General features: G+C 49.8%; 6 protein-coding genes across 9 annotated transcripts in view; 1 reads left to right on the top strand and 5 right to left on the bottom strand.

The window, feature by feature from the left end:
* ROR1 (receptor tyrosine kinase like orphan receptor 1) overlaps nucleotides 1-5,343 on the bottom strand; it is a 154,832-nt gene extending 149,489 nt beyond the window's left edge. The window contains exon 1 of the mRNA XM_071565119.1: nucleotides 5,148-5,343. Within this exon, the coding sequence (XP_071421220.1) occupies nucleotides 5,148-5,268 (121 nt within the window). The 5' untranslated portion in view covers nucleotides 5,269-5,343. The remainder of the gene's footprint in view (nucleotides 1-5,147) is intronic.
* Nucleotides 5,344-19,117: 13,774 nt separating this feature from the next.
* On the bottom strand, nucleotides 19,118-44,601 carry PGM1 (phosphoglucomutase 1). 2 transcript variants are annotated; one of them, XM_071565235.1, is made up of 11 exons: nucleotides 44,294-44,601; nucleotides 33,282-33,444; nucleotides 32,270-32,416; nucleotides 31,065-31,190; nucleotides 29,941-30,131; nucleotides 29,448-29,602; nucleotides 28,311-28,426; nucleotides 23,994-24,129; nucleotides 22,893-23,076; nucleotides 22,482-22,616; nucleotides 19,118-19,679 (listed from the first exon to the last, which is right to left on the bottom strand). In XM_071565235.1, exons 1-11 carry the CDS (start codon nucleotides 44,537-44,539, stop codon nucleotides 19,590-19,592), a joined length of 1,689 nt encoding a protein of 562 aa, XP_071421336.1. In that variant the 5' UTR covers nucleotides 44,540-44,601; the 3' UTR covers nucleotides 19,118-19,589. The 2 variants fall into 2 exon arrangements, with proteins under 2 accessions (XP_071421336.1, XP_071421337.1); XM_071565236.1 differs by lacking the exon at nucleotides 44,294-44,601 and adding an exon at nucleotides 35,794-36,051.
* A 2,197-nt stretch (nucleotides 44,602-46,798) lies between these two features.
* EFCAB7 (EF-hand calcium binding domain 7) lies at nucleotides 46,799-68,005 on the bottom strand. 3 transcript variants are annotated; one of them, XM_071565232.1, is made up of 15 exons: nucleotides 67,753-68,005; nucleotides 67,111-67,176; nucleotides 64,176-64,363; nucleotides 62,476-62,687; nucleotides 62,305-62,391; nucleotides 61,063-61,237; nucleotides 59,688-59,803; nucleotides 56,914-57,055; nucleotides 55,875-55,984; nucleotides 54,447-54,604; nucleotides 54,139-54,272; nucleotides 52,567-52,715; nucleotides 49,967-50,176; nucleotides 48,606-48,713; nucleotides 46,799-47,466 (listed from the first exon to the last, which is right to left on the bottom strand). In XM_071565232.1, exons 3-15 carry the CDS (start codon nucleotides 64,360-64,362, stop codon nucleotides 47,392-47,394), a joined length of 1,863 nt encoding a protein of 620 aa, XP_071421333.1. In that variant the 5' UTR covers nucleotide 64,363; nucleotides 67,111-67,176; nucleotides 67,753-68,005; the 3' UTR covers nucleotides 46,799-47,391. The 3 variants fall into 3 exon arrangements, with proteins under 3 accessions (XP_071421333.1, XP_071421335.1, XP_071421334.1); XM_071565234.1 differs by having other exon boundaries at nucleotides 67,781-68,005; XM_071565233.1 differs by lacking the exon at nucleotides 67,753-68,005 and adding an exon at nucleotides 67,646-67,741.
* Nucleotides 68,006-68,018: 13 nt separating this feature from the next.
* On the top strand, nucleotides 68,019-91,515 carry ITGB3BP (integrin subunit beta 3 binding protein). Its single transcript, XM_071565238.1, has 10 exons — nucleotides 68,019-68,066; nucleotides 74,324-74,366; nucleotides 76,731-76,869; nucleotides 78,700-78,778; nucleotides 80,471-80,549; nucleotides 81,259-81,367; nucleotides 83,594-83,653; nucleotides 86,052-86,084; nucleotides 89,387-89,533; nucleotides 90,721-91,515. The coding sequence occupies exons 1-10, from the start codon at nucleotides 68,062-68,064 to the stop codon at nucleotides 90,729-90,731; spliced, it is 705 nt and encodes a 234-aa protein (XP_071421339.1). The 5' UTR covers nucleotides 68,019-68,061; the 3' UTR covers nucleotides 90,732-91,515.
* ALG6 (ALG6 alpha-1,3-glucosyltransferase) lies at nucleotides 89,402-111,361 on the bottom strand. The gene is made up of 15 exons (XM_071565237.1): nucleotides 111,100-111,361; nucleotides 108,950-109,054; nucleotides 105,902-105,986; nucleotides 104,057-104,146; nucleotides 103,303-103,391; nucleotides 101,438-101,520; nucleotides 100,717-100,781; nucleotides 98,679-98,864; nucleotides 98,375-98,510; nucleotides 96,406-96,491; nucleotides 95,925-96,009; nucleotides 94,794-94,864; nucleotides 94,449-94,517; nucleotides 93,920-94,118; nucleotides 89,402-93,769 (listed from the first exon to the last, which is right to left on the bottom strand). Exons 2-15 carry the CDS (start codon nucleotides 109,029-109,031, stop codon nucleotides 93,572-93,574), a joined length of 1,524 nt encoding a protein of 507 aa, XP_071421338.1. The 5' UTR covers nucleotides 109,032-109,054; nucleotides 111,100-111,361; the 3' UTR covers nucleotides 89,402-93,571.
* An 8,523-nt stretch (nucleotides 111,362-119,884) lies between these two features.
* FOXD3 (forkhead box D3) lies at nucleotides 119,885-122,133 on the bottom strand. The gene has a single exon (XM_071565102.1). The coding sequence runs from the start codon at nucleotides 121,573-121,575 to the stop codon at nucleotides 120,364-120,366; it is 1,212 nt and encodes a 403-aa protein (XP_071421203.1). The 5' UTR covers nucleotides 121,576-122,133; the 3' UTR covers nucleotides 119,885-120,363.
* Between the last annotated feature and the right edge of the window lie 18,648 nt (nucleotides 122,134-140,781).

Below are 140,781 nucleotides of genomic sequence, written 5' to 3'. Positions count from 1 at the left end.
ATGTCCCAGCCTCTCACATGCAACACTCCTGGCAGGGACAACAGTGACTCTGCTTCCAAACAGGCAGAAGAACAAACTAACTCCTTCAGCAAGTGAAATCTCACACCAAATGTGAAATATCGGGGATTTTACAACATTTCATTCACCACAAAGTCAGTGAAACTGCAATCAGTAAAGCTACAGAAGCACCTTCAGCCACAGCAGGACTTTGTTATTATTCCCAAGGAATCACAGACAACTGGTCTGAGTCATTTCACTTAAAAATGTGAAGATTCACTGACTTTCAATATGAAAAAGAAACCAGGATAGAAGAAGCTCTACAAAGTCATTTAACTATTCAATTTTTTGGAGCTCCCCCAGCCCTCAATTAATATTTTAAAGCTCAGCTTTGGGGAGTTGGTTTTAAGACACAGCTAATTTTTAAGAGCAGAAACTTGGACCAAGCCCAGCATCTGAACAATCAAATAACTTCATCTGATACACATGTGAGTGTTCCAAGGCGTAGGAGTCACTGTCAGAACTCAGGCTGGGCTGTCCCACCTCCACCTCCACAGGGCTGGGTGTGAGACTCTCCAGCTGTGCCAGGGCTGCCCACATCCCTCTGGTCCGGTGAGGATTTACCCCGTGAAGCACCAGGAGATCACCTGAGTACCCACAGCAAGGTGAGAACACCCCCCTGGCACAGCAGGGAGCTGAAAATTCAGCACATTCCTGACCAGGGAAGTGACCCTTCCCCTGGACTCTGCCTTGGGGAGGTCACACCTTGAGTGTTGTGTTCAGTTCTGGGCCCCTCAGCTCAGGAAGGACATTGAGGGGCTGGAGTGGGTCCAGAGAAGAGCAACGAGGCTGGAGAAGGGACTGGATGTGGCACTGAGTGTCCTCTGAAACACCTCCAGGGACAGAGAATCCAACATGTCTTGACCCAACCCCACTGTGATCACCAGCCCAGGGCACTCTGTGCCCTGGGCTGGTGATCACAGTAGGGTTGGATCAAGGGTTGGGCTTGATGATCTCAGAGGTCTCTTCCAACCCAAGTGAGAAGAGCAACGAGGCTGGAGAAGGGACTGGAGCACAAGCCCTGTGGGGAGAGGCTGAGGGAGCTGGGGGTGTTCAGCCTGGAGAAGAGGAGGCTCAGAGGGGACCTCAGCACTGTCTGGAACTGCCTGAAGGGAAGTTCTGGCCAGGTGGGGGTTGGTCTCTTCTCCCAGGCACTCAGCAATAGGACAAGGGGGCACGATGGGCTCAAGCTCTGCCAGGGGAAATTGAAGTTGGAGAGCAGGAAGAAATTCTTTGCAGAGAGAGTGCTCAGGGATTGGAATGGGCTGCCCAGAGAGGGGGTGGATTCCCCATCCCTGGAGGTTTTGAAACTGAGCTTGGCCGTGGCACTGAGTGCCATGATCTGGTAAAGGGACTGGAGTTGGACCAAGGGTTGGATTTGATGATCTTGGAGGTCTTTTCCAACCCAATCCATTCTGTGATTCTATGAAAATTCAGCACATTCCTGAAAATCTCCAAAATACAGCGTTGGAAAAACGTGCACAAAAAAAACTGTGAACATCAAATTTGCAGCCGAGGGTGACCAAGGGGTGTTTTTACAGGGCTGAGGGAAGGAAAAGGTTTACACTTTTTCTTTGGGTGAGTCAACTTTCTGCCTATTTCTGGCTTGCAGGACGATCGCTGGGTGGAAGCAGCTGCGTTTGGTTAAGGACTTTTTAAAAAGTTTGCAGCTCTGAGGTGCTCTTTTCAGTCTCAGAAGATTCCTGCATTTCTCCATCTGTTTCCAAAGAGGGGGATCCGGTGTCACACCTCAGGGAAACTCTTTTTTTTCCCCCCCTTTCTTTGCCTACTTAAATCCAAACACAAGCTTTAAAACACCCCCCCGTCCAGCTCTCATTTAAATCCCTGTGAGCACGTAATTAACGCAGCAGTTGCAGTCGATGTTAATTACACAAAGAAAGAAACGGTGTCCCGAAGATAATTCGCTGATACTTCAAGCCACTTTTGTCAAGAAATACGAGCCCAGACAGTGACAGCTCCTCTCATCCTCTAAGAGGCTTAAAGCAACAAAAGCATTTTGTTTGTTTGTCAGCCCATTCCTGAATCGGGGCTGAACCAGCAGCCCAGGGATGGAACAATTAACCACAGGGACTAATCAACAGCTGGGCAACTTTATCTCACAGGTTTCAGGGCAATCAGAAGTACCTGTAATGGAAAACACGATCTAGAGATCTGTGCGTTTAATGGAGGCTTTTAAGATGCTTTTATACCATTCATCCTTCTTACATTGTGACTCTTCACAAAGTTACATGGTCGGGAATAATAATAATAATAATAATAATAATAATAATAATAATAATAATAATAATAATAATAATACGACAACAACACAACAACAACAATAACAACACAACAACAACACAACAACAACAATAACAACACAACAACAACAATAATAACACAACAACAACAACACAACACCACAACAACAACAATAATATTAATTCAGCTGAACTGGGAATAGCCAGAGTCACACACTGCAAAAACATCCAAGCTGGAGAGTTCCTGTCCTTATATCGACATTATCTTTGTTGCTTTTATTTTCAACACTTGGGCCAGCCCATGAGCACCCTCAGGAAGAGCATCAGACAGTGGGAATGCACAGGGGAAAATGTGATTTTTGGGGTTTTTAAGCTCAGCAGACAGCGGTCCACATTCTGTTTTTTCAAATATCAGGGTTAAAGGGTAAGGACTGAAGGATTCTGTATTTCTGGCTGGGTTTCTGATGGTGCAGAATCTTTTACCCAAGGACTCCAGTTACCCGAAAGAAATTTGTGAACCAGTTTATAACAGCTTTTTCTTTGTTTGTTTTTTTAATTAGCGTTAAGATGTTCAGCTTCCCTCCTTCTTCCACAACACCTACACCTTTAACAAGTTTGGGGGAAAGAAAACACGGTGTGTGGTTTTCACACGTGATAGATGTTTATCTATAAAAAAATAAATAAATCACTTGATCTGCCCATGAATCAACACTGTGAGCATTGCCAAAGATATTAAAATACAGAAAATACTTTACACAGTCACAGATCACAGGCCAGGCTGGAAAGGAACTGCAAAGATCACCTGGACCAGCCTCACCTGGGAAAGGGAGCCCAGCTGAGATTATCCAAGTCATCTTGGAAACCTTTCCTACGTTCAGCTGAAACCCCTCTCGGTGTAACTTGCACTGGAATGACTCTATTAAGTCACACATAAAGGCGAATTCACACAGTGAATGATCCTTCCCAGCAGAATTCACAATAAATAAGAAACACCCAAGTTTGGACTCAGTGTGATCAGTTGCTTTATGTTCATGGGGTTCTTTTTTCCCTTCCAGGCTCTTAGAAACCCACAAAAATTTGTATTATGGCCCTTAAGTTTTTGAAATTATCTGAAAAATGGGGGGGATGGCCCCTTTTCCCCCCTTTTAAGAAGACAGCTATTTGTTAAGCACACACAGCATTCCCTGGAGACCCCAAAAAACAACTTCTGAAATGTTCCCACTGAGGTGTCAGGGAGAATTCCCACCCTAAGCCAGGACTAAACCTGCAGCAGGAGGCTGGGACATCGGGAAGTCATTCCAGCACTCCCCAACACACAGGCCCAGGTAATGGCACATTAAGGACACCCTGAAACTCCCAAATCCACGCACAGGGATATGCCAAGAGTTGTACCCGCAGTTATCCCACAGGATCCGCATCTGGGCTTAAAGTTCCGCTTTTTCAGTCTGGAACTGAAACTCAATCAACTTTATCTCTTGCGTATTCGCTTTTCCTCCTTCTGTCACTCCTGTGCACCGCCCTGTTATCCAGCAGGACTCTCAGGGGTGGTTTGGGATTTATGTAGCCCCCGTAAGACACTCTGGAGCAGCCGGAGCTCACGGACACCCAGCCCTTCCCAAAATTCTCCTGCGGGCACCCAGAACACCGCTCGCTTTTCTCGGAGCAGACCTGGAGGAGCCAGAGCTTGCCCAGTTCCCTATCCCGGTTCCAAGATCCCTTCATGCCCGTGCTAAGCTGAGCTTTACACGGGCAGCAAGGCTGGGACCAGAGCCCGACACAACATCGGCCGCTAAAGCCACACCGAGCTATAGATAAATAAACGGATATAGATAAATAACCAGATAAACGTTTTGTAGGGATACAAGGGGAGCGAGGTGGCAACGCATCCCCCCGGACCGGACCTAAAGGACAAGTCACAAGTGCGGTAACACCTCGGGCACCATCCATCGGGTACCATCTATCGGGCACCATCCACTGGGCACCACCCACCCCGCACCATCCAATGGGCACTGCACCATCCGCCAGGTAACCATCTATCCCGCACCATCCACCGCGGACCGCACTATCCATCCCGCACCACACCATCCATCGGGGACCATCCACCCCGCACCGCACCGCCTGGGACGGCACTGCTACCCCGGGAACTGCCACCGGCGCCAACTCTTGGAAGGAGCAGCTTCTTTGCGAGGCGATTTAACACAGACCGAGCGAACTCAACACACCGCGCTCGGTGCCGGGACCCGCCGGGCCGGGTTGGGCTGGGCTCCGCTCCGGGCATCCCGCCGGGCCGGGCCGGGCCGGGCTCCGCTCCGGGCATCCCGCCGGGCCGGGCCGGGCCGGGCCGGGCTCCGCTCCGGGCATCCCGCCGGGCCGGGCCGGGCCGGGCCGGGCTCCGCTCCGGGCATCCCGCACCTCCGGACCCTTCGGGCCGCGCTGGGCTGGGCTCCGCTCCGGGCATCCTGGACCCCCAGGACCCGCCGTGCCGAGCTGGGCTGGCCTCGGCCCCGCTCCGGGCATCCCACACTCCTGGACCCGCTCCGGGCAATCCTGCACCTCCGGACCCCCCGGGCTGGGCTGGGCTGCCCTCAGCCCCGCTCCGCACATCCCACACCGCCGCATCCGCCGTGCCGGGAGGGCAACCCCGCTCCAGGCACCCCGCACTCCCGCCCCCGCCGTGCCGGACTCCTGGCCCCACTCCGGACCCCCGGCCCCGCCGTGCCGGACTCCTGGCCCCACTCCGGACCCCCGGCCCCGCCGTGCCGGACTCCCGGCCCCGCTCCGGGCACGCCGCACCCCCGCGACCCCCACGCCCCCCGGGGTCCCCCTTACCTTGGCCGGTGTCCCCGGGCTCGGCGCGGCCGCCGGCGCTCAGCAGGAGCAGCAGCAGTGGCAGGAGCAGCGGCGGCAGCAGCAGCGGGACGGGCCGGTCCGCGCCGCGCGGCTCCCGCATTCCTGAGCCGGCGCCGCTCCCGCTCCGCCGCGGGGCCACCTCCGCGGGGCCGCCGCCGCTCCGCGCCGCGCTGTGCCGGCGGGCGGGGACGGAGGGCAGCGGGGCGGGGACGGGAGCGGGAGGGAGGGGAGAGGAGCCAAAGGAAGGAGGGGAGAAGGGAGGCAAGGAGGGATGGAGGGAGCGGGGCCGCCACCTCGGCCCGGCCCTGCCCGCCGGCACCGCAGCGCCCCCTGCCGGCCCGGGCCCCTCGGGCGCCGCCGCCATTTTGTGCCCCCTCAGCGCCCGGGGTTGTCCCAGCGGAGTGTGGAGCGTGTCCGTCCTCGGGGGAGACGCCTCTCACAGGGGCTGGAAAAGCGCTCTGCCAGGGGAAATTGAAGTTGGATATCAGAAAAAAATCCTTTACAGAGAGAGTGCTCAGGCATTGGAATGGGCTGCCCAGAGAGGGGGTGGATTCTCCATCCTGGAGGTTTTTCAACTGAGCTTGGCCGTGGCACTGAGTGCCATGATCTGGTAAAGGGACTGGAGTTGGACCAAGGGTTGGACTTGATGATCTCAGAGGGCTTTTCCAACCCAATGCATTCTGTGATTCTGTGGATGTGGCACTGAGGGAGAATCCACTACATCTTGATCCAATCCCACTGTGATCACCAGCCCAGGGCACTCAGTGCCCTGGGCTGGTGATCACAGTGGGGTTGGATCAAGACATGGTGGATTCTCACTCTGTGCCCTGGGCTGGTGATCACAGCAGGGTTGGATCAAGACATAGTGGATTCTCACTCAGTGCCCTGGGCTGGTGATCACAGTGGGGTTGGATCAAGGGTTGGATCAAGGGTTGGACTTGATGATCTTGGAGGTCTTTTCCAACCCAATCCATTCTATGATTCTATGACTTCCCTGCTTGGCCTCAGGCCTGTCTGATCTCCACGGACCTGCTGGGATGGATCCTGAGGGATGGACCCTCAGCTCGATCTCAAACCTGATGTTCCACCTCTTGGCTGGACCCAGCCCTGCCTTGTTCCCCTGGAGTGGGGGTCACTTCAAGGACCTAAATTGGCAGAGACACAGCCACGAACAGCTGACAGTCCCTTCCATGTGTCACACCAGATCCCAGAACAGTGTCCAGCTTGGCTTGCCTCTTCCATTTAATCCACGTCTCTGCATTGATGGGTTTTCATGAGGAAGTGGATAATCTTTTGTCCTCATCCTCATAGGTGCAGGTGTGTATGCACGAGGAGAAGGTGGTTCCAGACCTCAATATCCTTCCCCAACACACAGCCAGATGCTCATCTGGGTTTCTTCCTGCTCTTGAAACTCTATTAGTGACTGACAAGAAATACAAGATTCATATCTTGTATGAATCTTGAGGGATCTGATCTAGCAGGAAGTGAGGAAGAAATTCCTTTAATCTTGTCCTCATTTCCACTCTGCTTATGAGCTTTTCATTCAACAGTTGCTGACTTTTGAAATCTTAAATCTAATCTAAGCATCCAAGGAATGTGATCATGGAAATTGGTTGTCACTCCTGGAGCTTCAACCAGCTTTGGCAGCATCCTGCAATTCCAACAAAATGCTGTTATCCACTGGCAGCAGAAGGAGACGGATTGAAAGCTGAGCTGCTTGAGCTGTGCCCCCTTGTCCTGTTGCTGAGTGCCTGGGAGAAGAGACCAACCCTCACTTGGCCAGAACTTCCCTTCAGGGAGTTCCAGACAGTGCTGAGGTCACCTCTGAGCCTCCTCTTCTCCAGGCTGAACACCCCCAGCTCCCTCAGCCTCTCCCCACAGGGCTTGTGCTCCAGTCCCTTCTCCAGCCTCGTTGCTCTTCTCAGTTGGGTTGGAAGAGACCTCTGAGATCAGCAAGTCCAACCCTTGATCCAACCCCACTGTGATCACCAGCCCAGGGCACTCAGTGCCCTGGGCTGGTGATCACAGTAGGGTTGGATCAAGACATGGTGGATTCTCACTCTGTGCCCTGGGCTGGTGATCACAGTAGGGTTGGATCAAGACATGGTGGACTCTCTGTCCCTGGAGGTGTTTCAGAGGACACTCAGTGCCACATCCAGTCCCTTCTCCAGCCTCGTTGCTCTTCTCTGGCCCCGCTCCAGCCCCTCAAAAGTCCATCCAGAGTGTCCAGCCCAGCAGGGTCCATAGCCAGGTACAGGGATGAGGGAATGACAAACTCCCTGGAGTTGAGCAGGGTCAGGGCTGAGCTTAACGAGGCCCCGCTGAGGGTGGTCAGTCATTAAGAGCAATGAGAGCCCTCAGGGTCCTGACACTTATCATGTAGCCACGGGAATACCGGGAATGCCGGGGCTGGTGCCAGTGGGAAGGTCAGGCCGTGCAGCTGGGCTTGGATTGCTGCAGTTCCAGCCCAGGCCTGCCTGCCCTGACCCTCTGAAGTGACATTTCACGTTACTTCTGACTGATCTAACAGCATGAAAACAGCTTTTTTGTTTCCTGTCTGTTCAGCCAGGCAAGTCCATTGAACTAAACCTGTGATGAGGGAAAACAGGAGTGATGTTCCTGCAGCTGAGCCAGCTGGGTGAGTTCCCCACAGCTGCTGGAGGGCTGGATCCAAAGGCAAGGGGGACCCTTCTCCAGGGCCCTCAGTTATCCACTGCCTTTGGCAGCAACTGCTGCTACACTTCTTCAGCACAAGTGTGTCCTTCATCAATGAATCAGATGTCCATGAGACCCACATTCCTCTGAGCTGGGCACTCCTGGCCTAAAGACACCCAAAACCTCTGTGGCAGATGGAGAAACCACAGGCAGATTCTCCGAGTTTTCATTTAGCTACACGCGGCGTGAGAGGATAAATCACTTCTAATTAAAAACCAAACAGCTTATTTTTAGCTGCAAATCTACCAAAGTGCACGCAATTAGCAAATCTAAATCACTTCCTGGCTCAGCCTGTGGAGCACAGCACAGAAATGGAAGTTAAACCACCCGTTTGGGGAGCGCGTGGGACATCTGCTCTCAATCTGCAGCATTTGGAAATCAATAGAAATATCCTCCCTGCAGCCTGTCAGCCCACAGGGCAGGGGCTGGAAATACATGGAACAAAGGAACACAGTGGACACAGCCTGAGCACAGAGAGATGGATGGCACAGAGAACCCACAGTGAGGGCAGAAAGCAGCCGAGGACAAGCAGTGGCTTGGGAGGACAAGGTGGGGTTTCCCTGCATGGCTTTGGGGGGCTCAGACACAGCTCCAGAAGGTGACTCTGGGGAGAAGAACCAACCATTTGATCCACATATTTTAAAACAACGAAAGGCCTGTAGTCAGTGTCTTGGTGGAATTAGTTCCTGCAGGGAAAATGTATTACACACAAAACTTTTTCATTCTTCTTTTTTTTTTTGGTTGTTTTTAATGAAAAGATAGCAGAGAAGCTGTCTGGGAATGATTTGTAAGTACAATAAACCTCACAAGAGGATGATAAGCAAAGTATTGTAAGTGAATCGTGTCAGAAGTACAGCAAAATAAAAGGGAAACATTTCACATTTGTAGTTACTGACAATGTGTGTGCTTAAGTATCATGTCACATTATAAAAGAATCCTTGTTTTCCTTTCCATCTTTCACTAATATTCCCATTAATCTAGTCCAGATTTTTTGATTCCAGCATTTGAGGCCATCAGTCATCCTTTGCCCACTTGAAATGCAACTGGAATTACACCAGTGTGGTCAGACTTCCAGAGCTGAACCTGGAAGAACTTCCCACATATTCCTAGAATATGAAAACACCATGTGCAAACCTGATCTCACTGTGGATTTTAAATGATAAGATGGAAAACAGTTGCTGTTACTTTTTAAAGATGGAAGATTTAGACATATCTTACAGCCAGTTCTTCAGAAAAGGGATCCTGTCTGACTTAGGTGAAGAATTCTCCTCTTGATGGGTCTTTCATTTTCCAGAGAATTTCAGGAGCAAGTGCAGTACAAATAACACGTTTCTTTAAAAGGAACAGGAGATATGAGCATAAATCTGAATTCTCTAAAAAACCAGCCCCTGCATAGAGAACAGGAATGTGCATGAAGGACATGCCTCGTGCTGAGTGAGAGATGGCCTGGAACAGTCAGTTCAAGAAATACAGATATTGGCCAGTGTGCATGTGAAGAGTTTTACTTTACACCACCCTGTAGCAAAAAAAAAAGGATCCTTTTCCTTTTGTTCCCACAAAAAATGGTTGATAACTTGGTGATCATGGACAGGTGAGAGCATTGCCAGGGGACAGGTGTGGCCTGGGGAGTGACACAGGGGGTGTCACAGCCTTGGTCACATCTGGTTCAGTCTGTGCTCTGGGAGTGCTTTGAAAATTGGCAGGAGAGTGTGGAAAAGAGAAAAGGAAAAGCCTTGAGAGAGACCACAATTCTTCCATCTGTGTATTACACTGGAATTATACCTGTATGTATGAATGTACACACCAGGACTCTGGTCTTTATAGCCTTGAATTACAAACTTCCATAACATGTAATGTCACCCTTCTGGAAAACTGAGGGTGATGGAATGGGACACAAACACCAGCAAGGACCTAATAACATATATGCAAATATTGGCACTCTCATTATGCCTTATTTTTGTTGTTGTTATTACTTTATTTTTGGAACTGTGTGGTGGCACCCCAGCATTTCATTACGTCTGAGCTCCACTGTGCACTTTGAAAGCCTTAATTTAGGCAGCAGATGTGGAGCAGTCAGAGGGAGGAGTGTGGAGCAGGCACACAGGGTGGGTATTTACTCTGCACATGCTGAGCTTTGTAGTTCCCCTTTGGGAGGAAAGAGTTACAGTCATTTTCTCTCTGCCTTTCTCATTAGCCCCGGGAGGGAGTCCTGGAAAGAAGGCGATGGATTTACAGCTCAGTCTGGGCACAACCAGCCTGTCCTTCTGCAGAACATCTCAGGTAATTCCAGGTGAAGCTCCTCCTTAACTTCAAACCTCCTCACACAGAGTTTGCCATTTCCAAAAGGAATCAACCAACCCAATCCTCAAAAAATCTGATTCGGGGAGGAGGTTATTAAGGCAATAGTTTGGAAAACCAAAGTGATATTCCACTCAATAATCCAGGATTTCACACCTCCTGCAGGCAGCCCCAGCCTGACAGGGAGTAAGTAGCAGTAAGTAGTAGTTAGTAGAGTAACTATGGAAGGGCTTTGGCAGCATCAGGGTGAACAAGGGAGATTTCACCACCTTCCTAAACATTATCATCTTTGGGGCCAGGCACAGGAAGCAGGAAAATCCTTCAGGCAACAGGGGAAGGGGACACCACAATTTTTGCAGTCAACAGAGGAGGGAAAACATCACAATTTTCACAGGAGAACACTCATATTGGGTCTTTGAGGTGGCCTCTGTGTCTGCCTTTACAATTTATTTACTTGCAAGTCTACCCAGGGATTTTGTCAGGGATTTGGCATCTTGAACAGCTTTTTATTCCAGCAACATTTCAGTTCAGCTTTAAGAGTTTCAACTGAGACAAACTGAACTGGGGGACCCTGGTGGAATTTTGCATGGAGGTTGGTGGGGGGGCTGGCAAAGCCAGGACAGCAGGGTTGGGGTCTCAGGTTTATAGACTGCTATGGTACCATCTCCCATTTGTATTTTCCACTCATTTATTGCTATCAGCATGAGTTTAGAGGGCCACTAAAACTGAGCCTGTGCCCCAGGACCCAACATGATGGAAGGGACCTCGTTCCCTTGGAACAATTTGGCTGCACTAAATCTTCCTGTTGAATGTTTGGTTTAGTGCCCCCATAAACCTCGTCTGCTGGATTTATATATTTTGGCTCCTTTCATTCTGACTCTGGTGGCTGAATCTGTGATGGGCTGGAAGTGGCTGCAGTTCCACAGCCAGCAGCACAAACCTGCACACAGAGGGTGCTGCTGGCTGAGGAAATACAGCCCTGCAGGATGGGGAGGGCACAGCTCAGTGGGGTTCCCTGAGATCCCAGAGCTCTCAGCACCTCCAGGGAGAAATCCCAGCCCTCCCAACCTCCCCACTGCTCCCTTCCTACAGCCCTTTGTCCCAGCACACACTGCATTTGCTTATCATCTTTCTCATCACAAACTATTTGTTTTCCTGTGTTCCAAAAACACACTTGTATCTGCAACAAAAATTTATGTCAGTTATGAGGATGATGGAGGTTATTTTTTCCCTCTATAGCTCTGTGAAATTCAGCTTTCCCTCACATGGCTGTGGGGTTTTTAAATAAATCAGTATTTCAGTAATGGCTTCAGTGGTTTTTTTTTAATTCTTTTTCTCTATTTAAAGTTCGTTGTTTGGGGTTTTTTTTAAAATCCATTTCAATTCCAGTGAAAATGCCTCTGATCTGATAAAGGAGATGAAGTCACTGCCTAGGCTTACTGTTTTATTTCCATAAGGTTTGAAAGTTTTGTTCCCTGCAGTGTTTTGGAGCCCAGGAGTATTCATCTGTTTTGTAAAAGGAGAGTTCTACGGAACAACATTTGGTCACTGTTGTCTGAATTTCATTATTCTGCTCTCCAGACTAGCAGAGGGGAAAAGTGCAACTTAGCTGGGTCACAGTCTGAAATGTGAGAGCAGTCAACTTTTTCTGAAGTTTATGGGAATGAAAGGAAATTTAATACTGCTCAAAAGCAAGATTTAAAGTTGCATCATGTGCAAACAATTGGAGAAGTTTAATCCTGAGGTCCTGGGTTATTTGGTAACTTACATGACCATTTGTCAGCCTGCAAAAGATGGAGTTGGCTTTGCCTCTGTTAACAGTTGGCCTCTGTTTTGGAGTGGTAAGGGAACAAACAGGAGTTATATTGGGTTGAGAGACCCTACCAGTCCCATTCTTCTCTCTCCTTTCAGCTCCTGACATGTCTCCTTGTCTCCTCGGGTTGCAGAGCGGATCTCCCACCGGTCTGGGCAACACGTGCTGACAAGCCTTTCATGTTGGAGGGGCTGCAGGGCCTGACAGCCCCTCAGCCTCCTGAGGAGCTGAATACATATCCATAATTTAACCTTTACCTCTCAGGCCTCATACACTGCATTGTGTGTGGAATAAAAGCCCTGGGACCCCGGGATGTAACTGAACACTTCATGTTTTGTAACGTTTCCAGTGCGTCCTTTATGCTAAAAGATGTTGATTGAAACATTCTTTACATACACAGCAGTTTCTATGGAGCAAAATGAGCATCTACAGAGCTCTGAATGCATAAAAATCAGAGATGTTTTCAAGAGTGATCCAGCACAAATTCCATCAAGTAAATTTAGCAGAGTCTCTTGCTGTTAGGAGAACTCTCTGGAAGGGCAGCCTGTGCCTTCTGGCATGGACACATCCCCTCTGGTCTTGGCATCAGCACCTCCTGTGTTTGACCATCACTCCCAGGCTTACAGAGACTGACAATAATGGTGATCACCATTCAGGTGAGAGAAATGGTGTCAAAACTTGCTTTGGAAGGACATTTCAAACCTTGTTTTGAGGGAGCAGAGTCCCACAACAGGACTTACTTTCCAGAAGACCTTTGGGATGTGCACAGGGTTGTGGCCAGGCAGCTGCTGCACAACTGGGCCAGCTGGGGGTTAATCCATCCAGCTCAGGATGGGCCCTCTTGCCCTTTCTTTTTCAGTGTCATTCATTTATAAGTTGCTTTTCCCAGCTCTGAAAATTGGGGGTTATGGGGTTCCTTTTTCACCTGATCCTACAGTAACATCCACAGACATCCACACTGGAGCTCCACAAAGGGAATTTTAATCAGTGATTAATCAGAAATAAGGAGCAGGAGAGGGTTTGCAGATGTTGATGTTAAATATTGATTTGATCATAAAGTCTTTTGTTCCCACACAGAAGAGAAACCAAATCTAGAGGGGAGACATATTGTGTATGGAGAAATGGCAAGTTGGGAAACTGCAGGAGGCTGAAGAGGAGGGAAAGCTGGAAAAAAGAGAGTAAAAAAGAGGAAAGAAACACCAGAATTCAGATGAAAGACCTCGTGTGTGAGCACTGAGCCCAGGCCATTATGCAAACTTGGCAGGAATTAGTGCAGTCAGAGGAACCTGTTGCTCTCCCTGGATCTGCAAAACAATTCCTGGGGAACACCAAGCACCAATTTGCTGTTTGGCCTCAGCCCACTTGGTGATGGCAGAAGAACCAGCAGGGTGTTATTTATTTCTGCAGGAGCTGAGGTATTGCTGTACCTTCTCCCACAGCCAGGAAATGTCTCAGGCAGGCACAGGGACATTCAGCTACTCAAGGGCTCTTTAAGCCTGTATCTAAAATTGAAAATTGTATCTAAAATTGAAAGATGCAGCTCTGCTGGGTGTTATAGGACATCTACAAGAGTCAGTTCCAAGCAGAACATACAAGAGCTGCCTCAGCACTGCCTTTGGTTCCTCTGACAGAGCTCCCCAGTGCTCAGGGGAGCTGAAACAGCTGCCTGATTTCACTGGGGCTGCTGCTCAGTTTGAACTCAGCTAGTCCATCCCTTCTTCTTTTGAGAAAGCAGAAGAATAAAATGCCTCCCATTGCTCACACTGCCCTAAATGTTACCAACAGTAAATGCCTGAAATGCTGCCAGGAGCTGCACTGCCCCACTGTCCCACTGTCCCACCTGCTGCTGTGAGACTGATCCACAGCCCTGCATGTCACACATTGTGGCTTTGCAATGAAATAGAAAATAAATGGCCTCTATTTACACTCAATTTCTCTGCTTTCTATAAAACCTCACAATTCAACCACCACTAAAGCAACAGTTTCATCAGGAGGACACTCAGAGCTAAAAACCAGTGAGTGTGGGGTGTGCTCTGACCTCTTCAATCTGGTGGGAGCTCAAGTACTCCTGAAAAAGGCACTTAACTGGGCTGCATCCAGTGTAGCATTCCAATAAACTCCAATTTAGCTATTTAAATAACACTTACATATTAATTAACTTCTTCAGCCTAAGCTGCATACAACTGATGCTTTCATTTTGTTGTGCTTCACCCTGGAAGGTGCAGGTACCTGGAACTAGGCAGGACCATCATTTAAATATATTTCTCTGTCAGCCAAGTGACCAATCTCTCAAACAGCTGGAATTTCTTGCAAAGGGAGAAACACCTCTAAGCTGCTGCTGAGCCAAATTTAACCCCAGCATTGTTTAAAAATCCCATTCTTTCATTTTGTGCCATGGACTGTAAGAGCTGGGCAGCTGATTCCTGCCCTCACAAGGCTCCTTCTCTGAGGCTGACTGTAATTACAGAGTGTTTTAACACTTTTCCCTTTACAGATCTATCCTGTGCCTGTGCAGGCAGAGTCTGTCTGCATTTTGCACCCAGAGAAGCTCCTTGCAGGCAGGTGGGCCCAGAGGAGAAGGCAAAGCTCCTCCAGGCAGCCCAGGAGCAGCTGTCCAAGTGGTGGAAGTGGTCAGTCCTGAGGGTGTCCCAGCCCCACCACGGGGGGTTAATGGCATTGAGGAGGGACACACAGCACTGGGAATTCCGTGCCAGAAACAACACAAGGACTCTGCTTGGGAACTTCCTCAACTCCTCCGCTCCCCCCCAGCTCCCCCCGCCTCCCAGGAGCGCTGCACAAACACGGAGTCAAATGATTCAAAGCCTTGCTCACTGTGACACAGGACTTGCTTTGCCTTTTACTCCCTCTACAACTTACCTTGTTTTCCTTTCCTTTTGCTGTGGATGCAGGAGGTTCACCGGGACCGGAGAGAACAGAGCAGGGACCCTGGGGACCCTCCAGGGCATGTCTGAAAGTCTCCCTGTGGCACCTGAACAGGCACCTCGAGGGACATGCAGTGACAGTCCTTAACAGTCCTTCCAGGTGGCTTTTACACAGCAGGGCAGGGAGCCGAGTTGATCTGAAGTTTCTAGACCATGTCATGGTATCAAATCTAGCCAGGAAGTACAGCCAAACTCCTCTAATGCTCACTGAGTCCTGGCTGCTTCTAGGAAGGTCAAAATTATGCTAAATTAATTTTTGCAAGTATTTTCTTTGTTTTAGTAGAAGGGACCTTAAAGCTCATCCAGTTCCACCCCTGCCATGGGCAGGGACACCTTTCACTGGCCCAGGTTGCTCCAACTTGGCCTTGGATTTCCAGGGCTGGGGCAGCCACAGCTTCTCTGGGCACCTGTGCCAGGGCCTGCCCACCCTGACAGCCAGGAATTCCTTCCCAATATTCCACCCATCCCTGCCCTCTGGCAGTAGAAAACCATTCCCTCTTGTCCTGTCCCTCCATCCCTTGTTCCCAGTCCCTCCCCAGCTCTCCTGGAGCCCCTTTAGGCTCTGGCAGGGGCTCTCAGGTCTCCCTGGAGCCTTCTCTTCCCCAGGTGAGCCCCCCCAGCTCTCTCAAAGCAGAAGTTCTCCAGTCCTTGGGGGATCTGATCATCACCACCACTCAGATGCCATGTGAATCCATCCCAACAGCTGCAGCTTTGGCTCCTCTCACATGAGCCTGGATGAATTTCAGACCTGGACTGTTGCTCCTCACTAGGATTCCTTATCCTAATTAAAACTTAATTTGTTGGCTGCAATCAGGCTGTGTGTGGGCAGCTGAGTGTTATCCCCAGAGGAGAGTGGAGGTGCAGGTGGGCTGCTGTGAGCAGCAGGTTTGGTGCTGACCTCCTCGGCCATTTCCCAGAATGGGGAATGGGGCTGTTATCCCTGTGAAAACAAAGGCAGGAGAAACAAATCCCTCCCTGTCTGGGAGCTTTCATCCCTTCCAGTCTCCATATGGACACTGACTGCTCCCACCTCCACCCTAGCACCAGCTCCTAATCTCAGACTGGTTCTGCCATGATTCCCTGACCTGCTCCTTCACCTGCACTCCTTATCCAGACCCTGCTCCTTGCTGGGCCCACTCACCCCTTCTGGGCTTTTTCCAGGGCCTCACAGAGGTGGGGAGTGCACGGGAATACCAAGGGAAGGGATGGGAGGAGTTCTTCTCATGGTGAAGTGCCCAGAGACACTGGGATGTGCTGACAGTCCCACATCCCTGGTGAGTGTGTGGAATCATTGAGGGAATCAACAAGAATTGGTTGATCTGGTTGGGTAATTCAGCTCCCCTGCAGGCACTGTCCCCACCTGAGCCTGGGCCTGGCTCTCAGGGCTGGGCTGGGAACAGGCCAAACACCACATTTTTCTCAGGGGTACCTGGAAATTTTGCCCAAAATTCTGCATGCTGAAGATCTGGGGCCTAGACTTTGAATTTCCCACATGGAATCACCCCAGCTGTAACAGCACCATGCAGTGTTTTCCTGAGCTGTTTGAGGCAGCTCCAGAGTGCCCTGTGTCCTGCCAGGCTGGGATTCAGCTCAGTGCTGTGGGAGCCACACTCAGGGCAGCCAGGGAGCTCATCAGGGGCTCCAGAGGCAGGAACTGTGACTGGATCCCTGAGTTACTGATGGAATCACACCGGAGGGAGGTGTGCCAAGAGCCTGGCAGGGCTGGAGACGCCCGGAGACTCCTTCCCAATGCTGCCATCTAGAGAGAGAGAGTCCATCTCCAGGAGGGAAGATCCCCCAGACAACCAGGATTTCAGCAGTCCTGCTGGAGCACAAGGAGCACGTGCAGGGACACCATGGCCCTGTGCTGGGAGTCGCTCTGGGCACGGGGCCCTGCCAGCTCCACTGCTGCCCACTGCACTGGGACAAGGGACCCCCGAGTGCTGCTCCAGGCATGGCTGTGACAGCTCCTGGGATGGGTTTTCCTTCCTGTGCAGGGCAAATGGCAGGAATGAGATCCCACATTACGTAAGGATTGAAACCCAGGCTGGACACACATCTGGATGTAATGGGGCTCCTCCGGGACAGAAACCCTGAGCCTGCAGAGCAGCAGGAACAGCAGCAGGGATTTCTCATGGATATCTCACTGCAGAGGGGTCGGTCTCTGCACCACCCCCGTGCCCACGGCTTGGGCAGAGGCGGCTCATGGAGTGTCAGAGGGACACACAGTGCTCCTGCTCCTGCACAGGCGCTGACCGGGGAGGGACCCGCTGGAAAAGCGCAATTCCTGAGAAAACCAGGAGGAACTGAAGCTCAGCAGTCTCCTGTACACGGAGCTGCACCACCACCAGCTACAGTCCCCTCCTCTGCTGTCTGCTCAGGGTGGTGCTGGCACTCAGCAGCTGCCAAGAGCCACATCCTGCTCAGTGACCCTGCGGGCAAATCCACCCGGGCTTCCCCAGGGGGATCTCTGGCCTGTGGCCACACAATCACAGGATCATTTAGGCTGGAAAAGCCCTCTAAGACCAGGTCTAACCATTAACCCTGCACTGCCAAGGCCACTGACCTGTGTCCTCAAGTGTCACATCCACACGGCTTTTAAACCCCTTCAGGGCTGGGGACTCCAAACCTCCCTGGGCAGCCCCTTCCAATGCCTGAACAGCCTTCCCAGGAAGAAATTCCTCCTATGTCCAACCTGCCCCTCCCCTGGCACAGCCTGAGGTCGTTTCCCCGTGTCCTGTCCCTGTTCCCTGGAGCAGAGCCAGACCTGGCCTGGGTCCCCACTCCTGGCAGGGAGCTGGAAGAGCATCTCCCCCTCCCACACAAGGCTCCAAATCCCAAGAGCCGAATGGGCAAGGGCTGCACAGGCACAAATTATCTGGAGAACAGTCTGGGCTCCACTTGGCAGCACTGGCAGGTGGGGTGGGAAGGAGCAGCTGGAGGGACTGAGCTGAGATAAAGCCATGGGAGCACAGGGAGCTTTGCCTGTCGTTCTGAAGGGGCTGAAATAAGTCAGGAGCCCCAGGAGAGGAGAGCTGTGTGCCCCCAGAGAGCTGTTAGCACCAGTCAGCCCCAGTCAGCACCAGTATAGGCACAGTGTGACTGGAAACCACTCACAGTTCCATTAGGAGGAGCCCAGGACTGACCTGCTTTAACAAGAGGCCAACCATAAACTCTGGGGTCACTTGTTCACCCGATGCTTAAAAGGCAAATTAGAGCAGCCAAATTGTTTTCTCACTAATCCCAGCTTCTGGTTTAGTGCCCTGCAGCCACAGGGAAACCTCCAGGACTCCCTCCTGCCAAGGGAGGTGCTGGACAGGCATGGAAAACACGGCTCTCCCAACCCCAGGCACAGGCTTTTCCAGGTCCTGCCTCAGCTTTTAGACTTTATTAACATCTCCTCTGTTCTCCTCACCCTAACCCTGACCTAGAGCATTTTATGGAGCAGCTTTAGGGCACTAACACAACTTACCAACTCCATTATGTGCAATTCCAGTTGTTTTTCATAATCAAATCAGAAGATCCTTGATGTTGTAGATCTCAATTCTGTGGTCCCTTTGAGTCTTTTATAATCACAGTTTTCATTGTTTTCACACAGCTGACATCAAACAGCTACACCTGTCTCCAAAGTGACCCTCTCTGTGCCCTTGGAGAGGATACTGCACATTAATGCCTGCAAATCTGATTATTCCAAGGCTCTTACTGTCCACATTCAACCAAACAAGCTCATCAAAGCCAATTTTTCAGGAGCCACGATGTGGGTAAACAGAGGAACCCTGAGCAGTAGTTGTGGCCCATGACTTTAATATCCTGCAATGCTCATTTCTGCAGGGAGGGTTCATTGGGAGGGTTTTCTTGCACAGAAGGCAAATGCAGATTCATTTCCATAACTGTTGCTTAAAAGGGAAAATCGACCTGAGTAAAAAATACTCAGCTTAAATACACAGCCATTGCTTATTAAAAGACTGTGTATTAACAAATAAACTATTTGTGCTTCTTTTCCAGGAGTTTCCAAGCTAGGAAAAAAGCCTCTGAATCATTGAAGAATTTGTCTCTGTTATTTCTAGTGCCTTTTGTTTAAGGAAAAGCCAAGAGCTCATCTGCTGACCCCAAGGCTGTCTAATGAGCAGCACACACGACCCGCTGGCAGCGCTGGGGACAGAGAACAGGACAAAGGGTGCTGAGGGGCTGGGCTTTATTCTTGTCTATCCTTAGCAGCAAACCAGTGTTCTTAAATACAGGACTAGAAGGAGCACTGCCCTCTGCGTGGCAGACGGGACAGGGCTGGCCTCACTGTCCCCTGGGTGGTAGAGGGGCAGGGCAGCTGGGCTGGCCTCACTGTCCCCCCGGGTGGCAGAGGAGACAGGGCTGGCCTCACTGTCCCCCCTGGGTGGCAGAGGAGACAGGGCTGGCCTCACTGTTCCCCCTGGGTGGCAGAGGGGCAGGGCAGCTGGGCTGGCCTCGCTGTCCCCTGGGTGGCAGAGGGGTGGGACAGCCAGGCTGGCCTCACTGTTCCCCCTAGGTGGCAGAGGGGACAGGCAGCCGGGCTGGCCTCGCTGTCCCCTGGGTGGCAGAGGGGACAGGGCTGGCCTCGCTGTCCCCTGGGTGGCAGAGGGGTGGGACAGCCGGGCTGGCCTCGCTGGCAGTGCCGCTCTATGTGATGACGGTGGGCCCGCTGCGGCCGGTGCGCTCGTGCAGCTGGGACAGCTTCAGGGCGATGGAGATGAGAGGGGCCAACATCACCTGCAGGGAGCAGAGAGGTGGCTCAGGGCACAGCAGCACACACAGCCCTCACACACCCCTCCCCTCGTGGGCATTGGCCCAGTGCACCCACAGCACAGCTCTGCTGGCCACAGGACCAGTGTGGGCTGCAGGACCAGCAAGGGGATGCAGGACCAGCGAGAGGATGCAGGACCAGAGAGGGGATGCAGGACCAGAGAGGGGATGCAGTGCTCAGAGACCAACCCCAGGCTCAGATCAGCTCTTGCTGGTGCCATGCTCCCTGTGCCAGATCCCAAACTCTGCTGCATGCAGGCACAGGACAGGTAAATCCTGAGTTCAGTTTGTTCCTCTCAGAATGTGGGATTTTGAATCTATTTGTCAGTAATGGCATGAAAGTTGTGCAGAAAGAGGTCACACAGTTTTTGCTGGGGAATAGAGAGTCATAGAATAGGCTGAGTTGGAAGGGATCCATCAGGACCATTGAGTCCAAATCCTGGCCCTGCCCAGGACACCCCAACCATCTCACCCTGTCCCCAGAGCATTGTCCAAACCCTCCTGGAGCTCTGGCAGCCTTGGGGCCCTGGGGAGCCTGGTCAGTGCTCACCACCCTCTGGGGGAAGGACCTTTTCCTGAGATCCCACCTGATCCTAAAGATGAGAGGAACATTCTTTTCCTCCCATGCCTGAAAGAGGCTGAGCAGCACTTTTAGGTGCTGTTGTAAAGAACATGCACTGAGCTCAGCACAGAAGGGGTCGGTGTGCCCTCAGCACTGAAGGGGTCAGTGTGCCCTCACACAGAACAGGTCAGTGTGCCCTCAGCACAGAAGGGGTCAGTGTGCCCTCAGCACAGAACAGGTCAGTGTGCCCTCAGCACTGAAGGGGTCAGTGTGCCCTCACACTGAACAGGTCAGTGTGCCCTCAGCACTGAAGGGGTCAGTGTGCCCTCAGCACAGAACAGGTCAGTGTGCCCTCACACAGAACAGGTCAGTGTGCCCTCACACAGAACAGGTCAGTGTGCCCTCAGCACTGAAGGGGTCAGTGTGCCCTCAGCACTGAAGGGGTCAGTGTGCCCTCAGCACAGAAGGGGTCAGTGTGCCCTCACACAGAAGGGGTCAGTGTGCCCTCAGCACTGAAGGGGTCAGTGTGCCCTCAGCACAGAACAGGTCGGTGTGCCCTCACACAGAACAGGTCAGTGTGCCCTCAGCACAGAACAGGTCGGTGTGCCCTCACACAGAACAGGTCGGTGTGCCCTCAGCACAGAAGGGGTCAGTGTGCCCTCAGCACAGAACAGGTCAGCGTGCCCTCAGCACTGAACAGGTCAGTGTGCCCTCAGCACAGAACAGGTCAGTGTGCCCTCAGCACTGAAGGGGTCGGTGTGCCCTCACACAGAACAGATCGGTGTGCCCTCACACTGAAGGGGTCAGTGTGCCCTCAGCACAGAACAGGTCGGTGTGCCCTCAGCACAGAAGGGGTCGGTGTACCCTCAGCACAGAAGGGGTCGGTGTGCCCTCAGCACAGAACAGGTCAGTGTGCCCTCAGCACAGAACAGGTCAGTGTGCCCTCACACGAAGGGGTCAGCGTGCCCTCAGCACTGAACAGGTCAGTGTGCCCTCACACGAAGGGGTCAGCGTGCCCTCAGCACAGAACAGGTCAGTGTGCCCTCAGCACAGAACAGGTCAGTGTGCCCTCAGCACAGAACAGGTCAGTGTGCCCTCACACGAAGGGGTCAGCATGCCCTCAGCACAGAACAGGTCAGTGTGCCCTCAGCACAGAACAGGTCAGTGTGCCCTCACACAGAACAGGTCAGTGTGCCCTCAGCACTGAACAGGTCAGTGTGCCCTCAGCACAGAACAGGTCAGTGTGCCCTCAGCACAGAACAGGTCAGTGTGCCCTCACACAGAACAGGTCAGTGTGCCCTCACACAGAACAGGTCAGTGTGCCCTCAGCACAGAACAGGTCAGTGTGCCCTCAGCACAGAACAGGTCAGTGTGCCCTCACACAGAAGGGGTCAGTGTGCCCTCAGCACTGAACAGGTCAGTGTGCCCTCACACAGAACAGGTCGGTGTGCCCTCACACAGAACAGGTCGGTGTGCCCTCAGCACTGAACAGGTCGGTGTGCCCTCAGCACTGAACAGGTCGGTGTGCCCTCAGCACAGAAGGGGTCAGTGTGCCCTCAGCACTGAAGGGGTCAGTGTGCCCTCACACAGAACAGGTCGGTGTGCCCTCACACAGAACAGGTCAGTGTGCCCTCAGCACTGAACAGGTCAGTGTGCCCTCAGCACAGAAGGGGTCAGTGTGCCCTCAGCACTGAACAGGTCAGTGTGCCCTCAGCACAGAAGGGGTCGGTGTGCCCTCACACAGAACAGGTCAGTGTGCCCTCAGCACTGAAGGGGTCAGTGTGCCCTCAGCACAGAACAGGTCAGTGTGCCCTCAGCACTGAACGGGTCAGTGTGCCCTCACACAGAACAGGTCGGTGTGCCCTCAGCACTGAACAGGTCAGTGTGCCCTCAGCACAGAAGGGGTCGGTGTGCCCTCACACAGAACAGGTCGGTGTGCCCTCAGCACAGAAGGGGTCGGTGTGCCCTCACACAGAACAGGTCGGTGTGCCCTCAGCACAGAAGGGGTCGGTGTGCCCTCAGCACAGAAGGGGTCGGTGTGCCCTCACACTGAACAGGTCGGTGTGCCCTCACACAGAACAGGTCGGTGTGCCCTCAGCACAGAAGGGGTCAGTGTGCCCTCAGCACTGAAGGGGTCAGTGTGCCCTCACACAGAACAGGTCGGTGTGCCCACAGGCCCACCTGCCCAGCTGGGCTCCCACGCCCACCTGCGGGTCCTGGTGGATCTTCTGCGCGTCCTTCTCGTAGCTGTCGATGTAGAGCCGCACGGTGGCCCCCGCGCTGCCGGTGCCGCTCAGCCGGAAGATGATGCGGGAGCCGTCGGAGAAGATGAGCCGCAGGCCCTGGGCAGGGAGGAAGCAGCCTCTCAGCATTTGGGTATTTTCCATGAGAGCCAGAGTGGCTATGCCCACCCTGCTCCATCCCTGAGCTCCTTCTCTTCTGTTACCCTGTGCCCAGCCCCAGAGGGATCGCTGTCCCTCCCAACCCACACTGCAGAACTCGCTGGGAGGTTCTCACCTCAGCACATGCCTGGAGACAAGAGCCACAGACTGGCTGCCATACACAACATACCCAACCCAGTGCTATTCCATGAAAACAGAAACAAAGGTAATGCCCACCTGGTTTTTGGAGACACTCCCATCCACGGGATCGTTGTACTCGAAGTTATCGGCCTTCTCCACCGTGTAGACTTTGTCCCCACAGGACAGCTGCTTCCCCACGAAGGAGCGGTCGAACATCACCGCCTCCAAATCCTTCATCATTTTGTTGGCTGCATCTGCATCCACCTCCTCATAGTCGTACCTGCAGCAGGCACCACACAGGGTGAGGGAGGGGAGGGCACAGAGGGCACTGTGGCTCCTGATGATGCCCTTTGGAGCCGTGTGGTCTGTCCTGTGGATGTTCTCTGCTCCCACTCTGGAGGGGAGCATGGGAAGAAAAGGCACATAAAAAGCACCAGAATGGGTTGCCCAGAGAAGCTGTGACTGCCCCTGGATCCCTGAAGTGTCCAAGGCCAGGCTGGACAGGACTTGGAGCAACCTGGGATGGTGGAAGGTGTTCCTGCCCATGGCAGGGGGTTGGAATGAGATGAACTTTAAGGTCCCTCTCAACCCAAAGCAGTGTGGGATTCTGTGAAAAGAGAAGAGGGTCTGTGTGCAGCACCACAGCTCCCTCCAGCACCAACCCCTGGGACACACTGCAACACAGCACTGGCATTTGGTGTCAGGAGGGGAAGCACCAAGTGCTGTCTCACACCGGGTGCGTCACAGACCCAGGGCCAGGGCTGGGCTCCAACTCCCTGCCCAGGGCTGGAGCCAAGAACTTCTGTCCTTCTGCCACAGCACCTCACCAGGGCCCCCATGGCAACAGTGGGAACACCCTCGTGGCATCCCTACAGCAAAGGGCAGCTGTGACTGCACCAGGACAACATCCCACTGCCAGCCTGGGCCTCCCCACCTGGGTAAGAGGCAGTAGAGAGTCCCACCAGTGCTGTGGCTCCAACCTTGTGACACACCAGTGCCACCAGTGCTGTGGCTCTGGCCTTCTGACACACCAATGCCACCAGTGCTGTGGCTCTGGCTCAGGTCACACACCAGTGCCACCGGTGCTGTGGCTGTGGCCTGGGTGACACTCCAGTGTCACCATTGCTGTGGCTGTGGCCTGGGAGAGCCAGACAGGGGCCAGGGGACTGTGTGGGGTGTCAGGGGCATGGTGCCCACCTGGTGAAGTAGTTCCTGCCATACTGCTGCCAGTGGTCCTTCAGGATGTCCTCCACGCTCTGCTTGCGGGTGGCCAGGATGGACAGCCAGGCCAGCACCGCCCACAGCCCGTCCTTCTCCCGGATGTGGTCGGAGCCTGCGGGGGCAACAGCACAAACAGTTCCCACTCCTTCACACAGAGGCCACGCTGTGGCCCTGCCTTCTCCTCTCCTCCATCCATCTGGCAGCTCCACAGGCTCCCAGATGGAAGGCATTCCCACACTCCATCCCTGAACGGGGCAGGAGATCATCTGCTTTCAGCTGCAGCCCAAATCAAATATTCAGCCCCTTTTAACACACACATGCTCATTGTTCACAGACCCTGAACTCTGTTCCCAAGGAAGGAATGGGGAATGCACAGTAAAAAGGTCATCAAATTAAAAAAAAGGCAAGGCGGAGGAGCAGCTCAGGATGGAGAACATCAACCTCCTCAGCAGCTGCCACGTTCTGTCTGCCAACAGCACAGTGGGAGCAGCACAAATCCTGGCCCAGCACCAGGGGAAATGTCAGTCCTCCTGGGGAACCACGGCCCAGGAACTTCGGAATTAGCCCAGAATGGGGACAGGAGCAGCAGGTCAGAGAGCACCAGCCACAGGGCTGGAAAACAGCAGGGCAGGGAGAGACATCATCCACCTGTGGAGACCAGGAGAGTTCCCACACACCAGGCAGGGAGGGGCTGGGAAAGCCTCTCCTTTGCACAGAGGAGGATTCACAGGATCCCAGATGGGTCAGGCTGGAAGGGACCACAGAGGACCGTCGGGTGCCACTTCCCTGCCCCAGCAGGGTCATCCCAGAGCACACAGTTGCATCCAGGTTTCTGACTGTCTCCAGTGAGGAGACTCCACACCCTCTCTGGGCAATCTGTCCACTGCTCAGTCATTGCACAGTGAGGAAATTCTCCCTCATGTTCAGGTGGAATTTCCTGTGCCTGTCTATGCCTCTCCCTCCTGATTCCCACAGAGCTGAATTTCCTGTGCCTGTCTGTGCCTCTCCCTCCTGATTCCCCTAGAGCTGGCACTGCTGGAGGGCAGGGAGCCCAGCCCAGCCCTGCCCTGCCCTGAGGGCTGGCATCACACAGGAAACCCGAGAGGGGCTGAGCCCTGCACAGCACCCTGAGCACCCAAATTAACCGGGATCAGATGCCCAGAGCATGCCCAGCCCACACTGTGCCCCTGCCCTACCAGTTCCCGCTGTGCCCACAGCTGCAACACTCTCTCCTTCCCACCCTGGAAAACCTCCAAACAGGTATTAGTGAAACCCCAAGGAGCTAATAATGCAGAGAGCACTCCAGAGCTGCCATGTCACCCTCTCCTGGAGTGCCAGAGTGGGAATCCTCTGGGAGGGACTGGGGGCAGGGCCTGGTGCTGGAGCTTTGCACAAACCCCACTATTGTGGCCACAGCGATAAATTATCCCCACGGTCCCTCCGGGAGGAGAGAGCTGGGCAGAGGTGATGCAGAGGAATGCTAAATAAACACCAGTCCCATGTGATGGATCAGCTTATTGCTGGAATAAAATACCCAGGGAAGCAAGCAGGAATGCTGTCATGTTGCATTACTCTAATTGCTGCTGGACTCCAGTCCCACCAGGTCACAGTTTGTTTCAATTTTTACCGGGTCTCTTTGGCTGCTCCTTCACCTCCCTCCCCTTCAACACTCACATTCTGGCCAGCTCCAAACAACTCCTCATTAACTTCCTATCAGCCAGCCCTGCTCACCCCTTTCCATCCCTTTTTCATCCCTTTTTCATTGCCAGATGGACAAACCCCTCAGCACTGTGGGGGCAGAGCAGCCTTGCCCTGGTCTGTGCCCCCAAACTGCTGCACTGGGGGTGATGCTCCCTGTCCCAGACCCCAGACCTGCCCCAGACCCCAGACCTGCCCCAGACCCCAGACCTGCCCCAGACCCCAGACCTGCCCCAACTCCCAGACCTGCCCCAGACCCCAGACCTGCCCCAGACCCCAGACCTGCCCCAGACCCCAGACCTGCCCCAAACCCCAGACCTGCTCCAAACCCCAGACCTGCTCCAGACCCCAGACCTGCCCCAGACCCCAGACCTGCCCCAGACCCCAGACCTGCCCCAACCCCCCAGACCTGCTCCAAACCCCAGACCTGCCCTCAGCCCCTGCTGCAAATGCCACCAGTCACTCCTGTCTGTGGTGTGGTCACTCACCTGCTGGGGCATGGAGAGAAACTGGGAGCCTGTTTTGGAGAGCTGCTTATCCCAGACCATCTCCCATCTGCAGCTCCAGGAATTTGGAAAAGCATTTGTTGCTTTTTGGTCTTACTTATGTCCTAAAGCACCAGTGCCCTCTCATTAGGCAAGGTCCAGGATGTAAGCTCAGTATATGCTTAAATCACTCAAAAAAACCTCCCAAAATCTTTCCTTTACTCATGATTTCCTTCAAGATTTCTTTACAGAGATACCACATTTCCCAAAATTACCCCTTCCTTCCAACCTGAGGCCAAATCCAGGGTATCAGAATAGCATTTGATTGCAAAAATATTGCCACTGGGCACTGCTCAGCCCCACAGCTCTCTGCGTTCACCCAGAGCCTGGGATGCCCTGGGGCAAGGCCTGGGGGGCACCTCAGCTCCACAGAGCACTTCACCTCAAGCACTGGGGATTCAAGGCACCCTCACACAGGTTAGAAGGATTTTCTGGGGTGTTGGCATGAAAACACACAAGGTTTGAGTGTGAAATCATCCAACCTAAATTCCCTCAAGACCCTGTGCCTTGCAGGTCCCACCAGAGGTCCTTGGAGACCAGGAGAAACGATCTCAGGAGAGTTCAGGCCTTTGTGCAGGAACTGGGGGCTGAGTTCTCCCCAGTCAGGATGCCAACACCACAAGGCAGGTGCCAAGGGAGAGCTCAGGAGCTGCTGAGGTCTCCCAGGAATTCTGAGTGTCCTGCACAGAGCTGTGCTGAGGTCTCTCTGGAATTCTGAGTGTCCTGCACAGAAGCTCCTGAGATCTCCCAGGAATTCTGAGTGTCCTGCACAGAGCTGTGCTGAGGTCTCCCAGGAATTCTGAGTGTCCTGCACAGAATCTGTGCTGAGATCTCCCAGGAATTCTGAGTGTCCTGCACAGAACCTGTGCTGAGGTTTCCCAGGAATTCTGAGTGTCCTGCACAGAGCTGCGCTGAGGTTTCCCAGGAATTCTGAGTGTCCTGCACAGAACCTGTGCTGAGGTTTCCCAGGAATTCTGAGTGTCCTGCACAGAATCTGTGCTGAGGTTTCCCAGGAATTCTGAGTGTCCTGCACAGAATCTGTGCTGAGGTTTCCCAGGAATTCTGAGTGTCCTGCACAGAATCTGTGCTGAGGTTTCCCAGGAATTCTGAGTGTCCTGCACAGAATCTGTGCTGAGGTTTCCCAGGAATTCTGAGTGTCCTGCACAGAAGCTGTGCTGAGGTTTCCCAGGAATTCTGAGTGTCCTGCACAGAATCTGTGCTGAGATCTCCCAGGAATTCTGAGTGTCCTGCACAGAATCTGTGCTGAGGTTTCCCAGGAATTCTGAGTGTCCTGCACAGAACCTGTGCTGAGGTTTCCCAGGAATTCTGAGTGTCCTACACAGAAGCTGCTGAGATCTCCCAGGAATTCTGAGTGTCCTACACAGAAGCTGCTGAGGTCTCTCTGGAATTCTGAGTGCCCTGTACCCACCACTCCACTGTGGAGCAAAACCTGCTCCCTTCACCTTCCCTGCACAAGCAACACTTGTGTGTCATGTGCACCCCCCCAGAAATTCCCTGTGATGTTCACTTTGTTTCTCAGTAACCCAATAACTTGCCTGGACTGTTCAAAGGCAAGTGTTAATTTAAACTTTATAAATCATACCTTGTTTTTCGAACAGGAAAATGAGGGCCCTATTAAGCTCAGAGATTTAATAGTGACCTGAAACCTTCCCTAATAAAACTCCATGCTCCAAACCATATTTCTTTCCAGAAATGAAAACATTTAGGAGGCTTTCCTGGCCACCAAGAGTTGAAAAATACATTTAACATTGCACTTAATCCCCACAGACTCAATGACCTGGCTAGTAAAGAGGCCCCCAAACTTCCTGCATGTCTCTTCCTGGAGAACTGGAGGAGAACTGGCTCCTGCCTCACAAAACCCTCAGCACTGTGTTTGAGTCCACACTGATTCTTCCAAGCCTTTTTTAACATTTCATTATTTTAGAGGCATTAACAACTACAGATGAAAGAGAAATCCCAAGCTGTAAAGAATAAAGAGCTAAGAGGAGGGATAACACCTCCCTGGGTCATCCCAGGAACGCTGACTTACCAGTTCCAAAACTTTCCTCTCCACACAGAGACAGTTTGTTTGCATCCATCAGGTTTCCAAAGAACTTCCAGCCCGTTGGAGTCTCATACAAAGCAATCTTTGTGGCCTGAGCCACCCTGCCAAGGCAAGAAGGCCAAGTCACATCCCAGCTGGATTCCTGGCGCTCCAGGTGAGGTGCTGCAGTCCCAGCCTGTCCCTTGGGCTGACCCTGCAGGCAGGGAATGCCACTGCTTGGGTTTGTAACCCTCTATTGCATCCCAGGGAAACGTTTGGGAAGTGGGTGGGATGTGCATTTAAATAACAGATACAAACACACAGCTCCTCTGCAGCAACTTCAAGCTGTGGATCTCAAAACACTTAACAGAGAAATCATCACTATAAAATTTAAGGGAAAAAAAAAGGTGGGGAGGATCATTTGTCTGGGGTTATGAGCAGAGGAGAGAAAGGGCCAAGAGCACAGCCCAGCTCTGCCACATCCCCAGACAGGAGTTAATCCATGAAACCCCCCTGCCTGCCCCGCTCCTCCCCAGAGCAAGCACACCCTCCCCACCATGGAGAGTGTTAAACCCCAGAGCAAGGGCAGGGCTGTCCCACTCTGCCCCTGGGCACAGGGTACCTGTCTCCCTGATGTGTTAAATCCCAGAGAAGGGGCAGGGCTGCCCCCCTCTGCCCCTGGGCAGGATACCTGTCTCCCCACCATGGAGAGTGTTACACCCCAGAGAAGGGGCTCCCCCCCTGCCCTGGGCACAGGGTACCTGTTTCCCCAGTGTGTCACACCCCAGAGCAAGGGCTCCCCCCTTCCCTGGCAGGGTACCTGTCTCCCTGATGTGTCACATCCCAGAGCAGGGGCAGGGCTGTTCCCCCTGACCTGTCACATCCCAGAGCAGGGGCAGGGCTGTCCCCTGACCTGTCACATCCCAGAGAAGGGGCAGGGCTGTCCCCCTGACCTCTCACACCCCAGAGCAGGGGCTCCCCCCTGCCCTGGCAGGGCACCTGTCCCCCTGACCTGTCACATCCCAGAGCAGGGGCAGGGCACCTGTCCCCCTGACCTGTCACACCCCAGAGAAGGGGCAGGGCTGTACCCCTGACCTGTCACACCCCAGAGCAGGGGCTCCCCCCTGCCCTGGGCACGGGTACCTGTCGAGGGCGCCGCTGGTGGGCATGCTGCGGGCGAAGCCGCGCACTCCGGTCTGCTGGAAGTAGGGGATGGTGAGGATGTTGGCAGCGATGACGGCCACCGAGTCCGAGGGGTTCACGAAGAAGCCGTGCTTGCCCAGGATCATGTTGCGGTCCTGGGGGGGACAAGAGGGGCACAGCTCTGCTCCCTGCCTGGCACAGCTGCCTGCAAACCCAGCAGCTCCCGGGCCCTTTCTGGCTGTGCAGGGATACACACAGAGCTCTGCAACACCTGGGCAAGGTTTCGCCTTCCTGCTGGTTTTTCACAGCCTTTAAAGTTGTTTAAATGCAGTTTGGGCTCCTTTATTGGCACAGTAGCCAAGTGTGGTGGTGAACTGCAGCAAGTGGCTCACTTCCATTCGTGACCACAGAGGGAGAGAGGGAGAAAAAAGGGCTTTGCTTAGAATCAGCTGGGATCAGTGCCCCAGATGTGTCCCCAGGACAGCTCACTCACCCCATCGCCATCGAAGGCAGCTCCGAAGTCGTACTCGCCCGACTTCATGGTCTGCACCAGGTCGGCGGCGTAGGTCAGGTTGGGGTCGGGGTGATGGCCCCCAAAGTCCTCCAGTGGGGTGCAGTTCACAGCTGAGTTTGCTGGGGCTCCCAGCTCCTCACACAGGATCTTCTTCACGTAGGGGCCCACAACTGTCACAGCAAGGCAGGGAGAGAAACAAGTGCTTTGTGCCCTTGGTCCGCGCCGTGTCACAGCCTGCCCCGGCTGCTCAGCGGGTCAGCTGGTGTGGGGCACAGCCCCAAGGCACAGGAACCCCCCAGAGTGGTCAGCTGGTGTGGGGCACAGCCCAGAGGCACAGGAACTCCCACAGAGTGGTCAGTTGGTGTGGGACATAGCCCCAAGGCACAGGAACCCCCCTGGAGTGGTCAGTTTAGGTGGGGCACAGCCCCAAGGCACAGGAACTCCCACAGAGTGGTCAGTTGGTGTGGGGCACAGCCCCAAGGTACAGGAACTCCCACAGAGTGGTCAGTTTAGGTGGGTTATGGCCCCAAGGCACAGGAACTCCCACAGAGTGGTCAGCTGGTGTGGGACAAAGCCCAGAGGCACAGGAGCTCCCACAGAGTGGACAGCTGGTGTGGGGCACAGCCCCAAGGCACAGGAACTCCCCCAGAGTCGTCAGTTGGTGTGGGGCACGGCCCCAAAGCACAGCAGCTCCCACAGAGTGGTCAGTGGGTGTGGGGCACAGCCCCAAAGCACAGCAGCTCCCACAGAGTGGTCAGTGGGTGTGGGACACAGCCCCAAAGCACAGCAGCTCCCACAGAGTGGTCAGTGGGTGTGGGACACAGCCCCAAAGCACAGCAGCTCCCACAGAGTGGTCAGTGGGTGTGGGGCACAGCCCCAAAGCACAGCAGCTCCCACACGGGGTCAGTGGGTGTGGGACACAGCCCCAAAGCACAGCAGCTCCCACAGAGTGGTCAGTGGGTGTGGGGCACAGCCCCAAAGCACAGCAGCTCCCACAGGGGGTCAGTCGGTGTGGGACACAGCCCCAAAGCACAGCAGCTCCCACAGGGGGTCAGTTTAGATGGGTTAAATGCCCCTAAAACAGCCCTTCCCACCCTGGGTACCTCCGTGCATGGCATCAATGCGGATCTTGAGGTGGTTTTTCCCTGAAAGCAGCTCCTTTAAGGCACTGAAGTCAAAGATGCTCCTCAGCATGTTGGCATAAGCTTCCACAGAGTCCACAATTTCCACTGGAAAACAAAAGCAGCAGAGAGCAACCCCGAGAGGCTGAAAGCTCTGGAACCAAGTCCCTGCTGACTGCCCTCAGTGCACAGGGCCAGGGCTCAGCACAAGGGAAAACCACCCCACAGAGGCAGTTCAGACAGGCAGCAATAATGGTGCTAAATCAAGAATTTAATTACAGGCTCTCACAGGCACTCAGGTCACACACAAATGCACCAACAAAATCCTTGAGGCAAATTCTGTGCCCAGCTACAGCTCCCTGAACCTCCTTCAAGGGGCTCAGTCCCACTTCACTTACCTGGACAGTGGGATTAAAGGAAAAGTGAAATAAATATATATATATACATATATATATATATATATACACATACACACACACAAATAGATCTTTAATTTCCACCAAAGTGGGAATTGTGAACTTAACAGTTCAAAAAAGTTGCCCCTTTGCAGCCAACAGGCAACATAAAACCCCCATTAACATAAAAAATCCCACTACATAAATGGGGACTGAGAGAAACACCAACTTTTATCATCTCCTAATTTATTTATTTTTTAATCACCAGCACAAGTCACCAGGATGTGGTAAAAAAATACTCAGAGTGTTTTTTCAAAAGCTTGTTTTTAATGCATTTTCTTATTTCACTGCTGACAGACAGAAGTCACGTGTGAAATGTAACAGCTTTCCCACTCACAGGGAGAGCTTTCATATGTGAAACTGTGGCAGAAAATCATTTACAGGATTAAACACCACATTTGTAATCAGGAAAATGCACTTTAACTGCAGAGGTGTCTGTTTTCAAACACACATTTGCCTTGCAGACAAAACAGCCTTTGATTTTAGTGAAGTTTGATGGATCAAGGTTTTCCCACTGAAGCAGAAACTTTTTTGGACAGAAACTGATATAAGTAAAGTACCTACAAAATTAAGATGCAGGACAAACCAAAAAATAAATCAATGCCAGGATGCAGGAGCAACGCCCTTCTTGGATTATCCAATGGATGAGGAGGAGGGATCAGAATGGCCACGTCTGTCCTCAGAAACCCCAAATTTCCTTATACTTTCCAAGGGGAAAGGCCATTTGTTTACCTGTAAATGGTTTAAATTTGTTCTCCAAGTCAAACTGCTGCTTCCCAATGGTGCTCAGATCCACCTGGAGGTCTGGGCAGATTGCATACTCCTCAATTTTCTTGCTGATTTGGAAAATTTTATCCGTGATGGCTTCGGGAGCAGGACCTGGCAGAGAAAATGGGCAAGGGGGGAGATGGTGAAGGATCTGACTGCAAGAGGGAGGCACCTCAGGAGTACAGGGGGTGGGAATGCCTCCCTGGGAAGGGAATGCCAGGGAATGAGGGGAGCAGATCTGCCCTGTTTGGGGAACCCACTGCTCAGGGCACTGGGTGTGTATGGCACTAAAGCAGAAATTGGGTACAGGGGCTGGGAATGCCCTGGGAGGGGAATGCCAGGGAATGAGGGGAGCAGATCTGCCTTGTTTGGGGAACCCACTGCTCAGGGCACTGGGTCTGTGTGGCATTAAAGCCGAAATTGGGTACAGGGGCTGGGAATGCCCTGGGAGGGGAATGCCAGGGAATGAGGGGAGCAGATCTGCCCTGTTTGGGGAACCCACTGCTCAGGGCACTGGGTGTGTATGGCACTAAAGCAGAAATTGGGTACAGGGGCTGGGAATGCCCTAGGAGGGGAATTCCAGGGAATGAGGGGAGCAGATCTGCCCTGTTTGGGGAACCCACTGCTCAGGGCACTGGGTGTGTATGGCACTAAAGCAGAAATTGGGTACAGGGGCTGGGAATGCCCTAGGAGGGGAATGCCAGGGAATGAGGGGAGCAGATCTGCCCTGTTTGGGGAACCCACTGCTCAGGGCACTGGGTCTGTGTGGCACTAAAGCCAAAATTGGGTACAGGGGCTGGGAATGCCCTGGGAGAGGAATGCCAGGGAATGAGGGGAGCAGATCTGCCCTGTTTGGGGAACCCACTGCTCAGGGCACTGGGTCTGTGTGGCATTAAAGCCAGAATTGGGTTCCTCGGTGACAACACAAGAAGCAAGTGCAGGGAAATAAGGCAAAGGAGGAGCCAAGCAGCCTCACCTCCGTTGGCAGTGTTGAATTTGATGCCAAAGTCCCCAGAGGGCCCCCCAGGGTTGTGGCTGGCTGTGAGGATGATGCCCCCAATGGCCTTGATCTTGCGGATGATGCAGGACACGGCGGGCGTGGACAGGATCCCGTTCTGCCCGATCACCAGGCGCCCAATCTGGGGGGACAGCAAAGCAGACCCCGGTGAGCCCCACACCAGCCCACCCCAAAGGTAAACCAGAGCCCTGGGGGTGTGGATGGCCCTCCCTGCTCCTGGGAGGATCCCAAAGCTCTCACCCAACCCCGCACTGTTGTGGCTTTGGAGTGTTGTCCAAACCTGGACATGCTGCACCAAAGGGCTGAGCTCTGTTTGGGCTTGTTTAGTTGTTTCTAAACAACCCCAAAACCCAACCAACCAACCAACCAACCAACCAACCAACCCCTCTGGCTGTGGCCTCAAACTTTGCTTTCAGAACACACAGTGGGACAGGGAGAAGCCAAAACTACACAAACTGAACACCGTGGCTGCTCCTGTGGGACCAGCTGCAGAGTGTCCCCGTGGGTAACACACCTCCTTCCCAGGAGCTCACTGATATCCCTGAGGCTGCATCCAGAGCAGTGCACAGGACTCAGAATCCATGGAATAACCCAGAGGATGAGTGTTTCCCTGGAGGAACACGCTCCTCACCACAGCCCCCACGTCAGGTGACAGAGATTTGACAACACACCAGACTTGCAGCAGCTGAGATCAGACCCAGGCAGGCTGAGAGAAGAGCAGGGATTCCATTCAAATCCAAGACAAAGCAAGGACCAGGAGCATTCCCAACCCCAGGCCTGCTGTGGGAGCTGAGCCAAGGGCATGGGATGAGTGTGATTCCTGCCCCCTGGCACTGCCAGGTGCTAAGCCCCAGCCTTGCTGCCCACCCATCATTACATGGCACAGCTGTCACAGAGCAGCTGATAAAGAGCTGAACCTCCAGCAAATCACGAGCATAAATGTGAGACAGCACCTTACAGACCCCAGGGAGGCCCTGCCTGCAGCTGGGGCAGCAGCTCCTGGGCTGAGCACACTCGTTTGTCACACCCGCAGTTCTGTAGAGTGGCCCAACCCACACGGGGTTTGCTCTTCCCCACCCTCAGCCCCAGCACACCTTGTCCTGTGCTTCATTCCAGCCTCCAGAACTTGCTCCTTCAGTTCCACTGAGAATTCCTGTGACCTCTTCTCCAAAAGGTCACCCCTAGTTGCCCAGTTTCCCTTGGGGGATCCCCTGCAACACCCCCTGCCCTGCAGGCAGCTCAAGGGCTGCTGTGCACGGGCAAAACACGGGATTTCCCCTCCCAAAGCCTCAGGAGAGCTGGATGAACCCAGGAGATCCATTGTGCTTCCCCAGCCTGTCCTGCCCACACACCTGAACTGCAGCTGTTCCCACAGAGAGAAAGGGAAGAAACATCCCCCTCCATACGAGCTGCCCTCTGATTTGGGACCCCCCTTGGCTTCCAGAGGTTTCCAGCTGTCATTCCTCACCCATCCAATGCTAAAAACTCTCTGTGGTAACCACTGGAAAAGGTTGCTCAGTGTAAGAGGCACTGAACAATTTACACTCAATCCTTTTTGATTCCCTGGAATTTCTTCTGAGAAAAATCTAGGACTGTAATGATGGAGAAACACCTTCCATGGAATTCTCCAAACAGACCCACTTTGTGCAGCCATTTCGGGTCAGAGCCCTTCAAGGCAACCCAGGCAACATTCCCACCCTGGCTGTACTGAGAGCCCACCAATGAGCACCCAGGGAATTAAGGAGTCCTCCTGCAGCCCCCTCCTCCCCACGAACTAATTGCCCTGTTGTTCTGTCAAACAAATTCCTAAAATCCAGGTCTCAGCATAACAGGAGATCCAGGACAGACAGCAGAGCCTTTATTTCTTAAAAAGCAGAAGGAAACAAAGACAAAACCCCCAAACCCAAGAACCTTGCAGTGCAGGGGTCATGATGTACCAAAACCAGACAAGTCTGTCCTGCTTCCAAAACACAGAATCCCAGCACAACTGAGATCCATACAAAGGTTGCCACTCACTTGCTCACCCTCATTTCAGTTTTCAAAGGCTCCTGGAGTGTTTGTCTCACAGCCACAACTTACACCTGGTGAGAAGGAAACAACCAGGTTTTACCTTTCCCTTTGCCACTCTCCCTGTTACTTGATTTCTGAACAGTATCAGGGGTTTAAATCTCATGGAAAGGTTACAAACCCCACAGGTGCCAACAGCTTGGGGCTGTCAAAACACAAAACAAGAACACAGGAACACCAAGCAGTATTTATTTGCCTTCCCCAAGTGTATTTCTCTACCCAACTGCACCACTTAGAGTGAAAAAGCAGTTATTTCTCTACTACCCAACTGGTTTTCCATTAAAAACTTCACCCCAGAAGTTTCCTTTGGGGAAATTCAGTCTCTGAGTGACTAATTTATTCTGGTTCTCTGCATTTCTCAGCCACACCCCGACAGGAATTTAGGGATTTAGCGTTTACCAACCCCGTTGGCAGCTGCCATTTGGACAATCAGTTCCACTGCAGACCTATTGAGGTACCTCCCATCACCTCCAACGACCAGAGAAGATCCCTGGCGATCCCTCAGGTCTATGGAGTAAAAGATGCTCTGGATAAAGTTCTGCAGGTAGTTTGTCTTGGCTTCAAAATAAACGCTCTTCCTGCGCAATCCGCTGGTTCCCGGTTTCTGGTCGCTGTAGGGAGCTGTGGGCACAGTCAGCACGGGCAGGGGAGCACCTTCCATGTTCTTTTTCCATCCAAAGGCATTGAAAAAGCAAAATATGCCAAAATGAAGCCCCAGCCTTGGCCCACCTATGAGACAGGAGTTGAGGGAAGCTGCTGGGCACCCAAAAATAGCTCCCTGCGCTGATGGTGGGTCGTGTAACCGAAGCCGCGCTCGCTGTCCCGGAGAACACACAACCTCACACAATTCCACACTGCCAGCCCTCGCTGGGGAAGGAGCTCTGCCTTCCCTACCATCTGCTGGCTCCACAGCCACTGCTCCAGGCCGTTCCCAGCCCAGCAGCTCAGTCCAGGTGGTTCTCCCTCAGGGCAGGGGCGATGGCGAGGCGGGAGGGGGTCGGATGTGCTGCTCGGTGTTCCTGCTCGGTGTTCCTGCCAGCCCAGCAGATCCACAGGGCAGTGCCAGGTTCCCAGGAGCCAGCCTTCCAGAGGGATCCTGCTGCAGTTATTTAGCAAAGTGCGGGGAGTGAAAGGTCACTCCTAAAATGGAAGGGAAGGGATCTGTTACCTCCCTGTGCTGACAGCCTGACTGCTTCCCGGGCTCCCTCACACACACAGGGATGTCGCCCACCAGGAGCTGGGGCAGCTGGAAAGCCACAGGAGAATAGTGGGTTCAGCTGGACACCCCCAGCAAGCCTCACTGAGATCACAAACACAAAATAAGCATCAAAATATTTGGGACACTGCACCTGGCAAAGATACTCATTTTGGAACTATTTGAACATGTTCAAGAGAGACTCGGAGACCAAGAAACTTCTATTAAGCATCATCTTCCATGGATTCCCCACCCTGGAAGTGTCCCAGGCCAGGCTGGATGGAAAGGAGCAACCTGGGCTAGTGGAAGGTGTCCCTGCTCATGGCAGGGGGCGGGACTGGATGGGCTTTAAGGTCCCTCCTAATCCAAACCAGTCTGGGGGTCTGTGACTGTAAATCAGAGTTTCCTCCAAGCCTCCTCAGTAACACCCAGAGTGCTCTGTCTGAGCTGCTGGAAACAATTCCTGGATATTACTGGGGCAGTTCAAGAACAGCCACTTTGGGATGGCCCTGTTTGTCCCATTAATGAGATCAGGGGGATGGAAGTGTGTGCTCAGCTGAATTGTGAGGGTCTGCAAAGGGGCTCAGGGGCTCTTTCCTGAGGTGCTGATTCTGTCCTTGCTCCAGTAATTGATACATTCTCTTCCAAATGATAAAGAGATCAAATCATAAAGGTTGGGAAAGCCCTCTGAGACCACCAAGTCCAGCCACTAACCCAGCACTGCCAAGGCCACCACTAACTCAAGTCCCCAAGTCCTATCCGTTAATACATTAAAATCCAGTTGGATCACAGAATCCCAGACTATTCTGAGCTGGAAGGACCCACAAGGATCATCGAGTCCAACTCTTAAGTCAAAGGCCCACACAGGGGATTGAACTCATGACCTTGGCATTGTTACAGTCAAGATTTAACCAACTGAGCTGATCTCAGGATCATTGGTATTGCCATCAAATCTTTTACACCCACAACGAGATTTCCAAGGATACACAGCCAGAAACAAGCGGGTTGTGCTTCATCCACCCTGAGCCTCCCTCAGCTCCCGTGCAAAGGCCCAGGTTTCCCTCTAGTGGCACAGACACCACAGTCCAGCTCCCCACATTACCCCTGGCAGGAAAAGGCCTAAGCAAGCTCTTTCCCTTCTTGCTCTCAAGATAAACTCGGTGCCAAGTGAAATGTCGTGGCATTAAGTGACAGGAGGGGGGCACAGGCCACCTCCAGCTGCCATGAAAGCACGTGGAGTCACTGCCAGGGAAAAGGCCTGTGGAAGGCTGGAATCTGTGTGTGTGACAAAGTGCACGTGGACCAGACAGAGGAATCAAATTAAGCTGGGGAGGAGGATGGAATGTTTATGTTCACAAAGTGAAACACATTCTATCAATTGAAATATTAAAGAGTGCATATAAAGCACAGGGGCAAGGACAGTGTAACAACAACAACTCTGGGTTTGGGGTGCCCACCTGCTCCCAGGGCTCTCCTGCAACATCTGCATCCCTGTTTGGGATAATCTCAATCCCCAGGAACTGGTCAGGGGCTGCCAGAGGATTCAGAGGTGGAAAGGTCACCAGAGGTGGATGCTGAGCACCTCTGGACTGGGGCAGGGACTGGGGAAGGGTCATTAGATCCCTGTCTGGGAGGCTTTGCTGGGATGATCACAATGGATCACTCACAGGCTGGAAAGGAATTCAGCAGGTCAGCTGCTCCCTCCCCACACTGGTGTAGGATCAAACACACCCAGACAGTTGATAGGACTTGCTCTTGAAACCTTTTCCTCCAGGTAATGCCAGAGCACAACTGGCCTTGCGGCTGGAAGTGTTTCCCTCCCACCTGCTGTGGTTTAAGTTCTGCTGAGCTGACACAGCAAACAGATCATCATCCTCTTCCTGACAATCCCCATACACTTAAAACCCTTTGGCTACAGTGATGCCCTCTCTGCTACAGCAAACCACCCAGTCCCCTGAGCTGCTCCCTGTGGTCGTGTGTCCTGGGCCTGTCACTCCTGGTGGCTGTCAGGGGCTGGTGAGGGTGTCTCCCCCTCCCAGGAGCCCACCCACTGCACCTCACACACACAGAACAGAGTGGGAACAATCACTGCCCCTCACTCCGAGGGCAGATAAAGCCACTGTGCCCTCTGTGGGGCTGTGCTCAGCTGCACTCCTCCTCCTCCAGCTTTGCAGGAATTTCTGACAGTCCCCAGCTGCTGACAGGCATCACCTCCTTACACCCTTTTTCTGTGCTTAGGCCAAAGGACAAACAGCATGAAATCTCAGGTAAGAAATGGAGTAAAATCACTTCACACTTATTTGGTGACTTTCCTTGGAGACAGAGCCCCATCCCCCTGACTCGTGCCCTCAGGAAAGCTCCAGTCGCTGCACTGTCCCTGCACTTTGGCCATAAGAGGGTGCCAAGAGCCCTGAAAAACCCCAAGGATCAGCTGCCAAACCCTGGCCCTTCGTGCCCGAGCAGACTCTGCTCCAGGCAGCCACTGCTGTGACATTTGGCAATGCCAGGGCAACGGGAGCAGAGTAAAATAAACAGAGTGCAAGCCTGTAAGTCATACAAGGAGTGCTGCTCCAACTGCAAACCACTTTGTTTCTACCAGGAATTAAGTCAAAAGCTGGGATTGGAAGTTGCTGTAGAGATTATGGAGAGGCAGAAGAATATCTGGCACCATCTCGACAACACATCCACATGACATCCTCTCTAATTAAGAGACATTGTTCTGTTCCTGCACTGCATCCAGTTAAAGTGAGGAGACAAACTGGGTGGCAGGGAAAGGTGGCAGGGCTGGGCATGAGAGCCCCATCCCCAGGTTTGTGCCACTGGCAGGGCCTTGCACCAGTGACCAGGATTGGGAAACTTTGTGTTCAAAGGTCAGCCCTTCACAGCACACCCAAATCTGCATATTATCTCTGCTGTGCTGCCCCTGCCCCGGGGAAAGGGCAGGGATTCCAGCTGGTTTGCCTCCAGCACATCCAGGAATGCTGCAGGATTTCTGGCCCCAACCTGCTGAGAGACAACACCTACCCCTGGATCAGAAACCAGCACCTGAACCCAAAAACTGCCCTCAGGCAGGGACAGCCCTACACAAACCATTCTCCTTAAAGGTTTTCCCAGGCAGAGATTCAGTGACCTTCCCACCACACTCCTTTCCTCAGCCTTAGGCTTCTAAAATGCCTTCCAACATTTGACCCAAACCTTTTGATTCTTGCCCAGTCCCAGCAGGCCAGAGAACAATGTCCCCTTGTTCCCTGCACCTCCCTGGGCTTCCCCAGCCCTTGGCTCAGGTCATTCCCTCCTCACTGGCCCCACCTGTCCCACCTCATGGAATCCCAGACTGGTTTGGGTTGGGAGGGACCTCAAAGTCCATCCAGTGCCATTCCTGCCATGGGCAGGGACACCTCCCACTGTCCCAGGGTGCTCCAGCCTGGCCTTGGACACTCCCAGGGATGGGGCAGCCACAGCTTCTCTGGGCACCTGTGCCAGGGCCTGCCCACCCTCTCAGCCAACAATTCCTTCCTTCCAAACTGACCTCAGGCCATTCCTGCTGGTGTCTCCTCTCTGAGGGTGGTGCCCTAGGTCAGGGTTTAAGTTCTTTATTTAAGACTTTATTTCCTGAGTTTCACTCACACAACCTGATTTTAAAACCTACAAATGATGTTTTTGTGGATAACCGGATGATCCTGCCAACTCTTTGTCCTCTGCCCATCAGATCTGCTGCTCAGTGTGTTACTCCACAACTTGTGCTGTGAATATGTACTATGGACATATCACATTCCTTATTATTCGTGCCTTCTTCACACTTCTAACTGTGTTATTTATATCTATTCCTAAAGTATGTTCCAGTTTATCATCTGAGACATTACTCCAAATATTGGCTAACTCAGAACCATGCCAGGATGGGCAGGACCCTCCATATGGATTCCTGGATCCAGAGGAGCTGGGACTTGGCATCAGACACATGGACAGCAGCTCTCCAGCCCAGCTCCCTGTCCCAAACTCTGCCCTGACAAAGAGAAGGCTTTAGACTCCCCCTGCTGCCCTGCCAGCCCAGCCAGGGCTGAGGGGTCTGGTTATGCAGAGTCATTGTCCCAGGGATTACAGCTAAATCCCTGCAGGGTGGATGTCAGCTCTGCCTGCTGGATTTGCAGGCATTAACTGCAAAGCACCTTAGCTCTGTCTCTGAGCTGGAGGTTCATTAGTGTGCAGTTTAAAATTCCAAAGAGGCACTGAAACTGGTCAACCTGGCACTGCCTTAATCACCTGCCACTGTAAACTGGCATAAGCCAATTAACTTTACAGGCAAAGAGAGGCTAAGCTGGTGTAAAAGGAGCCTGTAGGAGCTGCTGCAGCACTGCTTGTACCCCAAAACATCATCTGCTTGTCCCCTAAAACATCATCTGCTTGTCCCCCAAAACATCATCTGCTTGTCCCCTAAAACATCATCTGCTTGTCCCCTAAAACATCATCTGCTTGTCCCCCAAACCATCATCTGCTTGTCCCCTAAAACATCATCTGCTTGTCCCCTAAAACATCATCTGCTTGTCCCCCAAAACATCACCTCCTTGTCCCCTAAAGCATCATCTGCTTGTCCCCTAAAACATCATCTGCTTGTCCCCCAAAACATCATCTCCTTGTCCCCTAAAGCATCATCTGCTTGTCCCCCAAAACATCATCTGCTTGTCCCCCAAAACATCATCTGCTTGTCCCCCAAAACATCATCTGCAGCCAGGAGATACCAACAACTGGTATTTATTTCCTTCCTTCACTTACCACATCTCAATCCCCCCTTTTGTCTCTGAGAAAAGCAGGAACTTTAGGAAGACCAGAAATTGAGGCTTTTCCTCCTGGCCTGTAGGATCCAGCACCACTGCATAAAGCTCTGGTGCACAGGGACTGATTTTTGGAATAACTTGCTTTATGATCACTTTATTTTGATATTTTCAATGCCAGGAGCTTTCACTTGAAGGGAAGAACTCAATGGGGACTGGTCTGGAGGCAGGACAGCACAGAGGGAGCTGCCAAAGCAGAGAAGTGGCAAATCAAGAGCTGCTGGGCAATGCAACAGAGTTCCAACACTTGGTTTCCCTGGATAACTGAGTGGGGAAAAAGGTTTACAGCAGCCAAGCCAAGAAACCAAACTTCCTAGGGCAGAGAGCAGCATTTCTAATAAAATCCTGTGTCCTGCAAGAACAAAGCCAGGCAGTATTTAGCATGCAAAGCACTGCCTGGCATCCCAAACACCTCCAAACTACTTTGTAGCACTTGGAAAAGTGTTAGTTCAGAGGGAGCCAAGGGCACAGCAAATCTGTGGAACAGCAGGTGACAGTGGCAGTGAATCAGCCTGGTGCTGGTTACAGGATCAGATCTGGATTTCCAGCTCCAGTTCTGACATTTTTGATTGCTTTGGAAATAAAACCATTGCACTGCCACAATTCTACTGGCATGGGATGCTCCAACAGGAGATTTTAAGCTTCTACTCAGGTAATTAGAGAGTCAGATTCACTATGTGGGAAGAACATCGAGGGAACTTGGCACACAGACCAAAACAAAGCAGGGATGCCAGCTGAGAATGGCAAACCCAACAATCTCTGTTGCAGTTTACTTATATAAATGCAAACTTAAGATAAACACTCCCTAATCTCACAGCCACAAACTGAGTTGTTGCCAGTCAAAAATAACTACTTGGTTACAGATTAACCACTCCAGGTGGAGTTAAAACTAAAAGTCACTTCAGCATCCTTTCCTTTTACTTGTAAAACAAACAATGATCAGCTGTGGTCCTCGGGTCTCTCCTGTGCTTCAGGAGGACCATTCAGCCAGATCTTAACATCACATGATTTTAAAGTATTCATCCAATCACCTCTTAATCCCTAGGATGAGAAATGCAGTTTTCCAGCACTTGTTTTCTCTGCATCCCTCAGCATTTCTCACACTGCTGGAATCAGGAAACCCCAAGAGCCCCAGCACTCAGACAAGCCATGGGCTCCAGGAGCAAGTCCATGTGCTGTTCCCTGTTCTGTGGGACACTGTCTCTCCAGTTAACAGCAGCTGTCCACTCTCCTCTTTGAAGGGCAGGTGACTTCCAGTTACTCCATACTAACCAAAAAGAAGTAGGATTTTCCCAGACTCTTCCTTAACCACACCATGGTTATAGAGAAAAACCACCATGCAAGCATCCATTAACACGCCAAATCAGGCAGGCAAGTATAAAAAATTATTAACAACTAGTAGTTTGTATTTTCTAGAGAAACCCTCTCCTTTTAGTCACCCCACGTGTTGGCACTGGAGGGTTTTGCCATTCCTGGGCCTGGCAATCCCTGCAGTGCCCTTCACAGGCTGGTGCTGCTCCAGTGTAACCAGTAACTGTGTGTCAGGTTTCCAGGGGCTCTGTGTGCTCTGCAGGTCACCCCCTGAACCTCCTCTGGTTCCTTATTCAGGCTTTACCTCCTGTTCATTTATGAACCCACAGATTCCTTCATGTGTTTCCTTCCCCTGCCTTTTGAGCACGTTCTCTGCAGCACTTTGAATTCAAGTGGGCAAAATGCTCCAAGGCCAGTTGCAGTTGGCAGGGCACCCTTGGGACCCACTGCAGCAGCCCTGGCAGTGAGCTCAGCTCTGCATGTACGTGAGTGCCTGCACACCCTCCCCAGGCACCTCCTCACCCCCTGCAAGGCTCTGCCTCCAGGCCTTTCCTGCTCCTGGGATGGAGTTGAGGTGCAGGGGATGGGGAACTCCACAGCCCACCAGGCCCTGGGTGCACATCCAGAAACCTGCACCAACCCTTCATCCCAGGGAACGAGTTTCCCAGACTGCTTATTCCCAGTGATCCACAGGGATCCTGTCTGTGTGTGTAGTCAGGCATGAACACTGCGTGTCCCAACTCCAACCCCTCCCCAGAACACATAAATAAACCAGTGGCTGCTGCTGGGAGGGCTGCACTGCCCATCACTTCCAGAGGTGCACAGGGCAAGGCTGGTGCTGCTCAGGGATGCAGGGATATGGAACCAGACATCACAAAAGCCAAATTTCTACAGGCTTGAAAAAACACAAACCAGTTATTTGCTTCTTTATGCCAAAAGAAGGCAGGGATCTCAATTTGCTATTTCTTTTCCTAAGAAACCAGATATTTAAAGGCATTGAGGCACCTGGGAAGTTGAATGGGGAACTCTCGGGTTTTACCCAATGTCCAGCCCTGAGCACTAAATATCCTCAGCCCACTACCTCCTTCGTGGTCCCCGAGGAAGAACGTTTGCTGTTGGTGTCCCAGGAGAAAGGGATATTTTTCACTGGGAAAAAAAGGCAGGGAAAACCTTTCCTTTACAAACCCAGCTCCAGCGCAGCTCTCCCCACCAGCACCACCTTCCCCTGCTGGGCTTCCTTCCCTCGGGCTGCCCAAGTGACAGCACCAAGGGGACGCAGCAGGGATGAATCCCGAGCAGCCAGAAACATTCCAGCGTCGGGGAAGAGAACGCTGGTCCCCTCCAAACACCTCACCACCTGCACGCTTTTGCAGGAGGAATAAGAGGCTGTATTTGCCCCCTCCCTGCCCGGTGCCCGCAGGGGTACAGCCCGCAGGGAGGTTTCCCCGCCCGGACCGCGCCGTGCTCGCGGCAGCTCATCAGTCACTCACTGCCCGTGGCTGCCACGCCGCGGACACGCGATTTCCGCTGCCGGCCGGGCGGGGGCTGCCCCGGCGCCCCGTCCTTACCCCGTTGGCGGCGGCGATGCGCACGATGAGCTGGATGGCATCCTTCATGTAGAAGCGGCCGTCGCCCCCCACCACGAGCGTGGCGTCCTGGCGCTCGGCGGGCGGCACCGTGGCCAGGATGCTCTGGATGAAGTTCTCGGTGTAGTGGGCATTGCTCTGGAACACCGTGACCCGCTTGCGCAGCCCGCTGGTGCCCGGCTTCTGGTCGCCGTAGGGCTTGGTCCGCACGGTCTCGATGCGCACCATGGCCGGCGCTGGGACAGTTCCGGGAGCCGGGGGGGACCGGGCCGGCCCCGCCGCGACACCGCCCCGACACCGCCCCTTAAAGGCACCGAGCGCGCGGCGGGCACAGCATCACCGCCCTGCCCTGCCCTGCCCAGCATCCCTGTCCTGCCCAGCCCCCCTGTCCTGTATCCCTGCCCTGCCCAGCACAGCACCCCTGCACAGCATCCCTGCCCTGCCCTGCCCAGCATCCCTGTCCTGCCCAGCACCCCTGTCCTGTATCCTTGCCCTGCCCTGCCCAGCACCCCTGTCCTGTCCAGCACAGCGTCCCTGTCCTGTATCCCTGCCCTGCCCAGCACCCCTGCCCTGCCCAGCATCCCTCCCCAGCACCCCTGCCCTGCCCAGCATCCCTGCCCTGCCCTCTCCTGTCCCTTCCTGCCCTGCCCTGGGTGTGCAGAGGAGCACTGAGTCCCCCTGTCCCTCCCTGAGTGCCTCCATGGGCTGGGGCTCTGCTCGGGCTGGGTCAGTGTCATGGAATCACAGAGTGGTTTGGGGCGGAAAAGGTCATTCAGATTATGAACTGTTCCCCCAGCACTGCCAAGGACACCCTTGACCATGTCCCCAGGGACCACATCCACACAGCTTTGAAATCCCTCCAGGGATGGGGATCCATCACCTCCCTGGGCAATTCATTCCAAGGCCTGACCACCCTTTCCAGGCAGAAATTCCTGCTGCTGTGCCCCCTGCCCGGTCCAGCCTGAGGCTGTGCCCTCTGCTCCTGTCCCTGTGCCCTGGAGCAGAGCCCGACCCCTCCTCAGCTCTCCCCTCTTGGCAGGGGTTGCAGAGTCAGAAGGTGCCCCCTGAGCCTCTTTTTCTCCAGCTGAGCCCCCCCAGCTCCCTCAGCCCCTCCATGTCCCCACAGCCACCAGCAGGATGTCCCACAGGCCCGCCCTGGCCTCAGCTGACCATCCCACACCAGCAGGAACCCCCCAGGGTCCCAGCAGGGTGGTCAGGAAGGTCAGTGGTAGCAAACTCCTGAAGAAGCTGAATTTTGTTGTTATAGTTGCAGTTCTCAAAAGAAAGGTAGAATTCCAGAAACTGAAATTACAGCTGTTACAGACACCTTTTCTTCCAAGGGTTTCCTCATGAGGAAAGGAAGCTGGTACCTGTGCTCAGCCTTGAAAAGAGAAACTGGAATGTTTTTATGCCTTGGTGGCACCTGGACTTGGAGCAAATTGGGAAAGAGTCTGCAGGTACAACTGAAATCTCTATTCTCACCTCAGGGCAGGAAAGGCAGAACCTGCCATGGAGAGCTTGCCTATGTTCCCACTTTAAAATCTGGGTAACTAAACCCTTCCTAGCAGCAAGAGCATCAGAAAATGAATGAGGTTCCCTTGTTGCTGTGCCATGTTTTTACCTGCAGCAAACCCAAGTCCTTCACATGCAGTGATTTCTCCACTAAGCACTTCTTTACCCATTCCTCCCCTAAAATGCAGAGAGAGTTGCAAATAAATTCCTGCCACATCTAAAAACACTGATTTTACAAACAAGAGAAATGCAAATAATGGAATGCTCACTTTGTATGTCTATTGTGCACAGAATGTTTCTCATTATTTCCTAACTCCTTCTCAGACATGTAGCTGGGAACTTCTGATTTACCCACACCTTGCCTGAGGCAGCACTTACAGAGCTCAGTCAGAGCCAGAAATCGCCAAAGATTTCACCAGAAATCACCAAACATTTGTGTGGCCTCCACATTCTGAAAATGAAAACACATCTGCTGGACTTGCCATGGGGAAAAAATGGAAAGCTGAAGGATCACCAGGAAAGCTGCCTGGGCACCAGTGGCTGCAGGGTGTAAATCAGAGCCCAGCTCTCCTTTGGGCACTGACATTTACTTGCCCAGTGTAAGATTACAGCAGAGGACCAGCAGAGTGCAGGAGTTCTGGCAGATAAAAATAGCTCTGCAACACTCCTTGCTGCCCTTCCACATGAGGGCACATACATTTAATGTCTATTTTAAACTCTGACACTTTTTAAGCATCCAGTGGGCAGGGTCATCCTTTTTTTTTTTTTTTCCACATTAACAGACATTTAGAGGCACCAGAAAAATAAGATGAATATTTTTAGTACCTTAAAGCTGGTTTTCATTGCTGTTGCAGCCTAAACTTGGTGCACTTCAGTCTCCATATTTCAGCTACCCTGGAAATAATTAATTGCTGTTAACAGTCAAGAGGCCAAGACAAACCTTCATTTTGCTCAAATGATAACATTTCCTTATTGCATATAAAAAGGCAGACTTTATTTTCTATGAAAGAGTATAAAATTAGGCAGTAATTACAGAAAAAGTGCAAGATGAGTGGTGACAGTAAGTGACAAAAAAAAAGGAAGAGAGGCAAAATAAAATCTTGAGCCTCATCCCTTTATCCTTCTCACACCAAAACCACAAGAATGTTTAATTAGGAACCCACCAGACCCATCCAGCAAAGTAAGTTTTAACTCAGTGAAGCAGTTCCAGGCTGGGATGGAACTCCAATACATGTTATGGGAAACAAGAGCATATTTAGGGAAACCAGCCTTTACAAAACACTATTATATTACAGCTGTCAGTTGTACTGCTGCTGAACAGCACTAATTTTTGTTGTGTCTCAGTGTTTTCATGCCAATAATCTATTCTGTCAAAGGTCTTTACATATTTACAGTTATCTCACCCCTGATCTATCACTGCACATGTTTCTTGACAGCCATTAGCAGGAATAGGTGACACCAGAGATGGGATTCATTGGCTTTAACAAACCACAAAGACTGGCACTGTGGCAGCTGCCAAAGCCCCTCCTGGCTCCTGGTGGTGCTCCCAAGCTCTGGAAGCAGCAGGGTTAAGGCACAAGGGAGTACACACAGGAATAAACCCACTCCTGCTGCTCCTTCAGTGGCACCACGTGCTGGCACACCTGGAGAGAGGGAGGGAAAACAGGTGAGAGACTGGGCTGGGAGAACTGGGGCCTGCTGGGCCTGGAGAACTGGGACCTGCTGGGCTGGGACAACTGGGACCTGCTGGGCCTGGAGAACCGGGGCCTGCTGGGCCGGGAGAACCGGGGCCTGCTGGGCCGGGAGAACCGGGGCCTGCTGGGCCGGGACAACCGGGGCCTGCTGGGCCGGGACAACCGGGGCCTGCTGGGCCGGGACAACCGGGGCCTGCTGGGCCGGGACAACCGGGGCCTGCTGGGCCGGGACAACCGGGGCCTGCTGGGCCGGGACAACCGGGGCCTGCTGGGCCGGGACAACCGGGGCCTGCTGGGCCGGGACAACCGGGGCCTGCTGGGCCGGGACAACCGGGGCCTGCTGGGCCGGGACAACCGGGGCCTGCTGGGCCGGGACAACCGGGGCCTGCTGGGCCGGGACAACCGGGGCCTGCTGGGCCGGGACAACCGGGGCCTGCTGGGCCGGGACAACCGGGGCCTGCTGGGCCGGGACAACCGGGGCCTGCTGGGCCGGGACAACCGGGGCCTGCTGGGCCTGGAGAACCGGGGCCTGCTGGGCCGGGACAACCGGGGCCTGCTGGGCCGGGACAACCGGGGCCTGCTGGGCCGGGACAACCGGGGCCTGCTGGGCCGGGACAACCGGGGCCTGCTGGGCCGGGACAACCGGGGCCTGCTGGGCCGGGACAACCGGGGCCTGCTGGGCCGGGACAACCGGGGCCTGCTGGGCCGGGACAACCGGGGCCTGCTGGGCCGGGACAACCGGGGCCTGCTGGGCCGGGACAACCGGGGCCTGCTGGGCCGGGACAACCGGGGCCTGCTGGGCCGGGACAACCGGGGCCTGCTGGGCCGGGACAACCGGGGCCTGCTGGGCCGGGACAACCGGGGCCTGCTGGGCCGGGACAACCGGGGCCTGCTGGGCCGGGACAACCGGGGCCTGCTGGGCCGGGACAACCGGGGCCTGCTGGGCCGGGACAACCGGGACCTGCTGGGCCGGGAGAACCGAGACCTGATGGGCCGGGAGAACCGAGACCTGCTGGGCCGGGACAACCGGGACCTGCTGGGCCGGGACAACTGGGACCTGCTGGGCTGGGACAACTGGGACCCCTTACCATCATGGATTTTGGTGCCACTTCCACAGCAAACACTGTAAGTCCCCTGCTATTTAGGCAGTTCTTACTCTGCTCATTGTTGACATGAACAATGACTTTGTTTTCAGACTGCAAGTGAAAAAACATGAAGGAATCCATCAGTGTCACTGGGTGAGGGTCTGTTCTTTCTGTAACAACCCCACATTCCTCCCGCTTCCCCTGACTTGGCTGTTTCACAGGATAGAAACACTTCAAGGATACTCTTTGAGGAGCAACAGTTTCAAGTGCTCCTTTGCACCACCAGAGCCCAGATCTACTGTCAGAAGTCACTTAAGACTCACTGAAGTGACAGAGAGCATCCAGTTGTGCCAGAGCAGACCTGCCCTTCTCTGACAGATCCCAAACATATAAATAACCCTGGAATATCCACCCTAAAGGGCGAAGTGCACATCTAAAGCCAGAATTCCAGGAGCCTCAGCACTCAGTCCTAATATTAGCCCACCAACCCATCCCCTTTTGCATGTCTGTCCTTTTAGAAATACATTTCTTGCTGTGGTCTTTGAAGATTTAAAGCACCTGAAGTTCAGCATCTTACTGAGCTGTTTATTTACTCACAGTTCCTGATACAAATGAGACAGAGCAGGAACAGCTCATTCATTATGCTCTATGCAGAAAGGTTTAAAATCTCTGCTTCTCACAACCACTTCTGCTTGGATTTACAGTTCTAGCTTGGATTGGTGGTAATCCTGTAAGACTAACCAGTTAACAATTCATCTATAACACAATCAATGCAAATCACTGCTCTTTGACTTTAATCATAGAATCGATTGGGTTGGAAAAGACCTGCAAGACTTTCTTGTGGACACTGAAAATGTAAAATGCTCTTTGTGTAATTGTATTTCCTGTTCTCAGTGTGTGTTGTCTCATATTATGATGATATTGTGTCTCCAAGAATTATCAAAATATTGAAAAATTGGAATGTGAACACAAAAATATTCAGGTCCTATGTGATATTCAGAACTGGTTGCCTCACTGTAATAATCTGTCCCTTCCATGAGCACTGATCTTTACAAGTCTGATCATTTGTCAGAAGGAGCCATGGAGTTGTTTCAACCCTGAGATGAGCTCAGTTGGTTCAAACTTGGTTGCAACAATGCCAAGGTCATGGGTTCAATCCCCTGTGTGGGCCTTTGACTTAAGAGCTGGACTCGATGATCCTTGTGGGTCCTTTCCAGCTCAGAATAGTCTGTGATGCTGTGACTTAAATGAAATAAATACAAACACTTGACATCAGCAAATGTGACGCTCCATCATGAGCAGGGAGGAAGAGCTGCCGTAGCTGCCACCCCCACGCAGTGCCCGGCAGGGGTGTGATGCCATACCTGGTTCTCGATGACAGAGGTGACCCTCCTGCCCGCCCTGAGGGTGTGCAGCAGGGTGTGCTCGGCGCCCTGCAGCGCCCTGGGCTGCCCCTGGCAGAGCACGGAGCTGCACAGAGCCCTGCTGAGCTGGGGCCCCCCTGGCTCCAGGCACACGGCCCGGAGCCGCGGCCGGCAGCGCTCGGCGAGGACGGCGATGCCAAAGGGACAGGCCTGCAAGGGAAACAGGGCTCAGCACCCACAGCCCCAGGGCTGAGCCACAACCACACACACTGCCTTGGTTTAACCCCCTTGCCAAGCCCCAACTGCCTTCCTGTCTTGGTTTGAGACCTAGGTGAACCCATAACACTTCCCTCCTCCTTTCCCCCACTCTTCCCAGCAAAAGAAAAAAAACTGAAAAGAAAGCAAGAACTCAAAAGAAACTGAAGCAAATCAGAATATACATAAATTTTCTAACAGTAACAACTACAAATGCAATTTGTACACACTATTAGGGGCACCCAGGGGGAAAAAGGGAAGAGGGAATGGGAAGGAGGAATAAGGAGGGACAAAACAAAAACCAAAGAGACAAGTACAATCAAAAACTCTAAAGAGGAAAGGAATTGGCAAAAATACAATCCCACCCCAACTCCCAAGAGAAGAAAACCAACTCCCTTTCTCCTCCTCTATGTGGCTCTGAACAAGGGAACAATGCCTGGACCCCCTCTGCTCTCCAAGCCTTGCCAGAAGAGGAAAAAAACCCCTAACTTCCTATCTCTCTCTTAGTCCTGCCCTGTTACATGGAAAACACCTGTGGAATATTTATGTAATGCCCACTTCCCTAGTTAGGACTGGTTACTAAGGGAGGCCTAAATCAAAAACTGTGACACACACACACACCTGGCCCTGCACACCAAGTGTGCCAAACCCGAGAGCTGGGGCAACCTCTGACACCAAAGAGAGCTTGGCACAAATGCCACTCAATGTGCAGTTGGGTGGATTCAGCTCCAACAAACCAAGCCCTTCCTTGGACAGCCAAATGGGCAGGAATTAATATGGAGCATGAATGTATTCCAGGAATGAACCTGTGTCTTTGCCTGTTGCTGTTTGTGCCACTTCCCACAGATTTAATCAACAAACCAAGCCCTTCCTTGGACAGCCAAATGGGCAGGAATTAAGATGAAGAATGAATATATTCCAGGAATAAACCTGTCTCTTTGCCTGTTGGTGTTTCTGCCACTTCCCACAGATTTAATCAACAAACCAAGCCCTTCCTTGGACAGCCAAATGGGCAGGAATTAAGATGGAGCATGAATGTATTCCAGGAATGAATCTGTGTCTTTGCCTGTTGCTGTTTGTGCCACTTCCCACAGATTTAATCCACCTGATGTAACAACCAGGAGTTTGCCTTTTTCCAGACACAGTAACAGCACTTCAGTTCCTTCCCAATGGCTGTTGGAATCCACCAGGATTTCTCAAGCTCTGTCTTTAATTTGTTAGAGGCTCAATGCTCCCAAAACAACACTGTTTGGAAGCAAGGAATTAAAGTGTTAAGTGATATACACAAGTTAACAGGTGGAGATTTTTAGAGCAGTGTTGTCCTTTGGAAAGCCAAGGCTGCAGCCATAAAGCAGCTGGTTTAAGGCACGGAACACCTTCCTGACATTCCCAACGGGATAAAAACCTCCCCAAAATCCTCTTTCCTGGAAAATCGCTCCCTCTGGCGGCTGAAATGCAGAAAAGCAGCTTGGCAGGGGCTCTACCGACCACAACTGGCAGGGAAAGCAGGAACTGCTCAGCACTAAATCTCCCACCACGATCCCAAGATTTCAACGAGGGATAGTTGGTATCTCTCATACCGACTGGTTTTGGGTCTGCATGAATTTGTTTCACACAGATATTTCATACAGTGGCTACACTGAGCTGTTACATAAAGTTAAATGGCATTATTAGACTATGATTCAAAAAGTCTTTTCTTGGTGATGTAACTTAAATGATTTCTTTTTTTTTCTTCATTAAAGAGGTCCTCTTTCTTTAGTGAGAACTATTACCATCAAAACAAACAATATTTTTGTAAACATAAACTTAAAAGAAAATAAAATAATAAAATCTCTAATTGTGTATGAACATTAGAAAAATCATCCCTGAGCCTGTAAGTAAACAGTGTGTCACCCAAAGCCTCTACATGAAAATTTTATGTTGAACACCTTCAGATACTGTTGTGAAAATCAAAACCAATAAAAATAGTCGTGTCTGAAAACCAGGAATTCTGAATAATGTGGAAAGAATTATCTTACCCACTTTTGCTGTGGTTTGGGCCAGGAAAGTGACCTTTTTAAGGAGAGCAAGTCCTGCATTTTGTGTTTGCTGAGAGGTCACAGTTTGGCATCACTGTCAAGGGGCATAAATCCTTTCAACAGGTAACACTCTCCTCTACAAACCCACACAACCCTGGCCTTCTCTACAGCAAAAGGAAGGTTCCCTCTCCTCTTCCAGCACTCCAAGTGTTACCCTGAGGCACAGGACATTAAAATGACAGTGCAAACCCTGAGTTACCCCTGTCTGGAGTGAATCCCTGATGGATTCACAAACAGGAGCACGTTTTGGCTTTGTGACCCCCATACCTCTGTCCTTTCCAAGGCCTTGTTGTAGCCCAGAGCCAACAGAGTGACCCAGAGGTCCCTGGGATCCCCCTCAGGGTCAGTGGCTTCCATGAGGGTCAGATCCAGAAAGCCTTGCCTCGTTAGTTCATTCCTCTTCATCTCAAAATTCTCTGTTTAAAAGGAAAAGGAAGGAGCACTCAAAGGTCTTTCCAAAGCCAAACCCTCCTCATGTTAACAAGGTTTGAAAGATGGAGCTGTTTTGGGGCTCTCCAATATTATTTGGGAAAGACTGTCCTTGTCCAGGCATGTGCTCCTTACAGAGCTTCCCTGTGGATTTTGGACAATCCCTACAAACAGCTGTTCCCTTGGATAACCCAAAAGAGGCTGAGATTTCCAAACAGAAACAGTTCATGTGGATTTTTTCTTTTCTTTTTGTTAAAAGTTTGTGGCTGAGCTTTGCAGAATGGGGTATTTTAGGAATGGGAAATGCAAGTCAGCTGGAACCCTTAGTGCTTGAGGTCCTTGATACAGAAATGATTTACTTAGTTCCTACAAAGCAATAAAATTCCAGTAATCCCAACACCCTTCTCTAGAGAGAATATCACAGATATCCCTCTAATGTCAGCAAACACATAATTGAAATGTCCTGGTGTCAGAGAGTTTTAAAAATGGTTTGCTCATCTTCATAACAATGCTAAATCTTTACTATATATTATTAAAAAGGGATTACCAATTTAATAAATCTACCTAAGGGTACAGATGCTGTAATAAATGGCTTGAACTTTGCTGTCAAGATTTATGGTATTTGTCTGAACCCTTTCAACTGATTAATGACCTGGTAAAACATTCACCAGATTCCCCTTTCCTCCCTTATTTATTCCCACATATTTACCCCTCCTGCTTGTGTGGAGATCAGAGCACAGAGGCTTCACCCTGACAGAGTCCAAGTGTGGAAAAGCAGGGAGGAAATAGAGGAGAAACTCAGCCATAGAAAAGGATTTTGTATCAGCTTTCCATCAGCTGGGAAAAAGTCCAACAGCTTGGAGTGTTTGGGGGAGAAATAATGAGTAGGATTTGCCAGATCTGAAGTATTTTGGTCAGAGTGTGTCACAGCCTACAGGGAATTATGTCCAACATGGCATGGGCTGATACACAATGAAACAATCCACATAAACTCTGGGAGCCACTTTTATCATGTCCACACTCATTAAATGTCCCTCTCAACTCCCTGTGAGACATGAGAGCAGGACCAGCCTAATCTGCACAAAGGAGTGGATTAAACAAATACCTGTTATGGTTTCATTCCCCACATCAGCCAGGATTAGAAAGCCTGAAGGTTTTGGCAGCTACAAAACAATAAGGAATGGGCAGAACTCTCTCAGCAGAAGGTCAGTGGCACACACAGCAGAATGAGGCAAAACAAAGGACAGGAGACTGGAAGAGGAAAAAAAGAAAACAAAGGGAGAAGAGAACAATATCTAGGTGTGTTCTCAGAACAGGATACAAATACTCAGTTCTTCCAAACTATACACACACAGCCTGGAAGCAGATTGATAGTCCAATTAGTTTTATTAATCACAGGAGTGAACTCACCCTTGCACACAGCCCATGCCTCCTCATCACACTTCTCCCCACTAGTCCTCAGCTCAAAGAAGTTGTACTCCTCCAGGCTCAGCAGGCCATTCCCATCCAGATCTATTGTCTCAAACACATCCAACAAAGCAGCTCTACAAGATGAAAAAGGCAGAACTATTTCCAAAGGCTTCTTTTCCCTTTCCTGTCTCACAGCACTGTCAGAACTGCTCAGTGCCTTAGGAATGTTCTGTACAGAGCACTTTAGGAAGATGCAGCTGTTCAAAAGCTGTAGCCACACTTTTACAGAGTTTGGGGATGTGCCTCACCTGAACTCCTCGGTGAGGGCCAGCTCTCCATCCTCATCCCTGTGCAGCAGCTCTGCTTCCCCAGGAATGGGAGCCTTCCTCTTCCTCAGCCTGCAGCCCGTTGTGAATGGGAGCAGCCAGTAGAGCCCCGGGCCCAGCTCCCCCCGCCAGCCACACACCTGGACACAGCACAGCCCATCAGCCCTGCCCAGGGGGCCTGTCCTGTCACAGCAATGCCCACACAGCAGTGATGGACCCTCTGGGACTGCTGGGAATGCTGGGCTCTGTCCCTGGGAATGCTGGGCTCTGTCCCTGGGAATGCTGGGCTCTGCCCCTGGCAGTGCTGGGCTCTGTCCCTGGGAATGCTGGGCTCTGTCCCTGGGAATGCTGGGCTCTTCCCCTGGGAATGCTGGGCTCTGTCCCTGGCAGTGCTGGGCTCTGTCCCTGGGAATGCTGGGCTCTGCCCCTGGCAGTGCTGGGCTCTGTCCCTGGGAATGCTGGGCTCTGTCCCTGGGAATGCTGGGCTCTGTCCCTGGGAGTGCTGGGCTCTTCCCCTGGCAGTGTTGGGCTCTGTCCCTGGCAGTGCTGGGCTCTGTCCCTGGCAGTGCTGGGCTCTGTCCCTGGGAATGCTGGGCTCTGTCCCTGGGAGTGCTGGGCTCTGTCCCTGGGAATGCTGGGCTCTGTCCCTGGGAATGCTGGGCTCTGTCCCTGGGAATGCTGGGCTCTGTCCCTGGGAATGCTGGGCTCTGTCCCTGGCAGTGCTGGGCTCTGTCCCTGGCAGTGCTGGGCTCTGTCCCTGGGAATGCTGGGCTCTGTCCCTGGCAGTGCTGGGCTCTGTCCCCAAAGGTGCCATTTTAAAGACACAAAAACTAGTGAAACTTTTATAAATAAAATTAAAAAAAAAACATACAGGAGCAGCGATGAGGAAAACAAGTTAATGCTGCCACTTCTCCTGCCTTATTTCTGCCAGAGGATGAGAATATTCCTATCAGGGTGCACTGTGAAGTTCAAAATTATATATGGCAACTTCAAAATTACATATGGCAAGGAGAAAATTATATATGGCAAAGAGAAAATTATATATGGCAACTTCAAAATGGTATTTGGCAAGGAGAAAGCAAATTAAAGGAAATTTTAATGACTGTTGCCTTTGCAATTTTGGGTTGGCAGGTGCAGGAGTGAAGTGGGTTTCCAGAGAGTCTGTAAATGTAACCAGCAACTCAGCAGTGCTGCCAACATGGGTCTCCCAAGAATTCCAGGAAACTTCCACACAAGGCCTTGCAATCCTGTTGCATCCACCCTTGCACAGGTGCTGCCAGTTTTGAAAGGGAACATGCACAGGACAAGGCACAGTTTGGGTTCCTCTCAAACACACAGAACTCCCCCAGGCAGCATTAACACACACTAATGAAGGAACAATTAAAACAGGAACACAACAAACCCTCTGACCTCTTTGTCCTGTAGGTCAGTAAAGCTCACAAGCTGTAGGTCCTCCTGGGTTTCATTCTCCTTCAGAATAAACAAAGCTGTATCCACTGCCAACCAATGGCAAGATCTTCCTAAAAAGAAAAATATTCCACACATAAAGGCTTCATGATGGTTTTCTTTGAACCCTAAAATAGGTATTTCCATGGTATTTATCATGTTGATCCCTGTTAGGGTAAAATGGAAAATAAGAATCCATTGTATGATATTGGGATTTCCTTCCTATTTGGGGCAATCAGAGAAACTGTTCCAAGTCTTATGATTATCTTACAGATAATTATTACTACTAATAGTTCTATCATTAAGGATCAAGAATACCAAGTAGTGGCCACACACCACACAAACTTGTTCCAAATCTGAGGACATTTCTCCCCTATAAAGGCCCTTGCTGGAGTGAATCCCTCCCTCACACACCAGCACTGGGCCTTTCTCTCCACAGCAACACACAAAGGTATTTCTACATCAGGACAATAATTATCCTCCAAAATTAGAATGTTTTACACAACAGACAAGTTGGTTTTGGTGACAGAGAATGCCTGGACTGTCTAAGGCACAGGCTGAAAGGGTGCCAGATAAACCCCCAGTTCTGAGCAGAGCACTGAGACATCCCCAAATCTGTTAAATTACCCAAACCTGTCAGATTCAGATCCCTTTTCCTCACTGAGTTCTGTTGATGAGCTTCCCACTTCAGCCAGGCAGTAACTGGGAAATGCCTATTTGCCATCACTTAATTGCAGAGCAGTTTTTATCACCAAGCTCAGCCACAATCAATCACCACCCTGGAGCACAACAGAGGAGTCTGAACCAGCTCTAGATCTGATGTTACAGGATGAGAGAGGGAATCATCTCCTTGGAGAGAGAACAACTCCAGTGCAGCAAAAAGATGAAGCCTCTTGGTAAATCACAAAGCCAACAGTGTTTGGAAAGCACAGACTGATCCCAGGGGGATCTAATGCTGAGCTGCACTCTTTGAAGAGGAAAAATGAAATAAAAACACACTCACCTTCCACCTGGGGAACATTTAAAGGCCTGATGGTAACACAAACTGAGGAGCTCTGAGGGAGGTGCAGCCTGTACTTGTGACTGATGATTTCACCATCTTCTTCCAGGTAGAAGCATCCTTTGGACTGTGCACAGTGCCACTCCTGGGAACCAAGCAAATATTAGACGTGGCTCCATCTCTGAGCAAGATAAAAGCACCTTCTCTGAAATACTAATTGATTTTATTAGTTAATAAATCCTGCAGAAAATACACCACGAGATACAGCACTTTTCTTTTTTCTTTTTAACAAAAAGAATTAGCTCCAATAACCCTTTTTGCAGCCAATTAACAAGGCCATCTAAAAATTTTATCCTGATCTTTATCCCTGAAACCAGTGACAGGACAAGCAAAAGGGGACCAATCAATAATAATAATTAGGAAAGGATTCCTAATTAATTCCCACCGTTCCTGGGAATTAATGGTGAGAGTGAAATGTGGAGCAACAGGTGGGGCTGTGTCAGTCACTCAGGGGCAATGGGAGTTGGGATTAAAGTGGAGGAACAGAAAGGAACTTTAGAAAGCACTGCTGATGTTCAGCCTGTTGACTCATTCCCACTCCCAGTCAACTCTTTATTCCCATATTTCCATGACTCCAAACTTCACCTCCACTCCACATTTGTCCTTAAAACTTGCTGGGATAAGTGGTTGTTTGCCCATTTAGTTTAATACCTGACAAAAATGTTGGGCAAAAAAAGGTGGATCAAAGCTTTAGGAAATCCAATCCTGAACTGTTGTTCTTGCAGGGAGCATAAGGTGGTGCTACATGCCCTAAATTATCCTTGTCAAATTACAAACAGGGACACTTGGGAAGCTGAAAGATGTTTTTTTTCTGGTTGGATTTTACTGTGTCAGTGAAAGCACAACAGAAGTTGTTCAGTAACAGCTAAAGCAGGAAATGACTGTGTTAGAAATGCTCATTGCAAAGGAATTCAGGCACCACCTGCTGCTGGGCCCTACAACTGAAGTTATCACTGACATTGTCACACACTGGTGCAGAATTCCAGTTAAAATAATGTTTGTGAGAGGAATTGTGCCTATGATTAAAGCAAAGGGCTCCATTTCAGCACATGATACACCTTTTTTTTGCTGATGTCTTTCAGTCTTGACTAAAACCAACACCAAGAACGCTCTGCAGAAATTGAACATCTCCATCACTTTCCATGGATTGGGATTCAGCTGCAGTTGAAGCCCAACAGGACAACATGATGTTTATCCACACCTCTAACTGGTTATTTTTTACTCCCAGCATTTATTGACATGGCTTTGAACACATCCCAAAACTCCACTGACCAAAAGAAAACACAGGGAAGAATGTACTAGGAATATTTTCTATTTTTAAAAGGTTTTTTAATTTAGACATTCAGCATGTTCTGATTTCCACTGTTTTCCTCTGCCAGAAATGTTACAGGAGCTTTGGTCCAACCTCCCCATGGAAATGGCAAATATTTTGTTACTGACTCAAACAGGTAAACAGCAGAAAAAAGGAATATATATTTCTGAATACAGGATGAGTGAGAAGAATCTTTGGGTGCTGGATTCTGATCCACACCACAAATGGTATTTATTCATTTGATTCTGACAGATAAATAAATAAAGTTTATAAAAATTACTGGTTCTACATGTTTATTGATTGATTTCAGGGTTTGAATGATGCTCATCAATACTGATTGGGATCTGCAGGTGCTTTTTTTCCCCTTTTTTCAGTCAGTTCTCTCTGGTTTGTGCAAAGAAAGAAGCCAACCCTGGGCTGTGTGTGCTGGTTTCACACCCCACACATCATGTTTGAACAAGGTGAAATTGCAGGTTAAATTGCATGAAGGTCCAGATACCTAAACAGACTGCAAAAAATTCCTCTGAGAGGATGTTTTTAAATTTTAATATAGAACAAATGTCACTGTATAGCAGCGTGGAAGATATAAAGGGCTTCAGAGTTCAATAACAAATCCAGAGTTGTTATTTGAAACAAAAATGTAGCTCCTGAGAACAATCAGTTCAGTTTTCCAGCAGCAGTTACACTGTGTGGTCATAACCATTTTTTCCCCTTTTATACAAGAGTCTCAAGGTGCACATTTTTAATGTATCTGAGCAGTTTCCAGTTAATGTTTTATATTCCTGCAGCTATTATTTTCTGGTGAAAGAAAACTAGTAAAGGTTCAGTCAAGAAAGGGAAAACAAAGGAAAAAGATCAATATTAACACTCTGCAAATATTGACTTAGCAAAGTGACTTTGTTGTCTCTCTCCCACAGGAATTTATATTGAATGAGTGATTTATTTAAAAGAAAATACTGATAGAACATATTAGTCTAACTAAAAATCAATATTTTCAGGCCACAGCATATATGTTATTTATTTCCAATTACCTTTCATGTAAAGGTTTATGATACACAATCTTTCAGGCTACTTAAGCATTTAAAGTTCTCACCAACCTAATAAATTATTAAACTTTAAATTCCTCAAGAAGTCATTAAAACACTTTCTCCAACAGTGGTTCCATTTATAAAAAAACACACTTTGTTCTATTAAACCTTCACACCTGAAAAATTATTTCCAATAACTGGATGTCAGCAAAACCAACAGTATATAAAAATGTTAATAATAACACACACACCAAGAAGCCCCTCAGTAGTTTACAGCTAAACTATAAATAAAACATAAAGAGCCATTTTTCTCTGGTTTTTGGCTTGTTTAAAATGCAGCAGCAAGTGAGGAAAACAGAACAAATTCAGGGTGATACCTTCATTGTGTGAGGATCCAGCAGGTTTGTGTCCCTGGTGCTGGTGGCACTGACAGTGACAGTGACAGTGGTGCCACTGTGGGCTGAGCAGGGTCTGGCAGGAGCTCTGCTGTCACCTACAAACACAGAGATTTGGTCACAATGACATTATTTCAACCCACTCCTGGTGCTGTTCAGCATAAACCCTGTGTTTGTGAGCACACAGAGACTGGATGACAGGAAGTTCCCTCCACTGCTGTTTTGTCAGGTTTTTTTGGCCAGGATTGAAGCAACTTCAACCAGCCCAAATTCCATGCAAGGATTTCATTTGTCACCTGTGGGGTTTATCCAGTTTGGGATGTTTTTTAAGCATCTTTGTAACTCCAGGAAGAACATTAAACTCTCCTATTGATTGTGCTCCAAGAGCAGCCTCAATAATTGAAACAAACACACTGTTTATTGATAAGTGTTTAAGGTTTCATCTCTGATCTGGGAAGGAAATAAAGAACTTGTCTATGTTGCAACACCTGAGCATTCATTTTCTCTCTTCCCTCTGGGCTGTGTCACAGAACAGCCAAAAAAACCCACCCTTAGGAATGTGAGAACTCCCAGGCACTCAGCAATAGGACAAGAGGGCACAACTCAAGCTCTGCCAGGGGAAATTTAAGTTGGAAATCAGAAAAAAAATTCTTTGCAGAGAGAGTGCTCAGGGATTGGAATGGGCTGCCCAGAGAGGGGGTGGATTCCCCATCCCTGGAGGTTTTGAAACTGAGATTGAACGTGGCACTGAGTGCCATGATCTGGTAAAGGGACTGGAGCTGGACCAAGGGTTGGACTTGATGATCTTGGAGGTCCTTTCCAACCCAATCCATTCTGTGATTCTGTGATTCTATGGATGTGGCACTGAGGGAGAATCCACCATGTCTTGATCCAACCCTACTGTGAGAATCCACCACGTCTTGATCCAACCCTACTGTGATCACCAGCCCAGGGCACTCCGTGCTGGGCTGGTGATCACAGTAGGGTTGGATCAAGGGTTGGATTTGATGATCTCAGAGGTCTCTTCCAACCCAATCCATTCTGTGATTCTGTGATTCTATGGATGTGGCACTGAGGGAGAATCCACCACGTCTTGATCCAACCCCACTGTGATCACCAGCCCAGGGCACTGAGTGCCCTGGGCTGGTGATCACAGTAGGGTTGGATCAAGGGTTGTTCTTGATGATCTTGGAGGTCTTTTCCAACCCAATCCATTCTATGATTCTGTGATACTGAGATATTTATCTGATTGTCACTGTAGGAATTATATCAGTCAAAAACATCCTCACTGAGCTGAGAAAAATCCACCAAAAACTCCACTGCTCATCAACCCAGAGAGAATGAGGGATACAAATACCTTTTGGCAGTCTGGTCTCAGTTTTCCTGGAGGGTTTGGGGGATGGCTTGGACACTTCAGAGGGGGTTTCAGTTTGATTGCCAAGCTGCTGCTGCCTCAGTCTGCTGTCCCCCTGCAGCCTGGCCCTGGCTGCCCTGCAGCACTGCTCCCTGCTGCCCAGGTACAGGGCACAGAACTTGAAAGAGAAAAGAGACCAAAAAAACCCCCCTAGTTTTGTGAAATTTTTTAAATTTCTTTGCAAAGTGTTGTTTGCACAGCAGGGACACTAAACAGCATAAAGTGCCACTTTGTCCCAGGAAAAATTGTCTAGTAATGATAGAAATGAGTGTGCCATGAGTTAGAGTCATATATTAAACTAAGCCAGACACTTCAACAGGATGAAATGGTAAAGATCCAAGATTTGGAGAACTGGGGCCAAGGTTTTACAAGTTTGACAGGTCATGACACTGAACAGAGAAAAGGCAGAAGTCCAACAGTGATGAAGATGCTTCAAGACCACCCCGAGGGATGAAGTCAGGAGAGCACCACCCAAATTTCAAGCCAAAAGGAAAGCTCTGCCCAAGACTTCCCCCAGTCATTAATATGGAAATTAGAGGGTGTTAACTGTGAACTTAAGGCTATAAATGGTTTATTTTACACAAACAAGTTAGGCAAGTTTTTGCCCAGTGTGAACTGGCTGTGCCTCCAACGTTGTCAATAAATACCTTGCTGCTGTTAGAACACAAAACTTTCTCTTAGCAGTTATTTTTGTGGCATTTTTGCTTATCAGAACTGCACAGAGAGACAGGCAACTGCTCAGGGAAACAGCCTCTCTCCTGGTTGTAAGCAGTAAAATTACCCTTGGCAGGGAAAGGATAAGTCAGTGGATGTATTTTCAATATTAATTTTAATTTTCATGAATCACAGGACCCACCACACTGAAATGGAGCCATGACTCAACAAGGAGGCCCAAATATTGAATAAAACGCAGTGTGACTTTCAACCCAGCAGCTGATTTATATTTCTTTCTAGAAATTTGAAGACTGATTTTTAACAAAGGTTTCTTCCTAGTTTTCCTCCTGTGAAATCAAACAAACCTTTGTGGGATGTTTATTCAGTTCAAAACTTGGTCATAAGCACTTTGGGATCCTGGGTAAGATGATCAACAGACACATGGAGGTGGTGATATTGAGTTTGATGATATTCACAGTGTCAATAACAGCAAACCAGTAACACAAAAACAAGAATCTCTGTTTGCCAGACCTTGTTGTAATCAAGTTTGCCACTGCAGTTGAAATCAGCTTGTTCAGTAATGGTGTTCACTTCATCCCAAGTCATTTTATCACCTCTCTGAAATAAAAAAAAAACAAACACAAACAACTCAGTTTGGGTTCATTCCTAAAGATGGATAATTGAGCTTCTACTGGTACTTACTGTGGTAAGGATTTTATATAATTCATCATGTAAAATATATCCAGTCTTCTCTGTGTCTATTTTCCCGAATGCTTCAAGCAGTTCAGTTTTTGTAGCTGGCTTTTCTTCCTTTAAAATAGCACAAAAATCATCAAAATTCAGTGTGGTTGTTTGTGAAGTCCAGTATTTGTTGATGGTCTTCTGGGATGGGTTTCTCCCAGCCTGCTGAAGTACTGAGGAATAAAACACAATATTAACCACATATTCCAGCTGTCACAAAGGAGTTTTCTCACAACATCCTTGAATCACTTTCCACGTTCAGACTTTTGTTTTTTAAGCCAAATCACTCCAAGGGAAAGTGGGTCTGAAGGACAGTTTTTGTTGTAGTCCCAATCAAAATACCCACAAATTCAATCTCAAGTGTAAAATCCAACCTGTATCCAGTGTCTGAATATCAAGAACACATTGTTTGTAATCCTGCACATAATTAGATCCTATTTCCACTAAAAGCTACAGAAATCTTTCCACTTAGTTTGCCAAAACCTGAGATCTGCTGTAGAATTTATCTTAATTTTATGTCACATCTATGCCTTTGAACTTATCCATTCCAATTACACAACATGAAAGGAAAAATGACACCAACAGACACACTTAAGGCCAACAGCCAACACCACACAGGCAACCAGTGCCAGGATCTCACACCTGGCATTCTCCTGCTTTGCTGGGTCTGGTTTGCCTCTTCAAAGTCTTTACTGAGAACATCCTTTCATCAGTTTTCAGTGTGAGGAAGGGATTGTGTTGAACTGAAATGAAACTCAAGGGCACAGTCTATCTGAAACCAGAGGGATGCTTTTGTATCTTGGAATAATCAAGTCTTTAGAGAAGCACAAGAGGTCCTTCACCTCCTTAAGTTTCCCAAACAAAGGTTAAGTGTCTCCAACACCTTTATTTAGTGCACCTGAAGCAGTCAGAGAATTTTTTCCTGTTTTAGTGTTGACAGGAACTACTCACACACAAACACAGTCTGGACTAAACAACTGGAAACCTTTTACAGGAACTACTCACACACAAACACAGCCTGGACTAAACAACTGGAAACCTTTTACAGGAACTACTCACACACAAACACAGCCTGGACTAAACAACTGGAAACCTTTTACAGGAACTACTCACACACAAACACAGTCTGGACTAAAAACTGGGAACTTTTCACTTCATTCTATGGCAGCATTTTAATCCAGCAGGAGCTGAACTAAAGAGTGAGAGTTTTTATGGAGCACCAGTGATGGTGATTTTCTGTGCCATTGCCCAACCTAAACTGGACTGAGACCACTCACACTGGTGACTTACAGAGAAAAGGCTCTGTCTGATATTCCCACTTCCATGTGTCATCCAACACCCAGCAACAAAGATTAAGGATTTCAGGAAAATTAAAAATTTTGAGGAATGGCAGTTCCTATAAACTTTGAAAAAAATCACTATGTGATATTTTATAATAGGAAAACACCTTCAAAGACACTTGAAATCTGAAGCTTATCCAAAACCAGTGTAAAATCCCTAAGAGATACATCCACCACCAATTCAAGTCTGAATTTATCCAAAATTACTGTGAATTCCTTACAACAGTTTCTGGTCTCTGCACTGGGACACTCTCAGTGCTTGTGAGGTCCCCACTGTCACTGTCACACACAGCAGTTCAGGGGGAAGGATCAAATCCTTACCCAAGCTCAGCTGCTCCCTGGATTTGATATTTTCCAAGCTGCTTTTTAGGACAGTCAGATAAGCTGCTCTGCAGTCCATGTAGAAATTTGCTTCTTCTGTATCCTGGGACTTCTTCCCTTGGGAATTGTCCAGGTGTGAGGCTCTCTGAGCAGGGAGGGATGTGTTAATCCCAGGAATGCTGGCCATGCTGTCAGGGACACAATTACACAGGGAAATTATTACCTGCTTAATAATAATAATTAAATTTGTTATTTAATATTTGTTCCTGCTTAAAAATTCCTCTCTTTGTCCTGGGAAACACAAACAGGCACCAGTTATCCTAAATTTTAGGTCATGCCTTTCCCATTCCCTAAATCTGGGATGGGAATATCTGTCTATATTTGTAGGCAGCACCATGAGACCCACACAAAAATTCCTTGAGCTCTACTTATTGGTCACTGTTTAGTCTTCATTGGCAGTAAAAAGTTTGATTTTATTGTATTTTATTTGGCATTACAATTAGGGTTAGGGTATTACATTATATTATATATAATATATATAATTATAATATAATTTACAACATGGTTGTATATTATGTAATATATGATATGCATTATGTATATGAAATATAATATTATGGTTATATATTATGTAATATATGATATGCATTATATATATGAAAGATTATGTATTACATTATATGATATAAAATATATATTGTTGTATTTGACAACATTGTATGTTATATATGATGCAATACATTATATGCATTATATATATGAAATATATTATTACATTATATAAATATATATAATTATAATCTACAACATTGTATATTATATGTGATGTAATATATTATATGCTTTATATATATATGAAATAAAATATTACATTATATGATATAAAATATATATAATTATAATCTACAACATTGTATGTTATATATGATGTAATATATTATATGCTTTATATATATATGAAATAAAATATTATTACATTATATGATAGAAAATATATATAATTATAATCTACAACATTGTATGTTATATATGATGTAATATATAATATGCATTCTATACATTAAATATAATATTGTATATATAGTATTAAATAGCAAATATTTTTGAAAGCATAAAAACACATTTTCCCATTATCTGTGAAACAAACCATTGCTTTCCATGTTTCCTCTTTCACAGTTGTAATAATAAAACATATGGATAATCATATAAATCAATAAAACATATGGATAATGGTGAAACTGGGGGGAAATGCAACTCTTAGTCCCTCAAGTTAAGAATATAATTCTACTTCTAAGAGTTGTCTAAATATAAATAAAAATGAATGTGCATAAAATTTTGAGCATCTTGGACCATTTAAGTACAAGACCCATATAACTAAAAATGAATGGAAAAAACCATGAAACTCATTTTTTCCCCCATTATTAAGCCAATTCCAAGCAGTAGCTGATGCTGTTTGCTCACCAATGGCCAGCAAACTGTACCAGCAGCTTTCTGCTTTTTTCCAAGGGTGATTAAGGTTTTTAGAAGGCCACCACAGAGGGACACTAAATCCTGCTGTGCTGTTGCTCTAACAGCCTCTTGTATTATTTTACCCAATGTTGACTTCAGAAAATATATTCCAGTATAATAAATTGAATATCTCAAGTTCAGCAACAAGACAACAGCATCAGAGGGTCCCCTCCAGGACTCATTGGGTTTTGACTCGGGAGGCCTAAATCACCTGCACCTTGGTGAGTTATACAGGTCTTTTCCTCTTGGGAAAGGAAGATAATAATCCTTATCATGGATGAAGTACCCTATTTGTAATACCCAGCCCGCCTGGCTGACACTTTAATATTACACAGGCACCAGAAAGACCCCACAGGGACCCCCTGACACAGCCTGGCTCCTGCAAACGGGTGTCACAATAATTAAGCACCAGTGTTACACACACAGAGTGGAACTGGGGGGAAAGTCAAGGAGGAAAAGAAGAATAAATGTTAATTTTCCAGTAACTAGTTTGTAAAATGTGAACTCTCCTTTGTACTCCTTGGACTCCCCGTTAACTGAGATATTTCTTGTGTGGGCCACAGTTCTGCCAAGAAGTGCTTGCTGCCAGTCCATGGCTGGGAAATGAGGGAGTGAGGGCTCAGTGCCAGCTCTGCCCCATGGCCCAGCCTGGGACACTCACACTGGGAAAGGGACACTGCAGACAGAACAGATGGAGGGGGCAATGTGGCCTGGGCTCTCAGACTGAGAGAGGGCAGGGATGGGTGGGATACTGGCATGAAATCCTTCCCTAGGAGGGTGGGCAGGCCCTGGCACAGGTGCCCAGAGAAGCTGTGGCTGCCCCATCCCTGGGAGTGTCCAAGGCCAGGCTGGGGTACCCTGGGACAGTGGGAGGTGTCCCTGCCATGGCAGGGGTGGGACTGAGTGGGCTTTGAGGTCCTTCCAACCCAAACTATTCTGGGATTCTGTGGAGTGGGAGGACGACACAGCCAAACTATTACCTTCAAATTTTGTTTTATGATTCTAACAAATAAAAAACATCTTCCAGACAGGAATTAAGTTACAGAATCCTTGAGGTTGGCAAAGCCCTCCCAGCCCATGGAGCCCACCCTGTGCCTGATGCCCACCTTGGCAAAGCCCTCCCAGCCCATGGAGCCCACCCTGTGCCCGATGCCCACCTTGGCAAAGCCCTTCCAGCCCATGGAGCCCACCCTGTGCCCGATGCCCACCTTGGCAAAGCCCTCCCAGCCCCTGGAGCCCACCCTGTGCCCAATGCCCACCTTGTTCCCCAGCCCAGAGCACTGAGTGCCACGGCCAGTCCTGCCTTGGGCACCTCCAGGGCTGGGCACTCCAAACCTCCCTGGGCAGCCTTTCCAAGGCCTGACCACCCTTTCTGTGAATAAACTCTCCCAAATATCCCAAGTCAGGCCCTCACAACAACACTGACCTTCCGGGCCGAGGCTCATCCGCGGGGCAGGCACAGCTGGCACAGGAGCTGCTCCGGCCTCGACACCTGAAATGAGGAGACGTCACCTCAGGGCGCTCTCACCTCCCTGCCCAGGGGCTCTCGGGGATGGATTTACCACATCCCGTGGAAAACATCACAATCCCATTCCCCCAGCAGGCCTGAGGGGAATCACCTCCCGCTGCCCGAGGGGAATCGACTCCCGCCGCCCTGAGGGGAATCGGCTCCCGCTGCCCGAGGGGCATCACCTCCCGCTGCCCGAGGGGCATCACCTCCAGGTGCCCTGAGGGGAATCGGCTCCCGCTGCCCTGAGGGGAATCACCTCCCGGTGCCCTGAGGGGAATCGACTCCCGCCGCCCTGAGGGGAATCGGCTCCCGCTGCCCGAGGGGCATCACCTCCCGCTACCCGAGGGGCATCACCTCCAGGTGTCCGAGGGGAATCACCTCCCGCTGACCGAGGGGAATCGGCTGCGGTTGCCCGAGGGGAATCACCTCCCGCTGCCCTGAGGGGAATCACCTCCAGGTGCCCGAGGGGAATCGGCTCCCGCTGCCCGAGGGGCATCACCTCCCGGTGCCCGGGCGGCCCTGAGGGGACGCGTTCGGCCGCCCCAGCCCAGCCCGTACCGCGGACGGCGGGGCCCTCAGAGCCGACCTGGCCCCGGGTTGGGCCCTCAGAGTCGAACGGGGATGTGGGCGCCGAGAGCAGGACGGGGCCCGGCGTAGGCCCCAGATCCGAGCAGGGCCCTGTGGGGGCCCCCCAGAGCAGTACAGGGCCCCGTACAGACCCCCAGAGCCGGGCAGGGCCCCGTACAGACCCCCGGAGCCAAACACGCCTCTGTGCCGGCCCCGCCACCCTCACGGGTTCAGCCCCGCCTCCGGTGCCATTTCCCGCTGGGCGGGAACGCCGAGGAAGGAGGCAGGAGCGGCCGCGACATGTCGTGGGTATCGGGGGACACTGCCCTCTCCTCCCATCTCCCTCCGCTCCCTTTCGCTCCCCTTTCCTCCCTTTCGCTCCCTTTTCTTCCCCTTCGCTCCCCTCTCCTCCCCTCCGCTCCCCTTTCCCTCCTGTCTCCCCTCCTGTCCCCTCCGCTGTCCCCTCCCGCTTCCCCGGGCCCTTCCTGAGGGGAAAGGCGCTCCGAGGGTCGGCCTGGAGGGCGGAGGAGCGGCCGGGAGAGGGTGGGATTTGTTTCCAGAGGAAAACAGGCACCGGGAATGGCTGCGGTGGCGGCTCCCGGCAGGGCCGCGCTCGGGCGGGAGATGCTGCTGTGGGTGGTGTTTATGTATTGTGTATTTCTGTATTTGTGTGCTCCGTATTTCTGAATTCTGTGTTTCTGAGTTTGTATTTCTGAAGGGGGCGGGGTGGCCCTTCCCAGGGCTGCCCAGCCACAGGAAAAGGAGCAATGGCCTTAAACTAAAACAAAAGGAGTTTCACCTCAGCACGGGCATAGATTTCCTCACGGTGAGGATGGCAGAGCTCTGGAGCTGCCCAGGAGGGCAGGGAGTCTTCCTGTGTGGAGACATCCCAACCCATCTGGATGTGCTCCTGTGTCACCTGCTCCAGGTGCCCCTGCCCTGGCAGGGGGTTGGATGGGGGACTTCCAGAGGGCCCTTCCAGCTCTGTGTCCCATATCTCTGCCCTTCCAGCCCTTCCAACTCTGGATCCCATCTCTCTGCCCTTCCAGCCCTGCATCCCATATCTCTGCCCTTCCAGCCCTGCATCCCATATCTCTGCCCTTCTAGTCCTCCCAGCTCTGGATCCCATCTCTCTGCCCTTCCAGCTCTGGATCCCATATCTCTGCCCTTCCAGCCCTTCCAGCCCTGGATCCCATCTCTCTGCCCTCCCAGATCTGGATCCCATATCTCTGCCCTTCCAGCACTTCCAGCCCTGGATCCCATCTCTCTGCCCTCCCAGATCTGGATCCCATATCTCTGCCCTTCCAGCACTTCCAGCCCTGGATCCCATCTCTCTGCCCTCCCAGATCTGGATCCCATATCTCTGCCCTTCCAGCTCTGGATCCCATCTCTCTGCCCTACCAGCCCTGACAGCTCTGTGATCCCATATCTCTGCCCTTCCAGCCCTGGATCCCATATCTCTGCCCTTCCAGCCCTGCATCCCAGCCCTTCCAGCCCTGGATCCCATATCTCTGCTCTTCCATCTCTGTGATCCCTTTCTGCCTTTCCAACCCTGTATCCCATATATCTGCCCTAACAGCTCTGATTCCATAAGGGATAACACTGGTTGGGAGAGGGACCAGAGAAAGGATCTCAGGATGGGTCAGGCTGGAAGGGACCCCAGTGTGTTGTCTGGTCCCCCTCCCTGCTCCAGGGCCATCCCAGAGCACGTGGCACAGGATGGTGTCCTGGCTCTGGAATATCTCCAGTGAGGAGACTCCACACCTCTCTGGTCTCTGCTCAGTGCTGGGTCACTGCACAGCAAAGAAGTTCTTCCTCATGTCCAAGTGGAATTTCCTGGACATCAATTCCTGCCCATTCCTCTTGTCCCATTGCAGGGCACCCCTGAGCAGAACCTGGGCCATCCTCTGGCACCTTCCCTGAAGGGTTTGGCAAACAGCAGGTTTTAATAGGAATTTCTGGAAATGTGGCTTTAATGGAGTTCACTGGCAAGGTTCTTCACTCTGTTGCTGCAGGAAAATGGGATCAGAATCCATTTAGGAGACCAGGGATGCAAAGGATGTGGATACAAAGATGGGGGTGCAAAAGGGTGTAGCAGCACTTACTGACTGATTTAATATTTATAAAATGATTCAATAGGATTTGATACAGTTACAAATTATGACTAAGTTATAGATCCACACACGCACACACAGGAGCAGAGTTGTGGGAAAGAATTCCAGGCCTGTGGAGATCAGGTCATGACATCCACATGTCTGTTTTCCATCGGGCTGTTTCCTTTCATGGTGTCTCCAGTGGGGTTAAATCCTGCTCAGATTTCTCCAGTTCTTTGCAGTTTATCAAGGACTGGTCGTGGTGCTGCTCTTGTGCATCTCTGCTCATCATGAGCTTCTGAAGGTCAATCCAGAAAGTGTGAGGAGCATATTCCCAACTCCAAGGGCAGGAAAGACCCCTGATCCCTCTATATAGGCTTGGGAATTTATCCCAGTTTACAGCTCCTTATGGATTTCAAAGATACGCGTTAGATCTGCCAGAGTTTCCAACCTCTGCCAGTCCTGGATATGGAATTTGTAGGAGTCATGGCAGGATACAAAGGCAACTTAACAAAACACAAACTTTGATTTTTTTTTGGTGTTTGTCAGCTTCTCATTGCTCACACACCTTTAAGCTGAACAAGGAACTGATCCTTTATTCTTCCAGCTTTTCCAACTGGTCCTTTATTCTTCCAGCTTTTCCAATGAATCAGACATTTTTGCTGGCAGGTTTGAAGATGCAGCAATATGTGAATAGCAGAGAGGTGCTTTCTTTTGTTCCCAGCAGAGCAGGACCTGAAGAGGAAGGACACTGAAATGGCCTCAAAGTGCACTGCAATACCCTCTAGGGCATTTTTAATGAAATAATATGATCAAATCCTCATTCCCTGTGGTTTTCTCTGCATTAACTTGGACATGACTGTTGCTGTTGCATTCATTCATAAATTATAAATGAAGGAAATTCTTTAACCTGATAAATATTATGGGCAAAATAATCCTTGCTGGTTGTACAGCTGGTGGGAACCTGTGCCATTGTGGTTAAGAAAATAAATTAAGTCTTGTCAGGCTTCCAATTCACAAGGAGGAGACTCGGATTGAGTTGTTAAACACTGTTATTGTGCCTCATCTTTCTGCCTCCTTTCCTTCCTCACACTCTGACTTTTGGTTCCACACTGGAGTCAAAGTGAGGCCTTTCCAGCCACAAAAAAGATAAACCAAACTAAAGCTGCTGCTCTTCGTGTTGTTCCATAAAATACTTCAGGAATTTTGTTTGGTTCATTTGGTTCCACATTGGAGTCAAAGTGAGGCCTTTCCAGCTCTATCCAAAAGATAAACCAAACTAAAGCTGCTGCTCTTCGTGTTGTTCCATAAAATACTTCAGGAATTTTGTTTGGTTCATTTGGTTCCACATTGGAGTCAAAGTGAGGCCTTTCCAGCTCTATCCAAAAGATAAACCAAACTAAAGCTGCTGCTCTTCGTGTTGTTCCATAAAATACTTCAGGAATTTTGTTTGGTTCATTTGGTTCCACACTGGAGCCAAAGTGAGGCCTTTCCAGCCACAAAAGAGATAAACCAAACTAAAGCTGCTGCTCTTTGTGTTGTTCCCTAAAATACTTTAGGATTTTTGTTTGGCTCATTTGGTTCCACATTGGAGCCAAAGTGAGGCCTTTCCAGCCTTATACAAAAGATAAACCAAACTAAAGCTGCTGCTCTTTTTTGTTTTTCCCTAAAATACTTCAGGAATTTTGTTTGGTTCATTTGGTTCCACACTGTGTTCAAAGTGAGGCCTTTCCAGCCCTATAAAAAAGATAAACCAAACTAAAGCTGCTGCTCTTCGTGTTGTTCCATAAAATACTTCAGGAATTTTCTTGGCACATATTGGTTGTCCATCTTTTGGGAGATCTGAGGGAAAAGTTTGGCCAGCAGGGTTTTCATGCTGGGAGTTGGGATGATTTTTGTTTCAGGGGTCCCAGCCAGGGAGCCCAAATTTTAAATTATTTTGATTTAACTTCTCACATTATGGCCTTGGAAAGACAATCCTTAAGGCACAGCCACAACCAACCCAGGCTGCTGGGCAGGATGGAGTGGGAGATGCAAGGGAAGGTTGACTGAAGCTAAAATTGTGTCTTCCAAGATAATCTTCCAGCTCTGAAGTGCTTGGAATGAGGCTCCATCTTTGCCTCCATAATGTGGGGAGCTTGCAGGGGGTTTACAGGCCAGCAGAGAGAGATTTGAGCTGCTCTTCCTTGTCCACAGTATTTGACAGACTTCAAAGAACATCCTCTTTGATCAGTCCACAACTTCCCCCCCAAGAAATTTCCTCGGTGTTTATAATTTAGTGGGATTTTCATGGAGTTTCTCATTATTCACAGACTATTCTGAGTTGGAAGGGACCCACAAGGATCATCGAGTCCAACTCTTAAGTCAATGGCCCACATAGGGGATTGAATTCATGACCTTGGCATTATTACAACCAAGTTTTAACCAACTGAGCTAATCTCACTTGTTTATTCCTCATCCTTCAGCTGTGCTGAGTCCAGACCTGCTTTACTTTGGCCTTCAGTGCTCAACCCTCCCTCACCACCAGCCTTGGCACAACATGCTGTGGCCCCAGAGCATCCTGCCATTAATAAACCAGAGTATTTCTCTGCTGCCAAGGGCTGGGAGGTGGGATGGAGTTGGGATTCCTTGAGCAGTGTGGGTGTCTCTGTAAAAAGGAAATACATTGTAAAGAATCCCATCAAACTGTTGGAGCCTGGAGAGCCCTTTGGCCAGAATTTCACAGGGGACTTTAATTTTAATGTCACCTCTTCCCTGGGCTTTCTTAAGGTAGAACATTCCCTTCCCATTTTATAATTGGATAGTTGTAAAACAGTTTCCATGCAAGACCCTTTCCTGAGGTGCTTATCAAAGCTGTGTTCCCACTCCTGTTTCCTTTAATTTACAGGTTTGAAATAGTAGCATAAATTTAAAAAGGATATATTTGGAATGAGATCATCTCAATTCCTTACAAGGCAGAACGTTCTTTTCCAAGATGAAAACTGAGCTAAGTTCTTGAAATATGATGTATATTCCAAATCTTGTTTAATTCAATTTAATATATACATTTCTTGGGGACTGTTCTTCCAAAGATTTTTTGTTCCTTGTTGTTTTATATCGTGATTTAGACCAAGATTTAGGAACGTGCTTAAAAAGTTTCAGTTGTCTCTGGGAAAAATAGTCTTAATTTATGTTGACCTTTCTTTCCTTTGAGCATTTAGCCTGCATTCAATAAAATTTTGATGACTGCTCTTTAGAAGACAGCTGTACCATATAAAGTATTATAAATATTCAGCTTTCCCCTTGCAGTGTTGCCATTAACAGCTGGGCATCCAGTTCAGCAGAGCAGACTCTGCAGAGAGAGCTTGGCACGTTCCTGAGGCAGGAGAGGGGAGAAGAGGAGAGGAGAGAAGAGTTTCTTATGGTTTGGGGACCTGTAAAGACATTGAGCATCTGTTCCCCAGCTCAGGCAGAGTCTGGCAGCACTGAATCATCTTTAGAGCTAAAATGATGGCAAAAACTACTTTTTTCACCTTGGCTGTACCTGTGTTTTTAATGGCTTTGTGGCATTAATTGGACTAATGGCAGAGTCATTTCAAGCCTTGCTCAGAGGTATGTAAAGGAAAATGGTTCTGGGGGTGGTTGGTGTTGGAGTCCTGGGGGAAAAGCAAATATTCAGGGTGGTTTCTGCTCAGTGTCTTGGGGTTTGTCTCTGAAAATGAAATGGAAAATCAGGTTTTCTTAGGGAAACACTTCTCAGTATTTTAATCAGTTAATGTATTTCCTTTAGGTGGCATTTGTTTTCTTATCTAAATGTGAAGCACTAAAAAGGAAACTGTCTTTAAAAATATCAATTGCAGTACTCAGTATTTTAGTCAGTTAATATATTTACTTTAAGTGGCACTTGTTTTTTTATATAAATGGGAAACTCTAAAAAGGAAACTGTCTTTATAAATTGTAGTACTCAGTATTTGAATGAGTTAATATATTTACTTTAGGTGGCACTTGTTTTCTTATAAATGTGAAGCACTAAAAATTAAACTGTCTTTAAAAATATCAATTGTAGTCCTCAGTATTTTAATCAGTTAATATATTTAAGTGGCATTTGTTTTCTTATATAAATGTGAAACAGTAAAAAGGAAACTGTCTTCAAAAATATCAATTGTAGTATTCAGTATTTTAATCAGTTAATATATTTAAGTGGCATTTTTTATATAAATGTGAAAAACAGGAAACTGTCTTTATAAATTGTAGTGCTCAGTATTTTAATCAGTTAATATATTTAAGTGGCATTTTTTTATATAAATGTGAAAAACAGGAAACTGTCTTTATAAATTGTAGTACTCAGTATTTTAATCAGTTAATATATTTACTTTAGTAAATGTGAAAAACAGGAAAAAGTCTTCAAAAATCTCAATTATTGGTGTTACTTCCAGAAATCTTTGTGTCTACATGGCCATAAAACTTGTCCATATTTTCTTCTCTTGCAGAGTTAAGAGAGCACTAAAGTTGGACAGTGTTAAAAAAAATAATGTAAGTATTTTTTTTAAGAGAGCATTAAAGTTGGACACTGTTAAAAAAAATAATCTATTTTTTTTAAGAGAGCATTAAAGTTGGACACTGTTAAAAAAAATAATCTAAGTATTTTTTTTGTGTGTGGAACTGTCAGGGCTTTGTCTCTGTATATTTATTTGTGTGTGCAAAAATCTGTGTGTATATGAACATGCTGCTTGATTTTAGCTGCATTCATATTGTTGTTACTGATTAGATGTTGTCCAGGAAAATCCTAAGGCACAAAATTACTGCTGGCAAATATTAGTATAAAATTTATAGTATTCCATTTGTCTCAGAACTGCCTGGTGTCAAGCAATGAACATCTGCATGAATCACTTGAAAAATATGCATATTGTTATTGCCATCACTATTTACCCAAGAGCTGAATGAGTTCAGATCCTTGGTGCAAGCATTTATTAGAAATTAGCTCCATTATCCTGGGGAGCAAATGCTCTGCCATGTAATTGGACATGGAACACTGTGGAATTATGGCAGTGCTGGAATCTGCACATCCCAAACTGCAGAACTGAAATGGAAACATCAAAGGCATTTCCCTGTCAGGGCTGTAATTACCTCCCCCAGCTAATCTGGCATAATGAAACAATAAAGCACTAACACTGCCATAAATTTCACCACAGTTATCACAATGCAGATAAAATTGTCCTGGTGCTGTTGTTTTTTGTCAGGGCAGCTCCAGGCCCCTCCCAGTGCCAGCAGGGTGGCACATGTGCCAGTTTGTGGGCTCTCCTGCCACAGCAGTTGGGAGCGTGGCAGGGAAAATTTGGGGACAAGGACAGGGAGCAATGGCTGGTCAGCAACTGAGCTCCAGATAAATCCCCACCTCTGTGTCCTTGTGAAGAGCTTTGCTCAAAGGCAGCACAGATTTGGAGGCCTCACTCAGAGAAATTCACAATTTTAAATTATTTTCTAGTTTGTTTTTTTTTTAATTTAAACAAAATGTTACAAAATACTAAAAACAATCATTAGCAATTTAATCAGCAGCTTAAATGTGCCCTTAGCCAGCTTGTTCTGCTCAGAATGAGCTGTGCCTGCAGTTTGGCTTCTGTTTCCTGGGCTGTGGGGTGAGTGATCCAGCTGAAATTCCATGGAATTCCCTCTCTGCCCTAAAGCAGAAGAACCCAAAGGAGTTACTCAGGTTCTCCTGCAGCAAAAAGCTTTGACAAAAGCCCTTCTGAGTGATGCAAACTTGTAGTGATGGGGATTTACACTGAATTTTGGTTCATGCAATGCTGTAATTACATCTCAAAGATTTAAAGTGTGACATCATTAAATAACTTCATAGAAGGTGGGGAGGAACAGAAAGTTTGGGTGAAGTGTCTGTCCCACCTTTGCTGTTTCTGCAGTTCATTCCCTGTTTTTCAGGAGTCCTTCATTCCCCCTCCTGGTCAAAATACCCATTAATTAACCAGATCAGGAATTAGTGGGGTTAGATTTGGGAATGTCATTAAAAACTTGCATAAATAAATGTTGTTCTTGGAGGTACAAGAGGGAGTTTTATCCATGCCCAGGAATGAGGTGGCTGCTGTTCAAGCAGGGAGAATATCCTGACACTGAGAGCAAACTGGAGATGCTCCCTGTTACAGAAGAGACTTTTTGGCTTGTAAATCCCTAAACTGGCACTGAAACTTGAATTAATATTTCATTTAAAGATCACTTGAAACATTTCTTTAGTCTGCCTGACTGTGGCAAAGCATCAGTGACACCAGACTGAGGATCTCCATCAGTACTGATAAACAAGAGCATAAATGGTTGGTGTGAAACTGTTTGGGGGATTTGAGAATAAACCAAACAGGGGTGAGTGGGCAGCAAATTCAGTATTTTAAAATATGCTGTAAGTCCCATTACTGGTGATCAATCCCAGCACTGGCATCAGACACTGAAATCCTGAGCCAGAGACAAAATTTGGGGGTTAAGGGACTTACCTGGAGTTTTTTTAATGACCACTTGTTTAAAAATAACTATCTTTTGATACAATTAAAGTCTAAACATTGTTTCTTATGTTCATGTGTCTTAAATTGTCAGTACTGGAAGAAAAATAATACCAAGGTTTGGCTGCTTTAAAAAAAAAACAAACCAACCAACCAGGTGATTTCTAAGTCTGTGGAAAACACAGACTTTTTGTTTATGGAAAAAGGAGCTTTTCTTTTTTAGAGTCCAACTAATATTGATGAGGAGGGGAAGGGATGGAGCAGCTTGGGGGGCACAAGGTCAACCCCCCAAGGAGTACCCAAAGTTTGGGATTACTGAGCAAAAACTGGTGAATGTTCAGAGGGATTTTATCAATATTCATCTCCATGTTTTTGGTGTTTTGCTTCATCTCAGCCCCCTGATGAAACACCTCAGAAGACCAGAAAGACAAGTCTGAATTTCTACTCACCAACAACAGGAACGTGCCAGATGAGCCCATTTTCATCCCCCACGACCCACAGTGACAAAAATCCCAGGAATGCCCCAGCAAAAGGTTAGTTGGACATTCCCTCCTTCCTCCTACAGCATTTTCCTGCTTGTTGGCTGGATTTGGTGACTTATCTCCCATGGGCTGTGGCTGTTTCCTTTTTCCACTTCAAAGTTTTTTTATCTGTTGATTTTTGAAGTTTTTCATCTGTTCATTTTTGAAGTTTTTAATGTTGATTTTTAAAGCTTGAATCTTTTCAGAATTTTAGGGGTGTTTATGAAACAAATTCTGCTTTCTGTTGATCAGTATTAAAAGTGTTTGGCTTTGCCTCAGTAAAAAAAAGCCACTCTGCCATTCCTGTCCATAATTCCATTAATTCCCCTGCTTTGGGATGTTGGCAAAGTCCTTTTTGATTTTATGTCATTTTTTTGGCCATTATTTTTCATAGTGAGGCACTTCAAGGCAAATTAACATGACACTGAGTGTCATTAGCTCTCAGAAAACACGTGATTATATTTATAATTATATTATTTCCAATTCCCTTGAGGATTTATATGCACAAATCACAGCTTTTGGTGCAAACTGGGAGTGCTCCAGGGGCAGATTTTGAGTGGCCTGAGCTGCTTTTGTGGCTCTGTGGGTTGTTTGTGGTCACTCCATCCTGTACAAAGAAACCTTCCCATGAGAAGAGCTGCCAGTTCTCCTCTCCTTTCCAAAGCTTTTAAAATTAAATATAATAAAAGCAGTCACAATTTAAAATGCTGCTCTTCAGATGAGTTCTCTGCAATATCCCCACTTGTTTCTAATTAATGAACTCTTAATTTTCATAGTAGTGACACAACACGTGGCAATACACAAATGTTTAAATTACTGCAGGTTTTACAACTTTCCCAGCACCCCAACATTTGAATTAATGCCTTTTCTCTGGGGTGAAAGTGGAGAGGGGGCAAAATGTCTTGAATTAAAATGTATATTATGGTGTCAGTGGGAAAGGTGAGCGTGTCTTTCCGTGCTGATATTAAGGATGGACATGGGGGAACATTCCTGTGCCTATAAAAAGCCTGGCCACGTGGGCAGAGCTGACATTTAGGGGGATAATTACTCGGTAATGTGGCACTAACCTCCTCTTTTTGTCCTGTGTTCGCTCAGCTAGAGGGGGTGTTAGATAATTATTCAGTCACAGGTTTCAGGGTGTCCTCTTAAACCCACAAATTTCACTTCTGCTTCTGAAAAAAACACTTTTATTGTGAGTGTGGTGGTGTCCTGATAGATCCTGGGTATCACCTGGGAGGTGAGAACCAATATCCTGTTTTTCTTAACAGAAATTACTACAAAATTGCAAGTTATTACAAAATTAGTGCCATTAGCTGTGACAACTTACTGTGCTTTGTGTAAAGTGCAGAAGCAGCAAATCCCTTGTGGTGTGAACACGACTTTCTTTGCAGCAACAGCGTGGAGGATGCCTGGGCAGAGACCAAACACCTACAGAGTGCTGGAAGTTTGTAAAGTAACATTTATTTTAGGAGGAGACCCGAAGCCACCCAAGTGTGGGGTGTCCTCTGTGTCCTGGTGGTTCCCCAACTACCCCCAGTCTCACAACCTGCTCATGACACAGATTTCTACAATAACAGATGACCAAATCTTCACTAATTGCTCATCTCATCATTGTCTAACTTACTGTTATTATTTATTTTAAATGGTGATATTGATAATTAACTGGTTTAGGTCCAAATTCTACAACTGCTGAGATTTAAAATTAAATCTTTGGGGGTCTGAACCTTCAGCTGCTGCATTGGAACAGCTTAAACTTTCACAGCCCTTTGTCACTCTGAACATTCCTGAATGTTTTACAGAATATTCAAATACAAAATATCCTGTTTTATTGTTTCTTTCCAGGAGCAGAAAGAGGGAGAGAGCAGAGCAGTGCCCGGGGTGGCTCCCCCAGGACTGGGCAGTGTCCAGCAGGGCAGGATGGGTGAGTGCAGAGCTCTGCCCTGCTCTGTGGGCAGCATTTTATCTCATATTTCACACAAAATTCAATCAGAACCTTTCATCCAGTGCTTCTGATTGCACAGGGCTGGATATCCAAAGGAGCAGGTTATACAAAATCTACAATTTGAGTCTTTTCTGCCACACTCTGATTTTAAGGTCTCAATTTCCTGACAGTCCCCAGTTAGTGAAGCACTTAAATAAATGTTTCAGGCATTTCTTTTTGACCAGCAGGTAATAATTGTGACATTTACTCAACTAAATTTGAAGCTGTAGCTCTTCCTTTTGAGCTCTCAGTTTGTTTGTTGGGGCTTTTCCCTTTTAATGGAGTTCCCCCCACCACAAGCTTGAAATTCCTGCACTGTGGGACAGTTTTCTGAGTGGTGGAGCCTGACAGAATTGTTTGGGTGGCTTGTTATGGAGTGAAAAATCAAATATTCAAATTGTACCAGCAGAAAACTAAACTGATTAAGGGTCTGTGGCTCAGTAAAGACAATGGGGGTCATCAGAGTCTTCACTGACATCAAATGTTGGCCTTCAATAATTCAGGATATTTTGCAAAGATCAGCAGTTTCTGTCATGCCACTCAAACCATTTATAGACCAACTCCCACACTCAGTATTTACAGGAACTTCCAAACACTTGATTTTTACAGGTGGAAAGTGTTTTGTCCAATACACTGATATTATTATTTTATTTTCCCATTTCCATGCTGTGGCTCTGTTCCTAAATTTGTTTTTTTTATAAGGTTGATTCTCCCTTCTGTGAAAGCAAAAGGGAACAGATGATTTGATTGACATCTTTAAATGGTTCAGAAAGAAAATACCCCAAACTGTCATGGCAGGATTTTTTTAATGCATATTCAGTGCAAATCCTGAGCTCCTGTCCTTAAAATAAAGATATCTGGATTTAGGGGTTCCTGTCCTTAAAATTAGGATATCTTTGGATTTGGGCTTCCAGTCCTTAAAATTAAGATATCTGGATTTAGGGTTCCTGCCATTAAAATTAGGATATCTTTGGATTTGTGGTTCCAGTCCTTAAAATTAGGATATCTTTGGATTTGGGCTTCCTGTCCTTAAAATTAGGATGTCTTTGGATTTGGGCTTCCTGTCCTTAAAATTAGGATATCTTTGGATTTGGGCTTCCAGTCCTTAAAATTAGGATATCTTTGGATTTGGGCTTCCAGTCCTTAAAATTAGGATATCTTTGGATTTGGGCTTCCAGTCCTTAAAATTAAGATATCTGGATTTAGGGTTCCTGCCGTTAAAATTAGGATATCTTTGGATTTGTGGTTCCAGTCCTTAAAATTAAGATATCTGGATTTAGGGGTTCCTGTCCTTAAAATTAAGATATCTGGATTTAGGGGTTCCTGTCCTTAAAATTAGGATATCTTTGGATTTGGGCTTCCAGTCCTTAAAATTAGGATATCTTTGGATTTGGGCTTCCAGTCCTTAAAATTAGAATATCTGTTTTTTGGGGTTCCTGTCCTTAAAATGAGGATGTCAGGATTCTTGTCAGAGTGGATATAAATCCCAAGCACAGGCAGGTTGTGTTTGGTGTTTGTTCACAGTCTGTTTCCACCTGACTCATCCTCATTCCATTGGGAAGAAACTCTGGGAACTTGCAAACATGGAATTTCAGTGAGTGGTTGGATTTGTTTTACCTCTTTTATTTCCAGGTTCCTGGAACTGCAGTTCCAAGTGAAGAGTTCCTTGCCCAGAATTCTGAAAATCAGAGCAAACCTCACCAGTCTCCAGGTGTGTCTGGCACTGATTTATTGGTTTATCTGCCTTTAATTGGGGATTGGAAATTAAAAGTCAAAATTTTTTTGCAAAATTGGGAGTTTTAAGGAAAGGGGAAGCAAACAAAAGGCAGGTTTGACTTGGAAATCCAGAGAATGTCAAAAACCCTCAAAACTTACTAATCTTTTTTAAACTGAGAGTTGCTTTTCCAAGTCCACCACTTTTAATTTGTGCCACTGCTCATTTTGTACACAAATAAAAACATGAGTGGCTCTTAACTCTTATTCACAACTTGAAATATGAATTACCACTGCATAGATTTTTGTGTCCTTGGAGGTTAAATATCCCTTTGTGTTGAACTGTTGAATTCACCACTGATGTATCATCATTTAATAGTCTAATACATGTCAAAATGCCAATGGCTGCTGTTTTATTCACATTCTGTTTCCTGAATAAATGTAGCAGAATGTTCTTTGCTGTCTGTTGACAGCTGAGAAATAATTGAGTGCACTCAGAGTGCTGCACTGATTCATTTCATGTGGCTTTATTTACCAAAAAAATATGGATTATTCTAATTTATTTGCAATATTTTAACTGAAATTATTATTTAGAAAAGGCAGCGTTTAGAGCTTATAAACAATTTGCCAAAAGTTCTTTAGTTTAGGTGTTTTTGGTAAGTTAACAACTAGCAGAGTTGTTAACCAGGTCCTGAATTCTCCTGCAGGCTTTGGAGGGCAGCAGAGAGCTGGGAACCATCCCGGGAGGCTCGGCCCGCCCCGCCCCGCTCGCTGCGGAGCTGCGGAAATGCCAAACGCTGCGTGAGGAGCCTTTCGGTGCTTTATCCCCGTCCTGCCCCGAGCCAGCACCGCCCCAGCCCTGCGCTGCTGTGGGCGAGGGGAACGCGCTCCGAGTGCCCCAGTGCGCCCCAGTGTGCTCCACTGCATCCCAGTGTGCCCCAGTGCATCCCAGTGTGCCCCAGTGCGTCCCAGTGTGCCCCAGTGCATCCCACTGCATCCCAGTGCGTCCCAGTGCGTCCCAGTGCGTCCCCAGTGCATCCCAGTGCGCCCCACTCCATCCCAGTGTGCCCCAGTGCGTCCCAGTGTGTCCCAGTGTGCCCCAGTGCACACCAGTGCGCCCCAGTGCATCCCAGTGTGCCCCAGTGTGCCCCAGTGCATCCCAGTGTGCCCCAGTGCGTCCCAGTGCATCCCCACTGCATCCCAGTGCGCCCCAGTGCATCCCAGTGCGCCCCAGTGCGTCCCAGTGCGTCCCAGTGCATCCCAGTGCACACCAGTGCACACCAGTGCGCCCCACTGCATCCCAGTGTGCCCCAGTGCAGCCCCAGTGTGCCCCAGTACGCCCCAGTGCATCCCAGTGTGCCCCACCGCATCCCAGTGTGCCCCACCGCATCCCAGTGTGCCCCAGTGCACCCCAGAGAGACATAACAGAGGGGCAGCCCCTTGTCCTGCACCCGCAGCTCGGTGGGGAGGGAACACTTGGAAAAGCAACACCTTTTCTGATGCAAATGGGACATAATTAGTGGGTGGTTAACTGGAAGTGTTTGCACTGAGAGTGCTCTGCCCTTCTGCTCCTCTGCCCGGGAACTTGGGTTGGTTGGTCGTTGGTTCTTGCTTGTTGGGTTGTTGGTTGGTTGGTTGCCTCTCTGCAGGATTAGGCTGAGCAGAAGTTTCCAGGCTTACAAATTCTGTGTTCACAGAATCACAGAATGGATTGGGCTGGAAAAGATCTCCAAAATCATCAAGTCCAACCCTTGGTCCAACTCCAGTCCCTTTACCAGATCATGGCACTCAGTGCCATGGCCAAGCTCAGCTGAAAAACCTCCAGGGATGGGGAATCCACCCCCTCTCTGGGCAGCCCATTCCAATCCCTGAGCACTCTCTCTGCAAAGAATTTCTTCCTGATCTTCAACTTCAATTTCCCCTGGCAGAGCTTGAGCCCATCGTGCCCCCTTGTCCTATTGCTGAGTGCCTGGGAGAAGAGACCAACCCCCACCTGGCTCTAAATGATGGACATTGTTGTGTTGGGATAAGGGCCCTTCCCTCCCAGCTGTAAATGCTTTGCCAAAGGAACCCAGAGAGCTGGAGTTTTTCACTTATTTCTGTTCATTTTTAGGAAACCCTTTATCCCTCCTCCCAGTCAGGGTCTGGAGTTCATTCCTGCTGCTCTTCCTGACTGCAGGATGTGATGGGGCAGCAGAGTGGTGAGGAGAGCCTGGCATTGGGGATAACTGCAGGGGAAAATCTTATCCAGGGATAAGAGATAAAGGTCTCCCTTTCCAGGTGACTTCCATTGTTCTTGGAGACTTTCCCTGCCAACCCCAGGCAGTGCCCAGCTGAGCAGGGAGTGTGAGCCATGCCTGGCACACCCTGTGCCCACTCTCCTGCAAAGGGGAGCAGCAGTTTCCTCATGGCAGCAAAGGGGCATTTTGGCCCCAGAGATCCCCCTGTAACCTGCCAGGTGTGCAATCCCTGGCACTGCTCTGGGACAGCCACACCTGGAGCTGCTCTGGGGGCAGCAAAGCCTCAGGTGCTACACAATTGGCCCTCCCCTGTTTATTCCCACAATCCCAGCAGCTGCTGATGGTGTTGAAATCACCATTTCTTTCCTGTCTTGCATTCCAAAGCTGGTTCCCTTTTCCTTGTGCACTGTTCCCACTGTAATGCCAGAGCCTTACAAGAAGGAGGTTCCCTGCAAACAGTCTGTGTTTCCAGGCCCTGCTCTGGCCCTGAGGGGAGCTCAGGCTGCTGGCACTGCCTGGCATGGCCACACTTCTGGCAGCAAATTGGGAAAGAATCATTCTCCCTCCCACCTCTGAATCAGGAACAAAGCACCATGTCAGGAAAAATTGGGAACAACATGAGTTTTGAGGCTGTGAACAGAGTTATCTGAATTTTGACTAGTTTTTGTTAACTTTTTTGAGTACACTTATATAGGTAAGGGTTTTTTTCTTGAGATGCTTTGAAAGTGAAGGCAGCAGAGGTAACAATTCCTTTGAAATCTCTGGGGCAACATTTGCTGATTTGGGATTTATTTCTTCACAGTGACTCAAGCAGAAGAGCTGCAGCTGCTGAAAGCAAACCATGGAGAACTCCCTGCCCAGGGTAAGAAACTCCTTGAAATGTAATTCCTGTGTAACTCCTGCTTTGGTTGATTCCTTCTTAGTCCTCTCCACTTGCCACAGGTTGGGTAACATTCAGTGTATGAAAATTAAGAGAAATGTGTTTCTTCTGATGTAAATTGATTTTTTTTGCTGTTTCCATTGCATTGGGTGTTTCTCAGTGAAACTGTACGAGGAAAATTAATGTTCCTGCACTTGTGGCATGGCCAGAAATGAGTACAGTGGGGTCCTTCACACACCTTTGGTGCATCCCAGTTCCCCTGTTCCTGCTCATCCTGCTCAGTCACAAACAGCCTGGCAGCAAACCCCTTTCCCCTGGGTGTGTGGGGAGGGATTCAGGGCACTCCAGGGCTCTGGGAATTCCCAGCCATGGGTTTATCCATGACCAGGGCTGGGAACAGGTTTGAATTAGTGGCATTTGATACCAGGTGGCCATTCAGAGCAGTGGCAGGAGGGGATTCACTCAGAATTGGGGGTTTGTTATTAAAATCAACAAATTCGCTGCTGATATTCTGATATTTCTGTTCTCCTCACACACTCTGTCTGACAGCAGAGCAAAACCAGAATAGGAGCAGGGGTGGCATCTCTGCTGCTCCCACCCCACTGGTTTTGGTGGGGTCTGCTCAGGCCTGAGTTCCCTCTGCTGTGGGGAAGGAAAATTGCTCCAAGTTCTGTCCCTGGGCTCCAGGAGCTGATCTCCAAATGGGAAGGAGGGTCAGCCCTTTGGAAGGAATTGGGCTCATTTGTGCAGTCTGCTCTCCTGTTCCAGTGATCCCAGGGTGGGAATGCCACGGGCCAGGGCAGATGGAGCACTCACTGCTCCCTCTGTGCTCTTTCATGTCACCACTCACACATTTCTGCTCCCTCCTGGCTCCAAAACCCAGCCCTGACACCAAACACACCCCCAGTCTCATTGCACAAGAAACACTCTGCAAAAGTGGGGTGGAAAATACAGCTCTGAGTTTAAGGTGACCAATTTTGTTGTAGTTTCAGTGTCAGTTTTGTTTTGACACAGAATAAATCCCATTTTGCAGTCTCGTTGTAGGAGAGGCAGGGAAGTGTGTGATCAAAGCAAAGCATCTGGAGATGTTTTACTTTGCCTTGTAGTTTTGGATGTGGCTTTTTCAGAATTATTTTTAATTAGTTATGGCAAGGCTGAAAACTTATGACTGTTCAGTGGGTTGGTACGGAGGGAATGTCACATTATCATCACATGGTGAGGCATGAAATTTATTTACTTTACATAAACAACCTCCTCTTAACACAACTCCATCCAGAACATTCCTGGCTCAATGGGCAGCCTTGTGTGGAGCTCAGTTTATCATTTTGGGTGAGCAGCAGCAAAGAAGGGCAGCATTGTCTGGCCACGACTGGAATTTACAGTAAACAAAATGTTTGGGCATAGAAAATAAGCAAATTGTAAAATAACTGCCAAGAGCTGCAGTGGGTCTGTGTGTCCCAGTGCTGGGAATGGCTCTGGGGGTGGGATGGGCCTGTTTCAGAGGAAAATTTCACTCACTGGCAGGTTCCAGGGGTGAAGATTCCAAACAGGGAAGCTCCTTAAGCTGCTGGTTACAACCACGTTAATGCTCTGCTTCCCAAAGCCAGGGATATAAATCACATCCATGACTCCACCTGCTGTCCAGGTAGGAAACAAAGGGTGTCAGAGCAGAGCAAATACTTGCAGTGTTGGGGAAAACTGTTGTGGGATCAGAAATCTCTCTTGTCATGGTGTTGCTCATCCTGCCCAGCATCTCCAGGTGGTCAGTCCCTGAGTTAGTGCTGAACATTCCCAGCTCCATGCTGGGTTTAGCACAGGGGACTCTCCACTCCTGGAAGAGCAGGGATCTCTCCAGGAGGCTGGGGCAGGGTCAGCTGGGTGGGTTTGCATTCCATGCCCCTGGAAGCAAAGCTGGAGAGCCCAGGGATGAGGCAAGGCCGAGTTCCTGCTCACCCATCAGTGTTTGCAGACTGGGTGGATGCAAAGCCACGTTCCATGTCACAACTGTGACATACAGAAGCTCCTTAATAAGCAGAGCTCCTTCTCCAACCAGATAAAAAGAGCACATCCCACTATTTATCCCAGTTTGTGTCAGTCCTGGCACTAAACCCCTGGGTCTGCTCTGCTGGAGGGTTGGTGGCACTGAGGGTAAATCACATGTACAGTTTATTTTTACATCCTTCTCACATAAAGTAAAACAAATTGACTGACTTTCAGGTCTGCTTGGGTCTGTCCCTCCTCCTCCTCCTCCTCCTCCTTTAGGATCTCCTGGGGAAAAGGGGAACACTTCAGACTGCAGAGAAGGTGGATTTCACTGGCTGTAAAACCCTCACCTAAAGAACGTGTGTTTTTCTGAGCCCAGCTTTGTGTTCCCTTGCAGGGAAGAAATGTCATTGTCCCTCTGCTGGGAAAAGTAAGTCTGGGAACTGAAATGGACTGAATTTATTTAGAAACTGGAACTTCTTTCAGAGTTTGGGTCATGGTTCAGATGCACAACAGCTCTGAGAGCGACACAGATGGGGCTGGAGGAGTTTTTTCAAACAGATAATTGGGTGGGGATTTAGAGCTTGTGTTTGCAAATCCTGTTACTCAGTTCTTAGGCCAGGTTTGGTGTTTGGCCTCTCACCCCAAAGGTCTGGCCTGAGTTCATGGCCCTGCTGGTGCTGTTGGTTCTCCTGAGGGCACACCCAGCCAGGAGAGGAGTTTCCCTCTTGGCCTGGTCAGCAAAGGCTCTGAAACTAAAACAGGAATTGAATTCAGAAATCACATTTTCTGAAAAAATGCATTGTTGTTACTCACTGTCCAGATGTACCTTTTGTTCCATGAGAAATTACCCACACACATTCTCTTCCCATGGCTTGCTTCTCTCAAATCCCTTCTTCTCTCACTTCATTTTAGTTATCTTGCCAGTTTTCTTGCAGTTTTAATTAGGGCACACCCTAATTTAGGGGCAGAGCAGTGTTAATTTTTAATTGTAGTGCATCTAGTTCAGAGTATTAAGCTTAATGAAAAATGCAGGAGTTGTGGTTCTTCCAACATGCAGCAAGCCCTACATGACAATAAATACTGCTCTGTCCCATGAATATAATTATTTTAAATAAAAAAGAAAAGAAACATTAGTTTGGACTCACTTAGTAGCAATTATATGTTTAAGAGGTGTAAATAACTTGCTATCCAGACATTACAAATATCCAGGTGCTCTGTATGTGCTGATGACAACAAAATTGAAAAGAAAGACTGTAATAATTCTGACTGGTTTTCTCTGCAGAAGATATTGATTATTTGTGTGTGGTGAGAGATTTGGAAAATTCAATTAAAGGAGTTGTGCAAAGGTTTCATAAATTTCCCGGGTACGGCGTGTACACAGACATTGCTGCCTATTAAATCAATGCAGCACTTCACAATATATTTTCTTTGAAACATAAAAATAAATAACATTTAAACAGTTCTGCTTACTACAGAAACAAATTTTATTTTCTGTGAAGCATTTAGTCATGTGCTATCACTGACTCATACACATTTGCCAGCTGTAACAAATTTTATAGACGTTTTCTCCAGAGACAGAGCTCATATACTATGAATTTTTAAATGAGCAAATGGTGAAGAAGGGATGTCAGCAATATAAAAATTGATCAGTTAAAAGATAAAAGCATAAGTAAAGAGATTTGTATGGTAGTCTTAATAGGTTTTATTAAATAAAAATACTATAAAAAGACAGTAATGAATAGACTGAAGGTTTTAACTGTGCTTGAGGTGGAGAAAAATTATTCTGGCACATTTAGTAGAAGATTGGTTTTATATCACCCGACAGGTGAACATTTTTTTCTCCCTGCTTTTTAGATCTGTAAATGTTTTAGAGCAGTCAAACTTGGGGAAGAGTGGCAGGGGAAGGAGACCTGGGCAGCTCCACCTCTCTGAGTGCTGCCGGGCACTGCAGGGGCAGCTCCGGGGCATCCAGGGGCAGGGGCAGCTCTGGGGCATCCAGGGGCAGGGGCAGCTCTGGGCACTGCAGGGGCAGCTCTGGGCCATCCACCAGCAGCTCTGGGCACTGCAGGGGCAGCTCTGGGGCATCCACCAGCAGCTCTGGGGCATCCAGGGGCAGGGGCAGCTCTGGGGCATCCAGGGGCAGGGGCAGCTCTGGGCACTGCAGGGGCAGCTCTGGGGCATCCAGGGGCAGGGGCAGCTCTGGGCCATCCACCAGCAGCTCTGGGCACTGCAGGGGCAGCTCTGGGGCATTCAGGGGCAGGGAGGACTCTGCAGGGGCAGCTCTGCGGCATCCAGGGACAACTCTGGGCACTGCAGGGACTTGGGACAAGGGATGGAGGGACAGGACAAGGGGAATGCCTTCCCATTGCCAGAGGGCAGGGATAGCTGGGATATGGGGAAGGAATTCCTGGCTGGGAGGGTGGGCAGGCCCTGGCACAGGTGCCCAGAGAAGCTGTGGCTGCCCCATCCCTGGGAGTGTCCAAGGCCAGGTTGGAGCACCCTGGGACAGTGGGAGGTGTCCCTGCCATGGCAGGAGTGGCACTGGATGGGCTTTGAGGTCCCTCCCAACCCAACCCAACCCAGTGTGGGTTTCTGTGTTTGGAAGAAAAGCTGAGCTGATGATGTTTTCTGTGGGTCTGGGCAGTTGTTTTTCAGGACAGCTCAGTGTGGTGGCTCTGGCATGTTTGGGTTCTTTATGTGCTGTATTGCAGCTCATGATTAAAGGGGAATCAGATCCAGAAAGACTGAATTAGGAATTGCATTTAGCACAAGGAAACCAACTTGGATGAGATGTGTCTTTTTTCTGTTATTTGCCACACAAAACTGGACAGTTTCCTATTGTCAGTAATTGTGGTGGGTCTTTGATGACAATTTGTGTAAAAAATGGTGTTTTTCAGGAATAATGCTGGAAAGTGGCACCTGAGGCCAGGGTGGGTTGGATGCCTTTCCATGGAGTGTGAGACCTGGCTTAGGGCAGGGTCTGGGCAGCTCCAGGGGACAGTGGTGGCACCTCGTGTCTGACCCCTGGGCAGGACTCTGTGTTTCTGCAGTGTGTGGGGTTTGGTGCCCCTGTGCAGCTGGGAGTGTGCCCTGCAGCCTGGTCGGCTGCACATCCCTGGCTCCTGCTCCTGGTGTGTCCCACATCACTCTGGATTCCCTTTCCACCCCGTGGTGGTGGTGGTGGAATCACAGCCCCCTGTGACCCCCCACGGACACTCGGGGTGCAGGGGCAGAGCTGCCCATCTGCTGCAGGGCCATCTGGCAGCCCTGGCACTCGGTGCACCTGCTCCCAGAGCCTCTCCACACCTGTTCTCATTCCCTGAGTTCCTTTCTGCCCTTGCACACTTTTCCCCTCCTTGTCCCAGCCACCTGCTCAGCCCTCAGCCCACCCTGCCCTGGGGCTCAGGTGTGGGGCCTCCAGGGGTGGGTGTTCCTCATGCAGCCCTTGGTTGGGTTCTGCTGAATGGTCCTTGTGGGGTTTTATTTATTATTATTAGCAAACCAAAAGTACCAGCCTCTAACCCTTGCAGCACATTGTGTTCTGCCCTGGTCGTGTAACACACCTACATCCACCCAAGCTCTGAAGTCGCTGCTGAGGCCCCGGGACTGCTTGAAAGGGGCTCTGGGTTTACCCCCTGCAGCAGCAACTGTTTAGCTGGTGTTTGTGTGGGGGTTACCCAAGCTCTGCCTCGGTTACCACACTGTGTTTACAGTTGGTTCCCCCCTCAGGGCACATCCAGACCTGCAGCAGCACCGAGTTCCTGAGGGCGCTCCTGGAGCAAAGCAGGGAGCCCCTGGGGCTGCGTCCTGCCCGGCACCCAGGCCCTGGCACAGTGACCACCAGCACCCAGGCCCTGGCACAGGGACCACAGACAGGTGAGTGCTGCTCTGGGGCATCCTGCAGGCACCACTGAGGAGCCTGAGGGGAGCAGTTTGTCCCTCCCCTGGCTCCTGTCCCCGTGCCAGGAGGAGATGCCCAGGTGGTGGCTGACCTTGCCTGCCATCCTCTCACCTGTGCCTGGTGCCGTGGTCTCTCCAGAAGAGAACACCCCCAGGCTCTCTCCATTCCCTGCACAGAGGGAGAACATCTCTCCTTGGGAAGCTGCAGTCCAGCTCCTGTACCTGAGGACTGTGGGACCAGTGTTTGATTGCAGGAGGCAGGGCAGGGCTCACACACCTGCAGTTTGCTCCTCTGAAGGTTAAATTTTACTTTGTACTCAACCACAAGTCACTGAGTAGCAAAAAAACCCCTTTTAAACCCAGCATGGACACAACCTAACCTTATGCAAGGTCATGGGTTCAATCCCCTGTGTGGGCCATTGACTTAAGAGTTGGACTCCATGATCCTCGTGGGTCCTTCCAGCTCACAACAGTCTGGGATTCTGTTATCCTGCTGCTTCCTGGCTGCTCTTGCTGGAGTTTTCACTCCTTCCAAGCCAGTTCCCACTGCCCAGGCAGAGTCCTCGAGGGATGGCACCTCCAGTGCAGGGGAGCAGGGCCAGCATCCTCATTCTTGCCAGTCAGGAGCATTCCCGAGTCCTGCAGCTGCAGGGGAACCTTTCCATGGTGCAGTGATCACTTCAACACTTGCACTGGGGTATCAGCCTGTAGTAAAGCCATGCTGGCAACACCAAGGCTTCCACTCACAGTTGGCTCAAAGCACTCAGGTGTAGTACAGGTTCATGTCCATGGACAGCAGTGTAGTCATGAGTATTTGCACAGGGCTTTGCACCTCATGTCCAAAAAATGTCCTGTTTCCTTTTTGCTTCTCTTTATCCCTTCCATGTGTGACCAACACTGTAAATTGCTTAAAAAACCATAATTGTGGTGGCTAAATGATGTCTTAGCAATTATTCTTCAACTTTTCCTACAGCATGTCCTTAAGCCATCCTGCAGTGTTGCTGCAGCTCAGGGCAGAGCAGCTGCTGCCCTGCCTTGCCCAAGGCTGTGTGTGTGAGGCTGAACGGGACATCAGGCAGCCCTGAAACTCCAAACACACCCCCTGAACGATGATGCTCTTGTCTAATTGCCATTTATTTGAGTCATTCCCCATCTCCCCACAGGCATTATGTGAAAAATGCATTCCACATCACCCCGAAGTTCTCCATCTGCTGGACTGGACTTAAAAGGAGCGAAGAGCTGAGTGTAAACCAATCTGCCCCCACGGGAGCGTCGCTGGCCAGGCAGGTGCGCCCTGGCAGGAGCATTCCTGGCATCTCTTCAGGCCCAACCACCCCATCATCTCGGGGCAAACAGCCCACCCTGCAGGGCTCTGGGGCTGCTGCTGCCTGTGCAGGAACCTGGCTGGGGTCCTGTGGTCCTGCTGTAGCCTTGGTGGGCTCTAGGGCTGCAGGGAGCTCTGCAGGACAAGGACTCACTCCGTGTTTCAGGTGTGTACAAGCAGCTTCCCTGGTGGTGCTGCCACACTTGGGGACGTGTTTGTCACCCGCAGCAAGGTTTGCTCTCAAGTCAGCCCAGCAAAGCCTCAGCTTCAAACCCAGCAGCAACACCAGGCTCTGGCAACATTTGCTTCTTAGGTCAACATTCTAGTTCAGTTTTGGTATTTAATGCTGTAAGAGCAGTTTATATAAACCAGTAGCTTCTCTTTCCCACCCCTCCAGCCCAGGGAATCCCTCACGTTGCAAATCCTTGCAGAGGTTGGAAAAGTGCAGTAGAAAGATTTATACTCTTTTATCAAGTTAAAAACACACACACTTGAATGTCCTTTCAACCCCTGCAAAGTTCTGCTCCTCCAATAAACTGATTTTTACAATTAAACGGAGCACCAGAGTGATAAATATGTTTTACATGCTCCAGCTTTGAAAGTCTGTAATTAATAAAAATCTTTTTGCACCTCACTAGCTGTGCAGTCCAACTGGGAACAGGGTTAGGAACTGTTGGAAGGGAATGGGACAGTTTTTCTCATTTCCACACTGGTCTGTCAGGGGGGTTGGTTTATGTGTAAGGGGCACCAGCCCCTTGCTCTGCAGGATGAGGGGAGGACACCTGAGCCAGCAAGAGTTTGTATAACCTGACTGTAACCTCTGGAGCTGGAAATTAAATAATTATTGATCAGAGAAGAGTCTGGAACTGCTGGTGCTGCTCTAAATCAAGCTGTTCTGGGCAGTCTTGGAAGAACAACATAAAACTTGTACAGGAAATAACAGTGAAGGTGATGATGGGCAGTGAGTTACAGCCTCACTTACACCACGGCAATTACCAAATCTGGTGTTTAGTCATTTTTTAGGGAAATAAAGCTGTACCCTCAGATTGTGCAGCACATGCCCCTGACATGCCTCAGCTATTCAGGCAGTCACTGGCTCTGCCCTCCTGAAACAGCTGGGGCTGTTAAGAACCATTTCCAGTTCCACACCAGGTGGATCGGGTGACTCTCACTTTATCACCCCCCGAGGCCACCTCAAGGACAAAGGAAAGGGATACACTCAAAACTAATGTTTGGCTATGGGGGGAAGGAGAGCCCGAGCTCCTGCTGCTTCCCCCCACCTCCATTTCCCTTGGCACCTGACAGACCTTCCTCAGGGCTGACAGACTCCAGGCAGCCCTTCCGCGGTGGGTTTGGGATGTCACAGCCTGGGGACAAAGATTCCTGTTTGTGTGCCCTGGCACACACCAAAGCCACTCAGCCCACCCTTCCAAAAGGGAAGGCTGTGCTGTGGGCAGAGCTGTGGGCTGGAGTCACACCCACAAAAAGTCTAAATACTTGTGAAAATATCCAGGTTTTGTTGGTTTATGGGACTTTGTTGAACTGTGCTCACCCCCACTATCCTTGGAGTTCCTACTCCAGGGCACCCTTTCCACTCTGCTGGAGCTACCAGGGGCACACTGTTGGCTCTGGGTACTTTTTCCACAACAAATAGGGCTGGAAAAACTGCATAAATACACTGAGCTCGTGGCCACTCCATTGACAGGCTCATAACTGACACAGCTGGGAGTCCCCAGAACAGCTGATTCACACAGTGACACCAACAGCAGTGACAGGCTGGAATGCGGCAGCACAGCCAGGGCAGGGGAAGCCTCTAAACAACGAGGGGGCCTTTTTATATAGAAGAAAAAAGGCTAGACTGACTCCTAATTAAACTATACCACCCTAAATTGCTTTATGATTTATCTTCTTCCTCCATGCTTTGTTGTGTTTATAATTACTCCATCCATTTGCATTCTCTGAATTATTGGCAGTGGAGGGAGGAATTGCAGAGTTGGGTTCAGTTTAGATCTGCAAATTGCTGTGCACTGAGGGGGGCTGGGGGGGCCTGGGGGTTTGGGATTTGTTTTTCCCCTCATACCTGGTTTCCAACTGCACTGCAGCACCTCAGCTTTTACTGCAGTAAAACCAAGAGGTCTTGGCTGTTCAGTCCAGTTAAGAGATAGTTGTTGAGTCCTAAGGCTGCAGAAATGTTAAAAGCACTTAAACCAAAGCTGCTGAAAAAGAAATGTTACAATGGGGGACAGTGACAAGTTTGTGCCATAAAACAATTCAGCAGCACAAATTCAGAGGTGCCAGCCCAGCATTTCTACTTTACCTGCATGTCTTGTGATGCCTTTTGTGCTGGGAGAGGAACAAACCTCGTGCTTCTTTTGCTAATGCAGCAGGTATGAGGTATTTTAGCATTAATTCAAAATTTGGTCCTTTATTAGGCATTTTAGGTTTACAAATGGTAACAAAAGTATGATTCTCCTGAAGAAAACACAGCAAATCAGATTTCCAATGCTCTCCAACAATTCCTTTGAAAGAGTCTTTGATTGGTTTGTGTTTGAGTGAGCAGAACATGTTTCCTGGCTGTCCCTGTGTCCCAGCAGGTGTGCCCATCCCAGTCAGGCTCCCTGCACGCTGACAGCGCTCACCAAACACACTCTGTCCTGCACACACCTCAGTCCTGCAGCTCCACACCTGCATTAACTGATTTTCTTCTGACTTTTACTATTCTTGGAGTCCCAGAGTATAACAATGTTAAAATACAGCAGAAATAGTAAGAAGTGCAAGCAGGAAACAATGGAGATGGACACGGGGAACAGATCTGGGAGGCTCTGGGGAGGAGGCACCGCAGCGCTCAGCAGGGACAGGACACCCATCAGGGACAGGGAAAGGAGGAACTGCAAGATAAGGAAGGGTGGGTTAGGTGTTGGTGATGGAACCCCTCAAACAGGTAAAGCTGTTCCTGCACTGCTTGGGGGCTCTGTATTACAGCCCCCCACTGACACCTCAGCACAGGAAAAGCTGACACAGGAATTAACATTGCTTACCAGACTCCTGACAATCCTGGGAAAGGCCTTAAACCAAGACACATATCCCTTGAGGGCAAGGGAGAAGGCCTTGAGCTGCAGGTCCTCTGCAGAGGTCTTGTCCAGGATGGAGAAGCAGGCGAGGCTGACGGCCAGGAAGGCCGGCGTGGTGACGGCGTAGGGCAGCAGCAGCTCGTCCCGCAGCAGCAGGGGCAGCATGCTGGGGGCAGGGCAGGAAACACATTTACCTTCACTGAAACTGGGGCAGAAGAACCCCTCAAAGCCCATCCAGTGCCACCCCTGCCATGTGCAGGGACATCTCCCACCAAACCTGGTTGCTCCAACCTGGCCTTGGGCACTCCCAGGGATGGGGCAGCCACAGCTTCTCTGGGAAATCCATTCCAGCCCCTCCCCACCCTCCCAGCCAGGAATTCCTTCCCAGTATCCCATCTAACCCTGCCCTCTGGCAGTGGGAAGCCATTCCCTGTGTCCTGTCCCTCCATCCCTTGTCCCAAGTCCTCTCCAACTATGTTAAAAGTTTCCAGCTCACCTGAAAGTTGACACGAGTAAAAACCACGTGGCCATAAAGGGGATTTCATTTATGATTAAGCAGACTGGGCTGGAATGAAGAGAGGAAAAACAGGGATCAGGTCTCCCCTTATCCAACAGCCCTGTCAGGCCCATGCAGGACACCCACATGAAGAGCAGCACTGGTGACTGTCCCCTCAGCACAGCCCAGCCTGGCTGTACTTGCACACCTTCATTTACAAGTTACTCAGCAAAGCAAACATGCAGAGTGTTTAAAATCCAACACACTTGTAGGTTAAAGAGCAGCATGCAACAACAGCATGAGAAAAAAGATCAAAATATACCCACAGGAAAATAATTTACTTACACTGCCACAAGAAGAATAGATTTTTCATGGACTTGAAAGGAGAACAGGAAAAATGACAGTGCACAACTAACCTTAGGAAAGGAGATCAGAGCTGGATTAGTCTGTGTGACTGCAATGCAAAGCTCTGCTTTAGTGTCTGCTGGCACAGACTCCACGTGAAGGCAGCAGCTCAATGAGCTGAGTTTTCTAATTAACTGCTACATTTCCTCCAGTGCCATTTACAGGCACCAGGGCAGCTCCTGGCACCACCCCCAGTGCCACAAACACTGCTGGAAAGTTTACCCTGAATTAGTCAGACAGCACTTCTGTCGAGCCCTCCCTCTGCTCACCTCCCTGAGAGCAGCCCCACCACGGAAACAACATCCACCCACAGCTGCCCTGGGAAATCCCACCCGTGGGGAGAACTGCCCACACTTCTGACACAGAACTTTGCCCATCATCAGCATGAACAGCCAATACACCAAAGCAAACAAACTGGTTTGGGTTTGTTTCTCCTCCCACCAAATAAAGACACACTGCAAAACCTCAATCAGTTCTTAGGATAAGTGTTACTTCTAGGCAGGGTTGTGATAAACTCCCCAATATCACCTAAAATTCAACATGAAATTATTTTATAACTCTTGAAACTTTAGAACCAGCTCCACACAATTTCTGAATTTAACTTAAGTTGTTGCAATGTGCTTCAATTCAATGGTATGACTAAGGAAAGGCAAACATTGGGGAAAACAGTAACATTTTATTTTCAAAACACTAATGAGCTCACAATGTCCATTTTGGGACTTTTTCACTGAATTTTGCAGCCAATGCAATAGGAAAAACTGGCACTTTGGCAGCTAAACAAAAAGAGGAGAAATCCCAACTCTGTAGGAGGTTTCAAGGTGTATGGAATTTTCTAAAGGCTCTTCAGAGGAAGATAATAAAAATGCTAAATAAATAAAATAGAGGCTAAGGAAAGAAGTCTGGGTTTCAAAGACAGGTCAGACCCCCCGGACACGTGAAAGTGAAACACTTTTAAACCAAGTCCTTGAGCATTTAATGGCTTGAACGTGCGCTCTGCAGCAACTGCTGTTGGTCACACCCCAGCGCTCAGGGGTGGAGGAAAACAAGGAGCAATCACAAACAAACACTTACCAGAGCAAATTTAAACCCTCGCAGGGAAGGCTGGACAGTCAGTTTGATACAGGCAGGAAGGAGGCTCAGGAATGTTACAGCAAAACTGGGGAGTTTTGTAAGGAAAACAGTTTTAATACATGAGTAACTGCATCTATTAGTACTTCACTCTCCAGGCCTAGGCCTGAACTCCTCACTTAGTCAAGGAACAGAACTGAGAGCTCCGACTTCCCAGAGCACTAAAAGGGCTAATTCTTTGAATTTGCAAATTGTAACTCAGTTTTAACCAGGCAGATAAATCACTACATAAACAAGCAGGGAATTTTTCAGTTCCTAACAGCACTTGGGGAAACCCTCATCACTTGGGAGGAAAGTACAGAACAGGAAAGAACAAATACTTCCAATATTTTAAACACTTCTCATAGCAATTTGAGAAAATTTACTCCTTTTGCAAAAAATAGTGCAGATAAAACCAGCCTAAAGCACTTCAGTTATGTCTTACCTGAGTTTGAGCTGAGTTTGAGGGGATACTACATTCTTTATCTTTATAAGGACACTTAGACTGCACCAAATATTGGCTACTTTATCCTGAAAGGAGATAAAAAGGTAATTAGTGGTAATTATATTCATTTGGACTTATGTTTGTGACAACAATGGGGCTTGGGAATTGGGGGATTGTTGGGTTTCTACCATGAGAGTGCAGAAAAACCTCACAGATGTCCATCACATTCTCAGATGTACCTGAGATTATTCTGGTGGAAGTTTCAGGAGACTCAATTAAAAACTAACTGAGAAATAGTTCTTCAGCACCAGGGACAACTGTTTAACCCCTGAGATCATGCTCTGTGCCCCTGGGAACTCTGGCACACCTGAGCCCTGTCCCAGGGGTGGGGACACTGCTGTCCCCCCTCCCTGCACCCCTGGCTGTGCTCCTGCAGGCACCGACAGAGTTAACCTCCCTCCCGTAAATGAAGGAGCCCAGAGCCATTAGCAGTTGTGCCAGGATCACTTTCCAAATTAAATCTGTAAGCACAGCTCGTGAAACTCATCCCCAAGCAGCTGCTGGCGGCACAGCTGTGTGGACAGGACACCCCGGGCAGTGGCACTGGGCTGTGGCAGCACCAGCACTCACTCACCAGGTCACTGCCAGGCCCAGCTCACAAGGGGAGCCAGCTCAGACAACCTGTCACACACACGCCCTGGGGAAGTTCCTGGGCTGTGCTTACGTGGACAATTCCTCATTCCATCTGCAGAGCACCCAGCAAGTCACCCCCCTGAGCAGCTCAGGAAATATCTGGGCTAATATTAGATTAAAATGCTTCAGCTCTTTCAGACTCGTTGGTTATTGTCATTTACAGATTGCATTTTTAAACTTGGTGCTGAATAAAAACTTCCTAAATTCCAAACAACCCCCAAGGAAAAGGGTCATTGGATTTTTGGGGGGTCTGTGTGAGGAGGTGTCTTTTTTTGGAGAGGTTGTTTGCTGTTTTCACAGAATCATAGAATTGATTGGGTTGGAAAAGACCTCTGAGATCCTCAAGTCCAACCCTTGGTCCAACTCCAAAAACAAACCAGCAGAGAGTACACTAAGAACACTTCTGTACCACTTTGGTGCCCCAGCATTAACTTTTGAAGAAAAACGTGCCAGTTGTGATATTATTTACAGCTAAAAAAGATTAAAAGAACAATAAACATGAATTAAACTACATAAGCTTTTGCTTTAATCCCTGTGACAACAAAACCTGGAAACTCAAAGCTTCATTTCATTGGTTCACCTTGAAGGTGAGAACCTGCTGTATGAAAGTGTAATATTGACTCGTGCCCTGATTAAGCAAAACAGCAGCAACAACTCCCTGGGACTTGAGAAATGAGAACCCTTCCTTGCATCCCAAAACTCCTGTGGCATTCCCATCAGGTAAATGAGGAATTCTCTGCTGGATCAGGGGTTCAGTGGTGCTCACCATGCAAGTGTCCACTGCCTGGGGGAAAGCAGAACTGGCCTAAAACTTCTGGAAAATATTGTGGAAAATGGCACAAGGTGGGTCAAAAAGGAAGTTCTAGGCTGGACCCACAACCTTATTTTAAATTATTTTTTAAAATAATTAATCCCACTGAAAAGAGCTGAGCAGAACCAAAGCCAGGCTGAAGCTGTTAACTTCCAAGGTTACATCTTCTGACACTCAATTACTATGGAATTTGTTTCAATGGAAAAATGTATGGATTGAAGAATGGGTTTGATGATGGGATAAGTGTTGCCTACTGGTATAATATCCTGGAAGATGCCAGCTGAGCTGGGGTTAAACACTGGATTAAATAACTGGCAAGGGCTGCCTGCTGAAGAAGCCTCTCGAGTTACTCGAGCCGTGCTGTGTCTGTCCCATGAAATGCCTAAAGGTCACACTGAAGGGTTCTCAAGGGATCTAAGAATACAGGAACAGGCAGTGGGGTGGGGGAGAAGAAAACATGCATGCCTCAAACAAGCCTCTGTCAATGGGAAAGAGTCTTCTGAGTACTTGCATGATTTGCTCCAGGTCGGTGGCGAAGGGCAGCCAGCAGGCAGCGAAGGAGAGCAGCACTGTCCCTGCCAGCTTGGCCAGCAGCACCAACCTGGGACACAGAGACAGGTCACAGCAGGGACACAAACACCTGCCCAGCAGGGCAGAACACACTGCACAACCATCTTCCACCAGAGGTGGACTCAGAAGTGCCCACGTGATTAGAACCCCACTCTCCACTCCAGCCTGCCTGGAGAGAGGGAACAGTTCAAAGACTTACCCCTTTCCTTTCAGTCCCTTCTTGAAGCACTTCCCAAGTAAATAGCAAAAGAAGGGCAGGGAATGGTAGAGCTCCATTTGCTTGTAGTTTAAGGCCAAGCAAAAGGCCACTGAGCCCAGGAGGTCCCAGTCATGTGCCAAGCAAAGGACACCCCACAGGGCAAAGCCCAGGCTCACTGAGTTATATATGGTTTTTATGTCAAGGACAAGATACACAGTTCAGTTCTGCAAGTCAGTCATTGATGCCCTCAGGGACAAGCATAAATAGCTTGGAAAAGGAGTTTCTCCAAGTTAGTTTTAAAAACATGTTGCCAGTTGTGACTTTGTTGTTCACAGAGAGAAATAATGTGACTTCTACTTAAAGTGCAATTTTTGTGTTCCCAAGGCTCCATTCAGAGCTTGCACAGGCAAATATGAGGACAAATTATGTGTGTTAATTACACATATAAAGTACATTCAGTCAGCCAGGCTTTTGGTGACAGTACTGTAAAACATAAAGCTTCCAGAAGCTTCTCCTCCCAGCTCCCAAAAGATATGTGCAGAATATTCAAATATGTCAGTGTTTAAACTGTATATAATTTAGTTCAAGGACTTCTGAGGTTTTTGTGATTCTGTAACACTCACAATGCACCCTCATCCATGACCACTTCCCTTAACTGCTAATACTGCACAAACAATGAATAATAGTTCCTAAAAGCAACGTTACTGCCTTATGACTTTGAGAACAGGTTCACAAGATCAGTAAATTTTGAACAGACCAACCTATGCTTACTATTAAACTGCAGCAAAACATTAGCTTTGTGTTTTACTTGTTTTCTTTTCTTAAAAATGAAATAAACCAGTAAAATAAATAAACCAATAAGGCACAGAATCCCAGACTGGTTTGGGTTGGGAGGGACCTCAAAGCCCATCCAGTGCCACCCCTGCCATGGGCAGGGACACCTCCCACTGTCCCAGGGTGCTCCAGCCTGGCCTTGGACATTCCCAGGGATGGGGCAGCCACAGCTTCTCTGGGCACCTGTGCCAGGGCCTGCCCGCCCTCCCAGGGAAGAGTTTCTTCCCAATATCCCATTTAAATCTCCCCTCCTTCAGCCCAAAGCCATTCCCTGTGTCCTGCCCCTCCATCCCTTGCAAACAGTCCATTGCATTTCCTGTACTGTCAGAAATGTCCCACTATTTTGTGTCTCTCTGCCTGTGTATCTGTGAGGACACACTCGGGGTGCCCACGTTGCTTTCAGCTCACTCCCATTTCCCACTCCCAGTCCCCAGGTGTGTTTACAGCTCCCTGATTTCACACCACCAAACAAACCATCTGATCTTGCAGAGGTGCAGCAGTTCAGGGTAAGCCAATCTCTGAGTTGCTGGGAGCTGGGCACAGGGGGTGGCATTGCTCTCCTATGTCACAGGGCTGGCACAGCCCCCAGGGGCTCTGCAGGACATCTCTGCTGCCACTGCACCACCCCAGCACGAGGCCAACCCACAGCATTTGCTTGTTCAGGTACAAAACCAGCATGAAAACAGAATTCTGACAAATAAAGACCCACCTGTGAAGGTGTCTGCACCAATACTGACCTGCTAGCCCAGTTAGCCCTGGATGCACTTCACTGCAAAGCCAGGACAGAGGGCACATCTCACAGACCTGAACATTTCACACAGCTGCTCCTGACACTCCTCTGCCAGGCCAAGCAGGGCTGAGGAGATTCCCCCTCCAAACACAAATCACAGCAGCACAAGCCATCACTCTCTTCTGTCACAGCACCACTGGTGTTGTCTGCAGTACAGTGACTGACAGAAATACGAGCTGAGGCATGGAAAGAATGATATTCATGTTTGGATTGATTTGTCCCAATATCAAGAGTTTTTTATCTCCAATTTGTCTCAGACTCACACAATGTTCTTTGATATCTCTGCTTTGGGGTGGGCAGAAGCCCCTCAGATGACTTTGTGTGCAAAAATAACCTTGTGCCAGCCAACAACAAGTGCTAAAGAACAGGGTCACTGCACAGAGAGAAATCCACCTCAGTGCAGAACAAGGATACTGGAAGTGCCCGTGGTCGATCAGAATGAGGCCTGGATAAAGCAGGATGCAGAGAGCACTGGAAACCTGGAAAGAAGGACCAGAAAAGAGAGGGGAAAAGTAATCCAAAGCTAGACATTAGGCAGAGGAACTTACACTTCTCCAATACAAAAATGTGCCCCTCCACAGTGCACCCTGTACCTTATTCTCTACAAGTAATCATCTGTCAGCAATACTGTGAGTAACAAAAAAGGATAAATATTTTCCATAAATTAGAAAACATCGAATATTGTCTGTCCTTTGCAAACAGATTAAAGATCACCACACCCATTTTAAACCTTGAACCACTCAAAAAAAAATCAGGAGACTTATCATCTCAAAATGTATTGATCTACTCTATGATTCAAGACAAAGCAGTGCCCACAACCCCCTGTGCCACACCACAAATCCTCCTTCTACTACTCAGGTAGCAAATTCAGAATGAAACAAAATTCAGGAGTTCATGGCTACTAAACTTCAGAGCATCTTGTTATTGAAAGCATTAAAATAATTGCTGTAAGATAAAATAATGGCTTTTTTTAATCTTTTAACTGAAAAGCCTTTAGTGTGAGCTACACTGATTGACATCAGTTTTCATGGAAGCCATCAGGGTGTTCTAGATGTTAATTAACTCAGTGTAAATTAACAGTTCTACCCTGTTATAACCATTTTCTTTGCTTAATTTACACACACCAGGTACTTGCCTTCTTTTTAGCAGATGTTTCTTTCAAGGAAGAACAATATAAAATAACTGCAGGAATATAAACCAGCAGATCAGCAACAAACACTGAAAAATAAAGATTAACTTTACATTAGAACCCTCCCAGGAGCAGGCAAGGACAACATACAGGCAAATACTCATTAAAACATCAGAAGGTTCTCCATTAGAACAAACTGGGCAGTTCCACTTCAAAGGACAAAAAGAGACAGGTCCACAGAATTTGATCTTGTCACAGTGTGTAGGGCTCATTTCTGATGTCCCCGAGCTGTCCCTGCCCGTGTCCAGCTGTCCTGGCTGCTGGCACAGCCTCAGTCACACACGGAGCACTCTCTAGTTCCTCACATGCCAGAGCCAGGCCGGCATTCGGAATGCCCTGAGAAATCAGCCAGGGCTGGACCCAGGCAGGTTCTTTGATGGGACACACACACAGTCTGGGCATGGCTAAGGAGCTCTGGAGTGCAGCAATCCCTGTGGGAATCAGCGCTGTGGGCAGAGAGACTAAACCAGTGCCCAGCCTTGGATCAGCTGCCTGCAGCAAGGATTTGTAAGGGCTGACAAGAGAGCAGAACCAGCAGGTTCCCCTGGCTGGGATTAGGCCAAGCAGGTGAATTCTGCTTGCAGGGCCCGAAAAAAAACTCAGATTATTTCTACAAACCCATTTCACAAAATGTGCAATGATTCCAAGAGGAAAAGTGCACTTTGTCTCTTTTTAGCCAAGGGCTTTGGAAGAAAATGTCTAAATATCTGAGTGACTCAGTGATGAATTGTTTTGGCAGTCTAAGCCACAACCAAACAAACAGACCCAAGGTGTTAGCAAAACAAATACACTGATACTCCAAATAAAGCTGACATTGACCACTCTGAGTTATTTCAATGCATTCTTCTAATGGCTACTGTTAAAAAGTGTTTATCAGCTCTCCAGATCCATCAGTGGTTTGCCAAGTGAGTTGATTTCAAAATTAATAAAGACCATTTCAAGGGTAATTAAGTTCTAGTGATTTTTATTTTTTTTCAATTCAATCAATTACCAGAGACCAGACTAAGAGGTTTGTGAAGTACAGAAAAGCTATTGATGAACAACAAATTCTGCTGTTGCAATCAGAAAGCATTTTGTGGAACTTGAGTGTTTGGGAAAGCAAAAGACAGATTTAAAATGAAGGAAAATAGACACAGGGTGAGAAGAGTTCACTGGACACACTGTGTGCTGTCCTGCTGATACAGTTACCAAATTAAGTTATATACCCATTTTTTCTGTACTTGTTTTATCATTTTCTTTGTAGTGACAGTTCAAAATAATCACATGGTCAGAAGACTGACTGCATGAAAATGAAATTCAGAATAGAAGTGGTAAAATAAATTTTTACTTTTTTTTTTTTTTTACTTTTTGTTAACAGTAATAATATCAAATATCTCTCTCTATGAGATCAAGTATCCACCTCATAATAAAGATCTCTGAAACCTCAACTGGCTGTTAAAGCCAGTGAATGCCAGTCTACATGTTAGTTAATTCTACAATACAAACCAAGTTAAGCTAAATATATACAGTATTTATCAGAATGGAAAGGAAAACAAGAATATTATTTTCAAAATTAAAAATGCTATTAAAAGTAGCTTTGTTTCAGAGATTTAATGGCTCGGTTGGGTTGGAATTGTTTGTACATTTTCTATTTACCAGCTTGACAAATGGTGGCAGGAGAGGACACAGGAGTTTGGTTCCTAAATGGACCTGCAAAGCCACTTCAGCCAAAGAACTGAGAATAAAGGGAATAAACCAGTGAAAGCAGAGAAGCTGCATGTCAGACATGTTAAATTAGGGAGAGGGATGTGCAGGAAATCCAACCTTCCTACCTGTTGTCCTCATGAACAGCTTGTGGGCCTGACTCTCGTGGCCCCGGGAGGTGTGCAGGGCAATCCAGTCGGGATTGATCCACCTGGCACTGGAAAACACGGCACAGACACATCAAAGTGCAGCCTCTCCCATTCCCCTTACATTGCTCTCAGCAACAGGAGCATATTCCAAGAATTAAGATGGATGAGAAGAAATATTTCAAAGAGCAACAGTGATCAATGGAAGGTTTTCCTCACCCCCCTGATTGGTTTACACTATAAACTATTTCACAATTTAAAAAAAATAGCCTTTGGAAACAGTAAAAACAGAATACAATATTTATTAGGACAAGATAACCACCTTCAGTCTAGTTCCACTGACTTTTAAAAAAACAATTGTAAATACCTTTCATGCCCAAGTATTAAATATAAACCATTTACAGTTCACATAGATGCCCCACATAGCTCTGCCTCTGCACTTTAACCTACATTCTTATTCCATCAGTCTCATTCCAACGGCAGCAAAGCCCCTGTGGAAAAAGTATTCCAATAACAGAGTTCTATTTACATGATATCCAGTCATCAAATGTCACTTGGGCTGTGCACACAGCAGAGCTTTCCCAGGCAATGCACCCAATTCCTACAGCACTTTTCCCTGGGCATCACTGACCAGCACGGAAAGCTGAACATCCAAGTCACAGCTAAATGTGCTCAGATTTACAGACCTGGCAACAGGCAGAGGGTAACACAGAAGTGTTTGAAGCACTGAACTTACATGTAGGCACACACCAGACTGTGATAGGCTGTAAGAGGTGGGTAATCAAGGCCCCAGTACAGCAGGTTGTTATCACTTGTATTGAAGTACCTGGAAAAAGTAAAATTAAATTTAAAGAAGTATCTACATCTCCAGCTTGGTTTTGGCCCAAGGAAAAAGCTGGATGCTGAATGTGTCCAAAAGTCAGAACAGAAGGGAGCAACTTCTGTATCTGCTTCCTTTTACTGCAAATAAAGACAAGCTCAAGCAACAAAGTAACAGCAAAAGTGATTCAGAGTTCACACGTTTGGGTTGCAAAACGGGTTTAAAAAAGCTGATGAAATTCACTTACTTGGAAGGGGAAAATCCCAGTCCTCCCTCAAAACTCAGGTGGACCACCTGAAGTAAGGAAAAGGATTTTCCCTCTTGGGATTCCACTGTGTCAGTATTCCTATGGAATTCTGCCAGCAGTTAAGATTGTCACCTCTTCCAAACGAGGGTTTTGTGCAAGGAAAAGTTACAGCACTGAGGCATTGCCCCTTTCCCTCTCCCAGTGACCCACTGACTACTCTGCTCCAGCTGCCACGGGCAAGCTCTCAGCTTTGCCACTTTCTCCATCAAAGGCAGCCAATTTTTGACATTTATTATAGTAAATGATATTTCTTGAATTCTTTATGAGCTGCCTGAAGTGTCTTAGGAACTGATGATAAATCATATTTCTTTGAGTTGCATCTGTGCCTCTCATCCTGCAATTCCAGACTGCTCATGCCAAGGCAGTGCAGACTCTTCATGCACAAGGAAATGGTTTGCAACTTTTAGTGAACTTTCCAGTTTGGGGGGTTTATTTTTTTTTAATTTTACCTCCCATAAACTCATTGTGTCAATTAAAGAAACAACACTCATATCCAGTAATATTTAGCAAGAAAGCCTTCAGAGTTTTAATCAGCTGTAGGATAAGGATGTTCTTAAAACAGCCTTTAATAAATAATGTCAAGACTCTAAAGAACAACACAAATAAGAAATATTTAAATTCTAGAATGCAGTCCCTTGCATGTCACCAAGATGTGCTTTTCCAAACACCCAAGACTCAACATGACTTTGCTGTATTAGAGAGTGAATTCCCAGAGCAGATGCAATTCAAAAATCTTCTGTTCTAAATATAAAATTACACAAATTATAAAAACAGAGAGCCAAAAAACAGGACCAGGATGCCCACCTGGCAGCCCAGGAGCAAAGCCAGCCTGCAACAGCTTCACGTGGCCCCTGGGAATGGCTGCAATAATGGCTGCCATAACTCCCAGTTGTAAGCAGACATAGTTCAGTGTAGCAGAGTGGATCCATTATTATGGAATATCCCTTATCCCAGCCCTGCCACAGGATTTGGGTATCCCAAAAACACATGGAAGAGAAATGATAATGATCTGAGGTCACTATAGAGTCATCTGCAGAGTTCACATGTATTTACAGAAATAAAATTCAATTAATATTCTATTTGTCATCTTAGTCTGTTCCCCAAGACAGATGAGGAAAAATCACACCAGACAAACACCACACCCTTATCCCTACTGGAAAATTACCTGGAATTCCAATATCTTCCAATCTGTGTTGTAGCATACATATAAATAATCATAAATAATTGTTACTGTTCCCAAGGAACATTGGGAATAATGCAAAAAGAAATACAGTATTTGGAATAATTTTTCTTCCTGTACACATTAAGCTCACTGTCCTTACATCTGCATTCCAGGCATCACATCTAAAAACTTAACAGGAACCAGGGTGTGAACAGTGAACTCAGAGGTGCAAAACAACCCAAATTTTGGTACATTGAGCCTCTGTAAGCTGAGCCACACCAGCACAACTCACCACTGCCTGATGGGTAAATGGTAAGTGATTTCCTGCCAGTGCCTCTGAGCTTCATAGTCTCCATACATGGGTGGTTTTCCTGCTCCTACAACAAGAAGACAGAATTTAGGAATTTATTTGTTTGTGCAGATTGCTTTCCCCCCATTATTGCATAGTAATATATCACTAATTTTATTCTCCATTGTGGTACTGGAGAGCAAACAGAGACTGCTGTGCAGCTTAACAGGGAGGAAAAAAAAGTTATGTGCTCTTCTGGCTTTCTGGATATTTCTGCAATAAGCATTTATCAAGATACTGTGCTGTGAAGAACTGCTTCCTCATCTGCCAAAAAAAAATCATTTCCAAGTGGAGATGAAAAATGGGGCACTTTCCCTGGAATAAGAAAATGTTACATGATTTTGTGTGAACTGCTGCACTTCCTTAGGACAAGATCATTGCCAGTGTTCTCACTTGTGTTGCAGCACCTTGATATTAAATTAACCACCAGCCTTTTGTCATGGGAGAAAAAAAAAGCTTTATCAATGCAAATGCTTCAATGTCCACTCAAAGAAATCCCCAACTCTGACACTGGCAGCATGTTAAGCATCTTCAGAGTTTATTTACTCCTATTAACCTGCTTATTGAGAGGAGAAACTGGACTGATTGTACTCCCAGTGAAATATTGACACAAGCCAGACAGAGATTTAAGAGTTTCTTTAAAATATAGGCAAGTCATCTATATTTTTTCCCATGATCTATGTTGGTGGGAGTCCCACCAGCTCAGATAGGTACTATTTATTCCCAGAAACTGGAAAGGACATATTAGCTCTGCTAATTTATTCCTGGGTGGTAGAAAGGGTAGATTATCTCCACTATATGACACATCCAACTGAAAGTTTCCCAAATGAGTGAAGTCACTGGAGAACAGGAGTTTTATCAGTGTCAGTTCTGTAGCCACAAATCTGATGGAACAAAGAATCAGCCAGAGGGGGAGCTGAAATTCAAAATAGATGTTCTCCAAATTTCAGAGTGGGTTTGTGTGTACATGCACACACACACAAACACACACATGGTGGATTTCAGCTCCTCAACCTCTAAGAAAAAAAAAGAAAATAAATTAATTGGCTTCAGAATGATCAGAAAAGATTTTAATCCAAATGTTTGATTATAAAAAGCCAAATACAGACTGATCAGTTAGCTTGAGAATGTATATTTAGCTTCCACCTACAGCAAGCACCAAGTATACAGACAAACAGGTAAAAACTAATAAAAATGGACTATTTTATTTTAAAAAGGGTCACTATCAGCTTTTCCTGTGTCAAAATGAGTTATATGACCATTGTACAGAAAACAAGGTTAAAAAATTGTTATTTTAGTCCAGGCATTATTTTAGACTCTTCCTCCATCTTGACTGTTGAAATTAAACCAACTTTTAAAAATCTCCTTAGCAATGGAACTGTAAATACCTGCAGTGCAAGAGGAATTTGGTGTTGTGTGGCAAAACACAGGGTGTGTTCTCCTAGAGATGGGTAAAAGCCTCAGTCACCTACAGATGGCTCAGAATGGCATTTTCAGAGAGCAAACTCAAACCAAAACAACTTCAAGCAAATTCCCTCAATTGAATTAAACTCAGGAGTTTCCACTTGAATCACCAGAATACCCCTGAGCAGCTCCAGCTTCTCAAGGAATGAGACTCCCAACTGCCTCAAGAGAAAATTTGAACTAAACTGAGCTTGGGATTCTTTTAACTGATGAAGGCTGAAAATAATGGTTAATTTTTTTCCCCAGTTTGCAGAGAGGAAGATTTTTCCAAGCTTGTGCTAAATGGGAATGGCACTGAGAGGCTTGGAAGAAACTTGGAAATTCTCTGCAAGTGTCCTGACACTGGGAGGGTAAAACCTCATCCATTAACAGGGTACAGCTGTAGCTCCTGCTGTAAACAAGCTGAAGGAGGCACAGCTACAAGGCAGAGTAATCCCTCACTCCACATCACCCTCACACTGTCCTCATTATCACCTGAGTACTTGTAAAACCACAATTTATATTTAGCTGATACTGAATATAAAGGACAAGAGTAAACACATGTACAACTGGACTGCAACATCCTGCACCATAAAGGCAGAGGGGAGAACAGCCAGAGGGCTTTTCCAACCCAATCCATTCTATGATTGTGATTCTATGGATGTGGCACTGAGAATCCAACCCAATTCCAACCCAATCCATTCTATGATTGTGATTCTATGGATGTGGCACTGAGAATCCACCACTTCTTGATCCAACCCCACTGTGATCACCAGCCCAGGGCACGGAGTGCCCTGGGCTGGTGATCACAGTGGGGTTGGATCAAGACATGGTGGATTCTCACTCAGTGCCACATCCAGTGTCACCTTAAACACCTCCAGTGATCACAGTAAGGTTGGATCAAGACATGGTGGATTCTCACTCAGTGCCACATCCAGTGTCACCTTAAACACCTCCAGTGATCACAGTAGGGTTGGATCAAGACATGGTGGATTCTCACTCAGTGCCACATCCAGTGTCACCTTAAACACCTCCAGGGATGGACAATCCACCCCCTCTCTGGGCAGCCATTCCAATGCCTGAGCACTCTCTCTGCAAAGAATTTTTTCCTGATATCCAACCCAAACCTCCCCTGGCAGAGCTTGAGCTTTGCCCTCTTGTCCTACTGTTGGTTGTCTGGGAGAAGAGACCAACCCCCCCTGGGTCCAACATCCCTTCAGGGAGTTCCAGACAGTGCTGAGGTCCCCCCTGAGCCTCCTCTTCTCCAGACTGAACACCCCCAGCTCCCTCAGCCATGGAGTGCCCTGGGCTGGTGATCACAGTGGGGTTGGATCAAGGGTTGGACTTGATGATCTCAGAGGTTTCTTCCAACCCAATCCATTCTATGATTCTGTGAAATCAAGAGGCAGGAAATACAACAATACTGGAAATAACCCACAGTTTCCTACTTATGATTGTACCTCAATAAAATAAATGCCATATAACATGTCAAAGTTTAGTTTAGTTTAAGACAAGCTGCACAATCAGCTTCCTGAGGCTGTGCCTCACCTGAGTAGGAGCCCAGGGACACCGCCCAGCGCACGGTCAGTCCCAGTAACACAACGATGCTCATCAAGCTCCACTTCTCCATGGCTGGTAACGAGCCACAGGCACCTGGAAAAAGCACCACAAACATTGCCACAACTCCATCCGTGGGTTTGTTCCTCAGGGATTGCTGCTAGTCCTGGTTTTCTCCCCTGTCACTGCCACCAGGAGGGGGTTCAGCACTGAGAATTCCTAACCATGAAGGGAAAGCTGCCCAAAAGTTCCCATTTCTCCACTTCTGCTCTAGGAGTTGAAAAGGCAGGTGAGAAAAAGCATAAAGACAATAACAAGAAAGGTTAAGGTATTTCCAAGCACTTCAGAGAATTCAGACACCACATGAACACACCACCATAAATACACATGTAAACATTTAACCCTCACCTCAATAAGCTCAATGACAATTTGCTATGGAAACATGGAGAATGTTTCACCTCTAAGTGGGAAAAAGGCTTCCAAAATCAAGCAGCACAAGCCTGGCCTTTCCCTCACATAAAATTCATCTGCTCTTCCTTTCTAGCTCATCACAACTTTTATTAATTACATCCTTTTACTTCCTACCTGACACCAGTCTCACCCACAGACTCCCCCATCTCTGCTCCTCTCATTTACTTTATTCCCCACCCTTGGAATAACTTGTTTTCTGGAATATTGAATTTCTTTCTCTCCTCTCAAAACTGCATCTTGAAATATTCTTTCCCAGCTGTTTTTCAGCTTTAACAAGGCAATGCTTTTATAATAACCTAAAGCACAAATCCCTAGTTTCTGTCATCATGTGGGTAACAACATTAAACAAGGAAGAGATTTCAGGGGAATTAAAGCTGGTTTGGTCAGTCCCAAACTTTCCACCACCTTCCTCTGCATGAGCAACACCTGAGGGTCTCTACAATGAGATGCCACCTGTGAGCACATGGGGAAAATCACCCAAAAAAATCACTATCATTCCTCAATGCCCACCATGGAGATAAATAACAGCCACACAAGCCACCCACTCCTGGCCACAGGGATGCTGGCAGAGCTCAGCCAGCGATGCACAGCCTTTAAAATAACTTTAAAAAGTTGAAAGTTTGAAAAGAGGTGTCAGCACACTCCTCAGCAGCACCTGCCCCTCCTCAGAAACACCAGCACCGACTGCAGAACTTCATTTGCTGCAGCAACACCACCTACAACCCTGCTGGTCCACTCACCCTTGTCAGAAAGTGTTTTTGCTCCTCATATCCCCTCAGCCCCCCAAGATCTCACTCACAGCCCCCCCAATAGCTCCCTCACAGCCCCCCAATAGTTCACCCACAGCCCCCCAATCTCTCACTCACAGCCCCCCCAATAGTTCACCCACAGCCCCCCAATCTCTCACTCACAGCCCCCCCAATAGCTCACCCACAGCCTCCTCCAATATCTCCCTCACGGCACCCCCAGTGTCTCACAGCCCCCCCAATCTCTCACTCACAGCCCCCCCAATCTCTCACCCACAGCCCCCCCAATCTCTCACCCACAGCCCCCCCCCAATCTCTCACTCACAGCCCCCCCCCAATCTCTCACTCACAGCCCCCCCAATCTCTCACTCACAGCCCCCCCCAATCTCTCACTCACAGCCCCCCCCAATCTCTCACTCACAGCCCCCCCCAATCTCTCACTCACAGCCCCCCCCCAATCTCTCACTCACAGCCCCCCCCCAATCTCTCACTCACAGCCCCCCCAAGATCTCACTCACAGCCCCCCCAAGATCTCACTCACAGCCCCCCCATCCTCCTCAGTCTCCAGGGCGAGCTGCCCCTGAGGGACTCATGCCCAGGGCGCCCTGCGAGCCCACCCGAGCCCCCTCGGCCTCCCCCGAGTCTTCTCAAGCCCCCCAAATCCCTTTCACTCCTCAGCCCCTTCGAGCCTCCTTGGTCTCCTCGAGTCCCCTCAGTCCCCCTCGGTCCCTTCGAGTCCCCTCAGCCCCTTCGAGCCCTCTCAGCCCCCCTCGGTCCCTTCGAGTCCCTTCAGCCCCCCTCGAGTCGCCTTCACCCCTCTGTCCCCTCAGCCCCCTCAGCTCCTCACGCCCAAGCCCCGGCTGCCCCCTCAGAGCCCTCACCCCTTGAACGCCCCATGGCCCTCACGCCCTCAGCGCCGCTCACCCTGCTCAGTGTGCTGTGCTGAGTTGGCCGTGCTGTGCTCAGTGTGCTGTCCCCGGTCCCGTTCCCCCGGCTCAGTTGGCTTGGCCGTGCCGTGCTCGGTGTGCTGTCCCCGGTCCCGTTCCCCCGGCTCAGTTGGCCGTGCCGTGCTCGGTGTGCTGTCCCCGGTCCCGTTCCCCCGGCTCAGCTGACCGTGCCGTGCCAGGTCCGGCTCCCCCCGGCCCCGCCGCTCTCCCTTCCCGCTCTCGCTCCCTCACGGCCCCGCGCGCGCTTCCGCCTCCGAGGCGCCTTCCGGGCGGGCCGTGCGCATGCGCGGGGCGGGAACGCGCGGGAGCCGGACGGGGCGGGACGGGGGGGGGACAGAGGGGACGTGGGGGGACACCTGTGGGACAGGGGGGCAGAGGGGATACCTGCGGGACAGGGGGGACATGGGGGACACCTGTGGGACAGGGGGGCAGAGGGGATACCTGCGGGACAGGGGGGGACATGGGGGACACCTGTGGGACAGGGGGGCAGAGGGGATACCTGCGGGACAGGGGGGGACATGGGGGACACCTGCGGGACAGGGGGGCAGAGGGGATACCTGCGGGACAGGGGGGACATGGGGGACACCTGTGGGACAGGGGGGCAGAGGGGATACCTGCGGGACAGGGGGGGACATGGGGGACACCTGCGGGACAGGGGGGCAGAGGGGATACCTGCGGGACAGGGGGGACAGGGGGGGACACCTGTGGGACAGGGGGGCAGAGGGGATACCTGCGGGACAGGGGGGACAGGGGGGGACATGGGGGACACCTGTGGGACAGGGGGGCAGAGGGGATACCTGCGGGACAGGGGGGACAGGGGGGGACATAGGGGACACCTGCGGGACAGGGGGGACACCTGCGGGACAGGGGGGACATCGGGGACACCTGCGGGACAGAGGGGATATGGGGGGACATGGGGGACAGCTGCAAGACAGAGGTACTGGGGGGACATCGGAGCCTCTCAATATCTAAGGGGCTCCAGGAGAGCAGGAGAGGGACTTGGGACATGGATGGAGGGACAGGACAAGGGGAATGGCTTCCCATTGCCAGAGGGCAGGGATAGATGGGATATTGGGAAGGAATTCCTGGCTGGGAGGGTGGGCAGGCCCTGGCACAGGTTGGGCAGAGCAGCTGTGGCTGCCCCATCCCTGGGAGTGTCCCAGGCCAGGTTGGAGCACCCTGGGACAGTGGGAGGTGTCCCTGCCCATGGCAGGGGTGGCACTGGGTGGCTTTGAGGTCCCTCCCAACCCATTCCATGATTCGATGGCACCCGCAGTGCTCACCCCTCTCCTGCAGCAGTTCAGGGATGTGGAGGATGCAGCAGTGGGTGTTGCTGATGGAAGCACAGCCCTGGCACATGGAGAGCCAGCTCTGTGTCCAGGAGCTGAGCCTGAGCGTGGGTTTGTTCCCTCAGCAGGAAGGGAACCACTGCAGGATTTGTTCTTCAACCGTGCCAGGTCACTGGGAAGCAGCTCCTCACCCATCCCACCCCCTGCCATGGGCAAGGACACCTCCCACCATCCCAGGCTGCTCCAAGCCCTGTCCAACCCGGCCTTTTCTTCTGGTTGTGTGTCTAACTGAGGTCATGACATGACACTAAATTGTTTTTAAAACTAACACCACACCCTGAGGCTTTCATGGCCAGACCTTCCAGGTGAGGTGCCAGCAGTGCTCTCCTTGGCCTGGAATCACAGGGCTGGAAGTTGTGGTGGATTTAAACACAACTGCTACCAAATAGAAGTGTGGTCAAGATCACTTATAACAGAAATGTTAAAGTAACCAGAGATTATGGGGCCACAGAGTGATAACAAATTATTTGCTTTAGATCCACATGTTGTTTTTAAAATATATAAAGATAGGATTCCACAACATTGGAGATGGGTTTGCTTCCTTGATGTTCTTCCAGTGCAATAGTATGGAATACTAATTTCCAATATCTCAACCATTTTTGAGTGCAAATTGCTTGCACATCCTGGTCCCTCCTACCTCTGCTGTTACCTCAGGTGGGACAATGTGAAGAGACTGAAAGTCTGAGGTCTTAAACAGATGAAGGTGAAAATCAACCTGCCTGCTGGCAGACCAAGGTGTTTGGAGCCACAATCCTGTGGAAAACAGCAGATTATGCCCCTCAAATTTTACATAGTTTACCATAGTTATACCTGGAGCTGGATCAAGGGTTGGACTTGATGATCTTGGAGGTCTTTTCCAACCTAATCCATTTTATGATTCTATGGATGTGGCACTGAGGGAGAATCCACCACATCTTGATCCAACCCCACTGTGAGAATCCACCACGTGTTGATCCAACCCCACTGTGAGAATCCACCAGATCTTGATCCAACCCCACTGTGAGAATCCACCATGTCTTGATCCAACCCTACTGTGAGAATCCACCACATCTTGATCCAACCCTACTGTGAGAATCCACCACATCTTGATCCAACCCTACTGTGATCACCAGCCCAGGGCACTCTGTGCCCTGGGCTGGTGATCACAGTAGGGTTGGATCAAGGGTTGGACTTGATGATCTTGGAGGTCTTTTCCAACCCAACCCATTCTATGATTCTGTGATTCTGTATGTTGTACTCCACTTACATTGCTGTTAAATAAAATGCTTCCATTTTCAGATGGTGGCAGGACTTTAAGGGATGTCTGGAGATAACAACTCTGTTAAATCAGCGTAATCCTAAAAGCTCATCAAGTGCAAAGGAACTTGGAAGGCAGAGTTACACCTCCTGGAGCTGGTTTGTGACACTGAAAACACTCAATGCGAAGTGAATTCCCAGCCTACGCCACAATCACCAGGGCAGATTCCTGTCTCAGTTCCTTCTCTCACACCCCTCTCTCCTTTCCTTCTACTCTTCCCTCCAGGATTCTCCATGCCCGGACTTCCCCAAACGGCGAGGCCGAGGAGCACCCAATCCGTGAGCGTTGCCTGTGGGCTCCTATTGCAAAAAAATGCGGGAGTTTTTCGGTTTTCCATTGCAGGTTGTTGCTAATTCGGTCCTGGAGCTGCAATGAGCGAGCAGGAGCCGCCGGCCGCACATTCAAGTGCATTATTTCAATTAGCTGAGCGCTCTTTGTTGCAAGGTGAAATCATTCACTCCCCGGGAAAGCTTTTTTATCGAATGCTTTCTAAATACTTGCATTGGGCACGTCTTCTGGAATTGAGTCTCTGTCACGAGTATTTCTGCGGTGACTTTGAGCAGATCAATGACTGGAAAAGGCATTAAGGACACATTGATACCGCGGGGTAGGAGACGAGCGGGGTTTGGTGCTCAGGAGTGAGGAGAGAAACCCATAATGAGCAGATAAACGGCTTTTCTTAACCCTTGGCGTTCTCGGGAGGCTTCGGCGGCTCCGCTGCCTCTTCTCCTCCTCTCGGGCTTGATGGAAAGCCGAGCGGTGGCAAGGCAAATACCTCCCGGGTATTCCATAAATTTGGAGTGAAATGCGGTCAGAATAATGAGAAAGTCTTTCCTGGGGCGGGCGGGGGGAAGAGCCTGGGGCCATAAAAAGTTCCAGCTCGTCAAGGATTTCGTTTCTGAGCGGAGCCGTGAAGCGGCAGCGAGCGGGGAAACAAACTCGGGAGACGTTTTCAATTGCAGATTCACAATCTGACCTTTTATCCCGACACCAGAACATCGGCCGTGATTTAGCGGGCACAGAGCCGCGATCAGGGAGCCCCGCACTGACAGTCCTCTGGAGCCTCGGCTCTTTCCCACCCTCCTTTCCCGAGCAAAACCAGGAATAAACGTGTTTAAAACCACTATCTTAACCCCCATGGAGATGGATTTATTTTTATTTTCTTCCCTGAAATATCAGCACTTAATAAAGTAACTAGAAATTATTGAAATTTGGGGTCGTTTTCTTAAATCCCTGTGATTCTCTGAGCGCTGGGGGACAAGGAGGTTCCTCCGCTCCACTGGGGGAACTCCCAGCCCGGGAAATGCTCCAAGCTCTCGGTAAAACAGAGCGAGATATTCCATCCCTTCACGGAGAGGAGAGATTGGGTGTTTTTCCTGTATCCCGGCTTTTCCCATTTTGCTGAACCTCAAGGAAAGCGGGATTTTATCGCACCTGGAGTTCAAGGACGCTCCTTCTCACGTTTTGCTGTCTTAATAAAGTCGCGCAGTGTCTTCTTCCTCAGCTTGCTTACCAAATCCTGGATTGATAAAGTTTACTTAGTTATTTAAATAGATTAAATGTCACATTTGAAATGGAAGGGGAAGGTTCTACCTTCCTGACCTATTTTTCATTTCTGATTTAGAAAAAGGCAAGATTAGCATGGATATTGCATTTTCAAGGACCTCGCCACTATTAAATAGACTGTTAAGTGCATTTTATGGCTGAAGAGTCTGTTCCCAGTTCAGTCTGGAAGACGTGCTAAGTTCATCTCTACCTGCTACATTGAACACTCAGTGACTAAAATACTTCCTGTGGATGTAATACCTATGCTCTGTGTCTTTTAAGTACATAACGCTTTATGTTTTAGCACCGGTAACACGTAATTCAGTAAAAGCCCTCGGAACAGAAGTGTTGTGTCTCAAGAAAACTGTGCGCGGATGTTTGGCCCTTTGCAGCGATTCCCGGCGCGGGGAAAGGCGCGGCGCTGGGAAGGGAGGCTGCGAGGAGGGATGGATGGATGGATGGATGGATGACACGGATACTCGCGGCTCCGGGCGGGGGTTTAAGCGGGTGCGCATCAGTCACTGCCCCGGGGAATGCCCTTCAGTGCCCACGGGGATGGGCAGCGTAACTTGCGCGCGGGGCTCGCTGTGATTCCTCAGCCGCTGCTTCCTGACACCAACAAAATCCCCACCGCAATAGCAAGGCTGTTTTTCCACCTCCCCGGCCGAGATGAACCCCCCAAGCGCGTCTTGGACACGAGACAGAGTCCACAAAAGTGCCTGACGTGCCCCAGTAGGCAAAAGCCCATCGAATTCCCCGGGAACTGCCCCTGCGCCCCGCGCCCGATGCGGGGAGGACAAATCCCCATGCCCAAAATGCAAGTCCTTGTATCTTTGCCGGAGTGGGAGACCCCCGAGAGCCCGAAGAAGGACAAGGGATGGCGCTTCCCAAAGCGGAATGTTTGGCTCAGGACACGGGGTCGGAGCCGGCCGGATGGGGAGCGGGGGAGCCGCGTCCCCAGAGCCGGGGGGAGCGCCCGGAGCAGGCAGGATGTGGAGCGGGGGAGCCGCGTCCCCAGAGCCGGGGGGAGAGCCCAAAGTCGGGCAGCGCTGGGGTGCGGGTGGTGCGCGGTGAAATCCCCCGGGTACCCCCAGCACGGACCCAAACCAGCAACCGCCGAGGCGAAGTGAGCCGTGTCCCAAAGGGCTCCGATGGCCCCGGCGGGTGATTCTCTCCGGCCACCTCCCCGTGTGACAGACCGAGAAGGAAAGGTCTCCGATGGGCATCGCTTCCCTATTGCCCCCGGGGCGCTCCCGAAGGTGTTCGCTCCGGGAAACACGGCCTCGGTTCTGCCCTCCTGCAGCTCCGGAGAGGGGTCTCCGATCGCTGCCCCCGCGGGGACATGGCTGCTGCCGAGCCGGGGGGCTGGGGGCGGAGTGGGGGTACCCCAAACGCTGGGGCTCCTTACAGAGAAACAACGTCCGCGCGCAACAAATACGCATTTACAAATAACAGCAGATCTTTTCCTGCCTTTTCCAACGCTCTCCGCGTTTCAATACCCATTAGCCCACAACTCAGAGCCCCGCGCTGTGCCCGATGGTGCTATAAATAGGCGGTGTTGGGAGGCGGCAGCGCGGAGTGGGGGGAAAAGGGGGCGCAACGAAGGCGAGAGGGTTCCCCGGGAGCCCAGCATCAGCCGAGGAAATGGCCCTGGTGAGCCCATCTCGGTCCTTTTTCAACTAACGTGATGGTTCAGAGGATTAAGGCCAGATCCTATCGCCAGATCCTATTGTACATTCCTTCCCCGGACGGAGGGAGCAGCGGGGCCGTAATTGTAATAAATAAGAGGGGAGGGGGCCGGCGGGGTGGCGGTGGCTCTGGGTAAACTCTCCGGGCTGTGAGGAGGGTTATTTTCGCTGTGTTTCGGATCTAGTTACTTCCAACACACCCCAGGGACCGACGTGACTCGACTTATACTAATGGGCATCTGTCACCGGCCGTGTCAAGTTTTGCCATATGCGTCGGACAAGTTTGTGAAAGGGAAAAAAAGCAGAGAAAAAACAAGGAAAAGAGTTTCTGTTGTCTGACTGAAGCCCGCGGCTGAGGGAAGTTCGCCGGGGTATGGTGGTCCCGGCTGTGCCCGGCCCGCCGCTCCCGGTGCGGCTGCGGGGGCTGAGCCCACTCCTCTGGGCAGCACCGTATGGGAAAGCCGCTCCGTCCCGGCTGCAAACCCTCCCGTAACTGGGGACTGACTTCTGGGACTCCCGGGGACCCCCGAGCCACGCCGGTCGCTTTGAAAGACCCGCCGAGACGCCCCGTCGTGCCGCCCACTGCAAGAGCGCACACGGGTCGGTGCCGTCCCGGAGGGACTGCGGGCACCGGGGGTGCTCCCGGCCCCACGGAGTGCTCTCTGCCCCGGGGTGTTCCCGGCCCCGGGATATGTGGGAGCGATCCCAGCCCCGGGTGATGCTTCCGACCCCGAGGGATGCGGGAGCGATCCCAAATCCGGGTGATACTCCCGGCCCCGAGGGATGCGGGAGCGATCCCAACCCCGGATGGTACTCCCGACCTCGGGGATGCGGGATGCTCCCGGTGCCAGGGGTGCTCCCGGCCCCGGGGGGGCGCGCCCGTTCCCCGCGGGCTCAGTGGGAGCTGCCGCGCCCCCCGCAGGCCTCGGTGCGCCACTGCAGCCCCGCGGCCACCGGAGCGCCCTCCCGCCCGCACGGCCCCGCTGCCCCTCGCGGCCCCGCGGCTGCGGGAACCCGGCGGCTCCCGCGGGGAGGGGGCGGCCGGGCGGGAGTCTCACCGCGGTCCTGCCCGAGCCCCGCGCCCTCCCGGTGCTGCCCACCCCGGGAGCCGCGGCCGCAGCCGCCCCTTCCCCGGGAAAGGCTTCTCCTGCCGTGCACAGTCCTCGGAGACCGAGGGGAAATCAGGGGAGAGAAAGCGAGGACGGAGGGAACGGAGGGAGCAGCGGTTCCCGGCGGGAGGCGGCGGGGAGGAAAGTTGCCGGTGCCGCCGCCGCCGGCGCGCAGATGCCGAGCCGAGGTATTGCTGCTATGTGGGGAAATATGAGCGAGTAATTTTATAAGTAACAAAGGCTGGGGAATGGAATGAGCCCCTGTTATCCGATGTCCTCTGGAAGCCCTGGATCAGCAGCTTCTTGAGCCTCGCAGTGACTCCGGGCAGAGGCTCCTTCCTTTTTTTCCCAGGGGATCCGCTAAATATAGAAGCCCCCTCAATCGCACAGATCACCCACCATTTGCTGTTTGTGTAAAACCGATTAGCCAGACACAACTGTGAAACAACCCGCTCCCCTGACACCGCCACGCACCGCCACATTCCGCTCCGCGGGGTTCCGCGGGGCCGTGGGTGCCCGTGCGGGGCCCCGCGAATCGCCGCTCCCTCCAGGTTCTCCCTGTCCCTGGCAGATGATTAGCGAGTCCTTATTTATAAAGTTCAAACGATCTCATCACCGGGGCTGCTCGGTTTATTTTAGTCTATGTATTCGGAGGTATAAATATTTACTTAGGAAGAAATAATATTTACTGCTTACCAGGAAAGCAAGGACACTTTTATTTATATATTTATTTTAAATCCGCGGCTGCCAGCGTGTTATTGGAAGGGAAATAAGCTCCTGGTCCAGCTCCTCCCGCAGCCGAGCCTGCCGCATCCCGCCTGCATTTCACGCCGCCGATTTTCCTAACAAAGACAACGAATTATTTGGGCGGAAAAGCAAAATCCACGAAGGTTTTCAAAGGTGACAAAAATTGTCACGTTGTAAGAGGAAGATAATAGAGAACCAAACACGGTCAGTGCACAGGAGAGACCGAGATCTCGCCAGGCTCAACCCCACAAAGAGCCGCTTTAAATATTATAGCGCTGCATGTTAATTCATTTTTTTTCCATCTTGGTTCAGTCTTTATTTTAGGTCCGAAAATGTACTTGATTTTTTTGTTTGTTTTTAATTTTGGCAGCTGCTGGTAAAGCTGAGTTATTAAGAATTAGCTGGGAAAGGCCGATTCCTTCCCGCGGGGAGAGCCGTTGCATTAACAGCAATAATTTTCCTGATCTAAACGAAAGAGCCGCGCTCGGACACAGCACGAGCACGGCTTGAACATACATATTTTTTTTTCCTGTAAAATAAATAATAAACATTGCTTAAATCGACCCAAGGTGTTTTATTTAAAATAATTTCCCTTATAATTAGCCCCCAACGCCGACCCAAAGCGTACCTATTCCGGCCGGGAATCCCGCAGCGCCGGGATGCGGAGCCGAAGTCAGGCCGAGAAAAATTAATATATTTAAGGAAACATCACGGAGCGGCTGAGGGAACCTCGGATCTGCCGGGGAAGGTTGGATTGTGGAGGAATCGGTGTGATATCGGCCCCGCCGCGGCGGCCGCTCCGGTAACGCGCAAGGGGCATCTCCAGCGGCGGGAGGTGCCGTGGGAAATCCGCCCGCACCGCCCCGCACCGCGACCCGCGGAACCCGAACCTCGGCGGGGATGGAGAACCGGCGCTCCGTGGCCGCGCCCCGCGTGGTTCTCCCACCTCCGCCGCTCTCCGCGGCCGCGCAGCCCGTCCTGCGGGCGGGGGGTCACAGAGACGCCGCTCACACAGGGGAGGGCAGAGCATTTTAAAAATTTATTTACAAAGTTGTGTACAACACGAAGGGATAACATTTAGAATACATATATTCATTCATATATAAACAGACTTCTATAATAGAATGACAAGATTTTTCCTCCTTTTTTTTTCTCCAAAATTCTCTCTTTTTTTTTGTTCGTTCGTTTAATATTTAAAATTTTCCCCGCTTATTATTTTTTTGTACAATTCTGTTTTCTCGTTTGTTCGTTTATTTCGGATAAAACCGCTCGGAGCGCCGGAACCTTCAAAAAAAGTGAAAGTTCGCAGCTCCTTAATCGCGACCGTCATTTCGCCTCTTTAGAAAAATAAAAACCCCGAAAGCAACGTCAGTGATTTTTGATACAAATATGTACAAGCGGCGGTGGCGACGGCCGGTGCCCGCCGTGCCCCGAGCCCGGGCGGCCGCGGAGCTCCGAGGGGGCGGCCGGAGCCCCCCGGGACGCTGCCCGGGGTACCACCCGCGGCTACTGCGCCGGCCACTTGGCCTGCACGGCGGCGGCGGGGGCCGCGGGCTGCAGGAACTGCCCCGCGATGATGTTGGTAGGCACGCTGAGGATGGGGGCGATGGCCGCGGTGGTCCTGGCCAGCGCCAGCGGCTGGTGGGCCATCAGGGCCGACTGCACCGTGACGGGCGGCCGCAGGAAAGTCTGTGCGCTGGCGGCCGAGCTGGCGGCCGGGACGCCGATGATGTTCTCGATGCTGAAGGACGGGCGGCTGCTGGGCTCCGACTTGACGATGGAGCCGGCGGCGCCCAGGCTGTTGAGCTGCAGCTGCAGGCTGGGGCTGAGCTGCGAGTTGAAGGCTTTGCGGCTGAGCTCGCTGGACGGCAGCAGCGGCACGGCGGGCGGCAGCATGGGCCCCACCGGGGGGATGTAGGGGTACTGCAGCGCGGCCGCGGCCGCCGCGGGGTGCGTGTAGGCGCCGGGGTGCAGCCCGTAGGGGCGGCCGTAGGGCCCGGCCAGGCCGTAGGCACCGAAGCCCTGCATCATGAGCGCCGTCTGGTCCCGCAGGTGCTCCTGCTGGTGCCGCTTGAAGCGCTTCCTGCGGCGGAGGAAGCTGCCGTTGTCGAACATGTCCTCGGACTGCGGGTCCAGCGTCCAGTAGTTGCCCTTGCCCGGGTTACCGGGCTCCCGAGGGATCTTAACGAAGCAGTCGTTGAGGGAGAGGTTGTGGCGGATGCTGTTCTGCCAGGCGGGGAACTTCTCCCGGTAGTAGGGGAAGCGGTTGCTGATGAACTCGCAGATGCCGCTGAGCGTCAGCTTCTTCTGCGGGCTCTGCAGGATGGCCATGGTGATCAGGGCGATGTACGAGTAGGGCGGCTTCACCAGGCTGCTCTTGGGCTTGCTCTGCCCCGCGGCCCCGCCGCCGCCGCCGCTCGCCCCTTCCTCGCCGCCCCCCTTGCCGCCCTCGGCCGCGCCGCCGGGGGCCGCCCCGGCCGGGCTCCCGCTGCCGCTGCTGCCGCTCTCCGCGCCCGCGCCCGGCTCCGCGGGCAGCGCCAACTCCGCCGCCTCGTCCAGCGGCAGGCGCGGCAGCGCGGCGGGGCTGCCGGCCTCGCCCTCGCTGTCCTTGCCCGGCCCGTCGTCGCCCTCGCCCACAACGTCGATATCCACATCCTCGGCCGCCGGCACGGCGGGGCCGGACATGTCGCTGGCGCTGCCGCCGCCCGACAGGGTCATCCCCGCTCCGCGGACGGGGCGCGGCGGCGGCGGCTGCGGCGGGGCCTCCCGCGCGCACCGGGGTCCCCCCGCGCCCCGCTCCCGCCGCGGCTCCGACCGGCCCCGGGGGCTACACCCGAGCGGCCCGGCTGCGCCCCGCGGCGCCGTCCCCGCGGGGCATGGGGCGGCCGCGCCCGCTGCTCTCCCGTCCGCGGGGCTGCGCTGGCCGCCCGGTCACCTCCCGCCGCCGGGCATCGGGGCTCAGGCGGCCGCTCCGCTGGGTCCCGCCCGCCGCGCTGCGCGCCCGCCGCGCATGGGGCCGCTCCGCGGGCCGCCGCCGCTCCACCGCTCCGCTCCGCGGCCGCGCCGCGCACCGCTCCGCCGCCCTCCGCGCTGGATGCTTTGGGGCTTGCTTTTTTTTCTCTTCCCTCTGTCCTCCTCTCGGCTGGATTTTTTTTTTTGCTGGTTTGGGGTTTTTTTCCCCCCCTTGGCGGAGGGAGGGGACGGAGCTCCCGGCGGCCGGGCGGGGCGGGGGCAGGAGGCCGGGGGTCGCGGGGCCTCGCTCGCCACTTTGGCAGCGCGGCGGTCCCGACTGCCTGATAGATTACTTTCCCGTTAAAGATATACTCGGAGGCGGCTCCACGTGACCGCCTGACGTCAGGCGCCCCGCTGTGAAGTCATGCAAAACTCGAGTTGTTTCATGGACTGTCAACAAAGACCGGCGGCGGCTCCGCTCCGCCCGCCCCGACGGCCCCCGACGGCACCGGGACCCTCCGGCCCCCGCGGGGAAGTTGCCGCACCGGGGACTCGCCACCGCCGCTCTCGGTGCGCCGGGCTCGGGGCTGCCGCTTTCGGTGCGCTCGGCAGCGCAGACTCAGCTGATGCGCCGCCGTAATAGCGCTTAAAAGCATCAAGTTTGGGCTCTGAAACCACTTTTCTGTGGTTTTCTTTTTTTTTTTTGTTTTTAATTTTTTTCTTCCAGCAGCACAACAGCAGCTGGGAACGGAAGATCAGAGAATGGCTATTGATTAATCTATTAGCTTAGTTGCAGGGAGAAATAAAACAGACGTAAAATAACAAAGGGAAACTATAAATAAAAACCTTTTAGCCGGTTCCTTTTTTTTTGTCTTTTTTCTTTTCTCTCTTTTTTCTTTTTTTTTTCTTTTTCTTTTTCTCCAGAGGTGTTAACGACTTAATCATTGCGGGCCTTAGCATAAGAAAAAGTAGGAAATGAGGGAGTGTGTGTGAATGTGAGGACCGTATTGCCGCGGCCCCAGGTAAGCCCCGGCCCGGGGAGCGGCGCCCGGCGGGGCGGGAGGGGGCCCGGCCACCCACCCCTGCCTGGTGCGGGACCCCCCGCCCGGGCCCTCGGCCGCGGGTGGCTCACGGGCTTTGGCTTTTTAATGCGTCCCGCCGAGCTTTTTGCTCGTGTCGTTGTCGCACGTGCTGTCCGTTTTCGGTAAATACCATTCAATTAGGAAAATGTCCCGGGAGAGAACGATTTCCTACGAGCGGTGCTGGTTTAGGGAAGGCAATCCCGCCCCTTCCCCCAGATCCATCGGAGCCTCGGAAAGGACGATGTCCCGGCCTCCTCAGGAGCCTCTGCGCTGCCCCGACGGGTCGCTCCTGGTGGGCCCGGCCCCTCGGAAGGGGCCGCGGGGAGGGCGGCGGGACCTTCCCAAGGGGGCGCGGGGCCGGTTTCCCCCCGCGCTCCTCTTTCCCTCGTTTCCCAGCGTTTCTCCGCGCCCCGCGGACCGTGACCGTGGCCTCCGCACCCGCGCACCGCCCTCTCTCTCTCACACACACTCACATCCCCACAGGAACACTCTCACACTCGCTCCGCGTGTCCCCCCGTCGCATCGCAGAGACTCTCCCAGGGAAAAGGAGGAAAAACCCCAACTCCGCAGCCCCCTGTTCCATTTGTTGCGCTATTCTTCGACACAATAAAAGTCAAATTAATTGATTCATACCATTAATTACGGTGCTTAGCGTGAAAAGAAACGTTTCCCCTCGATTAGGGCTCTATTGTGCTAATCCCGTGTTCAATCACGGCTGCCGGCTGAGCGCTCCGCGCCTCTCCGCGCCCCTCCGCGGGCGCTGCTGCGGCTCCAGGCCTTCAACTAGTGAAGTTCAGGGCAGTATTTCGCAGCCCACCCCGCTGGAAAGTACTTAGGACCCCACCTGGGAGGAATGGGGAGGGAAAAAGCTTTTGTAAAAATCAGCAAAGTTTCCCCCAAATAACCCGGGAAACCCCGAACCCATCGAAGTTCAAGGATTGAAGGTGAGCGGGAGCAGGAGCTGCGTCGTGCAAAGCGATAAAATAATTAAAGCGGCTTCTGTGGAGGTGGAAACCCACGATGATGACAGGGCCAGAAATAGAAAGTGGGCGCCCATATAGACAGATAGATTTAGCAACAGGAGAAAAACAAACTGTATCGTCCGGATCGATACGGAGTCAAATAGAGACACGGCAGAGCAGGGGGGAAAGGGAGGATGGAATAAGTTATGATAGAGAGGGAGAAATTAATTACAACTCAATTTGATTCTAATATGGCAAAGCAAGATCCTGGCGGCGAAGCGAGTTAAAAATAAATCCGGAGGCTGAGCCTCGGGGGCGGGGGGGATTGAGGAGGAAAGGCAGGGCTGGGGCAATTTCTGCTTCTGTAATCGTTTTAAAGCAAGGAGAAACCAAAGGTGTCCCCTTTCAGCTCCTTAAACCTATTACTTTCACTAATGAGTTATATAAATCGTTGACCTGACCTGGATTAAACCAGCATTGTCGTTCGGTACAAACGTGCAGGGGTAAAGGGGCTCGCAGGAGAGGGGCTGCGGCTGAGAAATCCCTGTAAAATAAACACATCCAAGGGGAAGGACACAACAGGGACACACACACATCCCCCGACCGAGGCTGGGACCGGGGTCGGGGCTGGAGTGGGGCGAGCGGCGGGGCACCTCCAGCTGGGCTTTTCGATGAAGATGCAGATTACCAAATATATATCTTTTCCCCCCTCTATTTTTTAGGCCTCTATTTGCATACGTTTTGTTTCTCTTTTTTTTTCCCATTTTTCTCTCTTTCTTCTTATTTTGTTAATTGTAATAAATCGCCCGTAAACCTGACAGACCTCAGTGTAAAACGAAATTGGTCATGTTTCCAAAACGGTTTCGGATTTATTTGTATTGGAAATGTATAAACATCCATTCTGTAAAAGGCAACACGTTTAATTAACGATGAGAGAGCAGTTAGGGGCAGAAAGCTAGTAAAATTGTGTGATAAATTTATGGCATTGTTAGCGTGCTTTTAATTATGGCTATTATGTTAATTATTTCACATTAGCATGGAGTTATCAGCAGCATGTCAGATTTAATCAAAACGAGCCTTTCTCTCGAAAATTGTGCTTTTCATTCGCCGCGAGGAGAACGGGGGGTCCCGAGCCGAAGCCGCTCACCTCCCCCCCGCTTCTTTATTTATTTAAAAATAAATAAATGAAGGCTTTTAAAAAAGAGACTTCCCATTGAAAAGAGTGGCTGGACGTGATCCGGGCTGGTGCAGGCGGCAGATCCCTTTAGGCTACAGCGAGCAGCGCAGGGAGGCTGAGGAGAGAAGCGACGCTCTTGTTTTTTAGGAATTCACCATTTTCGCCCCCTCCGGAGAAGGCATTTTATCATTTTGGATCATTCTGTCAAACAATATGATGTTGCTCATTTTTATCTGTCCCGTTTTACAAAGGCCCCGTTCACACTGCTGGCCGGGACAACGCGCCTCGGTACAAAAGAATAAAAGAGACGAGCCGCGAGGATGTAGGATCGCTGCGTGGATCAAACAGGAGGGAAGAGGAGGAGGTGTGTGAGTGTGAGTGCGTGTGTGTGTGCGCGGAGGGGCTCTCGGCGGGCCGGGCCCGGCTCCCTGCCCGGCTCTGCCCCGCGGCCGCGGCTCCCGCACACGCCCCGCAGCCCCCGCTGATGCCGGGGGGACGCGACCCGCCGCTCCCCGGAACGCCTTCCGCGTCCAAACAAAAATAATTAAAAATATAGAGATGCAAAGAAAAAAAATTAAAAATCGCCGGTCTAGCAGCGGCGGAGTTTTGGGGGGCTCCATCCGCACCGGGGTGCGGAGCGGCCCCCGCCCCGCTCCCAGCTCCGCTCCCAGCCCCGCTCGCAGCCCCGCGCCCGCGGAGAGCCGCGGAGATCGCCCCGCACCGCCCCGCACGGCGCGGCCGGCCCTGCCCGCGCCCCCTCCTCCGGCCGGCCCCGCTCCCCCTTCCCCACGGGAGCGGGGGGCTGCGACCACGGCAGCTGCTGGCTTATTTTTAGAGCATTTCCATTCCTCCGGTTAATTTTAGATCGATCCATTATTTAGCCCCAGTTCGCCTTTAGGGAAACCCAAGCTGGGGGCGGCCGGCGCTCCGCGGCCGCGGGACTGTCCCCTCTGCGGGGTGCGCGGTCGCGCAGGGAGAGGCAGATCGGGGACCCCCTCAGCCCTCGGGGCTGCCGGAGGGGCGAGGGGCTGCTCCCCGCGGAACCTGCGCTGCCCCTGCGCTGTTTCCGCGCTGCCTTCCCCTCTGAGCGCGGATTTTCCATCTTCTGCAGCATTTTCCCCTTGGGGAGACACCCCCAAATCCACACCCCCGCCCTCTCCGCGCCCCTCCGAGCAGGGCGGAGGCTCCGGGTTGGCCCCACGGTGCCGGTCCCGCTCCCTGCCCGGCCCTGGGGACCGCGGGCGGGTGGGGAGACACACGAACCACCCGCGGGGCCCCTCGAGGGGATGCGGTTATATACGCGGGGAAATGTGTGCCCGCACACGCTGCCCCCGCGCAGCCCCCGCCGTCGGGGAGAGCCACAGCCCCGCAGCGCGTCCATCCTCCCACCGCCCCCACGGCTTCACTCCGAGCTGCTCCCGCTCCGGATCCAAACACCAGCCAAACGCCGTGATGGTGTGAAAACACGAATCGCTTCGAATTCGGAGTTAGTTTCGCTGTAGGTGCCTCCCGGCGCTGGTTATCGCCTCCTCTGCCCTCCCCTGGGAGCCCGGAGGGTGCAGGTGGAGACGCATCGGCCGTGCTGGCTCTGCTGGGCTCGCAGGGAGACATCCCTGAGCTGGACACAGGCAGGAAAATATCCCGGGGAATTGGCAAAAGCAGCTGCAGCGCTCAGGTGTCCTCAGAATGTAACCCCCTGGGACACACCAAATAAAATCAAAATGGTCAGAAGAGTGGAGCCCGCTGCAGCTTAGAGGTTCGGGTGCTTTACAAAGCAGGGAGAGAGCAAAATTAATCAAATAAGGTAAAACACAGAATTATTAGTGGGCAAATTGGACGGTGTGAGCAGAGGAGCTCTGATGCCTTTTGGGCAAGGCGGCTGCAAAGTTATCTGAGACCTGATTTGAAACAAAAAACCAACCCAAAGCATTTGGCAACTGCTCAATCAAAATTCGTTTATTCTTCACATTTTCATTTTGCAAATCCCCGCTCTAAACAAATGGATGTTTATCCCTAATTTTCCCTGCAAAGCGCCTGCACCCACTCGGCAGTCCCACGCAGTCCTGGCATCCAGCAGTGCCGATTCCTGGAAGGGCCCTGCTCACATCCTCAGTCATCCCCCAAAACCGGCTAAAACTCATGCTCGAAAAACCCCGTTCCATCCCTGTCCCTCCTACACTGCGAGGCAAAATAAATGCACAGGAATGAAAAGCAGAGGCAAAAAAAAATTCCTTCAAATCTGATTTATTTCAATTCATGGAGGAATGGGATGGGATGGGTGGGAAGGGGTGACCCTGGCCCGGCTCCTGGGGGGTCCTGGGGGAGGCACATGGGTGTGACATGGACACCCTCCAGCTCCTGTTCCAAGGAATGACTGGCCAGGGAAGGAATGTGGTCATTGTGCTCCTTCGAAACCCACAGATTCCCTCCTGTATGGGTGGAGAGGGGACACCCGATGGGCTCAGGAGGGAAGATGCATTTTGAATGAAAATGCCTTTATTTATCTGAATAATTCAACCCGATGTAGCATTTTCCCCTCCATCTATGCACGGCCCAAAGGGATGGTGCAAGTGGTGCCAACTCAGCAGGGGACATGCCTCAAAAAGAGGGAATACAACCCAAAAAGAAGGGACACAGCTCAAGATGAGGATCCTCAGAGTGGCAGCAGCGACAGCTCGTTTCAAATCGCTGTCCCTGTGTGTTTTCACAGGAACTTCGCAGGTAGGCAGAAGGTGTGAGGAAAGCACAGCGGGTTTCTTCTCTCAGTTATTCCCCTTGGCAGTGAGATGCAAATGAAGAAGCTAAGAGGATTTCCAGGGCTGTGAGGCAATGCCTTTGCTGAAAGCAGCGTGGCTGGGAGCCCTCGTGGGCTGGCCCGGTCCCCTTCCCAGTGTGAGGCAAACACAGACACTCCCATGAGACTTCCCACATGGTGAGATCCACGATTTAATTGCATTAATCAGCGCAGCCAGGACGTTGGTGGGAGCCAGCTCCCCCTCCACGTGCTCTCACGCTTCCCAGGGCTTCATTTGTTTGTTTTTTGCAGGATGGTTCTGTGAGCCCCGAGTACAACACCCTGGATTCCCTTTACCGAGCGCGGGAAGACAAGCGGTGAGTTATCGCCGCTGTTAATAAAATTACTCCGCTAATATTTTTCCCCAACACATGGAATATTATTGATGGATCAGGGCTGGAGCCCCTGCCGAGGCACAGGGCCCATGTATCACCCCAGCTCCACGTGCACCATCCAAATGGGGCCTTGGTGCAGCTTAAGTGGTGCACAGGCCTTTTATGGGCCTTCTGCAGAATGCAGAATTTTACCCAAAATGCAGGTTAAAACCCATGTTAGGTATTAATGTAATCAGGTCCATAATCTCTCCATCAAAAACTCCCCAAGCACCTCTTCACCTGCTAAACCAGGTAGCTCCTTGTCTGGAGAGTGCTGTAACACATTTTAGGGGACTCCTCGCTTGGTTTTGGTAAAGAAAATGTGCGTTGTTGAACTCATCCAGGTCCTGGCTTGGGGCAGGGAAAGGGGAGCCACCAAAGGGCATCCTGAGTGGCTACAGGGAGTCACTAAAGGGCATCCTGAGTGGCCAAAGGGGAGCCACCAAAGGGCATCCTGAGTGGCCAAAGGGGAGTCACCAAAGGGCATCCGGAGTGGCCAAAGGGGAGTCACCAAAAAACATCCTGAGTTGCCAAAGGGGAGTCACCAATGAGCATCCTGAGTGGCCAAAGGGGAGCCACCAAAGGGCATCCTGAGTGGCTACAGGGAGTCACTAAAGGGCATCCTGAGTGGCCAAGGGGAGTCACCAAAGGGCATCCTGAGTTGCCATCTGGAGTCACCGAAGGGCATCCTGAGTGGCCAAAGGGGAGTCACCAAAGGGCATCCGGAGTTGCCAAAGGGGAGTCTCCAAAGGGCATCCGGAGTTGCCAAAGGGGAGTCTCCAAAGGGCATCCGGAGTTGCCACAGGGAGTCACCAAAGGACATCCGGAGTGGCCAAAGGGGAGCCACCAAAGAGCATCCTGAGTGGCCAAAGGGAGTCACCAAAGGGCATCCTGAGTGGCCAAAGGGAGTCACCAAAGGGCATCCGGAGTTGCCATCTGGAGTCACCAAAGGGCATCCTGAGTTGCCAAAGGGAGTCACCAAAGGGAGTCACCAAAGGGCATCCTGAGTTGTCCATGTTGGTGCCAGTCCAATATTTTCTTCATCCACCTTCTAAACACAGAACTGTGTTACCACAATTATCCTATGAAAGGTGGGTGACTTCCAAAAACTTCTTGGAAGCAGAACTGTCAGCTTCAGAAAAAAAAAGCCTGCCTTTTTTCCTCCTTGAAAATTTATATTTTTTGAGAAAAGAAAATAAATTTTGGAGGCAGCACTGACCACTTCCAGCAGAGCTGCTCCCCACAAAGCTCCATCAGTTTGACCATCAGGATATTTCTGTGAATTCCATTTAGATTCTTCACCTTATTAGAGGTATTTTATTAAACATTTTATTAAAGTCTTTTAATGCCTTCCAGGGCATGTTGTAAAACCCTCCTGATTTCAGAAGCTTCTCTGAGGGATCACAGGCAGAGCAGAGCTCATGTCTAGGACAGAATGGATGAAAACAGGGAAGGGTTTAATTCAGACAAAAATCTTCAAAGTGTGGTTATTTCCAACTGAAAAGGGGGGATGTGAAGAATCAGTATTCATTCCTTAAACCTTATTAATATTATTTTGTGTTGGATTTCCTTCTTTTGCCCAGGTAAGAAAGGTTTCCAAGAGGAATTCCCAACAAGGAGGCAATGAAACAATATATTGAGCTGGCCAGGCAGTATTTACAGTCTGTAAATAAAGCTTATTTAGGGGCTCTTGGTAAAATATTCCATGATAGATGAGTTCAACAAACATTTTAAAATGGATTCCAAGCAACTGGGCAGAGAGAAACTGTGTCTGTGGGACCATGAAACATTCATCTGTGCAGAAGGAGAGGGGGGAAAAAAAGAGGCAGGAATGATCTATCATAAGGGAGGAAACCTGCACCTCAGCATTTGCCAAAATGTCTTAATTGCTTTGTAAACTCATCTAAATAAATAAAACGTGGAGGGCTGTTGCAGCTCTGTGATAAGCAGGGGGATAATAGTGCTGGTGCTGCCCAGGGCTGGGCTGGGTCCTGTCTGGTGTAGGAGCTCAGGGGGTTGGCACAGGGTTTGCCAGGGCAGGGAGCTGGGCAGGGATCCCTGCACCCCCCCCTTGGGGGTGGAAGGAGCCACTTGGGCATCTTTTGTCACCCCTGGAAACTCACAGTCATGGGGGCTTCTCTTTACTCTGTTTTTTAGCTGCTGCCTCCAAGTTTTACTGGTGAAAATGGCCATTTTATGATTTCATGTACCTGTAGGTATAGAATCATAGAATCACAGAATCAGTTGGGTTGGAAGAGACCTCTGAGATCATCAAGTCCATCCCTTGATCCAACCCCACTGGGATCACCAGCCCAGGGCACTCAGTGCCCTGGGCTGGTGATCCCAGTGGGGTTGGATCAAGACATGGTGGATTCTCACGGTAGGGTTGGATCAAGACGTGGTGGATTCTCACTCAGTGCCACATCCAGTGTCACCTTAAACACCTCCAGGGATGGAGAATCCACCCCCTCTCTGGGCAGCCATTCCAATGCCTGAGCACTCTCTCTGCAAAGAATTTCTTTCTGATGTCCAACCCAAACCTTCCCTGGCAGAGCTTGAGCTGTGCCCTCTTGTCCTGAGAGAAGAGACCAACCCCCACCTGGGTCCAACATCCCTTCAGGGAGTTCCAGACAGTGCTGAGGTCCCCCCTGAGCCTCCTCTTCTCCAGGCTGAAACACCCCCAGCTCCCTCAGCCTCTCCCCACAGGGCTTGTGCTCCAGTCCCTTCTCCAGCCTCGTTGCTCTTCTCTGGACCTGCTGCAGCCCCTCAATATCTTTCCTCTCACAGATGTGACAGGGCTCCTTCTGGTTCCCTGAGCTCATTTAAAACTGTCTAGTTTGTGGCTTTCCTCCTCAAATCCAAATGGGATTGTTGCTCAGAGCACATGGACATGCTCATGATTCTGGTGATAGAAGTGACTCTGCCCTGTGCCCCTCAGGTGAGACTCACCTGGAGAGCTGCCCCAGCCCTGGGAACAACAGCACAGGGGCTGGAGCTGCTGGAGGAGTCCAGAAGAGGCCCTGGAGATGCTCCAGGGCTGGAGCCCCTTTGGAGCCAGGCTGGGAGAGCTGGGGGGGGGGTCAGCTGGAGAAGAGGAGGCTCCAGAGACACCTGAGACCCCCTGCCAGTACCTAAAGCCTCATAGCATTTAAATCATATAAATTAATGTGAGTTATATGTGAGCTTCAGGTTACCAATATCCCAACGTTGGACCAGAGACTCATTTTCCAGGTAAGTCCTGTTGAAATTTGTAAGCGAAATTTTCCTCTTCATATACATGACATACCTTCCTTCCCTCCTTTCTCCTGGTGGATTTTCCCATTTTATTTTCCCTTCTCAGTGAGCCTGGACCTGGAGCAGTGGTCACTGGTGCACTGGAGCCCCAGCACACGCAGCCCCTGGTGTTAACACACGCTGCTCACGGACAGGAGGAGGCTCAGGCACCACAGTATCCTGCTGCTTTGGCTTTTATTAACTAATTAATTTGGCTCCTAATAACTAATGGCCCAGTCCTGCACTCCTCATGTATGCAGAAAAGGGCATTTCCTCATAAAGCTGTGCTGGATCTCAAACAACTTTACTCCGTCGTTGTTCCCATTGCAGGAATTATTTGCGTGAGTTTTCCCTTGAGTTGGGAAGGATTTGTTGAGGCTGCAGCTCTGGGAAGGACACATGTCCAGCACAGCCACAGCAAACATGTCCTGCATGATTTACATGTTCCTTATGTGTGTGAAATGTAATATATGTTTTGGAGCCGTGTATTTAGATATGATCTCATATAAGTCTGGCAGATAAGTATGTTCCTATCATATAGCACTGACACACTTATTTTCTCCCAGGACTGTCAGTATCAAGGACTTCTTTCTGTGCTTGGCAGGGTCAGGAACAGCTTTGCTGTTGGTTCAGCTGGAACATTATTAGGTCCAAATTGTCCTTTCAAATTTCAGTCATCTATTTGAAATAAAAACACATAAACAGCATAACCATTATGTCTAGGACAATGTTAATGTTAGATATGGAACCAATGGGAAAATATTTCTCTCTGTACAGGTTTAGATAATCCCTTGAAAGAGGAGCAGTGTTTTATTTTCCATCTCCCTGTGACACTTCAGTGACCAGTCTGGGGTTCAATTCCTCCATGGAATGACATGGAACAGGCTGAGCTGCAGCCCCTGCTCAGGTGATGGCACTTCCCTTTGCCAACAGCTTCGTGCAGATCTCTGGCAGAATCACCTGGACTCAAATCTCTCCTTAAATTTATGTTTCTCTCATGTTACTGACCCAAATTCCTGAAGCTGAGAAGGAAGAAGAGGCAGGAAGAGGAATGTCCTGACCCTGAGGAAGGTACAAACCTGAAAATGGACGAGTTAATACTCCTTAAGTTTCCCAATTCAAGAGGATAAATTAATTAAATAAACAAATGCTAATACAGAAGTAAACCCCACACAATGCCTGATGGCAGAGCAGCATTTGAGTGGCATAACTCAGGGGCAGCCTCGCTGAAAGGTCTCTGTGCTGACTGTGCTCTCCTCTGCTAAAGTTTATAAATCCAACTTAAAGAAAGGGGAGTGTTTCCACCACCATCCCCTCCCCAGTCCACTGCAGTAAATCCCCCCCAGCCCCGTGCCCTGCTGTTTAACAGGAATCAGATCAGAGCTTCATGTTTAGTTTAATAAACCGTAATTTCTGCCAAAGGTAACTGTCACCTTCTGTTTCATTCTGCACGTTTATTTTTCAAGCACCACAGCTGACCTCCGAACTCAATCTGCACTTGCCTATTGATGCATAAATATCTGTAATATCACAGTAAATTAAATTCAGTTTTAAAGGGTTTCTATTTAACAATCTGTCAGAACTTTCACAGCGTTTGATTTCTGGTTTCCTCTGTCCACTGACAGGTTTATCTCGGTATGGCTTGATTAATGAAACCTTTTATTTGGAGTAAGCACACCTATTATTACCATAATCTCTTAATGCTTGCTTAGGCAACATTGTGCTCTGACAGCAGGGCTCCAAAAACTTCCAGCCCCTTCCCTCCTGGCAGCAGGATTTGGGGGCTGGGGAGGGGACAGCACTGCCCTGCCCTGCCCTGCACTCTTGGGGGTATTTGAAAAATCAAGCAGTTTCCCAGAGTGGCAGGTTTGGAATATTATTTTCATGGAAATTGGTGTTAATCACACCTTATCACCAAGTGTTTTCACCCAAGGTTAACGAATGTACATTTATTTTGTGATTAGTCTTTCCTGGGGAGGAAATGGATGTTCTCAAAATGAGTTCTTAAGAATGATTTGTGGAATTTGGGAAAAAAATCCCATAGCACAGCCTAGAAGAAGCTTGTAAAGATTTGGGCATCAGTTGTGTTCTAATGCCTGGTTTTCCTACCATATGGCCCTGGGAAAATCCCTTGATGTCTCTGTGCTGTAATCCCGCCCCTTTGTGCTGCAACCCCGCCCCTCTGTGCTGTAATCCCGCCCCTCTGTGCTGTAATCCCGCCCCTCTGTGCTGTAATTCTGCCCCTCTGTGCTGTAATCCTGCCCCTCTGTGCTGTAATCCCGCCCCTCTGTGCTGTAATTCTGCCCCTCTGTGCTGTAATCCTGCCCCTCTGTGCTGTAATCCCGCCCCTCTGTGCTGTAATTCTGCCCCTCTGTGCTGTAATCCTGCCCCTCTGTGCTGTAATCCCATCTCTGTGCTGTAATCCCACCCCTCTGTGCTGTAATTCTGCCCTTCAGTGCTGTAATCCCATCTCTCTATGGTGTAATCCCGCCCCTCTGTGCTGTAATCCCACCCCTCTGTGCTGTAATCCCGCCCCTCTGTGCTGTAATCCCGCCCCTCTGTGCTGTAATTCCATCTCACCGGTGGTGCAATAGAGCACACAGAGTTACACCGTGAGAGTGGCAGAGTCCAACTGCTCCAGGTGAGACACAGTCAGGGCAGAACATCCCCAGTTTTCCCCATGGAGTGTCAATAGTGCTCCCTTACTGCACAGAAGCAGATCAGTTCCTGGTTCCCACCCTGCTGTGCTGTGGGATGGAAGATGAGGTGCCTCCCTGCCCTCAGCAGCACAGGAGTGAGAAAATAACCACCCAGCTGCATCCCTGGATTAGGAAAAGGTGAGATTTTCATCCCTGAGAGAGCTTCACATTTAGACAAGTTAAGGAGAACCACAACTTTCCCTGAGGGTTTTGCTCCTTCCCAGTTTGTACAGACACTGAGTGAACTTCCAGCCCCATGGAGGGCAAAGGGAGCTCTGACACCAACCTGGGGGTTTGATTCCATTTTTATTCTTGTTACAGATCTGGGTTTTCTCCAAGATGCTCCTCACTGGGGATTCTTTGTTGCAGCCCAGTTGTTGGGCTCTGTCAGGTTCTGAAAATGCAGATCCCACCTCCCAGCCTGAGCACCCAGAAAGAGATTGGATACCCTGGGTGGGCTCTGCCGTTTGGGTTGTCTCCAACTTTGCAGGAACACCCTTTGCTTTCAGCTCTTCAGGACTTGCAGGAGATTCTCTAATTGAAATCCACGCCCTGCTGGAGTTGGGGACAAAGTTCCCACCAGCATCAGTGAAGTTTGGAGTGCTGAGAGTGTCAACACAAGGATGGCACGTGGAGAATGTCCCATGTGATGTGTCACCTCCACAGTCACAAACCCCACTTGTGCAGAAACATCAGGAACTGCCACACCACCATCATGTAACTATTAAAGACCAGAATGGTTTTTAAGGTGATTTGTGCACTTGTTTCTTCAGGAAGGGAACATTTCAGGAGTTTTATTGCATTAAGGCATTAATCAGCACCAGGGACTAGTTCTCAGTTCTGCTTTAAGACCCAGAGGGGCACTGGGATGCCTCACCAGTGAGGATGGGATTTCTCAGTGTGCACACACAGCCCCCTGCATGTTTACACTCCATCCCAGAATATTGTCACAGGATAAAAGTTAGAGAAGCTCATTAGAAGGAAATTGTGTATTTACCCTGAACAAGTGCAATGTGTTCATGGCCCTGCACTCAGTGGGTGTTTCTGCAGCACCAGCAGCCACACTTTTGAAAGACAAATGCTTCTGACTGTCATAAAAGTGTTTATTTGCTCCCAAGCACAGTCCCTGCCCATGCAACCCTCCTGGTGGAATTATTATAATTCTCCAGCACGTCTCCAGCCTCTTTTTTGGGTTGTTCCACACTCTGCTTTTTAACCTTCAACAACAAATATTGTTGTATCATGAAGACAGCAAATCCAAACAATTACATATGTAGTCCAAAGGCATACACAAGAAAATCAATATTTGACATCTCTGCAACTCCCTCCTTGGAGCAGAGCTCAATAGCTCTTATTCATTATACACTTATATCTCTTTCACATTCGCCTTTGTCACCAGAAACCCATTTTTTTTTCTCCTTTGACTTCCACATAACTTCTTTGCCCTGTACTTTTACAGATGCCTTCTGGCTATAAATACTAATGAAATCTCTTTGCTTAATTCAATTTTGCTGGTACACTTACAGTTATGACCTAACTTTCCCACGAGAGAGACTGATTGAACATTCCAATACCTTATGGATGGGAGCAAACACTCCCCAGAACTGGACTGACAATTTCCATAATTATAGAATTCACAGCCTAATGACCTTAAAAAACAATAAAAAGATCTCTTGTTAATTCCATTTCTGTTACTGACATTCAAGATATTTCATTTTTCACAGGACAACAAATTTACTTTTTATTTTCAAAAGAGCACTCTATCCTCTTACCCTAGATTAAATTTTCTGAATATTGAAGGATTTCATTGAATATTTAGCATTTCTTTGTCTTTTAAAAGTTAGAATATTTATGATCCTTAGAATGCTCCTGACTGATTTATAGCAATCAATTATAAGAGTGCGTTTTGAAATAGCCCTTTTAAAAATGAAGAATAGAATAATTAAAAAGATCAGAAGTCCTCCCTTGCATATAATTATTTCATTATTTCATTACAGAGCAGAAATTGTTTTTGCTGACTGCGAACAATTTTAATTGAGCAAAAGCTGTATTAATATACGATAGCAAGCAGTTCTTCCTAAGAAATAAGATCACTAATTGCCTAAATTTTTATTCAGCACAGTGAGCCCTAAAAGCCACATTGTAATACAGCCTTAATCAGCAGGTACAGCAGATCCTTTTGCCACGGTGGAGACATTCCCAAAGCGGAACCTGACAGTTAATTCATTCCTACAACAGGTTTATTGCTGCAGGAAATGTTTGTTTGGGTGCTGGTTTGTGGCAGGCTGAGCTTGGTGCCAGCCTGGCCCTGCCTGTGCCCCCCTGTCCCCGTGTTTTCGTGGGGACACCCCCCTCAGCTCAGGAAGGACATTGAGGGGCTGGAGCGGGGCCAGAGAAGAGCAACGAGGCTGGAGAAGGGACTGGATGTGGCACTGAGTGTCCTCTGAAACACCTCCAGGGACAGAGAATCCACCATGTCTTGATCCAACCCCACTGTGGGGTTGGATCAAGGGTTGGACTTGATGATCTCAGAGGTCTCTTCCAACCCAAGTGAGAAGAGCAACGAGGCTGGAGAAGGGACTGGAGCACAAGCCCTGTGGGGAGAGGCTGAGGGAGCTGGGGGTGTTCAGCTGGAGAAGAGGAGGCTCAGGGGGGACACTGTCTGGAACTCCCTGAAGGGAAGTTCTGGCCAGGTGGGGGTTGGTCTCTTCTCCCAGACACTCAGCAATAGGACAAGGGGGCACGATGGGCTCAAGCTCTGCCAGGAGAAAATGAAGTTGGAGATGAGAAAGAAATTCTTTGCAGAGAGAGTGCTCAGGGATTGGAATGGGCTGTCCAGAGAGGGGGTGGATTCCCCATCCCTGGAGGTTTTTCAACTGAGCTTGGCCGTGGCACTGAGTGCCATGATCTGGTAAAGGGACTGGAGTTGGCCCAAGGGTTGGACTTGATGATCTCGGAGGTCTTTTACAACCCAATCCATTCTGTGATTCTATGGCCCCACACTTTACCTACATTGCTCTTCCTCCTCATTTTCCACTGCCTGGCTCCACTGTCCAGCTGCTCCAGGGTTCCTGTCAGTGCAGTGGAGAGAAAGAGAAACTCCCAGGAGCCTGATTTTGGTGCCTTGGATCACCAGCTGGGTGAATTCTTTCCTTGCTGTGGGATCTGCAGAGCTTTGGCTGTTGCTGCAAGGTCTGAGCTGCACATTCCCCACCCTGGGTGTGTGTTCCCACCTTTCCATGGGGAAGGTTTGCTGCAGGCTGAGGTTTGGGGGTGTTGTTGGACCAGGAGGCCTGTTCTCAGCCTGCCCATGCTGCTCTTTGATCTCTGTGTTGGGTGGGCACCTGAGGGTGGTGTCTACTCAGCAAACCCCAGCGAGCTCCAGGCACTGGAGGCAGCACCAAGGAACAGATGGAATGAGTGCACTTAAATTGGGACATAAACGTGTTTCCCTGTCACTGGTGCCACCTCTGCATGGAAGGATTTGACTTGCCCTGAGGACTTACCTGCCAAAAGCCACTCCCATGGTGGCTGGAGCTGTGTCCTTGTGGGATGTGCCAAGTTGCTGCCAGCTCTGCAAACACACACAGGTCTCTTGCCCACGATGGTCCTTCCTGGTGCTTCCCACAAGGGAAGGCAGGACTTGCAGGAGGGGAGAGCTTGGGCTGCCCCAGTGCTGTGGGCACTGATGGGGGCTCTGCAGGAGACTGTGGGGCCAAGGGCGCCCACCAGCTCTGCCTTGGTCCCAAGCCCTCCCCAGCCCCTGGGGGGGAACATTCCAGTGTGCCAGGCACAGGGAACCCCTCCTGTGTTCAGCTCCTGAACTCAACATCTACACACAGACCCAGAGATACTCGGTGAGGTTGGCTCAGAGTCCTTTAACCTCACCTGAGACAGTTTTTTGGAAGGAAGTAAAGTCCTTTTAATAAATAATAACTGTGCTGGCAGATGGCTCATGGCAGCTTCTGCCTGAGGTCCCTGAGCTCCTCCAGAGGGGCAGGCCCATGGCAGAGCAGGTGGAGGTGCAGCCACGGTGTCACCACCAAATGGTCCCTGCAGGGCAGGTCTGGAGTGTGTCTGATGCCCAAGTTCCTCCTGCCATGGCACAGTCCCCTCTGAGGTGCTGGGGGAGTGGCAAAGGGGCTTTGTGAATAAGGCTCTTTGTCAGAGCTCAGCTCTGATCCCACTCCTCTCCCAGACTGCCTGAAGCTCACCCAGAGAAGAAAAGTGGGAATTAAAGATAAAATCTGATGCAGGAGCCTTAGTGCAGTGTCTGAAAGGGTGAGGAAAGATTTATAATTACCTCCCAGTAAGGCTGGAATTTTCCTCCTGAGCTTGTTGCTTTCCAATCCCACTGTGAATCCTTAAGCACAGTTTTGGTGCCAAAAGAGAACTTTGGTCGTGGTGTTCTCTGTCTGTATCCATAAGATAACAAAACAGGGAGGTGCAAGAAGACTCTTGGCAAATTCAGAGTGAAAAACAGAGCACCTTTTTTTGAATGTGGGAAGCAATTCCACACAAGTTCCAGTGGCTCGTCCTTTCTGATGTTCATTTTAAAGTTAGGAGTGTTCATTCCTCTGGAAGTGATGCTGGAGTTGAGACAAGGATGAAGTGCCTGAGGCACTGAGGGATCCTTGCAGCTCTCCCAGGCTTTACATCCCATTGGGACCAAATTCCTGGTGCTGCCCTGCCCTCCATCCCTGCAGCAGGGCCATTAGGAGGGGAATATATCCCTCCCCACTGCCAAACATGCAGAGCTGCCTGGGCTGGGTGCCCAGGGAGGGTTTTGGGCACCTGGGTGGTGCAGAGTGTGGCAGGGCTGGCACGTGGACACGCTGCACCTTCCCCCATCACCTTCCTGGCTCTGATTCCCAAGAACCTGCGTGAGGATTTGAACCTCAGGAGCTCCCAGGGGGATGTGGTGATTCACCCTGAGCTCCCTGTGCCCTGCTCTGTGCTGCAGAGTCATTTCTGCACCCAGCCCCTTGCCAGCACCACACAGGCACTCACTGCACCTCCTGTGGCAAAAACCAGAATGGATCGCTCAGAAAGGCTCCAAAAACCCACTTTTCTTTTATAATAATATTTCCACAGGCCAAGCAATTGATGGCTGGGCTAGGGGAAAACATACATCTTTGCTTCCAAGTAATAGGCTGCAGATTTGCAAGACTAAACCCTTTTAAAAAGCCAGAATCACATCCATCCAGTCTGTAAAAGAAAAAGAAGTCTAATTTGATAACATTATACATAAAGCGCTTTCTTGACTTAGATATATTTTAGGCAGGCTGGTTATATAATCCAGAACAAGCAGGGGGAAAGGACTTGATCACATTCAGATGATACTAAATTATCTTATGACACAGGCTGTATCTTTTTTACAGCAGAAAATGGAAACAACTGTGTCCTTGACCTTCAGAAAGGAATTGACTTCCCTAGCTTAACTATTCAAACAAACAACTGTGTACTCTCTTCAATTCCTGTGATAATTTTGATTTACTGTAAATGGCTGGATTTAATGAACTAAATTATGCTATTTAAATGCATTTTGTGAATGGTATTGTAGTTTGTTACTAAGCATTATGTCTATGCTAAAGTGTGCTGTAAATGATATGATATGGAACATATGTGCTGTATTCATAATTTAACTGTTGCTATGGAGTGCCTTCTTCAATAGGCTCCCCTGGAAAACGAGTTCTTTATTTACCTGCTGAAATGAAGGTGATTTCTCAGCAAACCTCTAGGTCTCGCTGACCTTGACAGAATTACAGTGCTAATATTTTCACATGGATGAGCTGCTCTTCAATAATTTCCCCCAAATAGAAGGCACTGATAGGTTTGGTGTTAATGCCGGGACATATTGTGTGTTTTCTAACCTCTTTTTTTCGAGCAAATGTTTACTGCAGCTCTTGCAGGGTGGCTCCCTCCTCGTTGGTGATCACAGGTTGGAGTTCTGAGCTGGATCTCAGGCTCCTGGATGTGATTCCCAGCCTGATGTTGCAGGGACAGCTCCTGTGCCCAGCCCTGCTGTGCATCGTGTGTGATGCTATTGCTGATGAAACCTTTGGTGTATCTGGATTTCTCTGTTTGTGCTGATTTTTTTTATTGGACTAAACCACTAAAATAAATTTTATTTATTTTTTTTGAAACGCTGCTGCTGCTGGCCCTGCAGATTTTGTTTGGCACTGCAATGGTTGTGCTGTGGGGGACAGGGATGTGGCACTGCCTGTTCCACACCTCTGGTGGAAGGAGAATGGAGTGGGGAGAGCTCGAAGGTCCCTCCCATCCCGAGCCAGGCTGTGGTTGGTGGCTCTGCAGGGTCAGTGTCCCCAGGAGCTCAGGGCACCAGGGCCATGCTCAGCCCTGCACAGACACAGCCTGGTGTCCTGCAGAGGCTCTGACCCGTGAGCCCCTGCCCTGGCACCTCTCACTGGGCAGTCCTTGTGCCACTGCCCCTTTGAGGTGACAGAAACACCCACTCTTTGGGAAGTATCCCACAACTCCAAATCAGCTGCAAAGCCCAGGCTGGTGCTCCAGAAATCCAATAGGTACTTGGTGCAAATACACTAGAAATGTCTCATATGATAATACAACTTCTTTAAAGAGAAAAGGTT

This window comes from Pithys albifrons, chromosome 10 (genome assembly GCF_047495875.1).
Source record: "Pithys albifrons albifrons isolate INPA30051 chromosome 10, PitAlb_v1, whole genome shotgun sequence".
NCBI classification, from domain to species: domain Eukaryota; kingdom Metazoa; phylum Chordata; class Aves; order Passeriformes; family Thamnophilidae; genus Pithys; species Pithys albifrons.
This window is presented reverse-complemented; position numbering and strand designations above follow the sequence as displayed.

Coding starts and splice junctions, on each gene's coding strand:
- EFCAB7 (XM_071565232.1), bottom strand. CDS start 64,362: ATGGCCAGCATTCCTGGGATTAACACATCCCTCCCTGCTCAGAGAGCC. Junction 54,273..54,446: donor GCCCTCACCGAGGAGTTCAG/GTGAGGCACATC, acceptor TTCATCTTGTAG/AGCTGCTTTGTTGGATGTGT. Junction 48,714..49,966: donor CCTCTGTCATCGAGAACCAG/GTATGGCATCAC, acceptor TTTCACTTGCAG/TCTGAAAACAAAGTCATTGT.
- PGM1 (XM_071565236.1), bottom strand. CDS start 36,051: ATGGAAGGTGCTCCCCTGCCCGTGCTGACTGTGCCCACAGCTCCCTAC. Junction 30,132..31,064: donor CATTGATGCCATGCACGGAG/GTACCCAGGGTG, acceptor TTGCTGTGACAG/TTGTGGGCCCCTACGTGAAG. Junction 19,680..22,481: donor AGATCCACCAGGACCCGCAG/GTGGGCGTGGGA, acceptor TGCTCCCTGCAG/GTGATGTTGGCCCCTCTCAT.
- ITGB3BP (XM_071565238.1), top strand. Junction 80,550..81,258: donor CAAACCTCACCAGTCTCCAG/GTGTGTCTGGCA, acceptor ATTCTCCTGCAG/GCTTTGGAGGGCAGCAGAGA. Junction 86,085..89,386: donor TTGTCCCTCTGCTGGGAAAA/GTAAGTCTGGGA, acceptor TTCCCCCCTCAG/GGCACATCCAGACCTGCAGC.
- ALG6 (XM_071565237.1), bottom strand. CDS start 109,031: ATGGAGAAGTGGAGCTTGATGAGCATCGTTGTGTTACTGGGACTGACC. Junction 103,392..104,056: donor AGTCTGGTGTGTGCCTACAT/GTAAGTTCAGTG, acceptor CGTGTTTTCCAG/TGCCAGGTGGATCAATCCCG. Junction 94,119..94,448: donor TTACTCGTGTCAACTTTCAG/GTGAGCTGGAAA, acceptor CCCTGCCCCCAG/CATGCTGCCCCTGCTGCTGC.
- FOXD3 (XM_071565102.1), bottom strand. CDS start 121,575: ATGACCCTGTCGGGCGGCGGCAGCGCCAGCGACATGTCCGGCCCCGCC.